The sequence below is a fragment of the Larimichthys crocea genome, chromosome III (genome assembly GCF_000972845.2).
Source record: "Larimichthys crocea isolate SSNF chromosome III, L_crocea_2.0, whole genome shotgun sequence".
Lineage (NCBI taxonomy): Eukaryota > Metazoa > Chordata > Actinopteri > Sciaenidae > Larimichthys > Larimichthys crocea.
The window spans coordinates 23,070,515-23,214,693 of NC_040013.1; the positions used below are offsets into that span (position 1 = coordinate 23,070,515).

The window sequence follows — 144,179 nt, forward strand, 5'->3', positions numbered from 1 at the left end:
TTTCTTGTGTACAGCTGGAGATTGCACACAGGGGCTGTTGTGGGGCACTTCTGTGAGGTTGAAGGCATGCTGAGATTAGCCTGCTAAAAAGCTGCCTGGCCTGTTGTAGTAGGTCTGCCAAGATTAAAAAGGGAGAGAATGGTAGAACGGTATGGGTCAGGGCTATTGGGAGGATTTTGGCCCGTACGCGCATTTGCCAGTGGGTTAATGATGTCCTCATTGTTTAATACTGGTGCTCAGGCACGGACTGATAATCTGGCATACCGTGCATTCGCCCGGTGGGCCGACGTGCTATTTGGGCCGATAAGTCCCAATATTTATTTATTTATTTATTTATTTTAAATGTTGTTCTGACCGGCCCATAACCAGTAGATCACACAGCCCAAACACACTGTTGAACAACCACCCCGTTCGCTTTGGTCCTGCCTATCATAGGCATATCATATCACGAAACCCCTCCCCCCTTTGGCTTGGTGCAGTTTATTGATGGGTGAAACGTTATCAGTTAGAGATGGAGAGAAAACGCAATGGTGGCGCAGAAAAACTCTGCGACAAAAAGAAGCTTGCTCTTCAGGCAGATGCTGCGGAGGCTACATAACTGATAGGAAATCTCACTTTAATTTTTTTTTTTATCATTTTGTCTATGTTATGTGAATGCAGCTGCAGGTATCTGTACATTCCAGTAATTCTAGCCTAGGCATATTTAAAGCCACCACCACCAAAAATGTAAGTGAAAAGTGAAGAGTCAGCACTCTCAATTTCTTTGTTCAACTAGTAGTCCTCGGGTAAGCTCCTATTTAGGCCTGGGGAAAAAAAGGGCTGTTTTATGTAGCCTGCAATGAAAGAAAATAACACTTTTTAAAATGACATAATTTTGTTCATTGCTAGTGTTATAGAGTTGATCAGTTCAGAGTCCATTCAGGTGTTCAGCTTTATTCATCCTTTCTGACTGGGTAAGTTTTACAATTTATTGTGTATCACTCTTGGAATATCTAGATCTGATCCATCATTTCTCGTCACTATTCTTTCTCTTTCTCTTTTCTTCCTCCCTGAAACACATAGGCACACCCAATAGGATGAATGCTGCCTTCAGATTCATTACTGTGACTGAGAGTGGTTAATTAATGACAAGTTTGGAAGTATTTAATGTGTCCACTCTCACTGATTCCTGTTAAGTCATTGCATGGCTCAAGGTATGTTGTTTTATATACTTGCACAGTTGCACCGAAAAGACTGAAAAGGTGTGTTATCAAATATTGTGGGCCAGTTTGGTCCAAAATTCCAGGACCTGATTTTTTGTCCCAGTCCCTCCCCTGCTTGGTATTCTGCAGGTCGGCTAACTGGCTTCCTGGGACGCCTGACAAGAACAAGAGCCATCATTAAGTCAAAACACCTGCTGTGAGAAAAAGGTCTGAGGAAGGAGATGATTACTGAAAATTACGAAATGGAGATGAAGAGGATAGGATAAAGGAGTTTGGTTTATTCATATTTATTTGAATTAAGATGCAGTGAGATGAGGACATGAAAGATCAAGGAACAAACAGTTGGGAGATAGAGGCCACTGCTCGCAGTAAGCACGCCGAGGTGTCACTGCGAATTTGACAATGATGTGTTGATGTTTAAAAAATTGAAGATGTTAAGCCTTCAAGTTACACACAGCAGGCTGGAAACTAACCATGCATGAACCAAGACACACACACACACACACACTTTTCCTAATTTCCTCCTCTACTCTTTACATCTTCCTCTCTCTCCAGTCTGCTTTCCATCCTCCTGCTCTTCCTCATTTCTCCGGTTATTGTTGATTTTGATAGCTTCTGTCAGTTTGATGCCGTTTACTGGCTGAGCTTTACCACTGGGTATATGTGTGTGTGTGTGTGTGTGTGTGTGTGTGTGTGTGTGTGCATCTCTCTCTCCACGGATGCTTGGCCCTGTTGACACATTTCACACTCCTCTGAGAGCAGTAAATATTTAAATGTGCTCACGTCACACACATATATACACACACATCAGCACCCAGAGATGGGTTTGGATGCGCACATATGGTTATGCGGTGGCGATTCAACTCTCTCTCTCTCTCTCTGTCGCTTGCTGATTTTCGCCCTGTCCCTTTGTAAAGGTCTCATTTCCATCTGAGAGTGAAGTGAAGATGAAAGGACAGGAGGTACAGAGGAGGGCAGGAGAGGGATGAGGAGAGAAGAAGGAGAGAGGACGAGGAAAGAAAGCAAAAGAAGGGAATAAAAAATAAAGGGGATGCTGATTGAGGAAAAGGATGGGGCGTGACAGATTGATTTGACCTAGCCTATGAACACACACACACACACACACACACACACACACACACACACACACACACACACACACACACAAATAGTCTGGCCTTTCAAACAGCCTCTTGAAACCTCAATGAGAATGTGTATAATGCCACTTGGAGCTAAAGTTTACTTTTGTATAAGGGAGTGGACCTATGACATTTTACAGTATTCCAATGTGACTGTCTACATGCACTATGTGTGCACGTATGTGAGCAGCAACTGAGCACATGAATACAAAGGGAAGTTCACTAACAAGGACCATGCCCGTACAGATGGAGTTTGAACATGTTTATTACAAGTGACGTTCGGGAAGCGTGGGTGGTATGCTGTGGGAGGGTTTAGAGAAAGAGAGGGTTAGAGGGTTCGAGGGATGAAGGGATGAGGGTCGGAGGATAAGGGATGTTAGGGCGAGGGATGAAGGGAGGGAGGAAGGGGTGAGGGGAGGAAAGGAGAGGGGGATGAGGGATGAAGGGAAGGAGGGATGAGGCGGGACCATCGGCAGAGTGGTCCTGAGGTTGACCGGAGGAATCCTGGGGGGATGGAGACTCTGAGTGGGCGAACCGTCTCTCTGCGACTCTAGGATTAGAGCCCCTGGTTCCTGTGTGGGAATGGAGATGAGAAAAGGGGAGACAAAGCAAGAAAGAGGGTATGGGGGGGTGGGATGTGACAGCGGCGTCAAAGAAGGAGTGGAAGGAAGAGGGAGTGCTTAAGTACGTGGAGAACGGAAATTGAAGGAGTACAAGGCGAAGACCACTGGTGAGAAGATGTTTGTTCTTAATCCCTGCCACCGGGTCAGATTCAGTTGCTTTTTCTTCGCAGTCATTGAAACAAAGCGATGAGAACACCAGTGCTTTTATCAACAGGAGTCAGAATCAAAAAAGAAATGAAAGTTCCTTGTAGAGACTTTAAATAAGACGTTACAGTGTCCAAAACACTGAAATTGTTCATTAGCCCTGAGCTTTACAGTTTACAGCCAAGGCTGCTCTCATTAGTCCAACATGATGAAGTTGTAAAATCTACTATTCATACTCTTCCCTCTGTTTCTTTTTTTTCCTTCTCTGTTCTGTGCCTCATCATCATTTCTCTTCTTTCCTTCTCTCTCATCCTCCATCTCCCGTCTGCTTTCTTCCCCTCCCTCCCCTCTGATCATTTACGGCGCGTGGAGGAGAATAAAAACAAGTTTAATGTACAGTAATACATCACCGCGTGGCTGGTGTGCCAGGCTGGCGTCCATTTTGTGGAGCTGTTGTGCTCGCTTAGCAGCGGCGGGGCTAATTATTTTCAAATGGCAGCTGTTGAAAGGAGAATTAATGTCTCCTTTCTACATGGATACATCCAATATTACAGGTGGATGAAAGTGGCCGCAGGATAAACTTGAAAGAGAATGTGAATGACGAAGAAAAGGGGGAAACTGAATCATATCATGTTGGGTAAAAGTCCCATAAATCCAACTCTATTCATTTTAATTAAAGGTGACAGTGGTGAAAGGTAGTGTAATCATCAAACACACTGCAGCCCATAAAGTTTATACCTGTATGCATGTGGATGGTAATTACGTGACACACAATGTGTCCAGCAGAGACACTGAATGTAAATAGAGAGATTGTCATGAGGTTTTCCAGATAAAGACATTAGGTGCTGAATGCATGATGGAATAAAATGTATAAATGTAATGTAGAGAAAAAGGAAACTTCCCATCTTCTGTCAAAGAGGAGATTGTAACAATACAGTCAGAGTACTACTGTCTACTGTTCCACCACTTTTGTCCAGACTGAAACTCTCAACATGATTAGCCCTGTAAGACCTGACCCATCAAAAAAATAGCCAGAAAAATGTGCAAAATTCTGATTTTTTTGGAACTGAGATGATTATTAACCCTTACAACAAAATCCACAACATATTTTTTGTTGCTACATCATGTTGTTTATGAGATATTTTTATATTTTTTGTTGCTACATCATGTTGTTTATGAGATATTTTTTGTATTGCATTTGATACAGTGGGTTTTGGCAACTTTTTGCTCACAACAACGTTAATTTTAGACCAAAAAAATGTTTTTACTGGGAGCAGACATGTTGGAAATGACCAAAACAAAACTTGAGCTGCCTATAGTGGCATGATAGTCCACCAGGGGCACATATATCAGATCACATACAACAGGTTTTTAAGGCCAGTATTGAACATGTTAGAATAGAAGTCTCAGAAACTCATGTAGCAAATATGATATGAATGGGTTACGTCATAGTTTATGTGTTAAATACCTTACCTTCCACAAAATGGACTGGCACAGAGGACGACGCTTCAGGGGAGGCGCTGGCTCACCATCCCAGCCAATGACGGAGTGGTGATGCAGGCAGCCGGGGAAGCGCCGACTCTTCCTAACATACAGCGGGAGGATTTTTTTAAAGGGATGCTGCAGGAAGATTCAAGGCTGATTGAATTTAGTCAAAATTAAGTTAATCTTAACAGGCACACAAACAAAATTAAGTTAAAAATCTGAGCAGTAGCTTCCAGTGTTCCTGTTGTTTCTGACCTCAACTGTATGAGTTCTGGTGGTAGGGGACTGAGTTTGAACAACAAATCCTCATTTGTTGCCAACTTCTGAGTCAGAGTGACTGTGGGAATGCTCATTTGCAGGTTGTGTTTGCCCAGAAAGTAGCAAGTGTCACTATGCAGCACTGCAAGCTGCATAGTGACATTGGCATGGCAGCCCCAATAAGTTGGAGGCCTTTTTTTTGTAGTTCTGACTGACAGGTGGAGATGTCCAGGTATTTAGCCATGGTCTGAATGACAGCCGTTAGGGTCACCATCCCTGTCACTGGCTGGGAGGGCGAGCTGGCGATGCATGTGATGGCTAGATAGATAGTTTGAGTGTGAGGCTGCTGGTGTACAGTCATATATAGTATCAGTGACTAAATTTCAGCCTAGTTAGGGCGGTTATTAACAACCTAATGACACCTGATTATTCAATATAAGCGATATCTGGCCACTATGTTCGAGCATGGTCATTCAACTTTAATTTATTAAGCCTTCAAACCCTCAGATTCAGGCAGTGTAGCAACATAATTATTAGATGTTTCTATAAAATTAAGTAAGTAAGTAAAAGTGAAATTGTGTTATAATATCTATAATTCCATCTGATGTATCCAGCACCTTTAAATAAACACGTCAAAAAGACGAAGAAACAGCTGGCTTTCTTGCATGAGTCTCATTTAATCTGTTTGTACACACACACACACACACACACACACACACACTTTTGATCACAATCACCTCGGTATAAAAAAATCAACCGGTGAACCTAATTCACACCATAAAATCATCGTCTATCATCCACAAATATCTTTTGGTTTAAAAATAAATTCATGCATCTGAGCATCATTTATATTTCCATGTACAGTATGATACAAATCATGTGAAAACAAAAAAGAGCTGCACACAGAAAAAAAAAAAAACATTTACAAAAACAAAAAACGGATCTCAGTGCAGCATTTTTTACATCTTCAACAACTACGACATTTATTTAGTTATTTAGTTATTTTTGTGGACGTTCCTTGGCTTCTTCTTCTTCTTTATTTATTTTTTTGTCGTTTATGATCGAGTATCTGCAGCCGTCATGGAGAAACACACCACACATGCACTCTGCACAAACACCATGTACGTCGGACTGTTCAACAGCACAGTCGAATATAGTCAAACATGTTTTCTTTTTCTAGATTACAGGAACTCGGTGTGTAACGCTCATCGTCACAACAACAACAACGTTTTTTTAAGACATCCATTTTTTTTTTCTACGGCAAACCAGAGGGGACGTGTGTCAGTCAGTGTTTCAGACTTCAAGTTGTTCAGTCAAGGAAACTATTTAAAGTTATTGGGCTAAAAATCTTCCCGCTGTTACATGAAGTCACTTTTATTTCAACTTTGTTTCTTCCCTGACCTTAGCAGGAAAGAAATATTCCCGTCAGCTGACTGCTGTAATCATAAAACTATATATATATTTTTTCAGGCTGTGGTGTGTCACATCATTAAACTTCAGTGGCATTAAGAAGAGTGTGTCGGCGGTGAACGAGTCAACAAATCAGGTGTGTAAAATTCTGGATTTTCTTTTTTTTTTTTCGTCTATTCAAACAGACTCTTGACACTTTTCACAACAGTTAATATTCAACAGTTCAGACACGGTAAACTCATCCACACTTTAGATTAGGCATAAATAACATTTAGATACTTCCATAAATATTTCTCTTGACATCCTCGGATGTCCTTGTGTTGCTTCACGATCACGATGCTTTGGATGTTTTATGTCTTTAAGAATAAAAACAAAAAAGCAGCAGCAAAGAAAATGTTTTTGTGTCCATTTTGGATGAATGAAGGTTTGAACATTCTCAGTGTAGCACCAGACGAAGTACAAAATAAGCTCAATTATGGGATTGAAAGAAAAGAATAGAACAGCCTATGACATGCCCCCCAACTGTGTCTCCAAAGAAAAGAAGAAAAGAAACAAACACAGGTAGAAAGTTCCAGAAAGGCACTTAAGTGTGATGATATCCAACGACAGACACAGTAAAAGCTCTTTGAAATGAAAAGTGACTTTGAATCAAAATGTCAAGTTTCTTTTTGTTGAGTTACAGACAAACCCCAGGAAGTTTCTAGAAATATGAAACTGCATCAGATCTTTTACAAAGCAAACGTTTCTCCCAGTCCAGCGTCTCCTCCCAGTGATCCCAGTGCAGTACAGACGCATGATTCCCAACAGCAGTTTGTCCTTTAAATGGTCCCATCACTTTTGGTTTCATCCTTTTAAATGTCAATGTGACCTGAATGCAGCAAACTTTCTGAATCCAGGAGACAGATATATAAACGGTGTTTGGACCCTTAGACAGAATCTAGTATACCTTCATACCAACGAGAAGGTCACAGAGAAAAACACAGAAATATCTCAAACAGAGTCAGAGCCAGCACTCAGAGGGAGAAGCTGATGGAGAAAATATGTTTTCAGGCCCTCTAATGATTGGGATATCACTGTCAACCCATAATGGTTCTCATATGATGAACTCCTGATGGTACAGGTGTTTTGTAAAAAGCTGCTCTGGGTTCGGCGAACCTCCACGACGTGACGAAACATTGACAGGTCTGACGAGCGCTATCGTAAACCAAATATTAAAGGGCAGCTTCAACATTATTTCAAATCTTTCTTCCCTCATCCTGTCAAATACAATTGTAAGGCTCATGTTGGGAGTCGGACAGAGCTTCGTTAAACCAACAACGATTACGCACAACTTCATGCATATTTCTGTCTAAGTTTTATACATCTGAGCCCTGGACAGCAGGAAACTCTGAGCTGCTTCAGATGCTTTCTGCTTTTTCCTTTTTGTGAAAATCCAAAATGTTCTTTTGTTGAACCTTCTGTCTCGTTGTTGTCTGCGACTACAGACGATGTTGTGATCAATGAATGACCTGAAGGTGCAGTTTGTTTGTCATGGTGTAAAGCAACAACACTGTAAAAGCCTTCCGGGTAGAAGGAGATGGACAGAGAGCCGAGCAGGACAACAAGTCAAATCAACAAATCTTCTCCTTCACCACCACGTCACGTGAGCATGGCTGCTTTCTACCTGGGCAGTTGTGAATATGTTTGTTTCCCTGCTTCAGTTCAGACCAACGAAAATCATCTAACGTTTCCTTGCTTCTTCTGGTTTTGGCTTTATGTCTCTTGGTGGTTTGTTCAAGGTCATGTGATCCATCGAAACGTCTCATCGCTGACTTTGTGTTACAGCAGCAAGTCTTCTTCCTTCGTAAGACACTCACGGTCTAACAAAGACGTTTCGGGTTGTGGGTTCGATTCCCTCTGGATTTATTGTGGTGCTGTGAAGGCGCTTTGGATAAAAGCGTCACCAGACAGGCTGACATCTGTGTTTACAGGCATTTCCACACAAACACACTGCAACAGACAAACAAGAAGTTAACACAGTTTAACGTTAGAAGCATTCTGCATGTGTCACTCATAGAAACAAAGCTTTATTTATGTATCACTTAGAGACCAAGTGGCTGTGAAGTAAAGCCACTTCAGGCTGGCTACATTATGAGTCAGTCTTCATAAGCCGCCATATTCTATAATCTATATAGGTCAACAATGTAAACCACACAGAAGAGTTACACAACAACTAAAAGCTGGAACCTAAAGATGCAATGTGTGTCGAGTTTTTCTATTATTATTATATTTAAATACTGAACGTTGATCGGCTCACCTGCAGTCGTCTCCTCCTGTGCTGATCACGTGTTTGTCTTCGTGCGAGAAGCGGATGTTGGTCACATGAGCCGAGTGGCCGAGGTAGCGCTTGTGTTTGGCCTGCAGACATGAAAACAATATTTACCATTTCTTTTCAATAAACAATCAATAAATTATCTGTCATTTAAAGAATGCTGTGATGTCTCTGTTATCTAATCCATCCGGAAAATAAACCGATCATTGAAATACATGGGAGAAGCTGACATTTCTTATGTTTTTATTTTTCCACACTCTTACTCAGTTTGTCCATAAACAGCTCCCATGTGCACCTATATTTATATTCTGCAGACTCTATAGAGTCATGTTGGACAGATCTTTAAGTCAGCCAAAGCTACTTTTGTGCAACGGGGCACTGACAGAGAGCTTCATCACATGGTGCAACAACACCACCTAAAGCTCAGCATCAGAAAAAAGTACTGAGCTTGTGGTTGACTACAATGCTTAATGCTTAATGCAATGCTTTGGATTTGAAATTTCAAAAGCATGGATGCTTTACACACAGAACAAAAAAAAAACCTGGCAGTGTAGAAGATCCAATTACCACAGCTTCAAGATTTCCAATACCAATTACAGTGTTAATAATAAAATGAGAACATACTGAACTTTTGGATATAAAATTTCATCACATAATCATTTTATCCCATTAATAATTAGTGAGCGTAATTAGTGAAGTCATGTTGGCAAAATTCTAATCAACATCCTTGTGTCAAAGTGGATACATACAGACGGACACCATGTAAACATGATGCCTCAGAAAACTGTAACTCACAAACTTCTCTGTGCAGGGGAAGTCGAACAGTTTGATCAGTCCAAAGTCGTCGCCGGTGGCGATGTTCAGGCCGGCGTGAGACACACACGCACAGTTGACTTCAGCTTTGTCTGCGTTTCGTGGCCAAATCCCCAAAACTTCATCTCCCAGGATGCTGTGTGAGAGAAGACAGAAGTCTGAGTGAACTGAGGTTTTGTTCTTTGACTTTGAGGTTTTTTAAAATCAGGTGTGTTACCTGGTCCAGGTCGCCCAGGTGATTCTGTCGATGATGGTCTGGTCGCTCACCAACTTCCCTGAAGGAACCTCAAACACCTGCCGCTTATAAGCTCCTGTGGACACCTGTACACACACACACACACACACACACACACACACACACACAGTAAACAGGTGTCAGCAGTATAAACCAGCATGTTTTGGATAGATTTTTGACCAGCATATATGACTGATAAACGCAGCCTTGTTACGATCAAACAAGTACAAGTGAAGTGCGAGGATTTGAGCAACTTTGACAAGGCCTAGATGACGGACTCTCTAAAATTGCAGCTCCTGTGGGGTGTTTCCAGTACTTATCAAACATCCAAGGAAGGAAAAAGTGGTGAACCGGTGACAGGATCACGGGTGGCTAAAGCTCACTGATACATGTGGGGAGCAAAGGTTGGCCTGTGTGGTCCACAGACGATCTACTGTAGCTCAAATTGCGGACAAAAGTTGGAAAAATGTTGGTTTTGATAGAAAGGGGGTCAGAACACACATAGAGGGCTGTCTAACTACAGACCAGTCTGGCTGATGGGTGTATGTACCTGTATATAACAGCTGTCAGCAGAGAAGTCGAGCTGCAGGATGAAAGCTGGGATGTCGCTGCAGTAAACCAGTCGGTTCAGACTCGGTCCTCCACTCACGTCATAAACATCCACCGTGTTCTCCACCGAACCGACTGCCAACAACCGCCGGTCCGGACTGAACCTGCGCACACATACACACACTTATTGTTTATTACATTTCTAACGTCTGTTGTTTTTGTAAAGGCTGCTTATTTCCGTCTCTCACCGGATGTCTTGAATGGCGACACTGCGGTCTCGTTTCTTTGCCCACATCTTCAGCGAGTTGGCGAGGAGGAGGAGAAACTCGCCGTTCTTCATCCCCACCGCCAGCATCTCCCCGTCTGCGCTGTAGCTCACACACCGGGCTGCGTGGCCCAGACACACCTTGTTCAGCAGTTTCTACAGAAAGATGGTTATAGATGATGATTAGATGATTATATCGAACATCAACCGAGTGAGATTCAGACTGTGTGTTTGTGTGTGGGTGTTTGCCTTGTCAGCGAGGTCCCACAGTCGGATGGTGGCGTCGTCGCTGGCGGTGATGCAGAGCTCTTTAGCCGGATGAGCAGTCAGACCCCAGATTCCTCCTCGAGCATGACTGTCCAGCAGTATGTTGGACGCCGCATTCTTCTCCCCAACCTCAATGATTTCCCCGTCTTTCGTCCCCACCAGGATCTTACCCTGAAGAAGAAGAGGACGGGGTTGATGTGGAGGACAGAAGGAGGACGACAATTGAGGGATGAAGCTCAAAATCAAAAAGTTCCCACCTTGCCTCTGCAGACGGATCGGACGCACTCCACCTGCTGTCCCGTCTCCAGCTGGAACGCTCGACAACGTTTCATCTCCTGATCCCAGAGCTTCACTGCACCGCCCTCCTTCGTCCTTTAAATTTAAAGTTTAGACATCAGAAGTTTTATGCTCTCATCATTGCAGGTACAGAATCACATTGCAAGACGGATTGGTTAGCAAATTTACTCACGGCCTTTCTTTGCCACCGGTGACGATGAGTCCGTCTCTCAGCGTGGTGTACATGGTAAAGACCGGACCTGTGTGGGCCTTTGCCACCACCCTCAGCAGGTAGTGATCCCGCCACACGTACACGTCTCCATTAATGGCTCCGGTGAACGTCAAGTTATTCTGCAAACACATTTAAGAAGAACATTTTTTAAGTGACTGAAGCGTAATAAATATACTGCCATAACTGACTCAAATTCAATATTTTTAATCCAGCTGCAAGCTTCTTACGATGGACTCGCATGCCTCTTAAAAGTTCAGTATCTTTAAGTACTCGTGTTGTTCCTCATTTATGCAGCAGGCAATGATTTCTCTGAACTTTGTGTTGTTTGTTTGTGACATCTTCTTTACGTTGTATTTTAAATTTAGCAAGAATTATCGATGAATCTAACACCTTACGTACTTAATAGTAAACTTCCAAAACAAATATCACCAACTGCAACTGAGATTTAGATTTGTAATTCATTTCCCGGTCAGAGTCACGTCCTCTGTCAGGTGATGTGAGCAGTGAACTCACAGCACCGAAGGCGACAGACAGCATCGTCTGCATCCTCCCGTCCTCCACCGTTCCCACCACGCCCTTCTTGTACATCAGAGCGCCGCCGGCTAGTGTCCAGAACTTTACGTGTTTGATTCCCACTGACACAAACTGGGAGTCAGAGTCTGGACGAAACTCCACCACGAAGATCCGGTCTGGGTGTCCGGCTTTACTGCACACCTTGGATCCTGCAGAAGAGACGCCACGATTATTTCAGTTCAGTATTCTGACACATTCTGATCTCACATTCTGATGGTTTTTGTGCTAATGTGCATGTATTTTCATGGCTATTGATCAGATGACAGCCTGACCTTCCTGCCAGCGCCACACAGTGATGGTGTGTTCGGGTTCCACTCCGACAGACAGCAGCAGCTTCCCTGTGGCGCTGAAGTTGACGTAGCCGACGCCTTTAGTGTGAGGACAGCGAAGGATGGACAGAGTCTGTTTACTCATCGCATCCCACACGTGGATCGAAGGAGTGGTGCCTACATTAAGATCACGAGACGTGAGGAGAGAGGAATATAAATGCGGGTATTTATTGTGCTGCAGGAAGTCACAAAAAGTTGTTGGACATAAACAGAGCAGTTAGAGGGATCAATGCAGCCTACAAACACCCTGAGAACCAGAGTTCAAGATCATACCGGTGGCATCTATTTGCTTTTTTTTCCAGGCAGCCGTTGGCTTCAGTTGATGACACAAACAATCGTCAAATATGCTCTCACATCAGATCTGAGAACTTAAATGTAACGTCTCGTGTATTTCATAGTAACTCTCCCCAACAGATACCCCGACTAGAATTCAATCTAAAAACTGACGGATGATTTGGAAAATGGACTACGCTTGTCTCTGGGTTTCAGGGTGTCTGTCGAGGAGGGGAAAGGCGTTTTTGCAGGTTTGTTTGTTTGTTTTTTACCTGGGAGTTCACTGACGTCACCTGAGGTGTTGTGAGAGCGATGGTGACAAATGAGGCCAGCCAAAACACACACGTACAAAAACACACACACAAAAAAAATAAATAAAAAAGCAGATAAAAACCTGAAGTGAGTTTTTTCAGACAGGCTAACGTCAGCCTTGACAGTTAATAGAGATATTTATCGGTGTATCGGCTACAGTTACAGAGCAACATCATTGAATTATGTGTAATTAAGTACAATATTCTCTCACTTTGAGCTGCTTCGGGCCTCCACTAACTATATCTATCTGGGGGAGTGTTAGTATTTGTACCACAGAGGATTTCAGGCCCAGGGTGTAGGTCCAGAACTGGAGCTGAGCAAGTAGGGTAATGTAATTAGGCTCAGCAGCCTCAATGGACATAATGACGGAGGCGAAAAGACTGAAGGGGACGTAAATCTGGGACTGACAAGACCGACACATCAGCAAAAAGAAAGTAGTACATAACCCCCTTGCCTTTACTGACACCTCCCAAATCATAATTTTCATAATGTGTTCATATTATTAGTTATTTTATCCTCTCAGTGGAAAAAAAGTAAAGCAAGCAGGTTAAACATGAAGCAGAGGAGAGAAAAGCAGGACTCATTTAGTACAGACGAGTTAGTAGAGAAACACACTGCCATGCAGAAACACACACACACACACACTCAGTGTACCGATCTGTCCTGTGGCGATGACGTTTTTGTATTTGGGGTGCTGATTGACGGTCAAAGAGAGGATGTCATCGGTGTGTTCCAGGTAGAAACTCTGAGTTCCTGCAGCAGATAAAGACACATAAACACATCACACGTCACATGGTTCGATCTCCACCGTGAACCAAAACATTAAAGTTGTGTCAGGGCAGATAAACAATGAGCTGAAAGTCACTCTAAAGCCAGGAGGAGCTTTAGAGGAGGTTACATGAGGTCAAATGAGTGTGCTGCTGCGGTTACCGTTGCTGAGACTGTGGACAATGGCAGTGGCGGCAGTGTGGAAGACGATGTCTGTGCCGTCGTTGAGGTAGTGCAGGTTGTTACGACAATCGAAGCCCCGGAAACCGAACACGTGATCCAAAACCAGGTCCTACAGACGGAGGAGACAGAAGAGACGGGTAAACAGGAGGACAGACAGACAGAGAGAGAAAGAGAGACAGGCAGCGAGACAGGCATACCTCGACCAGTCTCTTCTTCTTGGAGACGTTGTTCTTCTGGAGTTTCTCTGGGTGAGGTGCTGCTCGACTCACTGGAGGCCTAGAGATCAATCAGTCAGTTAATTGATTAATCAATGAATCAGTCAAAAACAAAAAAGAAAAAGACAATCACACCCCAACGTGCTGAAATCTGGAAGACAGACAGGTGGAGGAACAGTCAGTGAGACAGACATGAGACGGTAGAGACAGACAGGTCAGCCACAGACAGATGGCAGACTGTGAATACTTGTACGTCATGGATTAAAGTAGTGATATTAATGGTAGTATTTGTACTGACACAGTGGAGTTAGTACTTTACAACCTGATCTGTCATAATCTCTGACCTGATTACTGAGTACACGTAACATGTTGCAGTAGTAGTAGCAGCAAAACACTGTTAAACAATACTACAAATACTAATAGCAGTAGTACTAGTGTGGTAGCAGTAATAATAGTATCACGGTTGTCTAATTAACAGTATTAGTAGTGCAGCAAAGCAGTGGTAGTACAAGTAGTAATCGTCTCAGTGGTATTCATAGCTGTAATCATAGTAACTATGTAGTACCTGTAGTACTTGAAGTACTGGCAGTGTTAGTAATATTAACTAGCTAGTAGTAACTTTAGCAATGCCAGTGGGAGTACTAGCAAAAGAAGTAGTAATAGTAGCACCGGTAGTGGTAGTAGTAGTAATAATAATAGTAATAGTAATAGTTGTAATGATAACAGTAGTAGCAGCAAAAAGCAGCAGTAATGTAAATAGTAATATTTACAGTAGTAGACACAGTAACAGGAGTAACGATATCATAAGAACTACTCTGTAGAATAGTAGTAGTTTTAGTAATAGCAGTAGTAACAGTAGTAGTTACTGTACAGTAGAAGTAGTATTAGCAGTGATAGTAATATTAACACTAGAAATAGTAACGTGAGCTATAGTAACAGAAGTAAGAGTAGACTCAGTAACAATACTACATTATTATGGTACTACTTTAGCTGGAGTGACAATCTCAGTGGTACTAGCGTGACAAAGTATTTGTAGTAGTGCTAGTGCGATAATAGTGATATCAGTAATGGGGAAAATACTGTAAGAGAAAAAAGCAAAGGAAAAATTAGTATACTGTAGTAGTAGTATTTGTTGTAATATCTGTTTTTGTAACAATAGAAGTACTATAGGCAGTAGTGGTGGTATTACTACTTGAAATAATAACAGCAGCAGTTGTATTGTGGTACTACAAGTAGTAATAGCAGTTATACTAGCATGGTAAGTAGACGTGGTAGTAGTAATAGTATGGCAATAAAAGTAGTAGTAGCAGTCAACTACGTCATAGAAACTACAAATAACACTATCATCAGTACTCATTAATATAACTATAAAAACTATATTCACCCCTCTGATGAGGACAGTGTGAGGTAATGCCAACAGGACTGTGGTACAAATACACACACACACACACACACACACACACACACACACACACAAAATGAGGCACCACAAGGACAAACAGTAAGTTTGACAGGTGGGCAGGTGTTACCTGGATCCCCTGGACAGCAGAGGGACAGAACCAAGGTACAGAGCTTTAGAAAACACACACACACACACACACACACACACACACACACACACACACACACACACACACACACACTCAACATACACACACACACAAACCCCAACATCATGCCTCAGATAAATTATAATGTGACTGGCAGTGGCTATAGCTACATGCTGACGTGCTTTCTGTTTGTTTTCGGGCTGTCAGGCTAACATGCTCTCGGAGCACGGCGGCGGGTGTCAAAGTTCAGCCCAGTTGAACCCGACGACGACGGCGAGTGCATTGTGTCTGTAAGGGCCTCAACATGCACAGGCAGTCCTCAGTCCTGGGTCAAGAACAAACTGTGATGACCTGACTTTGTTCCTGCTACAGGGAGATTTTTTAGGGTCCCATAGAGTTGATATAGTTGATACTGAACCCGACTTTTGGACAACCACATCATGCTTTGTGGGATGGAAAATGTTTTCTGCTTTTCCCTCTGAGGTTCTTTGGCTGCTCGGCCTTCAACTCTCAGAGTTGCTCGCTTGCTTGGTGTTTGGCTGTCCATATTCATCACAGTGGTAATAAACTCTGAAACTGGGGCCGCTAAAAAACACTAAAATACCGATTTCTATGCAACGCTGATGCCTTAAGACCGTCTAAACAGGGCTTTGGATGCTTCTTTGCAGAAAGCTGTTCGAGTGGGATGAAAGAGTGATAACAGAAAACGAGTGCAGGCTGTGGAGGGAGCGCCTCGGATAACACAAAACACAAATATGATGGATCAAGGAGGATTAGAAGGAGGAGAGAAGAGACACGGGAGGAGAGGGAGAGGAGGAACAAACTCGGAGAACGTCAAGGATGAGAAGAACTGGGAGGATCAGAGAAGGCGAGAAAGAAAGAAAGAACACAAAGAACTGAGTGACTTAAACATTAGAAACACTTTATTCTGACAACAAACAATGAAGAGAATGAAATCAATAAATGCTGTGATTGAAATAGTATTCTCTGATGCTTACACTACAGCTGTGCAGACATAAAAACTGTATATAGAGAAGTCCTTATGTGGCTTTCTCTTACTGAAGGTTTGATCTAGTGTCTACGATAGAACCTGATTTTATTTTGAAATGTGTCATGGTTTCTCTCTTCTTTGTGAACATTTTAGCTGTAGTCTGACATGTTAGTCAAGTTATTTTCTTCTTCTCTCTTGCTGTTTTTGTGATGACCTATATGTAACTCATTTATCATCTATCGTCTGAACATCATCTACACGATAAGTATCGGGTCATACTTACTTGACAATGCCCTGCCTCCAGGGGAATGCAAGTTAAAACACAACAAAGATATTAAGAGTTTCTACAAGCAAGGCCACAGAGCAAGCAGCAACACTCATGAAGTAAGGGCACCACAAAGGGACAAATGCATGTGTCTTTGGGTTAGAACCACATGAGGGTACCAAGAACTTGACGAACCAAAACCTGGAGCTGCCCGAACCTGGAAAATGTATCTTACTACTCTGTAAGGATAAACAGATAGACCTCGATTTGTGGAAAAAGAAGATTTTTGTGTGACCATTGTGAAGGTTCAGTCTCTTCACTCTGAGTCTTGGGAGGCATCTCTCCAGTATTTTGAACTTGGGGTGCAGTACCAGTATTTTAGCACTAGATGTCGCTGTTGCATCTTGTTTCTGTTGCTTTTTACGTCTTTGTGATTCATAATAATATTTGGTTGTTAAACATGTTTCAAGATTGGACAACTGTACCCTTCAGAATAAATTTGTACCTTTAAGGTGGCCCTTTGCTGTTGAGTGTTTTGAAGACAGAAATTCACCGACGTCAAAACTATAACAATCTGTTAGCGTGCGCACAACAAACTGAGCCATGAAGCTTTAATAAAAGGGACAAAACAGAAGTAATCGATCATGCAGAAACGTTCATTCATGCATGAGATGCAAAATCCTTTTGATTGAAACACACACACACACACACAAGTACATACACTCAATACATACAACACACTAACCAGTAGATGTGATAATACGCACAGTCTCAGGGTCAACAAAGCGTAAATTAAAGTGATATCACAGCTTTTAACTGTTAATTGTTTAAAGTTTAAAGCTGCACCAGGAGCTCATACAGACCAGAGAAAGATCCACAAATGTGGGATCTAATTCCTCCTTTAATGAAAGCATTTAAAGCCCCATTGTGTAACATTGTACTGTTAAACAGATGACTTTCAGAACCACAGACTTCAGGGAGTGTGTGAGCTTCTTATGTCAGTCTGAATGCCAAAATCACAGCAACAACAATCTCTTATTAGCTTACAGTTCAGACTCTCCTATCAACAACTCGCATATACTGAGTTGTTGAAGTCCCTCCAAGGTCCAGCAGGTATGAGGAAGATTCAATGCTTTCTTCACGCTCACCTAGAAGCTGCCTAACCACAGGCTGGGTTTTTTATGACTTGTATTTTTTTTTTATTTGTAACGATATAATGTACAAATACATCTTACATCCTTTCCCGCTACTTACTCCCACTCTGTGTACAATTCAGTGACGCGGCTTCATGGAAGAAAGTTTAAGAGAACAGATGAAATAACATGAATACACATATTAATCCTGAGTGCAGGTCAATACTTTATGAACATAAATCCTTCTGAAAGTTATTTATGTGCCTCCACCATACCCTCACTCTTGTGCACTTATATTTAGCCCATATTTATTTAACAGTCTTTGATATGATTTAAGCTTTTGCTGTTATTGACTATTTGAGACTTTCTTGAGAATTTACAGAATATTTCCTCACTGTCCTGACATGTGTTCACCCCTGTCAATGCCACAGGGGGGCGCCAACATGCAAAGTTGTCTGGTGCAGCTCTAAACTCTGGACCCAAACTGGGTTAATGAATCTGGTGATTAATCTGTTTAAATTTAATCTGTTGTTATGGTAACCATGTGCATGTGTGAGTGTGTGTGTGTGCATACCTCTCCTCAGCAGACAGCTCCTTCAGCTGTTGGTGAGGTTTGGTTCCCGTCATCTCTCTCATGCTGACAGCGTACATCTTTGTGGTGTAATCCACGGTCTTCTCCCGTGCGACGTCACTGTCGTAGCCTTCACACATTAAACACAATCATGAATTGGAGTTCTGCAACCTAAGCTTTGAGTTTGCAAACCATGTTCATCTATTGAGAAAAGGTGAAGTTGATCTATGGCCTGTGAGATTTTGTCGTCTTCATTAGATGAAGATGACAACTCTATGGATAAGGTTTGGTTAGAGGAGGATCATAGGTTTGGGTTTAGTAACACCCACCTCCATCCTCCTCGATGTCGTCGTCCGACTCCTCGCTGTCCACGGGCGGTCGGTTGTCACGACACAAAATTCCATCCCCCTCTCCACCGACGCCGCCTCCTCGCTCCCTCACCCAGATCATCAGGGCGGTGTCGGCCCCGCCAACCGTCAGCAGGGTGGAGTCGTCCTGAGCCCAGCGGACGTTGGTCACCTGGGCGCTGTGGCCAACGTAGCGCTTAAAACGAGCGTACTGACCCTGAAGAGAGGAGGAGATGTTTATCTTCTAAAAGTTCACATGTAAAGTGTGAATCTACACAGTGACATGTGACTCTGTCGTCTGTCGTACTCGAACAGGGTAGCTGAACAGTTTGAGGAAGCCGAAATCGTCTCCGGTGGCAAGCAGTGTTCGATCTCTGGTGAGCGAGGCGGCGTTTATGTCGGTGATGTCGCTGTGCGTCGGCCAGATTCCCTCGCAGCTTGAACCTAAAACACACGTCCAACTGGACCACTCAATCCGCTCCAACTACAAACACACACACACACACAATCAAACAATCACACATAAAAATATAGAAAGAATCCTTTTTGATCCGCCGAGGAGAAATTCACAGACCTCAGAGTTTCTGATAGTTTGTCTTTTTCCTCTCGGGGCCTCGAAGAAAAGTTGCTCCTTGGCTCCTGTGTTCACCTGCAGCAGTTTACCTGCAACACACAGACGTTTGAAAGAATGAAATTTCAACTTAAAAAACCTCCTGAACTCAACTTCAACAACAACTCAAGATGGCATGGTGGCTGGATTCAGATAGTTGCACTACGTGGCTCCTCAGCTCTTGTTTCTTCTTCATAGCAGGAAAAACTTCCCTGTTCTGCTTCTTCAGAAAGATCTTTTTTTACTCTGACTGTTGACGTGAAGCCAAAGTCTTTCAAATACTCGGTTGGGAGGCGTACAAAGCTGCAGCAGCCGACTTCCTCTGGATAGGTTGTTGGCTTTCTGCCACTAGTTGCTGCATGCTGCAACTTTTCCCTGTCAGCTCGACTAACAAGACAATTTGATTGCCAACCACAAGATGTCAGGTCTCAGTGGTGATGTTAGTGGGGAACCTTGGCTGCTTGTGAATGAGATTTGTTCTTATTGACCATCTCATTTTCTGGAGCCCAGACTGATGTTCTGTCCTTGGTGGGACAGTCCTGCACCGATTGTCCCACCGTTACAAACTGGACAAGCTGATTCTGGTGACATTTTATTCGCCAAAACTCTCATGCTCTCTGTGAGCAGTGCCAGACTCCTACTGCTTACCCGACTTCACGCCCCATGAGGAGCATTTCAGAAGTGTTTTACCCACCAGATTCTGGGTGTTTTATTTTGAAAACTGACCGGATTCTCGATGCCTTTTTGTGTCCGACTTCCTGACAGCTCCATCTGCTCTTTGCTAATTAACACAGTTGGTTGTCATGGTTCATTCAAAAATAGATCACCGGCCATTTCTCTGCCAAGCAGAGCGCGGAGATCCTTCTGGGGCGCTTCTAAAACCTGCTGCGGCGCTTCTGTGTGGAAGCACAATCGTTGTCTAGAACGGCTGCGATCAGCAGTCATGCCCGGTGAAATCAAACTGCGAGCACCTGGTCGTGCCACCTCCTGTCTTGGCTGCATTGCAAACAGGATATGGTGGAGATTTCCCTGGGCCAACAGTTCTCCTTTGGGCCCAAACCAGTTTGCCAGATTGGCTGGGCTAGGAAGCGTGTCAAATGTGGCTCTGATTAAAAGGCTCAGTCTTGCCAGAGGGTTGTTCCACAGGTCACCCCGTCCCACTGGCCTTGGGAGGATGCCTTCTCAGCTGTCCACCGGCCTTGCTGACATTGGCTAACAGACTTTATCAAGAGCTTGTCATCCTCCATTCTTGTCACTTCCATGACCATCAACTTCTGTTGCTTTAGATCAAAACTTCCCGTCACAGATCGCATCTTCCTCGTTGGATTCTTTCTTGCTGTAAACGACCTCTGCACACTGAATGAGCATCAGATAAAGAGAGAGCACTGTGCGTTACCTCGAGCGTCCCAGTCGATGTGTGTGATGTAGCTCGACGCTCCTTTACAGATGCCCACTCTCTTGCTGCTCAGCACGTTGTAGATGTCCACGAAGCTGTCGTGTGACGCCACAGCCAGGAATTTACCGGAGTCTGAGAAAATGTCAGATAAAAGTGAGGATGAGTTGATGTATTTTTTTAAAGCAACATTGTGGAACTTTTATACCATAAAATATCAGATTTCAAATCATGCTGATGCCACACAGACGCGTAATGAGATGTATGTCACTGCTCATGTAGAGCGAGGCCAGTGTAACAGGGCTCAGCATCCTCTATGCGCATAATGACAGAGGTCAATCTGCGACTGACTTAATCGTTGGTGATAGCTTCATGAAATAATAGGCTTAAAAGACAGACGCCGAGCTGGGCTTAAGTTAATTAGCTGGCTGCTTATGTTGCTGCAGTTGCTTGATGTTTGTGTGTGTGTGTGTGCGTGTGTGTGTGTATACCTGGAGTGAAGCAGACGTCAGAGATGGCGTCACGTCGGTGATGGAAACTCAGCAGATCCTCCAGCGTGTCAGCGTTCACCACCAGCACGCCGCCATCGCTCAGACCGACTGCCAACGCCTTCCCGTCAGGAGAAAAGGCACAGCACCGACCACCTGGAACACACACACACACACACACACACACACACACACACACAGTTACCTTGATGATTAATAATTTAGGTAATCAGTTGGTTTAGTAACGTGTTGATTTGAGGATTCCTAGACTCAATATTCTGACGTCCTTGTGTGGGATGTGAATGAATCTCAAAAACCAATGGATGATTAGTAAAACAGTGGCAGTCTGATCCCTTTATCTGACCTCTCTTCAGTTTGCGGACGGCCACCATGCGGTGATTGGCTGATGTCTCCCACAGTCGCAGGGTTTTATCGTCGCTGACGGTGGCACAGACGGGGAGGAGAGGGTGAGAGGCCAGACCCCAAACCTCACCTTCCATATGACCCTGCACACACACACACAGAAACAAATGTGGATATTCAGAGACTTTCTCTCTCATCCAAGAGGCTTCTTAGCTTCTGAGGAAGAAATGAAGAAGCTGCCAAGTCCAGCCGCTCCAGATTCTTCTCAATGGACGACTGAGATCCTTGACAGACCTGTGTGTGTGTCAGAAGTGTCCACACGATGGCAGTGTTGGATAGAAGAACTTCTACTGTTTCTGTACGAGACAACTGCTTCACTTCTAATCCAACAGTTATGACTCCGTTCACAACAATTAGATGAACCATAAAGACCGACATAGAGAGTCACAAAACTACTGGCTCAGGTCTAATCACGGGATGGCTGCTGAAACAATTCAGAAACTAATTAACACACAAACATGTTTATCATTAAATAGTGCTAATTATTGTAACATGATTTTAAGTCATTAGTGCGACAACAATTCAGAGGTTTTTCTTATTTCCCTTCACTTCTGAAACCAAATTTACTGCAAGACACACACACACACAAACACACACACACACACACACACACACACACACACACACACGTCAAGTCACCACACAATGCTGCAACATCTAAAAGCTCTGAAAGTTGCATCACACAGGAAACACACAAATAAAACAAACACACTAAATTTAGTTAATCTAGATAATGTCTCCTCTGTGTGTGTGTGTGTGTGTGTGTGTGTGTGTGTGTGTGTGTGTGTGTGTGTGTGTGTGAGAAACTGCCGATCGATTTGCAGCAGTCGGCCCTCCTCACCATGGAAACAGGTGCCGCACCAGACTACCAGACATTTAAAAATACACGCACACACACACATGCACGGCGTGAATGAGCTAAAAAACGATCATAGAAATATTGATTAATTTGATTAAGACCTGAAAGAATTGATTTAAACGAGCAGTCTCACTACAAAACCCATTTATAGCAGCTGTTCTGGCACTTTCGATCAATATCACATGCCCTTCCTCCCGGTTGTCATGGAGATGTAGACGTTCCAAGAACGAGCGAGCTTTCAGTCTTAACTTTTAGGTCAGCGCGAACGAGACGAGGACGATCATGAGATGAGATCGAAAGATCCAGAACAGTTACGAGCTGTGACTGTTTAAACCATCATTAGTTAGAAAGTAACAGCACCTGAAGCACCAAGTCTTGTTGCTATGGTTACGTGCTGTTTAAGATGCCCTGAGCTCTCCGAAGTTAAGCTAAACTGTTTGAATAGTGGACACCACACACACATACACACAGACACACACACCACACAAACCTGCACCAGCAGTGTCATTGGTCCGGTCTTGTCGATCTCCAGAACTTCACCGTTTTTTGTTCCCACCAGGATGTGACCATGACCCAGAGTGATGGCTCTGATGGACGGGTTGTCTTCCAGCAGCAGGCCTGCACACACAACAAGTCCTTTAATAGTCAGTAGACGTGTAGATATTCATGAAGACTCTCTTATCCAAGAGGGCTTCTTCAGCTCTTGAACACTCACAGAACAATGACCCGGACGACTGAGATCCTTCACAGACAGGCAAACTTTGTAATGGTGTGTGTCACCATGTGTCCACCTGATGGCAGTGTCGGATAGAGGAACTTCTGCTGTTTCTATATGTGACAACAGTTTTGACTTTGTTCATCATAATCTCATGAACCATAAAGGCTTGACATGGTCTCAACTGACGACCGACCACGAGCCACAAAACTGTGCTGGCTCAGGTCTGAGCCAGAACTTCAGCAAACACTGCTAAGGGCTTTAATGGTCACACCTCCTCTGCATGTCTATAAATATTATTTAATACTCATTTTAGTAAATAAAGAAGAATTATTGCATACAATTTAACGGACCAGTGTGTAGAATTTAATGTCGTCACCATGTCACAAACTGTACTGGCTCAGGTCTAATCTAGTTAACTAGTTCAGGGAACAGAGAAAAATATGAAATTGTATTAACTAGTTACTGAAAAAAGTCTAAGTTGCCCACCCATTTCCAGAGTGGTTAAGATTCAGAGACGGACTTAACCAGGCTTAAAACCAGGTCTATAGCCACTAGTCATTTACACCTCAAAGGAAAGCACACTGGTTAAAATAAGACCCATAACCTCTGATTGTTTAAACCTTTAAAAGGGTTAGGGGCAGGGAACTGGTCTACGCCCAGTGGAGAGTAAATAATCGAATAAAACAGCAACATAAAATGAAAAGCATCCATAAATGACACAACATCAATATTCAAACTCTGCTATTTAACGGAGATAACTAGATTTAAGTGGTATAATAACTGTAATAACTAGACAGATGAAGTTTAAGGCCAGCCCTAGAATGGCCAAATAGGTTGAGGTTATGTTGTTGTTAGGTTGAGGTTATGTTGTACCTTTCGAGCCCGGGGAAAGCGCTGCTCTCTTGATGGCGTACGTCTTCAGACAGCGGTCAAACATGTCGTCCCAAAGCTCCACCACGCCGTCCTTCCCACCCGTCACAAAACCCTGAGAAGAAATTATTTTATGAGTTATTGATGAGTGGTACAGATCTTGGCTCTGCCACGACAAAGCAGAAATATGACAACCAGACTGATGCTTCAGCTTTCTCTCCCTACACTTTCTTCTCCCTCCCTTTCTTTCTTCCTTCCTTCCTTCCCTGCTCCCTTTCTTTCTCTGTGTGCTGTCATCTGTCAGTCTCGTCACCCTCTCCTGTTTTTTCTCTCACGTCCTCCCACACTCAGCTTGAGATCTGTTTGATGTTTCTTCTGAAGACTCTCACACAGTCGATGTTGTTGGAGAGAGTCTTTTTGGCTTCAAGAGTCACAAAACATTCCCTAAACACTGATGATGATAATAATAATTATTATTCTGTAAGAAAATACAGCCTCTTATCAAGTCACATTTGGCGAGAAAAGATCAGTTTAAAAATAAAATATAAAATAAAATATGAACTTCCTTTCAAGACTACATCTATAGTGAATTATGAGGGCAAATTATAATGCATTCATAATGCTTTATGATACTCATAAACATATATAATGCTTTCTGATGCACAGTCATAAAACATTGTGACTTGTAATGATTTAGTGTCTGGTAGTTACTTTTGTCTGCCACAACAACTGTGTCTGTGTTTAAATCAGCCTCCGTGCTTTAAAGCAACATTATGTCATTTTTCTACCATAAAAGATTAAAAAAACAAACTCATTTTAAATCATGTTGATGCTACACACTTAATGGCGTCTGTCATTTGCACGTCTGTTCTTGCATGATGTAACTTTGCGAGAAATATGTAATGCTTCATGGCACACACAGTGCACTGTGAGCTTGTGGCACCAGGGGAGTGTTAGTGTTTTGTTTACACCACCGGGACGTAGAGGAGCTGACGGGGAGTGGAGCAATTGTCGTGACAGAACCCGAGCTGGGCAAGCGGGCAACGTAACCTAGCACAGCAGCCTCTATGGACATTGTGACAAAGTAGAAGCAACTGAAGGGCACGTTGACGGAGGAAGTTAAAAAGAGAAAAAGTGAGAGAAGACTGACTTTTAGTCCGGTGAGAGCTTCATGAAATATAAGCGAGAAAGACACTGAGCTGGGTTGGACTACTAAGTAGTATTAGCTGGCTGCTATGTCTTATGCTGTTGCACTTAGTTTTTCCCCTAGTTTTTTATCATAAGTAATATAATCTTAACTAATGAACACCTACAGCTGTCCATATTACAGTGGTATTATACTGAAAAATCACAGAAATAACAATTCATACGTAATGTTGCTTTAAAGGACGTGAAAACAATGAACAGAGAGAAAGAGCGACAAGAAAGAAAGAGGAAACAGATGAAAGGAGAAATGCTGAGCACAAAAAAATATTTAGACGTTCCCGTTCAAAAAGAGAAAAGACGAGAGTGTAGACGAGACTCAAACACACACACACACACACACACACACCAACGTTGAGCTGACAGAATGTAAAGGCATCATAAGTAGGAGGAGGATCGTCTGGAGAAGCAGTCACACTGTTTTAATCAAAACCTGTTTTCATCCGAACACTGCAGTGAGTCACACACACACACACACACACACACACACACACACACACACACACACACACACACACTTTATTCTCAGCTGATATTCATTCACTTTAGTTTTTAATAATGATGAAAGGTCAGTCTGTGGTTGTTCACTCATGAAGTCTTAGTTTTGAAATTAGAAAAACTGTTAACAATCACAATAAGATAATAAGATAAACATATTCATTAGTATGATTGGGTGGTAATTATCTTTACTCAAGTCTGTGAAGGTTGTCAGTCGTCCATGAAGATGTTTGACCAGTTCAGACAGACTGGTGGGGAAACCCATCAATCAACCCTTGGTGGGATCTCTCTCACACACACACACACACACACACACACACACACACACACACACACACACACACACACACACACACACACACACACCTGTCCTTCTCACCTTGTCGAGGGAGAACATGGCGAACACGGGTCCATCGTGGGCTTTGACTGTTTTCAGCAGCATCGGTTCTTTCCAGATGTAAACGTCTCCTGTGGCGGCGCCGGAGAACACAAGCGCCTCGCTGCGACCATAACACACCGACATCATCGTCTCCGGACGGCCGATGCTCCTGAATGCACCACGCCTGAAGGTCAGACCGCCACCTGGAGGACAGACAGAGACGTACTTGAACGTTACTGTGAACCTTGTGACAAAAGCATGATGATTTTTATTTTCAGGTGATTATACACTAATGAAAACATAATTATGAATATATAATAATCTGTAAACAGAGCCCCCTGAATCTGACACGCTGGCCCTTTAACTGGCTCTTTTGGGGCGCCGGCTGCTGCAGCAGCAAAAGGTCAGCAAAGGACAACAGAGAATAAATGACTTGATGATGTGAGAATATTGGGACTTACAAACGGCAAGTGTAGCACCAGAATATAATAAAGTGTCAAGTTACAAATGAGGAAAGAGGAATTTACACCCCTAAACCCCAAAAAGTCATTACAGCACAACAGCTAATGTTATCCTCCTTTCTCGGGCATGAATCACTTTTTCCTCTGAACTTCACCCTCAGGTCAAACTTTCACATTCAAAAGATTTCCAAGCACATGAATGCTACTGCGCTGCAGGAACAAGAGTGAGTGTAATGAGGGTACTGTGTTAACTATCAATCTGTGTTAGGCTGATGTCAGAGTCAAACATCCTTCCCTGAACTTTACCTGCGTGTTGCCAGAACTGGATGTGTTTGATTCCCACTGTGACCAGTTTGTCCATCAGCATGGGATTACACTTCACCACAAATATCTTCTCTTTATGACCCCTGCAGGAAAAACAGACACAAGTATGCAGCAAGAATGCAGAATAAATATGTACAGAAATGAAATAATAATAAATAAATAATAAAAATGAATGAGGTTAATTAACATTAACAGTAATTGAAAGTATAAGACAGTAACTCTTATCTGCTGCCCTGTTAAAAGCAGCAGTGAGGGCGGTGATGTGAGTCTCAGCAGTAATGGGAGCTGTTTCTGTTGTAGCAGTAGTAGTGATGGTGTCAGCAGGTGTAACACTAGTTGCACTTCTACTACAACAACAGATAAACGTACCAGTAATAGTAGCAGCTGTGGTAATAAAAGTAGGTCTAGTTGTAGCATACTGACCTTGCAGCATTTTTTTTTTTACTGTAGTATTAGTTGTGGTTTTGTTTTAAAGTACCTGGCAGTAGCGAGTTTCTCTCCCCTCTTCCAGTCCCAGACCACAATCGAATGTCCGTCATCGACTCCCACTGACACCAGACTCTTTCCATCAGCTGCAACAGGTGAGAAAATGGGAATGTGTGCAGGTATTAGGTCATTAAACAAAGTATTGGACATGTTTATGATGATTCAGACTGAAAGGTGAGGACTCTTAGAGGTGGTATAAACTCAAATCAGTCCTCATAAAGACACACCCAAGATACCTGAGAAGTCCAGAGCACACACTCCTCTCTGGTGGAAACCTTTCAGCAAAGAGAGACACTTCAGAGTTTGGATGTCCCACACATGGATGGCTGGGTCCCTCCCCACCTGCACACACACATCAGATCCTTCACGAATCCGCTAAATGATTCAAATATTTACAGATCCTTTGTATGTGTGTGTGTGTGTGGGTGTGCACCTGTCCCGTAGCAGCATAGTCCTTCAGCGGGTGGATGCTGAGGCTCAGGATGTCGTCGTCGTGACCGAGGTAGAAGCGCTGGCTGTGCAGCTGTCGGTTGTAGACCACGCCTACCGCCGCCACGTGGTACAACACCTCCCCGCCCTGAGTGTAGAACAGGTTGTTCCTGCAGTCGTAACCACGGTACCTGCAAGAAACAGTGACAGTGGTTAACAGTGACACAAATTTCAAATAAGAAATTTAAGGGGTAAGTTATAGGAAGTTTTACATCCAATCACAGTAATGATGTTAATAAATAAATAAATCAATGCACTGACAACTTATTGATATTCATGCAGTCGTGATCTTGACTGGTCTTGACTAAAGAGTGTAAAAAGGATTCTGAGACGAGACTACCTATCAAAAAGTAGTCTTGAGAACTTCACTACATTTGTCTGACAGCTTGAGTTAGTTACTAAAATCTCTACACATAAAACTTGATGAATATTTTGCTCTAAATTAAATGACCCAACAGTTTATACAAGCACAACTGAAACTGTTAGTTAATTGATTCATTAGTTGTTTAGCAGAAATCGAACAATCAACTCTTTCTTTTCAACTGTTGGTTGATGAGCTCCACCTCAACTCCAACAGTAAAATCCTGCTTTTACATGAATGGATGGGTTAGAACCAGCTAATCAGATCAGATATAACAGCAGACACACACACACACACACACACACACACACACACACTGACAATCTGATATGTTACCCGTGCACAAACTGCAGCCGGAGGCCTTGGTCTGGTCCTCTTTGTCTCTTCAGAGATCCGACCTGCTGTTTCTTCTCTCTGCTCTGCTGTCTCAACTGAGGCAGGTCTTCTTTATACACCTACATAAACACACACACACACACTCAAATGTTATTGTCCCACACCTACAGAAAGGCTGTTTCGTTATCCAACATGTTCATATGAATCATTTAACTTTTTTTTAAAAACCTTACCAGCTGTAGAGCTTGTTTGTTGGTAACAGAGGAAACATTAAGTTTGGGAGAAGTAATGTGATGGAAAATTTCACTGCAAACCGCCTTTTAGATGAATAATTCTGTCCTCATTGTGGGACAAGTGAAAGGTCAGGCGGCTCATTAAAATTGTTATGAACAATCCTGTGGAGGCACGTTAATATCCACGGCTAATTTTATGTCGGATGTGTGTCTGGATGAGGAGTTGTCAAGGTGTGAGGTTAGAATCAAATCTGAACACACAGACATGGTAAATTATTTTTTAGATTCCCTGTGACTGAATAAACAAAATATATTTTTTATTTATGATGTCTATCATGGGTAAATATGCATAAACCTGTTCAAAGATGCAAGAGAATAACACACTTGCCTCAGAATTGTCATATTTTTACGTTTTTTTTTTTCCAGCCTCAAAGTAATCCAGTGTTGCTGAATCCATAGCAACACTATACTCACTGTTCAGATCTCTTAAAGCATTATGAGGGTTGTAATTTAAAATCTTATAATTGTGGAGAAGATGAAGAGCAATAAGACCAAGATCAACAATCTTTGACATTACAAAGTCTACTCGGCATTGTGTGGCCTGGCCATAGAAATCTGACTGCAACTGTAAGAACGTCTAACGCATTCATCCATGAATCGTCAAATAATAAATCATCTCTACGAAACCCTTCATTAAGACACAATCATCAGCTTGACGTTAGCACATGACATGTAGTGTTCACACAGCTCTCTGCTTTTCTTGGTTGGTTAGAGAATGAAACTAAACACATTCTGTAGTGTTTTCGCCCTCAGCAGAGAGTACGCCTGCTCATTTTCCATGCAAATTATTCTGTTGAGGGTGAGTTGGCGTGTTTCAGCCGTCTGAGAGTTTCACAGGGAGAGACTTTGCTCCCAGGAGGTTTGGGACTGGCAGCGCTCCACTTTCATGCTGCTTTCCATCTACAAAACTGCATATTTCTGGAGCGTCATGGTGGTTCAGCGCTGTCAGTTACAGAGCATTTCAACGTGACTCGTATCTAGACTCCCCATTTTGTCCACGTTTCTTATTTTCTCTTCACTTGATAATTATTTAAGAATTAAAATCTTCTACCTCCAGAGACATTCAATCCTCTTTTGACCATTTACCTCTTCTGTTTATCTTATTTTCGTAATCATCAAAATGTAAAATAATCAAAATATCACAATATGAAGTGTTGCAAAGGGGTTGTAAAGCACTGCTTACGAGAGTCATACATTTACAGCTCAAAAAAACAGTCTACAGTCATGACTAACATTCACAATAATATGCTGATGCTTAGCAACACTTTCACCATCTTCGTAATTACATTTTTACAACTGAGACTGAAGAGAATGTTATTAGTTTTGCAGGTTTTGTCCTAAAGTATTTGAAATTTTGAAAACAATTTTTGAAACATTTGAAATTTGATTGAATGATTTGAATCATGAATGGACCTGGACCACATTTCACGGCAATCCATTGCAAATTCAAAGGTGTACAGTTTTAATAGCTTGTTATTAAAAGTTATGGCTAAAGTTATTAGGGCTTCATCTTCTGGGGACTATGAATACTAATCCAGAAGGTGACAAGACAAGTGTATTAAATGCCAAAAATATCAACCTCAGGAGGAGATATCAGTGGATCACCAATTTTAGTAGGATTATGGGAATCTATGAAATGATTGTTGAGGATATTTGAGGCTGGAACAAAATGGTGGAACCCAAAGCAATGCCGTTAGGAGGGAAAGAAAATGGCGTAAATGAAGGGAAAAAAAGAGAGGAGGAGGAGGAAACTGAAGAGTTGGTCGGGAAGTAGGACAGTAAGAGAGGGAGAAGGGAATAGGGAACAAAGGATAAGGGAATACAGTAGAAATAACAATTTCCTGCTCTTTCTAATTAAACTTTCTGATAAGTCTTTATTTTTGTCTGTAAAACACACACACACTCACACACACACTCCGAGCTCTATCTATACGCAGCACATTATTGTGACATTGGTGGCGCCTGACAAACAGTAGTTATAAGGACGTCTGCCAGGCAGCATCTGGCATTGGAGATAAGGCGTGTTTCAGGATTGCCATGGCAACCACTCCGAGCCCCGCTGTGGCTGGTGGGAATGGGAACAAGGAGCAGTGGAGGCATTAAACACACAGTAGTAAAAACATTCATACATGTCCAAAGCTGCTCTGGGAAACAACTTTGGAGCAGCTGAGGGTTCAGTGTCTTGCTCAGGGGTTTGGGATCACCATGGAAACTACTACCAAGAAGTCCCAAATGGTCGTACCTGTCTGTCATAGTTGATCTGTGTTTCCTGCTCAATGTCGGAGTCGAGCTCCGGCACATCTGACACATCGCTGTCCGACTCTTCGCTGTTGGAGTCCCCGTGGCTGTCTACAGAGGAGACACAGAAACAGACAGACAACAACAACAATCAAATGTTCATCCCAAACATTTATTACGTTACAGAGGGTTAGTCTAATGCTGTATCTTGTGCTTTGATCCTGGTTTTAACCTTTGTTAAACCTCATTATTATTGTCTATCAACAAACCACTTAAGGCCATCACAAGGACTCCTAAAACATACTCAAGGAAATCTGGAACCATCTATCTATAGGACCTTTCTAACTTTTATGGGAATCTCTCAATGAAGAGAAAGAGGGTTCCTTTACAGAGATCCTCTAAAGCCTATTCAAGAAAACTTGGAATTAGAAACTTGGAAATCTCGTGAGAAGAAAACCAAAGTACACATATGAAAACCTCTAAAGGCTCAGAAGAACCTGAACGATAGAAACTCTCGCAATGAACACAAGGACTTCATAGCAATCTCTGAAACAACCCACAGGACCCTTGAAACTTATATTAGGACGCAGAAAGCCTTCTCAATACACTCTCATTAGGACTGCTGTAGCCTACTCCAGACGACCTGGCAGTTATTGGACGCTTGAAACTCTCACAGGGACCTCTAAGACATACCCAAGAAAACCTGGAATCTATTTTCAAAAGGACCTAACCCAATATACTTTGGATTCCCATGAGGTCTGCTCAGAGTCTACTCAAAACAATCTGGCAGCTACTGGACCTTTGAAACCTCCAGAACCAAGAAACCAATTAGAGAAGTGTTGTCTACCCTTTGTAACTTACTTGAAAGACTCATTTGTTCCTCATCATCTATATGTATACCTTGTATGTTGAGATCCAGTCCTCCGTTCATGACCGTTTCTGGTATAAACCTCCACTGGAAGAGGGCGTGGTCAGCACCACCCGTCGTCAGCACCCACTGCAGGTCATGTGACCAGCGGACGTTTGTCACATGGGCTGAGTGACCAATGTACTTCTTAAATTTGGCTCCTTGGAGAAAACAAGCTCACATTGAATAACAAAGCAGAGAGGAAGAAAGTACAAAAGGCGACAAAGAAAGAAGACAGACGGAGACCTTTCCTCAGACAGGGGAAGCGGTAGAGCTTAACGAGGCCGAGGTCGTCTCCGGTAACGAGCACGGCAGCAGCGTGATTGGCATCCACAGCATTGATCTCTGTCAGATTAGAGTATTTCGGCCAGATGCCGCTGACTTCTGAGCCCAGGACACCGCTCCAGGATGCCCAGCACTGACCTTTCACTTCCTCCTTACTGATAACCGGCTTCCCCACTGCAGGAGGACGAGGACGGAGAAAACAGCGTGTTATTGTGCATTCAGAAATAATACATTTTTATGTTCTATGACTCATTTTTCATGTATTATTGTGTACCGGTTTATCTCTCTATAAATGCTAATGATAACAACGTGTCTATTTGCACGTTGTAGCACTTGTAACAGGCAGAAGCGAGAAAATAAATGTGTAGATGGTGCAGATTTTAATCTTCCATACAGAAACAGCAGAGCTGGTTTCTCTGGGTTGAAGATTAACATGAAATCAGTCTGCAGTCTTGTATGTGTGTGTTTTCAGTTTATCATCTGATCCCATCTTCCCTTTCTTTCCTCCTTCCTTTCTTTCTTTTGTCTTTCACTGACTAATTTCCTTTTTTTTCTGTCTTGAGCGTCAGAGAAGTCTTAATGTAATAACCCCGTTATTTAAATACTATTTATGTTTTTTATGTAATAAGTGTTCTCTCTTCCTTATCTAATTACCTCTCTACAAGGCAGTTTTCTTTATTAGTAGGGACTATCTGCCATTCCTGCACAGCCTCCACATGAACGCGTGATTAACAGGAAACAATACAGCGAGTAATAAAGCGTAATTTTATCTCATTATGCTTAATGTTCACGCTCCTGCTTACAGCTGAAGATAATGGAACATTTCCTATCGCTGCCATTTCATAATGAAAGCGTACAACAACAAAAGAATTGATTTTAATTTGTCGGAGCTACAAGAAACAGGATGTATTTGTCACTGAGCGCTGTCCAAGATCAAAAATGCCTCCACAAAAAAAAAAAACAAGATGCCAGCCTCTTTTTTATTTATATATTTCTTTGTCAGGTAGTAATGAAGAGTCGCAGCAGCAGCAGCCACGGCGAGCTGCACACCTCCAGCAACTCCTTGGCAACATAACCAACTAATTTGACTGGTGATGCTGGAAAAACAACTGGCACCGTGTGCAGCATGAAATCAGGTCGCTCATCGCGTTGATGGAAAAGGTAACGCTCGTGTTACCATAGCAACAAGTAGGTAAGTATCACCAAATCAACCAGGCCTGAGAAGGAATTTAACTTTAAAAACATTTTCATCTCACCGTGTTGGAATATGTCACCACAGTGACACAGAGCACACCCGGAGAAACAGTATAGTACATTCAACTCATGAATACATGCATGAATGTGACAGTGTGTGTACGCATGTAGTGTCATTACACACTCTCCAATTTTTCCAGGTCCAACCTATCTTCTCCAGGTGGTTTGTTACACAGAACCATCTTGGGATCTGTCAATCACCGTCCTATCATGGGCAAACATCGATCCAATCAGATCCAATAAAGCGATATCACATGAGACACGGGAGTGATGTGAACACCAGCACGGCCGTGATTCAGTCGTAGGCACGAGGTGTTGTGTAGGTTTACATGTTACCACAAGCCAGCTGCTTTTATCTTCGTTTTTCCTACAGTTGTCTCCTACTAGAATAACGCTGGTGACGAGTTCTTGAGTTGTTGAAAATTCCCCAAGATGAAATCTTGGTCTTGATCCTGCAATTTGAGTAAGCTGACCCTTTAAGTATAGCCTCATCATCATTTAATGCCACCATGCACCTTTATTAAATGACAAAAATGGTGCCTGGTTTGAGAAAAATTCCTTAAAATTTGTGGAGCTTTCACTGTAGGAAACTCACTGGGCATTCGGTAGAAGATACGTTCTCCAGCTCCATCATTGGTCTGCAGGATTTTGCTGTCCAGAGACCAGTCCAGATGTGTGATGAAACTGGTGGATTTACTGCACTCTCCTACCTGCAGGCAGACGAACAAAAGATGACCAGTTTCTACACATAAATCATGAAATGGTACGTCATGCATATTAGCAAGGGAGCTTTTTAGTAGTTGTTAGTTTGAGTTTTAAACATCTAACCATCTCTAACCATCCCTACCTTCTTGTATCTCTGGGCGACAGCGTAGATGTCCACAAGTCCGTCGTTGGAGCCGACAGCAAGGTACGCTCCGTCTGGAGAAAACTTCATCTCATGGATCACCTCCTTTCTGTCTTTGATGTGAACAACCTCCGTCATGTCTCTGAGACAGACAGACAGACAACAGCATCCTTCGTTACACAGAAATATTAGATTAAGTAATGCAGTTCGCACACTGTTGGATTTTACGAGTGTGTTTCTGACTTAGGCTACCTTCAGGGGACACATGTCAGGCTAAGGACAAATTAAGTGGGGACATCTGGTCCAACTGGGGACAAGCTGGGGAAAAAGCTGACTTTTGGTTCAGTGGTTAAGGTTAGGTCTCAATGAAGTCTATGTAACATGACAGAAGTAAGCGCAACCATGTGTGTGTGTGTGTGTGTGTGTGTGTGTGTGTGTGCTACCTGACTCTCAGCACAGTGAAGGATCCATCCTTCATGCCCAAAGCCAGCTGGTATCCGTCCACGCTGAACGCCACGCTCCGCACCGCCTCCTCCATGTTACAGCGAGCGATGAGGGCGTGATCCACGAGACTCCATAGCCTGACACACACACGCACAGTCAGATATACAGTGTAGGTACATAAGATACACACCGTTTCCACTGCAATAACATAACAGCCCATAACTTTCTTTAAAAAAGAAACCCTTCCCACTGTGTTTTATAGACTGGTGGTTGTAATTTCAAAACATGTAAAAGCAGCTCCTAACACAAAGAATAAAGGGTGTATCAGTCCTAATTTCAGTTTGTGTTGTTTAAGGTATGAGTGAAACGTGAAATACAACCCAGGACGTTCAGTTTAAGTAACACATGATATGTTTAAGGACTATTCAGAACCAAAATACTGAACAACACTTTGTAAAAGAAACAGGACTTTACAACTCTGGACAGATATCACAGCAGCAGCTTTTATGTTTGGCCAAGAGGATTCAGTATTCACATTACAAAGCAGCGTAACAGGAAAATTCTGGGTTGTGCTCTTACATTGTAGATATTTAACTGGCCAATGCAGCGCCTTGAATTCTGTTTAACTTTTATACATAATACAGTCAATTCTGTATACTCTTCAGCAACTTTTACTGAAATAATGTAGGACTTGACTGATGTAGCAAAGGGGCAATTAAAATAAACGATTATGCATAAAAGCAAATGAGGAAGCCAACAAACGAGGTCAGCAGACGGTAACAAACATGTCAGCATGTTCCTCCGTCTTTACTGCTCTTGTTCCCATTATCACCTGTGTTCAGCTGACAGTGTGTGTTTATATAATTGGTCTCTGAGGAATCTCCTGCAGCAATGAAAGAAAACAGCAGAGCAGATGCCAGACAGACGAGCAGAAACCGTTCGACCCCCCTGTGCTCGTTAGCTATCAAAGGGAAGCTTTTGAGCTCAACTTGCGATCCACCTGTGGTCAAACCGGACAGCAGGAGTCCAAGCACTGACCTGACGGAGCGGTCGTCGCTGCCGGTGACAGCCAATGGTTTCTTGGGATGAACGTCCAGTGCCCAGAGTTCGCCCTCGCTGTGTCCCTGCATGATCAGTAGGGGCTTGTCCCGATCCCTCACCATTACCTGGACAGACAGGACAGGTCTTAAAACTGAGCTGACTGAAACAGAGTTACATCTCTAAATGAGCACCGATTTGATGGTGGGTCTGGTTAGAAGGGTCCTAACTACATTGAACTACTAATGAAAGTTGGCAATCAGTCAAATTTAGCAAAGCTTTGACCTCCAAATCTAAATGTTTCTGTTTCCTGGACCGATATGGATGTAATTAAGAGTTACAGGGAAACTTTGGTATTTTTGTGCCCAACTGTCCAATACGGACAAAACATTTTAAAACTGGTTCTGGTACTGAGTGAAAAACAACTTAACATTGGTTTCTTGGGCACAGAGTTAAAGGGTTTCGACATTTAAACCAGGTTATGTGTGTGAGGACCTCTGACTTGATATACTCTGGTATTCTGGAGTCACAATAAGGTTAGTGTGTGTAGTGTGGAGGAGGCTACAACTGTATTTCATTGTGCAGTCCTCAAATTATTTACTCACTTTGTTAATTATGTTTTTTGTCCTGCTGCTGCACAACAAATTGCCCTTCAGGGATAATAAAGATTCCTTGATCCTTGATCTTGAACACATAATCAGGACTTCGGGAAGCTTTATTCAGTCACCGTCGTTTGCCAAGAAAAGGTTCCAGCTCATAACACAAAATCTTACATCCATACATTCATAAAAAAATAGTGTTTTTTCTTCACAGACTGGGTATCACAGTTAAACCAACAAACGTAGTTATAGTGAGGTAAACTGATATTGGCCAATGAGGAGCCAGTGTTCAGCAGACCAAAATAAAACTCTTAAAAAGCCTCTCTGCAGGGAGGAACGGCATGGGGCTGGGTTTCTATTTTCTATCGTGTGTGTGTCTCCTCTCTCTCTCTCCTCTTACCTCAAAGATCTCGCTGTCCTGAGTTCCTGCCAGGATCCGGTCGGCTCGCCAGCAGACGCTACGAATAGACAGACCTGGAGGAGGAAGAGGAGGAGAAGGAGAAGGAGAAGAAGGAGGAGGAGGAGGATTAGATCAGCAGTGGAAAAAAAAACTGTCAAAATATCTGGAGAAACAACAGAGGAGCTGCAACAAAAAAACAACTGGTTTTAAGATGATAAGACAGGAATAAGGAAGGAAGAAGAGGAGAGGAAAGAAGAAATGAAGAGGAGAAGATGGAGGAAAAGGATGACAGCTTTGCGTTGGAAGGTGAAAGAAATGGCAGGAAACCAGAGAAACAGAGTCTGACTGATGAGTATTGATGAGCAGGTGTTTGTGATTCAACCTGCAGCGCTCATTAACTCCAGTTAATGAACAGCAAACTTCACTTTGTTTCATTACACTTATACAGCTTTAGGAAGCAGCTTCAGCAGCGAGCAGAGTTCATCAAATCGAGAAGATATCTTCAAACGAATCTTATCAGGGGATTTCCTGATAAAAAATATTCACTTCACTTCAGATCAGCTCAGGTCTTATCAATACCAGAGTGTAAAAAACACTCAAGTACAAGGTTTGGTTTCATCTGATTTCAAGAGTCTGACCTGGTGGTAGAGGTTAAGAATAACTAGTGTTGAGAGATCCAGCATGAACTGAGGCTGAGACTTCCTGCGGACACACCAAACATTTTTTGATTTGTGTTGAACACCAGAGTCAGCGTTTCTAAGTACTCAAAGGAGCCAAAATCATCAAAACATCAAAACAGTACACACAAAAAAACACATAAGACATAAGTTAAACAGTAAATTGCTGCAGCTTTGTCAGGGATTTGAAGGTGGGTAGGTAAGTGCAGTCACAGACGTGTTTGGGGTTCGAGAGGGTGGCTATGGAGAAGGCTTTGTCGCCTCAGGTTCGGTGTGTTGGAGTCAGGATTTTTGCATCAGAGGAGCGGAGGCTGCAGGATGGAGTACGGTGGTGGAGCAGGTCTGTAAGGTAGAAGGGGGGCTTGGTCATGGAGGGCTTTGTATGTGAGGAGGAGGATTTTGAACTGGATCTGCTGTGGGACCGGAAGCCGGGGAGGTTCTGGAGGATGGTGGTGATGTGGTCCCAGGTGTGGGTGCGGGTACACAGGAGAGCAGCAGAGCTCAGAGACAGGGAGGAGATGATAGCGCCGCAGAAACTGTGAGTGGTTTTGATGATTCAGAGGCGTCTGGCTGACTCAAAGAAAGACTTTTTGTCACAGAGGAAGTTACACACACACCTCACCGTCACACTCCTGTTCCCCAGCATCTAAAATTTAATTAGCAGAGCCGTTCGGCAGCACGGAGCTCGCTGATTAGAGCGTCTGCTGTCGCTGATGGCATGAATCAGCATGTGATGTTTCCTGTAACTTTGTTAGGAAGTCCTCCCTGGAGGTTCACAAGGCAAAGACACCTGAAAGCCGAGGAGTTTATGAGGCAAATTGGAGATAATTAGAAAAGACTTTCTGCACTGTAAGAGCGGCATAGGAAGGATTTCTGATATGTCACCTCAGAAGTGTTTACAGCAACCAGAAGGCAGCAGAGAGGGAAGATTTCATAAAACGCCCAGAGGAGAAAAATGGAATAAAAGAAAAACTTATTTCATTTTAACATTTTCTCTTCAGGTCAGGTGTGTGTGTTTTTATTTTCCTCATCTGAAACCAGAACAAAAAATAACACATGGAAAAAAATAGTTCCTTTGGGCTCTAACAACAAAAACCTTTAATAAACCCTTAATAAAATGTTTTTGTGTCTGACAACATTATGGAAATTTAACACTCAGAGGAGGAGGAGTATTGTTTTTTTAGCCTTTGTGCCTTGTGTACAGAGATTTCTTCTGATTCTCTGACTCTTTTAATAATATTATGAACTGTAGACGATATAACAAAGCACTATTTTCCAGCACAGGCTTTCAGAGTGGTGACTTTTACAGTCACTGTTCCAACTAAAACATGTTGCTGGTATTAAATTCAAAAATGTCAAATTGATCTGTTGATCCGCAACATATATACTTTTATTTAACATGTCACGGACATGAATAAATACATTTTACCATAAAGAAATGAGAATTAAAAATTAGATTTGCACCTACAAAAATCTGCACATGAAACTATAATAACACAAAACTTTAAAAAAACAGCAGGCGGTGAGTCCTCTGTGACCTTCATCAGGTCAGCAGTCAGTATTTTCAACCAATATGTCTGAGAAAGTTAAAGTGTTGGTGACTCAGCGGTACCAAAAAACAAACAGCTACACCTTAACTCTGGTTTTTATTGTAGGAGACGACATCTCTTCATGATAATGAGCTAACTAATGACAGCATGATGCCACAAAATGAAATGAGGAAACAAAAACAACACGCCTGACGTGTGTGCGTGTGTGTTTTTTTAGATACATGCTCCAGGGAATAAAAAGTTGGGAATCACTGTTTTACACAACTATCCGTCACCATGATATAGAAGCACTTCACCTTCACCTGACCTCTACCATCTCCACATGGAGCTTGTTCCATCACTTTCTTCATCTTTGTGATAGCATGTTAAATTAAACATTAAACACAAAGTATCGCTGAGGGTGTAAACCAAAATTATAGAAGTTTAAAATGAGGAAAAGTCAGAGATTGACCAAAGTTATGGGGCGGTTGCCCAGGAGTTGAACTGGCACCTCTTCGGGTTCTGGTCCAACACTCCATACTGTGCAGATTCCCTATAGACTGAGCTACTGGTGCCTCAAAGTCAGTAGCACCATGACTGTCTGCATGCTATTCCCTCTGGCATTACAGTCTGGATCTATTAAAGTCCAGAGCAGCAGACAGCCTAAACCTTCACATCTTCTGTTATTATCCTCACCAGAAAGGAAAATGACATTTCCTGTCCTCAACCCTTGAAAAACGAGGAAGCCACCGCCTGCTGATGAGCGACATTTACTCCCTGCCCTCTGAACTTCCTCTAAAGCCTTTTGTGAGGTGAGGGAATTAACCTGCAACCTCCTCCAGAATGAGGCCATTTCCATCTCTGCCTGGGAACAGACACAACAAAACCTTTACCTCCTTCCTTTCGTCTTTTCTTCGCTAACTTTTGCTTCAAGAAATCTTCAGAGAGTACGTGTAAAAAAAGGAGGCCAGAGGCTTAATAGCTCACCCCCACAGCTTTTTACTAAAGGAATACATCTCTACCTCCTGCTGGTGAGCGGCATTTAGGAGTAAAAACGAGGAGAGGAGTTCAAACATTTAGCACCTTGGGGTTTTTTCCCCAAAAATCAGGTCAATTCGCTTCCCCCGTTTGAAGACAAACCTTTACACCTCCGCTCTCCTCATTACTGAAAACTTCTCCAACACCGTGAGAGAAGAAAAAGACAGAAAATCAGGTCAGTCCTGAAAGACGACAATTCAACTCTTCAAATATCTTTAGAGGGCAAAAAAGAAGACTGAATTCAGACGAGACTGAGGCGTCACAACCTTCAACCGACAAAAGAGTCTTCGATTTCAAAATGACCTTTTCTCTTCTCTTTATTCTGTTCTCCGGCAGACGGAGGGGAGGTGATATGCAGAGGTGAACGTCTCACACAGACATAATACGGTAAGTAAAGTCTAGGTCTTTGTCTGACACACTTTATTGTTCCAGTCTTCCTTTCAGTAGAGGGCTGAATCATATTAATCCCGTCTCCGCCTGGTATTTAACAGATAGTTTGTTTTGTTTTTTTAATTGTGGTTTATTCATAGTCAGTGTATTACCTACAGCAGACGGCGGTCGGTGGATGCAGGCAGCACAAAAACAGATTTCAGACACATGAAATAATCAATATAAATCCAACTGTACCCTATATTTAGACTTTTTTCATTGCTGTATCTTGATGTCAGACAGCTCTTTCCAACGGTGAACTGAAGTCTTTATATAACCCTCTTCAAAGCCGCCAGACTTCACTGACATAAACTGTAATTTTGAAATGCTTATCAGAGGAGTTGCAGGTCTACCGCCGCCTCGATCTGTTAGTTTAGTTTGTAGCATTGTGTGACCTTTAAATCATGTTCGGATCCAACCAACATAAAGTCACACAGTAACACAAACAAACTAACTCCTGATAAAATGACTGTTTGCTGGTCCTCCTGTCTGCTTCTTCAAACTGGGTAATACTCATACACCTCATACAACCACACTTCAAGAAAGAAAAGTCTACAAAGAATCACAAACGTGACCTCTATTAAGCTAAAACTTTATCTTTCTTGCTCCCACAGATTTAATTGACGATCACTTCAGCGTGATGTTTGAGCTTCACTGCGCAGAACGATGTGCAGAGTTCGGAGCCAGAGACAGCTGAAGGCATTCCAGGATATTCACTATGTTAATAATCAAGACACTGCCAGAATTTAAACAGCGGTGCAGGAGCTCTAGTGTAGACTCCCTCGAGAGTCTCCTGAAGAGGTGCTGATGTGAGGCACTACGTTGGTTTCCTACAAATGTCCTCGTTTGCTTGTCTTGCTGATATCCTGACTGCAGCTTGTGTTTTGTACCTTTGTATCCCTGCTCGGCCTCTCGCAGGTCAATCTTGGTAATCGGTTTGAAGTCGACGTCCCACAGTCGGACACAGCCGTCTCTGCCTCCCGTGGCAAAACCCTCCTCACAGGAATACATGCTGAAGATACCAGCCTGCACACACACACACACACATATATAAATATGTTCACAAAGATATCATCAGCACTATCTAGGTTTCCAGCAGTGTGGGTGGAAAATGTGGAACTCCCTTCCCCCTCACATCTGCATACTGGACTCTATTGCATAATTTAAAACAGCTCTTTTTAAAAATGTCCTACTCATGTTGTTTAACTACTAATTACCCACACAAAGGGAATTGTTAGCAGGATTCTTGGATATTTTAATGAAATTTGTTGGAAAGTTTCCTGAATCATTTCACAGTACTGCGGTCGTAGATTAAAACATCTGGATCATTTTCTGTCAATAAAATGACAGAATTTAAAACCACCAGGATGTAAAATCGGAATAGGAACGTTAATACAATGTACGCTCATTGTGCTTGAGGACATTACAGCAATAACCGTCCTCACAGAATAAAGAATAACCCCACTGAGTGACGCATCTATTATAAAAGTCAATAAACACAACAACAAACACATCATAGTCAATAAATGTACAGCCATGCATCATGTTATTCTGCACTGGTTTTTTATCGATAACTAAAATAATCGTTAGCTGCAGCCCTTCAGTCAGTAATTGGAGGTAAAAGGTGCCCGTGACACTCACCCCGTGGGCGGCCTGAATGGTTCGTATCAGGTTGAGTCCCTTCCAAACATAAATGTCCCCGTTGAGCGCCCCGGAGTATGTGGTGTCATCTTTGGCCGATGCAACACACAGGATGGTCTGCAAGTCGCCCGTCTTCCCGAAAATCCCCCTCTTTGGAGTGAGAGCGTTACCACACATGGACCAGAACTACAGAAAGAGAGAGTGGGGACATTAGTTAGTCCCAGTTACTCTGGGTCAGCTCGGCATCTGTCTTTCAGCCTTTATTTCACCAAGCTCTCACCAACAACTAAAAGTTAATCACAGATTTACTCGTGTCCTATAGTTTCTTGCTCGCTCACTCTCTCAATTTCTCTTCGTAGCTTCCTCTGTCAACTTCCTTTTTGGTCTATTAGAGTCTCTTACATTGCCTGCTTGCCCAGCTCCAGTTCTGGCATGACCCCTGTCAGCATCCTCCCACGCCTCGGGCCTGAAAGCCTCCTCCTCTTCCCTGTAGTCCAAAACACCTGTGGTACAAACACTAACCATACCCCGGTGCTCTGAGCTCACTGTCTGGGCAAACCCGGCTAACAAACTGAGCTACTAAATCACAGAGAGTTAGATTAGCTGGCTGCTATGTTTTGTGCAGTTACATTTGTTTGATGTTTCAGTATATTCATAACATACATGGTACAGCTGTCTATATTTACCACAGTGGTACTACGTTCTGAAATAGAGGACACTAAAATGGCAAAATGGCAGTTTCTACGCAATGTTGTTGCTTTAAATGCGTAGATATCATCAGTCCTACAAATGTTCCTGAAGGCTCATGTTTACCTATCAAGGTTGAAATAAATTCTTGATGAGTGAAAATGAGTCGAAAGTGTCCCCAGGCGACGCCTTTAGCGCAGAAACAACTGAGACTGAATCATCTGCAAAAACGTCATTTCATCCTGACTGAAGTGAAGAACAGACTATACAAACATGTACATCCTGCTTCAAAGGAAGTGCTTCGTGTTTCTCTTTAAGTGGATTTCTTCCCTTGACCCCGTCTGAAATCGAAAAAACACGAGGATCACGTCCTTTGGCGTGTTACCTTGATGTGTTTGACCCCGCAGCTCACCAGACGGTTCTGCTGAAATGGATCCCAGCAGATATCAAAGATCTGGAAGAAAGACGAGATGTTAACACAATGTGCAGTCTGTGTAACACACACACACACACACACACACACACACACACACACACTCACACACACTGTGACACATGTCTCACCCTGTCTGAGTGTCCGGTGGCTGTAGCCAGGATCTTCCCTCTCTTCCATTCCCAGATACACACTGTGTTCTTGGCATCAAGGCCAACCGAGGCTAACCGCTACAGAGGAGAGAGACAGATAGTTACTGATCTAAATGAAGAGTCACACATGTTTTTAGTGGACAGATTGGCACAACTCTCCTGCTACTATAGGTAACATCACAACAACAGCAATGCCTACAATACACTACGCAGACGGTGACACTGTTCACGTGATTGAACATCACTATTTGCATGAGCCGGGACTAAAAACCTCCAAAAACATTAAACATGTTTGATTTCATGGGAACGTCAAGACAAGAAAAAGGCCAGCGGAAGTTGAGTTGTACGTATGAACATCTTGTACCAAACGTTCGAGATGACGGGAGTGCGCCACAACTCGAGCAAAACTTTCAGGATTTTATTCCAAAATTATTAAAGCACATCATTTTTTGGAACTGTGATAAAAATGATTAAAACACGCTCTACTAAATCAAAACTTCTACAGCTGACGTTCAGCTCTGAATTTGAACTTTCTGACCGCCACCAGTTGTGCCAGTTCAGAGAAATATTCAGCCTTTGTGTTATTGCACCAACCACTAAGCGCTTGATTTATTATTAAGTTGGATTTATGATCATTTTATTGATTCTGTGTTTTCTCTGATTTACTCCTGAGTTGTGAAGTCATCGAGACCAAAGTGCCGGCCAGAGGCAAAAAAGTGCAGACACAACAGTACGGGTCATTTACAGTCACATCAATCTGTTTTGTTTCATTGATTTGAGTTAGACTGGAGGAACGTTTCACCTCGAAGCACAGCCAAAGAAAACAAAACATTTTATTAAAAGTCTCAAATGTCTTAAACTTTAACACTGACCCCCAACAGCCATTTTTTAGTGTCTAATGTTTTGAGTCTTTTTACAGTAGTAGCCGTTTGCTGAAGCTTATTTTGATGGATAACTCAATACATTTTAGGGTGCTCACTCACTGATATGACAACTGTCGATAAGTTGCTGAGGCAGATGATCAGCAACACGCAGAGCACTCACATTTCACCTGGTGGTCATGCTTAAATCAATGTTGGCTGGCGGCTAGAGACAGGACATCAACAGCAGTCTCTCCATACAGACCTCTTTGGCCCATTAACAAATGGTTTAGGCTACGTCTGTATACATTACAAGGAGTTAAAGTATCTCAGGGTCTTGTTAACTATGATGGGAAAGTGGCGGATTGTATTACAGACGTACCGGACCATTGATGTTGGTTCAATCCTCACCCATGATCATGAACTTTGGGTAGTGACCGAAAGAATAAGATTACAGATACAAGCAGCTGAATCGTTTCCCCTGTAGGGTGGTTGAGCTCAGCTGAGGTGGTTCGGGAATTAAATTAAGATGCCCCCTGAGCACTTTGGAAGAGTTATTCTCCAACTGGCAGGAGATCCTGGGGCAGACCCTGGAGGGACTATACAGCCCATCTAGCTTGGGAACGCCTCAGGATCCCCCAAGAGGAGCTGAAATGAGTTACTGAGGATAGAGATGTCTGGAACGCCCTGCCTAAACCTGCTGCAGGAAGGAAATGGATGGTTTAACATAAAATGAACAGCAGGGCTGAACTGAGAGAGCAACTTACAGTGAAGCAAAATTAATTCATAGTTTATATAACTGATTTATATAACTACTTTATATAACTGAAAGAAAAATAAGATGTTTAAGGTTCAAAGAGAGCAGCCATCAGCCTCCAGACCGCCACCCCATTCGCTCTGACACACTGATACACATGTTCTCACACAGACGAGACAGTGATAGGCTGGTATTCTTTGTGAATGGGATCGGGCATTGCAGCCTGGTGCTGTCAGCTGGGGTGTCCTCTGACACAATGGGAAAGACAACTAGGGGAAACCAGAGAGTGAGGATATGGCAGGATATGGTCAGTGTGCTCTGAGGCCAAGTTGGTAGCTTGGCCAGCAGGGGGTCCACGGGCCACACAATGTGAAAGCATATACGGGAGATCATGAGCCAATGAGCAGCTTCTCTAGGAATATATAGAGCCCTGCCTCCAATGTCCAATTCAAACTAGAGTTAACCCCCCTGGCATCAGTTTTGCACATGCAGTCAAATTAGGAATAATAAATAAATACGTACCGTCCAGTTGTGCAATTTACTCAGAAACTTTTCACATTTTAAAGTTTATACAGTCGCAGTTTGGAACAAAAACTTATTTGCGGAAGTGTCAGTGTTGACTTATAGTTTTACATGGGACACGAACAATGTTCTCCTGGGTAAAAGTAACATAAAAGTTACTTGGTTTGGGTTAAAAGGAGCAATGTAAGTAACTCAATGTTGACTAATGTAACAGTTGACTTGAGGACATGAGCAGTGCTACCTGGGTGAAAGCAATGTAACATAAAAGTACTTAGCGTGGGATAAAATAAGTAATAATGAAACGTGACAAGATCTCTGTTAACTTTTGGTTTCAGACAGGACATGAACAGCAGTCTTCTGGGGAAAAGCCTCATGTTTGTTTGACCCATCCATCCAATCAAACCAAAATCCTTATACTACTTCAGCTGATTTTGATCCACCGACCCACCTCAGAAATTAAACTACAGGGGTACCTCCTGCTTTGAAAGGTAGGGCCATTGACCATGCTGCCATATTTGACAACTTGAGGGTGAGAACAGGCTGGAAATGAACAGCTGCCTTGGGTAGAACAGCAGCTATGTAAGAAAAAAACATCCGGTTGGAGCAAGGTATATAAATGAGTGCAACTCTTAGTGCTACAGCTTCATGAGAGACCAGAGAATGACGTCTACCACCTATCTGTGATGTGTATGATGTGCAGAGACTCAGCAAAACATTTAGTCAGAGTGCCACCCACTCTGAGCCAGAATCAATTTGATTTCTCCACATATTTCTGACGACACACCGAGCTGTTGTTTTTTACAGGTTCACTCACACGTGGGAGACTCTTGGCAGTCAGAGAATCGAACGCTCTACCTGTCTGAGGACGGCTGAAGCGATGAGAACGAACGTGGCGCCTGTCAAAGCGCTGTCAAATATGATGTGGCGTGCCCGTAAACTCACCGTGACTCAAAGTTTGTTTGTTTGATGACGTTTCCAGCAGAAGAACTGAGTCACGGTCGGTGGGAGGAAATGATGGAGCCACACATGATGTAAATCAACCATAACACTGCAGGTTACTGTAATGTTTGAACGGGCTGCGCTCGCTCAGACTAACATTCCTAATGACTAAAACTACTTAACACCCAAAGGCCAAGCCTCATTCACATCCTAGAACGAATACATTACAAATCTTTTAATTACCTTCATGTGACAGCTGGAGGTATTGGTAACTTTAAATCTGTACCTTCACAAAACTGTAAAGACGTCATCAGCGAGCTCCCTCATCCCATCAGGCAAGATGAAACATAGAGGGCAATTGAGACTTCAGGGTGATTTAGGACCCTGACACAAGCATCACCTTGTCGCCGCAGCGACCGACTCGCTGTACAATACACCTTACTCGACTGTAACTGAACGTCCAGAGTTAGAACAGCAGAACAAACATCGAGGAGACTGTGGAATCAGCACAGTGCTGTTGGATGACATTGCATTACGGCAAACTGTACAACATTTAAAGTTTTTGCTGAATGACGCTGTGTTTTTTTTTGTTTTGTTTTTTGCTGTAACCTCATCGACTGCATCACTCATTGAAATGAATGAGTGGGCATGAGTGTGAATACGACTTTGTCACCTGCCTAGCGTCCTGACAGCTCGAGGAAGGTCCCACATAACACCTCATTTCAGGGTATCGAGATCATTTGAATAGAGAAACACACATTTTTTTTAATTAATTGACTGTGACTGTGGAGCACTTGCTGAGTTTCTCTTTTTCAACCACTGACTGTTCAAGTTTCTGAACCAAAGTGATGAATCATCATCATCGTCATCCTACTTTGTCGTGCCTACTGCTCTGTCACTGTGTGTGCGTATTAATGTGTCCTTTAGGGACAAAAAACATCAGAGGTCTGCTGGTTGAATCAGATTACACTTTATTAATCATGCTCACTGTGTGTGTGTGTGTGTTACCTGTCCATCAGCGCTGAAAGCGAGGCAGGCGATGCCATGCGTGTGTCCGTCACGGAGCAGAGAGACGGTCTGGACGGTGAAGGAGTCCCACACACACACGTAGGGATCCTTGCCCACCTGACCGGTCGCCACCACGGAGCGCTCCGGGTGCAAGGCCAGGCTGAGGGAGGAGGAGAAGAGAAGGAGACAGATGAATGGTGTGGGAGAGATAAAGACAGGAGGTAAAGGAGGAGAAATAAACTGACTTATACTAAAAAACATAAACGTTTCTCCACCAATCACTTCACTTCAGCCGAGCAGTTACAAGTCCTGCATTCAAAGTTCAGTGAAAGTACAAAAGCTGTGACCCCTCGACTGTGGCCTTGCCCCACGAGAGTGGAGAATAGTGAAAATCACTAGTTTAAATCACTTCACCCTCTCTAATTTGAAAATAGTCCAACACTGACTCTGAGTTATTTGGCCATTAAATAAAAGCATCCATTAACCCTTTGTTTCCTTTGTATACCTCACCTCTTGCTGTCAGATTATTAATCCTAATTCCTGGCAATAAATAACCTTGTTTTACAAAGTACATCTTGTTTTATGTTACTTCTTTTCCCATTATCACATACTGACCTGCGTGTCAATAAATAAACCATAGATGAAGATAATTGTTTTTTATCTTTTGTTTTTCTTCGCTGTTGTTTTTTTGTGTTTTTGTGTCCTTGAACTCATGGAGGATGAAATATGGCATATCTATAAATAAAGAACACTCTTAAATCAACTTTTAGTTCAAAACCGACTCTTTTTTAAAAAACCCTTTTCTTTCCGAGCGGGTCAGCGTGTGTTCTCCTTCACAAAGAGACTGCTATAAATACACTCACTGCTTAATGGCATCATTATCAACACACATACGCACAGACTCCTCTCCGCACTGTTGAGGGTGTAACGATCCCTGATGCTTGAAGTGTGTGTGTGTGTGTGTGTGTGTGTGGTCATTGCAGTGACCTTGGCTTTTCACTCCCTTACTTCAGTGAGGATCTGAAACATCTGAACAGATGTGTATCTGTCCTTTTATGTTCCTCAGTCCGGTGTTTGAGGGGCAGAGAGAGAAAGTATAAAAGTCACAGGAAACTATACTGCTCTGTGTGTGTGTGTGTGTGTGAACATGGATCATAATAAAGCAGAAAGAGAACAGGTGTGTCAGCCACAAAGCCTCATTGATCTCAGAGATGCTGTCTGCTCTGTGCACACACACACACACACACACACACACGCACGCACGCACACGCACGCGCACACGCACGCGCACACGCACACTTCAACATCGACTCTCCTTCTCCTCCAACCTGCCAGCCAATGAGCCTGCTAGCTGCCGCGGTTGCCATGGCGACCACATCGCCAAGGGCACGGGTGCTGAGGATTGAGCACGACAACTGTGGAGTCAAGGTCAAACATAACAAAACACACACACACACCTGAACTCACCTCTCCTGCTGGCTGATACATGGCGACCGCGTCACGTTTTATTGCTCATGTGTGTTAATATTTACATTATCCGACGCTTTTGTTTTGTTTTTACACATTTTAGTCATAAACCAGCTGCTCGGGACTTATGTCTATGTACACTGTAAAAAAAAAAAAAAAAGACAGTAAAAGACTGTAAAATATGCCATAAAATATAGGTGTGTTTTAATGTGTACAGTAAAAAAAAGTCATATTTCAAAACCTTTATTTAAACTGCATTTTAAGGTAATTCATGCAGAATGAAGAATTTTATATTGGAGATAACTGTACGATAAAACACCGTAATATTTCATCTTTCTTTGGTATTTTCATGTCAGTATATGACAAAACGGCAACCTTTAACGTGAAATCGACAGTACTACCATCCTTTTACCATGACATTAGGAAAAATGCATATTGTATTACTTACATTACGGTAAAATTCTGGCAACCAAAGCTGCAACTTTTTTATTTTTTTCAATCATGTTGATGTTACACTGACTTGTGATCAGGTGAATGGTGTCTCTGTCATTTGTACATTAGGTCACACACATAATTTCTCTGAATGTTGCTTTAAACTGTTGGTCTTTACTCGCAGACTCTCACCTTTACTACAAGTGTACTACTTTCAGTGCCCCTACCAGATCTACTACAGTAGCAGTAGTACTGCTGCTACTGTTAGAGGACAAGTCAGAGGACAAAAAAATCGGTCCTTCCATGAATCCTCTTTCTTCTTCCTTTCATTTTTCTCTGTTTCTCCTTTTTTCCTGTACATCCTTTCCTTACTCCCCACCTTCCTCCTCTCCTCTCCTAGTCTCCCTCTCCTTCTCCTCTTCTCTCCTCTCCTCTCCTGCCATCTGTTTGGTTGAAACAACACACACAGTGGAGTCCCTCTTGGCTATTTATAGAAGCTGCACAAACTTCAATAGCTGCTAATAATAGACTGTGTGTGTGTGTGTGTGTGTGTGTGTGTGTGTGTGTGTGTAGCGGTGATAATGTGATTTATAAATGATTCACCTGAGGAGAGAGAGAGGCATTAGACATTAGACTGTTGCAACAGTGATTTGTTAAACCAGATGAAAAAGGCATTACTAAGGATTAAATGTATTTATATATGATGCTGGTGACTGTGCAGATCGGCCCTTTAAACAGCTTTAAATTAGAAACGTGTGAAAGAAAATGTCTCACACAGACATCGTCTTTAGAGGAAGGACCACAACCAGTTTAATACAGAGAATAATTCATTATCGTGGAATTCATTCAGGTTTTTTTGGGTTGCAGAAAGAAACGCAACATATTTTAACAAAAAGTTAAGATTGTGTTTGTTTATGAGTGAAAAACAATGAATGACCTTGGTTTTATTTATGTATTTACTTGCTTAATATGGACATCGACCTACATTTGTGATATAGTGCATTTATTACACAGAGCTGTTGTATGCGTTAGACAGGCTCGGTTGTTGTTTTGTGGTTGTGTTATGTATTGAGCCATATTGTATGAATATGTGGATGTGTTTCATGTATTTTCTGTTATAGAAGTATACAGAAATAGCTGCTGATCTATTAGCTTTAAAGAAAACAACAAAACAAAACAACAGGCTGTTATTCAAGCAACAAAACTAAACTAGTTTTAATAAATTAATTTGTAGAGTTTTTAAAATGTTGTCAAAACATGTTGAATCCACCTTTTTCAACGGTCTCACATCTTGTATCTCAGAGAAATTACATTTATAACAGCAAATGTGTTTCATTATTATAGCAGTATTCATGAAATTCAGTCTGCATCATCGAAACATATTTATTTATATATCTGTAACCACCTGAACAAACGACAGACGCAGCCGTTTTTTCTGGTGCTGACAGCCTCTTCATCAATCAGGAGATGTTTTCACCTGAAGGTAGGCAACACGTTTTTCTGAAACTCGCTCAGAGCGCGATACGTCAGCTGTTCTGACAGACAGATTGTTAATTCACAGGAATAAGTAACAAAACCGTCTGAATGAAAAACTGAAGGAGGTGAGCAGCAGCAGCAGCAGCAGCAGCAGCAGCACATGAAAGCACGAGAGGCTGGCTGCTGCTGCCAGCGGGGAGATCTGACTGAAAGCAGCCAATCTGGGAAACGTTCATCATGGGAATTAATTGGGAATGAACACACAGACACACACACGGACACACACACACACACTTACTTTAATAGTGCCAATTAAACTGAAATGAGCACACTTCCTCAGATTAATATTGTAAATGCCATATGAATAATAAATTAACTAGCACGCACTGTGTGTGTGTGTGTGTGTGTGTGTGTGTGTGTGTGTGTGTGTGTGTGTGTGTGTCAGAGAGAGAGGAAGATGTCACATTTCCTTCCTATTTTTCTAACCTCTGACCTCATCACTACTACATGCTCCTGCAGTCTGACTGAGGTTGATTCTATCATACAGGCAGACACGCAACTATGAATAAAGTCCGTGTAGATGAGTTTATTTATAGTAGGTGGTGAAATCAGGGCAGCTTCTATAAATAGCCCTGAGGAACTCCTCCTCTATGTGTGTGTGTGTGTGTGTGTGTGTGTTTTTTGTTCATAATACAACAATAGCTCGTTTTCTTCTGTCGTCCTTGTCACGATAAAACGAGTACACCACACAGTCTCAGATAAATTAATATTTTTACGTCCGACAACGTCCAGACTTTTATGATCGTCTCCACCTGTTTCACAGAGAAAATGTATTTTACATATTAGCTTTGATTTGTGCAACACGGCGGCAAGATGTATCCATTACATTGTTAACCTTTAACTGTTTTATATTTTTGTATTTTATATCAAGGCTTTTAATACCCTGCAGCACTGTATGTGTTATGTATTGTTTTATGGCTTTTCTTGTAAAGCACTATGGGTTCCTTTCGGCTATTGTAAAGGGCTATACAAATAAATTTGCTTTGATTAGATCATCGAATATCATTCATGATTAAAAGTAATTTGCTAACATATTGCTTATTAGTCCAACAGCAGTCAGCCCAGCTCGGCATCTGTCTGTCTTTCAGCCTTTTATTTCACCAAGCTCTCGCCAGCGACTAAAAGTCAGTCCCAGTTTTACTCTTGTTCGGCGGCTTCTTGCTCGGTCACTCTCTCCTTTTCTCCTCTTAGCTTCCTCAGTCAATATCTTCTTCAGTGTCTAAGCCTCTATTATTATGTCTATAGAGGCTGCTGAGCCCAACACCCAAGGCCTGAACACTTCGCCCTCTTCCCAAAGGTCCAAAATGTCTGTGGTACAGACACTAACACTCACTCTGTGTTTTGAGCTTACAGTCCAGGCAACCCAACTAAAAAAACTGAGCATTATCTAACAGCAGCTACAGTTCACAGCAGTTTACTGTCCAACAGGAAACTCTGAGAGTTGATGCACGGCAATCGAAAGACATCAGAAGTAAAACCAGAAAACTTTTTCTCCATGAATATGATCCAGTTTCACTGAAATCAGTAAAATAGTTGGTGGTGTGACTTACTTCTTGTGGGTGATTGTACCCGGAGCATTCACCTGATTACAAGTCAGCGTAGCCTCGACAAACTGTAACTGTAACACTGTAATCCGTTGGATGTTCCAATTTTAACAGCGGTAAATAAAATCAGAGCTTTGAGCGAAATGTTGTCGTGCAATCACGACGAAGAAGAAACTCTGCTCAAAACAAGTTCATGTAACAGGAAATTGTGTTTTCTGGCAGCGAGGAAGGAAAACCCAATCAAAGCTTTCATGCTGAAGAAACTCCTGTGGAAATATTGTTTTCCAGTTACTCAAAAAGTTGCTGCTGGGTGTCTTCAGAGAGCAAAGAATAAGAAGTAGATGGATAAGGAGTCTGATTACAGCCTGTGAGGAAATAACATTTTCCAAAAATTAAGTCCACGTTTAAAAAGGCATGATAGTGATAGTGAGTTCAGCCTTTCTCCCCTCACAGTTAAGTAGCTTAAATTTCCAGAACCTTTCAGAATTACACTGAAGAGTGACATAACACCCTGAAGGGTTTGTGTGTGCTTGAGCAAATCTGCGCGTCGATGGAAAAAATGTGTGCTTCGGTGTGTCTGAGTGCCAGCAGATCGTGGGAACATGGGTGGCTGTGGGGCAGATTGATGGTGGGATGCTGGACAGATAATTTCTTAGTCATCATCTTAATGAAGACCACTGAGCTGCGAATCCACAGAGCCACCAGGCTTTTGTTGTACGCTGCCGCCATTAACAAACCCGGTCAAATGATTAAAAACCGCGTGTCTGATATAAACAGGGATTCTTGGAATAATTTTATTAAATATTGAACAGTCAGAATTAAAGCCCCATTGTACACTTTTATACCATAAACAGACATGATTCTACATTTATGTGTAATCAGTTGAATGGTGTCTCGTTCGTATTTGTATGCCTATGTAACTTTGTGCTCCGGGTACGATCAATCCGACTTCCGCAAGAAGTACGTAAAGTCACACACCACCAAGTATTTCACGGATTGTGGTGAATACACATTGTGTTCGGCACCGTCAGAGGAACTGTGAAATACGCGTGAGTTACTGGTAATAATTTCTTATGTGTCAAACCTTGTAGATTGAGCATTAAAATGAAATTTGTTAAAAATGTTTGGCCTTGAAAACAGGTTTCATTTACTAATACAGTATTGTATTTATTTTTGTTAAATCTGCGAAAGTTTGAACTTTGAGAGTGTATAATAATTGTAAAACTTTCGTTTATGGCGGGTTATTTTTAGAACTTATCCCCCGCGATAAACGAGGGACCACTGTATACAAAAATCAATAGTGGTCCTGTTTATTTATAAGAAGCGCCCTTCGAATTTGAATCATTAATTTCAGTCTGATCACTCTCCAGGAACTGCATAAAAGGTGTACCATATTTTGTGAACTTGTTTAGTTTCCCTTTGGCAACATAAGTTACTTTCTCTAGTGACAAACATGACGCCATTTCCCGTAACCACATTCCCTGCGTAGGGCTGTCCATACTCTTCCACCTCAATACAATCACTCACCTAGCCTGAAGCGAGGATAGATCAATCATGGGAGCAATTTTGCGACATATATATGATATACAGAGCATTGCCTCAAGTGGAATCCCCGTATTAGTCATATGTGAAATCATGTCAATTACATCCTTCCAAAACGACTGGATTGGAGAAAATGTTTTTCTGGTTTTCCCTCCAGCTGCTTCGCCTCAACTCTTACAGAAAGATGTGTGCGAACCAGCACCACTCCAGGCCTGAAAAAATCTCTTCCTAATGTAAAATGGCCTGCAGTACAAAGTCCAGTACAGTCCAAGCAACCCGGCTAACAGACTGAGCTAACAGCAGCCACAGTTGGCAGCAGTTTTACTTTATTGTCCATCAGGAAATTCTGTAAATCACACCAGGAAACGTTTCCTCCATAAAATATGATCCAGTTTCACCAAAATCAGTGAAACAGTTGGTGGTGTTTAAAGAGTCACGTGTTCCCCATGGGTGACGGACGTCTGAATGACTTAGACGCCGTTCACCTGAATGTTTCATCCTGATTTCAAACTCAGCAGCACCATAGTCGCTGCTAATTTCACTTCATTTCACACAACATCGTTCAGCCCGAGGGCCGCAGCCGGCTGCGTTCGTCGTTCTGCTGACAGTGAACGCATCACTGACCGCTCTCTGGCTGCGAGGCCTGCCGCTAACGGAGCTAACAACGGCTCTAGTTCTTCTCTTCATCGGTCTGGACGGTCAGCGAAGCCTGTTCCCCTGGTGAGAGGAAAATGAGCTACACTACGCTTCAGAAGACAGACACACACTCAGAGCCCCGGGTGTCCCTGCTGGTTAGCCTTAGCCCTGTATGTTGGTTGGGTTTTGTGGTTGATGATGAGGCTTCGGGTCACATTGACAGCCTGCGTGCTCTCTGTGTTTAAGGATGCATAAAGTCCAACACGCCTTCAACCAGCAGTAACATGTATGAGCTGATTGTTCCACTTCTAATGTGATAATTCAGCTGATTTTGGACCACTGAGAAGAAGAAGAAGAAGAGGAGGAGGAAGTTTTCAGGCCCAGAAACGCAGATGAATGCTGATGGTGAGTGAGCCAGTGTCGTGACAGAACAGGAGCTGGGAAACCGGGCTCACAAAGGTGAAAGTGTGAGAACAAGAAGCCGCTGGAGAAGACAAAATTTTAGTCAGTTGGTGAGAGCTTCATGAAATAAAAGGCTGAAAGACAGACGCCGTATAGATGTCAGTGGTGTTACACTGGTTGGAAACTGGGGGCCCTAATCGCAATAAAAAAAAGATGTGGAAATGTTGTGCATGTCACACACACACACACACACACACACAAACAAAGACTGCTGTTTATGTTTCCAGGCGCACAGAGTTGAATATCTGCTGGTTTCTGTGTTGACATATAGATCACCAGAGAGATACAATGCAATGGAAACACACACACACTCAAATAGAAACACTGAGCTGCTCCGTGATGACTGACAGTTTTACTAGACAGGTTCAGTTCCACATTGAATTGAAGGAACAATACTGGTGTGTGTGTGTGTGCACGTGTGCAATGTTTCATGAAACCGTTTCAGGAGCTTTCCAGCAAATGTCGTTGCACAATGTGCAGTGACGATGAAGGCCTTCTGTGCTTCTTCGATTCCTGTGCCAAACCTCACCATATGTTTTATAGTATAGCATTGAGACAACACCACCCTGCTGCACACAATCCACTACATAGAAGTGTATTTGCAAAAGTATCTGAACTGAGACGCCGAGCGTTTTCTCCCCCCACGCCGCAGGCGTCCATTGATTTCACTTCATTTCTATGAAAGCCACCTTACAAAGCTCTCAGTGTGCCGTCATGCACAATGTTGAAGGGCAGATTCAACAAGGAGTCTGACATTTTGTCCTGTAAAAAAAAAAAATCAATAAACTAATCACATTAATGATGTCTGATCTGAGAGACACATCCGGACAGGTCAAGTAGTAATTAATGGTCGTCAACAGGAGTCCATGACCTGAAGGAGGTCCCCAGAGTAACTGCAGAGGGGCCGCTGAGATCACAAAAATGATCAGATTTTATGTCTGAAAATACACATTAACATTGATGATGGGCATGTGCAATCATGTGGCCGAGCTCTATACACATTATTGTAGTTAAATAAGCAGAACTGTTTTATATAATGTCTGTAGTAGGGGGCCCATTAGCCCTTTAGTCTAAAAACAGGTATGATCCTTAAAGGCACCTCATGGTTTGAACAGAAGAAGTACTTCTAGTGAAAGTAAGTAAAACTACACGGTTGTATCAGTCATGTGACTTTTAATTTTTTCTACAATTTTATTCAGAAAAATATGAAATATGAGCTCAACATCACCAGATGGACTTTCTTTCTCTCCGTCAGCTGCCAAGCTCTTAGATGACTTGTTACTTTAATCAAGTCAAGCAGAAATACCATCAAAACTACACAACAAACGCAGCGACGTTCTTTGTGTGTGTGTGTGTGTGTGTGTGTGTGTGTGTGTGTGTGTGTGTGTGAGTGTGTGTGAGAGAGTTGGTTGGTCGGTCAGGTTCTGCCTGCAGGCAATCAACAGGAAGTGGAACAGGAGAGGAAATAAAGGAGAAACAGAGGACAACGGAGAGAGAGTTACAGTTCATCCTCATTTAGTGCCTTAAAGCAACTTTTCTACCATTAAATGACAGATTTTAAATCATGCACTGACTTGTAATCAGACATCTCTGCCATCCTGCACTACGTAACTTTGTGCTCCAGGTACGATCACCCACAAGAAATATGCAACACTCAGTTTGTTAGCTGTGCTTCCTGGACTGTACCACAGGTGTTTTGGACCACCGGGAAGAAGAGCAGAGCCAGTGTTGTGCTAGAACCGGAGCTGAGCAAGTGGGAAATGTAACCGGGCTCAAAAGCCTCGATGTACATAATGACTGAGGAGGAGAGACTGAGGAGGGCGTTGATGGAGGAAGCCAAGAAGAGAAAAGCGATGGAGCAAAAAGCAGCTGGACAAGAGTAAATCTGCGACGGTTCATAAAATAAAAGGCTGAAAGACAATGAGCCAGGTGTCTTGCTATTAAACTACCTCTATGCAATGTTGCTTTAAATATGACACAGAAAAGAGATGAGTGATGAGTTCAAGTGCAGAGCTGCTTCAGTATTGTCATTACTCTGTGGTCCCAGTGTTGCCAACCGGCCTGTCAGATGCAGCTTTTAAGATCAGATAAGATACTTTAAATTTGGCTCATGCTTCAATTAACTTACTTTAAGTGAACCAGTCAATGCCAACACACTCACTCACAGCTGCACACACACATACACACACACTGTGAATAGGTTTTACCAACTCAACTAGTCGAGTAGTCAGCACTGGAGTCAGAACACGCATGTAATCTTAACTCGGAGAGTTCAGGAACATCTGGAAGGGAGTCGAACAGATCTGAACTAAGCTCTTTACATCAGCATCCACATAATAATTGCTGCTATTCAGCAGCAGGCTGATGCTTCGCTGCAGAGTAGCATAAAGGCTGATCGCCCCGCGGGAGGCCTTGGCCATGAAAGAGCCAGTGAAAGAAAAGAAAGACAGTCCCGCGCTCTCCCTTTCAGAAAAAAACTCGACATGGATTTAATGCGTCAACATAGAGCCCACAATTACTGAAGCGATCCATCAGGCGGAGAGAAACACGAGTGCAGTCATGATTCAGAGCTTTCGACGTGCGTCGCTGCAGAAAGGAAAGAAAGGAGAAACTCCAGTATGACAAAATGAAAATAAAGTCACATGTCATGGGATCATTCAGGTACTTTATTTTTATTATTCATTCCTGAAACTTGTTCTAAATTGGTTTAATTCCTGGGACACTGTAGAAATCAATGTAAGCTATTATTTAAACCTGGTTTCAGGCTGCATATGTTTCCTCCGTCATTGGTTCAGAGGGAACAGCGTGTAGGATTTAGTTTGCAAATTACAAACGACTGAACATTATGTGAAACGCGTGCGACAAGTACAAATTAGTTCACTGAATACAAACGTGAAGGCGGAAACTCGCAAAAAATGTGTTTAGTTTGTCCATTCTGGGCTACTGTAGAAATATGGCGGCTCAACACGGTGGACTAGATATGTAGTTATTTCAGCAGGTCTCATATTAAGGTCACAAAAACAATCAAGATTTTTATTTTCAGGTGATTAAACACCAATAGAAATATAGTTAGTCGGGCTGTGGCTTACTAGAAATGTCTCATAGTTTTCAGTGTAATAGAGGTTTGTTGCATTTGCTCATTATTAGCAGTTTTATACATGTAAATGTATTTATACAGTCCTTTACAACAGTCCTTTCGGTGTACCAAAGTGCTTTACAGCAGAAAATAAATAAAGAGAACAATAAGTAAAAACAAACAAATTAAAAACAATAAAGGAACAGTAAAAACAATAAAATACAACAAAATCCAATAAGATAAGATAAAAGTGTCATCATACTACTGGGTATTAAAAGCCATCATAAATAATTGGGTTTTTAGCCTGGATTTAAATTACTAAATTATATATTTGTAAATACAATACTAATTAGTGTTACTACTACTATTAGTGTATAGTGTATATAGTTTTTTACTGTTCATGTAACATTTTGTTCTGTACTTGTCTTGAGAGGCTGGCCTTTAAATAATCAACAATATACTGTGAGTCACTGATTGTTGAATTACTTGTCACGCAAAGAAAAGATGAAGAAGATTGAAAGCTTTAACTCTCTGTAGTGCTGCGGCCTCTGACCTCCTCGCTGCTTGTTGCTTATAGGAGATTTGCTGATCTGGAAAATGATGTGATTTTATTCTCCTGTCAGTCTCACTATAAGTCGGCCTGGATCACAGCGCTGGCTAAGTGACTAAAATGCAAATGTAATTACTACCTCTGTCATCTGCAGATTTTTCCACATCAGCTAAAGTTTGTGGGAGGTGGAGGCGGAGGAGGAGGAGCAGCCGCAGTGCAGCAGACACAAAGTTCAACCCTGAAGGCAAGACTAACGTTTGTGATTCACCACATATAATAAAAAATCATTCAAACCTGCCGCTGCTTTCATCGAACAAGCTCCTTAGCTGTTCACACATTAGTTATAAAGGAGAGATGAAGTGGACAAAGGGAAGTTAAAGCAACGTTGTGTAGAAATTTGTATATTGGCAATTCAGGTGCCCAGTTTCAGAGTGCTTAGCTCCGGTTCTGGCACGACACCAGCTTCCCTCTCCACCAGCATTTGCCTGTGCCCTTTTCCTGGTGGTCCAAAATACCTGTGGTACAAACACTAACACTCCCAAAATGCTCTGAGCACACAGTCCAGGCAGCCCTGTCCATCAGAAAACTGTAAATAACAGAGAGTTTAGGACATCAGAAGCCATCAAAAACACAAAAATAGACTCAGATATATGAAATTGAGATTACTTCATGTCTTTTTGTGACGGATGTTGGAGGCCCCGGTTGATATTTTCTAGTCTAAACTGAGACCAGAACTCCTCTCCATCCATTTGGAGTCTAATGGCGTGTTGGCAGATTTCCACTGGAACGGCACCGGCTGTGGTGCCAGTAGTGATGAAAAGGCCAATGCATCAGGCTGGACCGGTGACAGTGACATTTCCTGCAGCCAGCACTAACCCAGATACTGCTCGCTCCGTGCAGCCTGCATGTCTTTATTACTGAAAGCACATCACGAGGGATGGCTTCCATGTTTCTACAAACGCCTCTAAAGCTCGTCAATGAACATGTTTCTCTAAGGATGTGCAGAGATGCAAGTTACACACTTTTCAGAGCCACTATTCAAACCTACAGGGAGTTATTGTAGCATACCAGGGCAAATAATCACAAAACATAATCTTTTTTGCAAACCTGGATCATATTTTATGGAGAAAATGTTTTCTGGGTAATGTATGGACATAAAAACTGAGGTGAAAAGGGCGAAATGAGTGAGTGACTGGGCAAGAAGCTGTCGGAAAACAGTAAATCTGGGACTGACTTTTAGTCGTTGGCGAGAGCTTTGTGAAATAAAAAGTCTGAAAGACAGACGCCGAGCTGGACTCCTTCTATATTTATGAAAGCAGTATTGCTCTCTGAAACTGGAGGACGCTAAATTGCAAAGATACCAATTTCTATACAGCATTGCCTTAAAGCTTTGAAAAAGGCTGCTCCAGCATATCTCTGTGACCTTTTACATCCGTTTAGAACGTCTGATAAACCAATCCGAGATAGTCTTTCAAGGCATAAAGGTGATCGTGTCTGGCCCAAGATCTCTATATGACTTGACGTTATGCCGCGGTGGTCACAGTCAGATGAGGTGAGCAACCGTGCATGCCATGTTTCCAATACATACATACAACATATTGACTAGTAGCATCCCCCTCAGACAGTTGTGGACCTGTAGTCAGCTGTGAGGGATAATTTGGCACAAACAAATCTAAGACTGCAATCCGAGAACACGGCCGGACTGAGACAGCATCCAGCTTTTCAATTAGTGTGACACACACACACACACACAGTACTGCAGGCTGCAACTGATTGGGCTGCTGTATAAACTGTCCAAACATGCCTGCTGCTCCGATGACTCATAGGCGGTTTAGTGTTGGTGAATACACCAGGTGTGTGTGTGTATGTATGTGTTGGGATGAATGAGCGACCTCACTGAATCATCTTCCTCCTCCACTCGCTCTAAATTGCTTTCATCAACAGAGAAAATCCCTCTCTTCTCTTCTCTTCTCTTCTGCTCTCCTAAACTCAGATTTCATTTGAAAAATCATGATTACTAAATATGATTCAATCATTTGTAGAAATTCTCTGTATCCAGAAATGCTGCAGATATCAAAACACAACAACCTGCCTTCATATGAAACTACAACAGAAAAAATGTCTCATAACGAGGAAACATTTAATTAGATAACACATTGTATTTTCCTCGATTTAGCCCGAGTGTTAAGGAACAGTTAAGGAATTTTTAAACGTTCAAAAATGAACGTGAAGAGGTAACAGCTATGACAAAGCGGCGTCTGTAAAGTGGAGCCAGCTGCAGTTCCTCAAACGTCCACTTGAGGCTGGCTCCAGAAGTCAGTCTCCATTAGTCCCCATGTAAAAATGTTCACAGCAGAAATAAACATGTTTACAGCCTGGTACAAAAAACAGTTTTGGTCTCTGTAGTTCATTATATTTATATCACCTGTTCAGATTATATATAGGCTTAAAGTTACGCAGAATTAACAGTGTGCTCACTTTGACTGACAGGTGACAGTGTTGTAACAGATGTCTCGGCTGTTTTTGGTCTCTACTAACTCCCGAGGGAAAACATATGTCTCTTTAGCTGCTTAATACTCCACTATGTTCACCAGCTGGACAGGGAATGTACCACAAAACCAAAACTAGGAGCTAAAACAAGGCTAAAAAGACTTGAGATGCATGGATAATGTGGGTTAAACAGTTCTTTCACAGTCCTGACCGGGAAACAGACCCTGCATTATATAACTGTCAGATAATCCCGGATTAAAGGTTTTGGGTGTTTGTAAACCGGTTTGACACATTCTGAACAACTGCTTAATTAGTTCACGCAGATCCACAGACTGTGTTCTGGGTTTTAAAAAGGTGTTTTCATGGACTGTGCGGCTGTTTGGGACACACAGTTGCTCTCGGTTTGTAATATTTTCCAATTTTGTGACAACATATTTACAGAAAACTAGAAAAGGCTAGAATTAAATCACTGTGGTGTGAGCTATTGCAGAGATTTGCACGTAATAATGTTTGGGTAATGAAATCTTCTGATGAGTTTATGTGAACTTTGCTGCTCAGTTGATTTTATTCAGGTGATGAATGTCATGCATCCGGCTCCTCTAACGAGATCACTGTTGTGCAAGCTCGTTAGGAGTTCATTTCAGCTCCCCAGGTTGTCTTGCTTTATTAGATTTAGAGACATCTTAGTATTATTCAGCAGTTATGATGTTATTCCACACAGACTGTGGTGTGTGTGTCATCAGTTCAATTAAGAAATACATTCTGTTGTTTATCCGATTTAACCTCCGTGTTCACGCTAATATCAGAATTGTGAGTAGAAAACACAAAAACGAGGAGAACCACAAAGAGATATTAGAGATATTACTCAACCATTTCCATGGTGACATCTCTCTTTTCTCTTTTTAGCTTTCTCCGTCAATGTTCTATCTCTATCTCTTCTCTTCTGCCATAACGTCTGAGCCTGATTTAAGCCTGCTTGCCCAGCTTTGGTTCCCCTTTGCCCTGGGCCTGAAAACCTCCTCTACAGCCTGGCTAACAAACTGAGCTAACATTAGATAACAGCAGCTATAGTTCACAGCAGTTTACTTTCATGTCCATCAGGAAACTAAAAATCACTGAGAGTCTCATGTAATATTGTTTCATTTATTGTTTCCTAAGCCATACACAGGACATTTTTCACAAGCGGTCCCTTTTATGGAAAATATAATGATCGTTTTTTTATGTTTCCAGTGAAACATGTGCGTCACGCCTGCTGTAAAACAAATAATGCCCTTCTCCCAGTTAATGTAATGTAATGTGACATATTTACATACTAAAGAAGACTCATGAATGTGAGTGCTTTACATGTTGTATTACAATTCTCCCCCCTGAGGCTCATGGGGCAACTTCAGAGCCGCCGCTGAACATTTCTGCACCGCTGATGGGTGAACTGCAAGTCAAAAGTATATATATAAACATCCATATATACATAACATTACATATATCCACTTACTTACATTACAGTGACATCGGACTGTAGGAAACCATCATCCAAAGCACCATATAGGCCTGTTTTCAGGTTTTTATCGAGGATAAACCAAACTGTGTGGGAGAGATAAAACCCCACCAGGGTTTCTAGAACATCTCAACCCAAATCAAACAAAATGACTAAGAGTCGCCCAAAGATCTAATGATTATCAGAGTAGGAACGTAAAACTTTGCAGAGTTTGTCAATCATGTTATTGTATAAATTCTTTACTAATCAGCACACATATATAAAACCACCAAATACTCATCATAGACATTAGATCTTAGTGTATTACTTAATATAAGACCTGCAACTAATGATTATGCCTTTTCTTTTCTACCATAAATATCAGATTGTAAATCATGTTGATGCTAGACTGACTTGTAATCAGTCGATCAAGGAATTTTATGCTCCGGGTACGATCACCCACGAGAAGTACGTAATGTTTTACGACACTATAAGTCACACAACACCAACTATTTTACTGATTTTGGTGAAACTGGATGGAGAAAATGTTTTCTGGTTTTCGCTCTCTGACGTCCTCCGGCTGCTCTGCCTCAACTCTCTGTGATTTACTGATGAAGTGTAGCTGCTGTTAGCTGAGTTTGTTAGTCAGAGTGTTAGTGTTTGTACCACAGACGGTTTATGGCCTATGGTGCAGGCGTACACAGATGGGGAGTAGAGCAAGTGTCGTGCTAGAACCAGAGCTGGGCATGTGGGTAATGTAACCAGGCTCAGCAACCTCTATGGACGTAATGACAGAGCGGGAAGGAGACCAAAGGGGGCGCTGACAGAGAAAATTAGGAAGAGAAAAGAGAGTGGAAGCGAGTAAGACAAGAGTAAATCTTGGACTGACTTTTAGTCATTGGCAAGAGCTTCATGAACTAAAAGGCTGAAAGACAGATCACTTACTTATTACTTGCTTTTGGACTTGTAAGTAATATTAACTGGCTGCTATGTCTTGTGTTGTTGCACTTGCTTGATGTTTGACCGTTGGCAGAGTTGTCAGCTCGCTAGTTTTTGATCATAAGTAATAAAATCATAACAGATACACACATCATATTTACCACAGTGGTGTTACACTCTGAAACCTGAGGCACTAAATCACAAATATTACAGATTTCTATGCTGCTTTCACATGAACCGACTCTTCCAGGTGTTACAGCAGTCTTACCTGATGATGTCGTCATTGTGTCCCAGGTAAAACCTCTGGCTGTGCTCTCTGGTGTTGTAAACAACGCCGACCCCGGCCACAAAGTACACCACCTCCTTCCCGGCGGTGTAGTACAGGTTATTCCGGCACTGGTGGCCCCGGTACCCGTAGACCCAGTCCAGTCTGAGCCGGCAGCCCGGGGCGCTCCGGTCCGACATGTTCATTCATCTGAGGGAGGAGCAGGGGGGTGGGACACCGTGTCCGGTGCTTCAGTCCTGATTCTTCTTCTGGTTTAAGATCCTCCAGCACAGAAGTGATTTATTATCGGTTTGCTGATATTTATCGACTGAACCGAAAATATCGCGATATTGGTGAGTTCATTTTGTTTTTAAAGGTTAGTGTTGGTTATTGAGAAAGTACAGAATTAAAGACGTTGCAAAAGTGGACATGATTCTGAATAATCAACTCTTCACCAACTAATCAACCTCAAATCTGATACTGTTGCTCCCTGGAGGTTTCTGCAGCCAAACAATCAGTTCATAATAATCTGAATCCATGCGGTTATTTTAATTCTGTCATCTGTTTGAACTAAAAATGACATTTTGAACTGATTATCCTCTCAGCAGGTGAGTTAGATGGCAGCTTCCATGTGATCTAACACCATCATCATCATCATTACCTGCAGATAGATGTTTGAGCGTTCCTTGACTACTTGTGGTTTGAATATAATCTTCTATAATGGATACAAATATTGTTTTATCGTTCTCTAAATAATCCCATCATAGCCTTGTGGTATTTTATAGCTACAATGAAGACATGAAATTAACTTTATTTATTCATAATTTCTGCCTCAGCCTGGAATATTTCCTCCAGCTGCTGATTTATTTACTTTACTTTATATAAAAATGAAATAAAGAAAGAGAAACGCGTCTGGAAAGTTCTCAAGCAAAGAGACAAAAAACAGCAACACAAACTGATGGATCCTGATCCTGGAGAATATAATCCCCCCCTCTCACACTAATCCTCGACCTCGGTACCAGCCATGGTTACTACAGCACGGGTGCTTTTCCTCCTGTATCCCTCACATCATCCCTCCGCGGAATGAAAACGCACAGCGCGGGAGATGGAGCCGGAGCCACTGGAGGCTCTCAAACCCCCATTCACAAATCTGTAGTAGAGCCAAGAGGGACAGGGTGTATAATAATCCACAATATCAAAATTTAGAAAAAAATAATAAAGGGATTATTTCCTCTGTGAAATGCAGTTCCAGGGAGAGAGGAAGAGAAAGAGATAGAGAGAGAGCGACAAAAACAAGTGTTTAATCCCCGCAGATGAGCCAACTTCAGCGGGCAGTGGTGGAGAGAAGCCCCGGCTTCAGACCGCAGCATCCCGGCCGAATGACGGGAGAGGAAAGTCCTGATTCCCGGCAGGAGGGGAGCATCCTCCCCGCTGCAGCGGAGTCCCTCCACCCCTTTGACAGACAGACAGGTGAGCAGACAGACAGGTGAACAGTAAACCGGACTTCAGACGCTTGATGGTGACCCTCCCTGACCGCCGAGCCTCATCACAGTGATGTTTTCTCGCTCGTTTTCTGGACTGACAAGCAGAAGCATCAAGGTAACACCGAGCAGATCATTAGACAGCGTTTCCTGTGTGGAACCTAAAAAATAAAAGTCCTTTGAAAGAGGAGGATGGGTTGGAGACTAGTGCTGACACTGGACGGGCCTGCAGCTCCAGAAACGAGTCAAGAGACTCAGGACACTTTTTGAATTTTGTTGATACTTTCACACACAATTTTATTTCATACCGTTTATAATAAATATTGAGTAATATAGACTACAATTAGTCTAATCTTGAAACTGTCTTTCAACATGACAGCGCGTTGGTGTGGCCCGATCCAACAGACGATACATACTGCAGCTCAAACTGCTGGTTCTGATAGAAAGGCCAGAACACACAGTGCATTGTAGATTGTTGTGTATGAGATTTGCGTAGCTGCAGACCCCGCCAGCAATTAGTTCCACAAAGGGCCGGTGCGGCTGCAGGTTTTGGTTCCAACCAACCAAGAGCACGCCGTTTGACCAATCAACTCTGTGAAGACTGAGATCAGTTGATTAAATGAGTCAAGTCTGGTGTGCTGCTGCTTGGTTGGAAAGGAAACCTGCAGCCACAGATTGGCCAGGCCTGCATCAGGGTGCCCATGCTGACCCCTGTCCACTGCCAAAGAGGCAACGATGAGAGAAGATGGCCTGGTCCGATCCACAGAGGTCCAACCTCACAACTTACAGGATTAAAAGGAGCTGATGACATCTTGGTGCCAGATACCACAACACACCTTCAGAGGTCTAGTAGAGTATACCTGGACGGCTGTTTTGTTTTTTTAAAAGGGGGACCTACACAATGTTAGACAATTGGTCTTAATGTTATGGCTGATTTGATTTGAACTCCTCATTAGTACAATAGTCAAATTCCAGATTTTATTTTGAAGGTCAAATCTCTACACTTCCGCTCTTATTGTGGTAAATTATCAGGCGCTTGTAGCAGCTCGAGCTCAGGAGGTAACCATGACGCACGGAGAGGAAACACCCCGGCACCGCTGGAGAGGACGCACCGCCGCAAAGGACTGTGGGACGTTGTGTTTTTATTATTTATTTATTTATTTTTTTCTGTTAATCTTCATTCATGTATTTTTTTAATCAGTGAAGAACTCAGAGAGGAATTTAAGAAAAAAAAAACTACAAATACCAGCAAGCTGTGGTGCAGAATGAGGAGCTGTCCTGAGTGCTGAAACTGTGGGTGAGACATTTACAATCTGATTGATATAAAATATTTAATTACGAGTATATTGTGTAAAAATAAGAATAAAACTAGTAGACTGGTAGAAAAGTTGCATAATGTTGTAGCAGGAGGTTTAAGTTTTACATTTCAGATTTCACTCTTCTTCTTCTCTTTCAATCTTTCCAAATTTCAGAAAATATAGACTGATGGACTTCATAATGGACCGCTGGATGCAGTGAGGCTGCATGAAGTTCAAGTTAAAGATGAAGGTTTCTGGAACCTGGCTTATATTCTAAGTGTGTTGACAAAAAATTGTGATTACCATCTTCGATCATCATCGACATGTTTAACCCTCTTCAGCCTCAGAAGTAGCTCCATTTTTCTTTTGACTCACTAGTTTACAGTCTGACCTTGCATAATAGAACATAAAACATTTTATTTTGAAATTATGACTTTGAACATCATCTTACCTGAGGAGCAGATGTATTTAGGATCGATGGAGCACATGAAGAAATCTGAAAAATGAAAATAAAGTCATAAAGAACACATTGATTGAGAAACTGGGAAGTGCAGCCAATTATAAAATATAAATATAACACAACCTTTTGAGCCATCATTACATCCGTAATGTGTTTCTAAAAGTTAACAGTGTGGACTGAAGCGGAAACTGTGATCCCTGCAGAAGATCATTAGAACAGACCAACTGGGAACGACTATTGGTGTTCGTGTGGGCAGGAGTCTTGTTTTTATGTTTACCTCAGATATATTACTCAACAGAGCTGTAAAAAACAAAACAAAAATGATAACAGGAACAATACAGCTGCTGTCTGAAACTCCTGCACCTGTTATGTTACACATGAGATATGAGACTTCACTGATTCCTCATGGTGACGTTTACTTGTTGCAGCTCACAGTACACAAAGTGAATAAGAAAATAAATCACGTTAGAAGTTAGAAACTTCAGAGAGAATAGAAACTTCCAACCAATTTCTTTCAATAGCAACTGTAAAAGTTTTATGGACCTGTCAGAGATGCACTGCAATCAGTTTTCCATCAAACATGAGGCAGTATAGGAACTCCCCTCCTTTACACTTTATGGCACTGAGTCACACAACACCAACTAACTAAACTGTAGCTGCTGTCAGCTAATGTTAGTTCAGTTTGGTATCCGGGCATTCTGGACTGAGCTCAGTACCAGAGGAGATCACGGCTCTTTCAGTTTTATTTGTAAATGTGAAACTTTCCCCTGTTTTAAAGTGCCATTATGTAACTTTTCTACCATACAACAGATTTAAAGTCATTGTTGATATGTTGGTGTTTTATTAGGTGAACCGTGTCACCCGTTATTGTGGGATGAGCAAGCAGACAATCCTGAGACAGTAAACAGGTTTAAGTTTCAGACAAACTAACTCAATACAAATGTAAAGTGGGTTTAAAACAGAGCAGTGTAGACCAAGTGTAAGGAGAGACATGATCCAGAGGACTGGCAGTTTCTGTAGCGCTCCTGTAGGCAGGAGAGGTGACAAGATGGCAGACAGGTGTGCTGCTTACAGACGGTCAGGTGTGTAGAGAGAGAAGCACCAGAGTGAGGAGAGACAACCACAGACCAAGAGGGAAACAAGGAACAAACACTGAGGCATGGCCATGACTACTACAACTACTTCAAAAAGATGGTTTACAAGACCTGAAGTACCTTTCCTTAACATTCAGAGAATTGAAACAGCTGCAACATGAATCCTTCAGGTTAGATTCATGGGCCTTCCTAAGAAAAGACAACTTGATCAGAGACACTATGAAATAAGAATGACATGGAGAATTATCTACACAGAAGAGCTTCAGTTTAATAGAATAAGAAAATAAATATTAGTGAGAAAAGCAATCAATGACTAATGAAGGTTGTATTCATTACTTTTGGTAGCAACAGCACAATGAGTAAATATGTTAAAGAAGGAGGCACAAACCAAGTAGTGAATGTTTTATTGAAACTGTGTATCTGTTGTGTTAATGTGTGTGTGTTGCGCTCAGCAGGAAATGAGTGGAGACCAGGCCTGCAAGAGAAACATCCAGTTAGTCTGGCAGCCTGAACAAAGACGCTCTTTGTGGTAACATGCAGCTAAATGTATTTTTGTTAAAATGTGTACATATGTGCTAGTCACTCACCTGTTGTGCTCCAGTGAAAAGAGTCCCCCAGGTTAACTGAGCAGTATTTAAAGGTTCCGGACCATACCATGAGCTGATTGGTGCAGAGGTGGAGTGCACCTTACTCACTTCTTGGGAGTTTAATGTTCAGCACAGGTAGAGCATACAGTCTAACTGTTAATATAGTGTAACAGTGTAAATGTATTTGAAGGTTTTTGTCTAATGTTTGGTATGTTGAGATGTAATGGGAGGGGCAGAATCCCCCAGACTGTGTCAGGGTGTAGGTTGGTAGCAGCAGCAGGGTATATAAGGCTGCCAGACACCACAGGTTGCTGCTGCAAGGACTGCTTATGCAGCACTAGTTTGAATAAAGAATGTTAGATAAATGCATTACAGTGGAAGTGAATGTAAAATAGTACCATGTGCTGCTGTCACTGAGAAACACTGAACGAGTATGACCTCTTGTGGCCGAGAATATAACAGACCACATAAGGCAACCTGATATTGTTCTAGTTGTGGCGTTGTTCCACCACCATCTCACAAACTAGTCATTAATGAAACACCAGAAGTACAGCCATCATCATTATGTATCAATATACCTCCAAACAAGTTTGATAAATTATATTTTCATTAATTTAATTTTCATGCTGCTAATACACACTTCTACTCTGCTGACAATAATATTGTGACCTCAGGTGTATGCTGAGTTAAAAGAAAGAGTTGAGTCATGTGACTCTCTGTCCCCTACACACACACACACACACACACACACACACACCTGTTTGTCATCCATAATCCTGCATATGGGTCATGTGTCAGCTGTATTTATATCTCAAAAGGGAGCTCCTCGTTGGCAGCTGACTGTGTGTGTGTTTGTGTGTGTGTGTGTGTGTGTGTCTGTGCCATGTCACCATAAATTACAAACACAATAATAAAGTAAGTGCTATTTAAATATAGAACTGGCATTGCAATTTCTGGTATCATATTACGAACCTGTGTATATATAAACAAAATGTGATGATGTGATGTTTTATTGTTTTCGCAAAAAAATGATATGCACATTTTAAATTTGATGCCAGCAACACTTTTTGGAATAGTGGCAACAAAAGAGTGAAAAAGTTGAGAAGCGCTAAAATAAAACATCTCACAATGAATGAGGTTAACTGACAACAGGTCAGTAACATGATTGGGTATAAAAAGAGCGTCCCAGAGAGGCTGAGTCTTTGTGACGTAAAGATTTGGAGGATTCCATCATGTTCAGTTCATGATTTCATTAAAAGATTCAGAGAATCGGAAGAGATCTCCGTATGCAAGGGACAAGGCTGAAAAGCAATGCTGGACAGCTGAATCTTCAGGCCCTCAGACGACACTGCATCAAAACAAGACATTATTCTGTCGTGGACATCACTGCATGGGCTGAAGAACACTTCCAAAACATTGTCTGTGAACACAGCTCACCGCTGTATCCACAAACCACAGTTAAAAGTCGACTATGCGAAGAGGAAGCTGCATATAAAACAGAATCAGTCGCCTTCTGTGGCCACAAGCTCAGATGGACTGAGGCGAAGTGAAGCAGGCCTCACAAAACTAACCGTGAAAAACATAAAATTATTTATTTTACTTATTTCAGTTTTACTGATACAGCTGATCCACTCTCTTATTAACATTAATAAGAATATATTTATGATCAGCACATTTAAAACATCTAACTGAGTAAAATGAGCATTTGGTCTGAGAACATCTCCACCTCTTGTTCATTTTAATTACCCACATAAAACAGAACTGGCATTGCCATTTCTGATATCATGTTACAAACCTGTATATATATAAACAAAATGTGATGATGTGAAAACCCCATAATCAATTGAAAACAGCATGAAACAGCTCATCAGATGTTGAAACTTTTTATTGTTTTCGCAAAAAAATGATATGCACATTTTAAATTTGATGCCAGCAACACTTTTCAAAAAAAAAGTTGGAATAGTGGCAACAAAAGAGTTAAAAAGTTGTGAAACGCTAAAATAAAACATCTCAAAATAAATGAGGTTAACAGACAACAGGTCAGTAACATGATTGGGTATAAAAAGAGCATCCCAGAGAGGCTGAGTCTTTGTGACGTAAAGATTTGGAGGATTTCATCATGTTCAGTTCATGATTTCATTAAAAGATTCAAAGAATCAGAAGAAATCTCCGTATGCAAGGGATAAGGCTGAAAAGCAATGCTGGACAGCTGTGATCTTCAGACGACACTGCATCAAAACAAGACATTATTCTGTCGTGGACATGTCTGCATGGGCTGAAGAACACTTCCAAAAACATTGTCTGTGAACACAGCTCACCGCTGCATCCACAAGTCGACCATGCGAAGAGGAAGCTGCATATAAAACAGAATCAGTAACACAGTCGCCTTCTGTGGCCACAAGCTCAGATGGACTGAGGCGAAGTGAAGCAGGCCTCACAAAACTAATACTTATTTCCAGTTTTACTGATACAGCTGATCTCACTCTCTTATTACACATATAATAAGACATATTTTTATGATCAGCACATTTACAACATCTAACTGAGTCCAATTGAGATCTTTGGTCTGAGAACATCTCCACCCTCCTTGTTCATTTTAATTACCCACATAAAACTTTTCTTTGTCCCTTATTCTTATGTCTCACTTTGTCTCCAAGGAAACTGTCAAATTATTTTGGAGCTTTCTCCAAAGTTAACTTCACCTTTGTGCAAAGTGCATGTGTTTCAGTAATGCTATCACTGGTTATATCGATATTTTCTTATGACCTTGAGTCATTGCATTGATTTGTTGTCTTGTTGTTTTGCAGGTGTCTCCTTACAAGTGTGTGTGCACAGGAATGCACCTAACAAGTAAGAACAATGAGAGGACCATCACTGCCTTTATTTGTGCCCGTTGCCACCCTGTTAAACTGCTTCTAGGTCAGATTCCTGCCTGTAATGAGAGCCGTGTTCCTTTCTTTTTCTTTACAAAAGTGCCAGTGTTACAAAATGCCTTTTTAATTTGTATCCTCCACTTTAACCACCAGGAGTTACTCATGAATCTGTCCTTAAAGGACCTCTGTTTCTTGTCGTTACTCATGTTAAGACAATTAAAAATTCAAAATATAATCAGCAGAGCTACTGAGCTATTATGTCACTGCAGGTGTATTTATTTATAATTAGGAGGAATATAATTATCCTTATCAGCTGTTTACATTATATCTTTCCACAAACATATAATTTGTACTAATTAACTTTACAGCCTAACTGTACACAGCCTCCTGTAACCAGGCAGATTGTTTCAAGACAGATCCAGTCACGTATCTGCTGTCCACTGAGCTTTGATCCAGGGAAGGCAAACATGACATGATGCAGTGCTTGAGCTGCCCTCAGCTGACTTCAGTTCCCTAGAAAGACTCAGTGTGGAGGATTATGTAACATATGCAGGATACAACCGGGTGTGGCTCTCCAAGTGTGACTTAAGTCCAACTCGGTCAGAAGTGATTTGTCAGGAGAAAGAGGCAGAAAATGTCGTTTTTATGAGTTGTAGTTCAGAACTAATCTGCTGCTCTGAGCTTCTGAAACAGGAAACCATTAAAGCTTTGAGCTCTGTGTAAACAGTCATTAGGAATCGTTAGGACTGGGCAGTCTGAAGTGTAATTATACCCTGGTCACTTAAGGTCTTCTTGTACATAATTTTAAGATGGACTTTTAGAAAAGATTTATTATTTAGCTCTTTAATACAGATGTTTGTAGAATTGGTCTGGTCTTGACTGAAGAAAATAGTTTGATTAATGATTCATTACATTTAACTGTGTGTAAACATGTATATAAAGAGGACTTGTAATATCAGATTATGAAGTTTACATTTTAAGTGTGAAATAAAGAGACAACCAGTCGTGTGTTACATTTCTGGACGTTTCCTTTTAATTGATCCTCTGTCCATCCATCCTGTCCATCCACAACTACACAACATAGTTACCACATTATAATATTGTTCATGTGCATACAGTTATTGCTGTGTACACCAAGAGCAAGCAGCCCCATCGAAACGTTTTAGATACAGTCTGTCAGATTACAGTAAAATAAGTTAAAACTTTCAGGCCTGTGAAACCAGGTAAATAACTAAATATTCCTTCACTCCAGATGTTGTCCTTGATAGATTTGTTTTCTACAAATACAGCTCTACAACATTGCTAGGCATTGTGATTGTGTGCCAGCTGAATTCACACTGTAGGGATCTCAGTGTGGTGGTAGTTTTGAAGGCATTGATAAATATATTGGTACACCACAGTCCTTAGTTGTAAAGAGGCAGATAATAGCGCATCACCCTTAGCACAATGTTTAAAAACACTCGTACAGAGTCAAATGACAGGCAGGAGGTAAAAACAGGAGTTCAGAGGGGCTGCTTCAGTGACCTGACCAGATCGAGCTCTGTTAGGAGTCGTACAACGCAACAACAGATTTTGTCCGCGGAGGACAAAATATTTAGTGTGTGGAAGTCCACCAATTCTCATTCATAGCCGACAGTAGATTACTTCTTTTAAATTACAGTTTTAAAAATAAGGAAGGTGACGGATGGCTCTGCAAGCAGATAGTACCGGACAAGAAAATAGAATTAGTGACAGGTCAGGCAGCCTATCGTTATAAAGTTTAAATAATGTGATTTGTTTTCTTATTAGTACAGATTGAACTGGCAAAAAAAAAAAAAAAAGCCAACATGCTTCAGTTTTATGTTTAGCCACTTGAACGACCGCTCACATCATGGCATTGAAGACGAAGTGACACACTCACAGGTTGTGCCACACTCACAGGATGTGCCACTTCTAACCCTGACAACCTAAACTAACCTCATGCACAAATGAATAAACATAAAACCAGAATTAGCATGTGCAAGCCTTTAAAAATAAACAAACAAAAAAAAAACACAATAAAATGACATTAAATATTCTTATTTTTTATGACTACTTCATGATGTTGCGGATTTAAGGTATGCGATGAGGTCAGCGCGCTCTCCCTTCTTCTTGATGCCAGCGAAGATCATTTTGGTTCCGGGAATGTACTTCTTGGGGTTCTCCAAGTACTCCATCAGGGTGTCCTCATTCCAAACAATACCTGGGAACAGACAGATGAGCAGTGATGAGAGCAGAACTGATTTAATCAAGGCCAGAATTCAAACAACAGGCAAACTTTTTAAAGTGTAAACTTAAGTGATTGGACAGAGAGCTACCCCTTTCTTCGCTCACTCTATCTCCAAGATAAGTGTTATTCAAAGCCTCATTTAAAGCACTGGTCAACCGACCTTTACTCTTGTTGGCGTCTGTGTACGAGAAGCCCTCAGCCTGCCCGGTCTTGCGTCCAAACAGACCCCACAGGTTGGGTCCCACCTTGTGCTTTCCGCCGTTCTCTACCGTGTGGCACTGAGCACACTTCTGGACGAAAGCCTTCTTTCCCTTGGCGATGTCTCCCATGGTGAGCTGGAGGAACAGAAAAGCAAAGGTTCAGACAGAGAGTTAAAATGATAATATCTGTGGGTAAAGCTTTCTATTCATAGACTTCAGTCCTGGCTGTAAACTCAGGACTCGACGCCATCTTGTGAAGGTCATTTGAGGTGACTAACTGCACCTGTAGCTCCTCTTTCTTTACTCTACATTCAGAGAAAGTTTCACTCTGTGCTGAGGTCATTTCAAGGAAACCCCACACACGTATAACACGTTAGCGTTTAGCTGTCGAGCAGGCACAGGCTGACTCAGCTCGGGTTACTTTACAGGAAAAAAAAGCAGAAGTGTATCTTTAATACATCGAGCCAGCATTAATGTGCGGGAAACCTCCTCTGTAAGGCGTTATAGAGTAGTTAAGTATGCTGTTACGTGCCTTAACGTGAGTATGTAATGTCACCAGGAAACGTCATGTCACCGGCTGTCCTGACGTGACCTGCAGCCGCTGTCAGCCTGACTAATGTAACAGCTCTTACTTAGAAAAGGGGCGCGGATATCATTACATATGTCAGTCATGTCTGGATAAGATAAGAGCTATACAGTACAATGACTTCTTATCGGATTATTTGCTGACTGAATGACTCAAAAAATGAAAAAATAATGTAGCTTACTATATGAAAAGAGCATGCAGGACCCAGTAGGAGAATAACCCTAAAGTATAATAGTAGCCTCAGGCCAACATGGCGTGCTGCCTGACTGTTTCACATCCTCCTCAAGGGCATATAGTACAGACAGCTCCATGCGGAGGTTCACCCGCACATTCATGCGGTTATAACGCCAGCTTGGTGTAGGCTAAGCCCGCTAAGTAAGTAAGGTTAGCCGGGTTATGTAGGCTATCACCAACCAACCCACCTCCCCCAAGCCGAGGCTTTGTCAAGGATGCTTCAATGTCGGCGTCTAGAAAATCCCATTCAAATCATGCAGTATTATCTGGTAACACCCAGTCAGTTCAAGAATATGTCTCTCTCCAGTCCGGTTTACTCTGTTATAGTTGTTTGTTTGTTTGTTTTTTATTCCACGCAAAGAGAGCAAGACGAGCTATTCACCAAAGACAGGAGCTAACGGTTTAGCGGCCGTTATGACAGCTCCGGCATTTTCCCGTATTTAATTCAGCATAATTTCGGATAAACCCACACCCGATGTCTCCCTCTGTTATAAATAAATAGATATAAATATAAAAAAAAGCGTACCTTCTGGTTAAAATCTGGTTTTAAGCCGGCGTTGGCTCGCCTCTCTCGGCCGTTGAGCGGTTAGTGAGTGACGGACGTTAGAGGAAGGTCACTACACTATAGAGGCACCGGCGTCTGACGTCACGGCCCTGTCACGTGCCGCGCGGATTTCGCTTCTGACGTGTCACGTCACGTCCATCCACGAGGGCTGAGTCCCATTTCTAAAATAAAAGACCTCTTCCCCTTTACCTTATGCCTTTACGTTACAATTTGAAAAAAAAAAAACAGTTTCGACTTTTTTGCTAGAGATCAAATACACACTGCTGAAACCACGCATTTTTTAAATATTATATAATATAAATCAAATATAAAATCTCGTAGGAAATGAGACAAGGATTCAAGGGAAGGAAGTTAAAAGTGTGTTTTGGTGCTTGTCCCCCCGCATGCTGTCGCATTTCCCAGCCCTCCATTGAGAGAGCGAAAAAGCACCTGCCGGGGTAACCTTATATGGAAATACTTAAGTTTATTACAATGTGCCTTTCTGGACAAATTCCATTTTTATCTATACAGAGTCTTTAGTTTGAAGTTATATTTTATTTCCTAAATTGTGTGTGTGGACAAACTCAACATATCCTCACATCTTTTGGCTCTATTCAGTATAAAAATGACATGTTGGTGCTTTTGAATCATATTTAAGCTACCTGAGGTGGATAAATTATCTTTTTTTATGAATTAATTTTTTCATAGTTAACATTTAAGGCCCCACACTGTATCTAGTTTCACAATGACCCTGAGCTCTCTAGGAGATAACAGGCTAACTAAGGTGACCACAGTGTCCTCAGACCAAAAGGACACTGTGTAAACCTCAAAGGCAAAGTCCCCTTTAGTGTTTAATCTGGTTTCATTACTCTATACTCTTTACTCTCTCTCTCTAGCTATAGAGTATTTTCCTTAATAACTTCACACAGCTCAACACAAGTGTATATGATTATCATACATGTGTCACAATCACAATAGAGCTATTATAATCTAAACTGTCCTCATTCAGCACTTACTATAACCACACATGCACAGACGACATACCGTGGCACACATAGAGATCATTCCTGACACCCTCACACCGACCTGACAAACAGGTCACAAGCCTCTGACGAGATATCCTCAGCTGACGGCCCATGTGTTGTATGTTACACGGGACAATGACGTAATATATCTCCAATATGTAAATAAAATTGTTTTTCTGATTCATTTTTATTGTATCTTATGTACTCAAGTCCTGTACTTCAGTACAAATTTGAGGTACTTAACTTGAGTATTTTCTTCTCCCAACACTTTCGCTTTTTACTACTCAACTACACTACTACTACTCTACTTCTACTCACAATTTGGAGGCAAATAACACACTAGACTGTTGTTATGATATTGCTGATTATGTGTCATAAGAACAGTCTCTTGTCTCTGTACTGCAGTGTACTACTGTACTGTGACCTCTTCATCACTAAGCCTTTGAGGGGCTGTGTTTAAAAGAAAACTAAGACATGTGAGATTACTACAGAAGTGTCAGAATCAAGATATGTGTTACTGTGTCTATTGTCTACTCCTATGACTTTAGTTTGAAATCAATCACGAAGGTCCTGGTTGTTTACATACAGACAAAGGGGGTTTGAAAGTAAAGTGTGCACTCTTCATGCAATATACTGGGTTTACTTCATTCTGGATCGTCGTTGGTGTGTCAAAGGTGAATTTGGACCACTGGATTCTCCTCACTCTGACTGGTCGATAGAGGTGTCAGTCATCAAAATCGACCAACGTTCAGGGCTTTAAGCCTTAAAAGAACTGCTTTTCACAACAATGGCAAGGTTATCATTATTAATAGTACTAATACTTTGTAAAGTGTAATACTAAGAATAATAATGAGAAGGGTAAATGGCACATATGGTGCCAAATTGTGCACATGGGGTGTTTCCGCTTGGACATACCAAGATTCACTTTTTTTAGCATCTACTTTTGCACAGATACTCATCAGATATTACTTGACTAATTCCTAAATGACTTGAGCTACTATCAAAAATGTAAAAAAAAATGGAAATTTTCTTCAGTGTTCCAAGTAAATTTAGATTCTGACAAACAAATCTTACGTGTCTTAGCTTTCTTTTGAGACCAAGATTATACACACAGCCCAGTAAAGCGTCTGAATACTTCCTCCATTAATGTGAAATCTGATTTTTTTTTTTTTAAACTCCCTGCAGAGCAATAGAAAACATGAGTGCAGTCCAAATTAAAAAGTCTGCTAAAGGGTACTCAGCTCTGTAGCCACTGATATTGTGGGTGTATGTTATGTGCTATTGTGTGTAACTTTGTATTATGTGTGCTGTGTGTTTTTTTGCTTTGTACTGTTTGTTATCGTGCTGTAATATGTTTTAATTGTGTCTGCAGATGAAAAGTTTATGTTTAATACTGTTTTCATTAAATAAATAAATGAATGAATTGAATAAGTAACACCTCCCGTACAGGAGGTGGCAGTAACGTTAAACGTGCACTATCTGTGCTGACCTACTACCACCTTTACCGAGAGCTTCACAAACTGTGGGAATTCACACAATCAACGTGCTACAATTGCCACAAGATAACAGTAACTCGCACAACAACTCGTGTTTACATGTAAAGATTAAATGATGGGAATGTCACGCTTTATCGTACGTCTTTTGATTTCGGTGTTATCGCTTTTTTTTTTATTTGCGATTCACAAACAACGCGTCTGAGCGGAAAGAAGGAATTTCCGAGCAGCACTTGAAGGCGGCACCAACTGATAAAAACGCGCTTGCATTGTGTCGAGGAGGAAGCAGCAAAGATGGAGGAGTACCAGTCCAAACAAGTGCCCGAGAACCTCGACGACCCTCCCAACAGCAGACTGTTCGCGGTCACAAGCCGGTCCATCACCGAAGATGAGCTCCGAGAGAGTTTCTCCGTGTTCGGGGATATCCAGGGAGTGTGGGTCGTCAAAGACAAACAGACAAAGGAGTCCAAAGGCATCTCTTACGTGAAGTTCGCCAAGTCCTCGCAGGCCTGCTTGGCCATGGAGGAAATGCACGGCAAAGTGCTGATGGAGGGGACGAAACCCATCAAGGTGACGTTAACACACCGGGAGAGTTTCCGTTAGTTAATAATAAACGGAAAGTTTCGGTTAAAAAAGAAAGAAAGAGGTTAAACCGTCAAAATACGTCGTTACAAACGGGTAGTAGCTTCTTAGCACGCTACATTAGGGGCGTTAACGGCAGTTACTCAGGAGAGAGGAGACGTGGAAGATTAACTTAGATTAAATTAAATATACTTTATTCATCCACCACGGGGACATTTATCTGTTACAGCAGCAGAGGAAAGTGTAGCATACACTTAGAAAAAAGTAGAAAAGACAAAATACAGCACAATAAACGGACAGAAATATCTATAACCTACACAATAAACAGACAGAAATGTGTATAACCAACACAATAAACAGACAGAAATATCTATAACCAACACAATAAACAGACAGAAATATCTATAACCTATCTATAACCTACACAATAAACAGACAGAAATATCTATAACCTACACAATAAATAGACAGAAATATCTATAACCAACACAATAAACAGACAGAAATATCTATAACCTACACAATAAACAGACAGAAATGTCTATAACCTACACAATAAACAGACAGAAATATCTATAACCTACACAATAAACAGACAGAAATATCTATAACCTACACAATAAACAGACAGAAATATCTATAACCTACACAATAAACAGACAGAAATATCTATAACCTACACAATAAACAGACAGAAATATCTATAACCTACACAATAAACAGACAGAAATATCTATAACCTACACAATAAACAGACAGAAATATCTATAACCTACACAATAAACAGACAGAAATATCTATAACCTACACAATAAACAGACAGAAATATCTATAACCTACACAATAAACAGACAGAAATATCTATAACCTACACAATAAACAGACAGAAATATCTATAACCTACACAATAAACAGACAGAAATATCTATAACCTACACAATAAACAGACAGAAATATCTATAACCTACACAATAAACAGACAGAAATATCTATAACCTACACAATAAACAGACAGAAATATCTATAACCTACACAATAAACAGACAGAAATATCTATAACCTACACAATAAACAGACAGAAATATCTATAACCTACACAATAAACAGACAGAAATATCTATAACCTACACAATAAACAGACAGAAATATCTATAACCTACACAATAAACAGACAGAAATATCTATAACCTACACAATAAACAGACAGAAATATCTATAACCTACAATAAACAGACAGAAATATCTATAACCTACAATAAACAGACAGAAATATCTATAACCTACACAATAAACAGACAGAAATATCTATAACCTACACAATAAACAGACAGAAATATCTATAACCTACAATAAACAGACAGAAATATCTATAACCTACACAATAAACAGACAGAAATATCTATAACCTACAATAAACAGACAGAAATATCTATAACCTACAATAAACAGACAGAAATATCTATAACCTACAATAAACAGGAAAAACAATCAACCTTCAAACAGACAAGTACTGAGGATAAAAGTGGCATGATATATAAAAAGAGTATTGTAATGTAAAGTGACCATGATACAAATATAAATATTATTGCAAGAGTAGTGACCATAATATAAATAATATTACAAAAGTAAGTGACCATGATATAAATAATAAATATTATTGCAAGAGTAGTGACCATAATATAAATAATATTACAAAAGTAAGTGACCATGATATAAATAATAACTGCAAAGGTATAAATGAAATAAAATGAGACATGAACAGGAGACTACAACATGATTACAACTACAAAGTCGCTTTCTCAGTAGTGTCTAGTAATACTTGGTCAATTTATACTTAAAAAAAAAAGTATTTGCAATTTCCCAAATAAGTTATATTATCTAATACAATTAAATTAGATTAAAAACTAACTCCAATCTCCATTAAACCTTTTCCGCGTCATCCTTCCTCCAGACGTTAACATCAAATCAACATGATTTAAGCTATTTTTGATTGAAGTAGTTGATTATTATTTGAAGTCTCCTAAGTTAATTACTAATAAAAAAGAAAATGTCTGTCTATAATGAATATTCATGCAGATGTTTTCAACCAGTAACCTGTCACAACAGTTATAACCAGAACTTTATTTATATGTAAGATTACAAAGTAAGTTTTATTTCAGCTTTTTTGTTTTCATGCTCTTTCTTTTTGATCCTTATTATATTATCATGTAACTATGCCAATGCTATGTTACTATTGTGACATTACTATCACATTGTGAACTAGTATGACTGAATAAAACTTTCAATAAAGTTTTTTTTGGGGGAAAAAAAAACAAAACAAATCAGCACGATTTTAGTATTTTTGTTCAATACTTTGTAAAACACTGTCACTTTATTCGTACACTCAGTATTTCCGTCGTGTAACATATCCCATTTATATAGTATGTTCATAACCATGTGTACAGTAATACTTAAATGTAGTTGTCACAGCTTTGTACAGTGTATAGAAGATCTTTTTTCAGTAGATTTAATGTCCTATTTTAGTATATTTTGTAACGTGCTTATCTTAAATAAATTTGACTAGATGCTACTGAGAAAGGGAAAACGTAGATGAACTGACACTTTCAGGAAGGTTGGAAACAGATGAGCCCTCCATGTCTTAGGTGTTTACATGTTGATAAGTCATATTTTAAAATCCATAATTTATGGGTATCATGCTCTAGGAGGCCGGACTTGTAACCGTTTCCACTTCTCTGCTTGTTTTTTGTAGGTGTTCATCGCCCAGTCACGCTCTTCAAACAGACACCGAGACGTTGAGGACGAGGAGCTGACCAGGATCTTTGTCATGATCCCCAAAACGTTCACAGAGGAAGATCTGAAAGACACTTTTAAAGTAACTAAACCCACTTCTCACTTTGTTAAACACATTGTTAGTGTTTTTATGTGCTCATTATCTGTCTGCATGTAAAATAAAAGCATTAAGTAATGTATAATCATGAAGAATACACATGTTTTCATGCCTGGCTGTTGCCTCTGGCCCTTTCAGGAGTACGGCGATATCGAGTATTGTGTGATCATCAAGAATAAGTTCACAGGGGAGAGTAAAGGCCTCGGCTACGTGAGATACTACAAACCATCCCAAGCTGCCCTCGCTATAGAGAACTGTGACAAAAGTAAGATCATGTCAGATTCTTGTACTCGTTCATTATTGACTGTATAACGCACAGTTAACCATGACGATGGTTGTGTTCTTAGCTTACAGGGCCATCCTGGCTGAACCACGCACCAAAGCCGCAGCGACAGACGAATACTCCGGGGGAGGGGGAGGGGGCCGAGGCGATTACGTGCCCAGCGTGGACTCCATGAACCAGTATGCCTTACCAATGGGTACGGAGTGGTTTAACATCCTAAATCTGTGTTTCTGTTTTTCAAGCCCATGAATGTTTGAAGCTGAACTAGGGTAACTATATCTTCATTTTCTGAACAGAAACAGCCAATCAGAGCTCAGATAGATCATTGATTGTTGAGTCTCATTCCCAGGTCCCAAACTTTGTATTTGACAACTTGGAAATGACCCAAGAATTCTTTCAATCGCCACGAGAAACCAAGGGGCTCAAGTTATTTTTATAAAAATGACTCCTGCATTAAATCAACATAGAATAAGTAACCAGTATCTAGTTTTAAAGGTACCATGTGGAGTTTTCTTCTTGACCACTTGAATTGATTTTAAAAAATGATCAGAAATTCCTCCAAAATGCCACATTAAGACACAAAGATCTTGAGGAACATGTTAAAAAAATAAATAATCATAGTGTGATTTTGTATGACATGGTTGGCACCAATGGATGTCTTGGTTCATCTCTATAGCAGAGTTTTAAGAGCTTAGTGAAGCAAATGTTTGTGTAAAAGGTGAAAAGAAAAACAGTCAAATTGAAGATCTGAATGAGGAGGTTGTTCGAGTTGACATTAAAACAGTGAGACTTAACAAAAACGCTTTATATTGAATCTTAAGCGTCTCTGCGGTGACTCCGTTCCTCTTACTGTAGTTTGCGTCCTGTTACCGACCCTCTGCCCTCCCTCTCTGCAGCTGACCCCGGCAACTACCCGGTGATGGACTACCGCTCGGGCGACTTCACACGCTGCCTCATGATGTCGACGCGAGCCGCACTCACCCAGGAGCAGATCTTTGCTCTGTTCGACCTCATTCCCGGCATGGAGTACTGCGAGCTGCAGAGAGACGCTTACGGGATGAGCAAAGGTTTGTGGTTAAAGCAAATCCTCGTGTCTTCACTTCGTAATGACTCGAGGCTCGATCATCGATTGTCATTAAAATAAATGGGTCAAATATTTCCTGTGTGTCATGTGCCCTCAGGTCACGCTCTGATTCGCTATAGCAATCTTGGATCAGCGGTTTACGCCAAGGAAAAGCTAAACGGCTTTGAATATCCGCCCGGCAACAGACTGGCAGTAAACTTTGTGGACGACGGAGAGGACCGCAGCAGGTACACACACACAAATGTATGTCCTTATTGCACACATGGTATACACTGCCTGCAGAAGGGTCACAGTTTATGGAGACATGGAGCACAAACGCCCTTTGACGTAAATGTATCCATTAATTTTAAAAAACTGAGACCAAAATGTCACTGTTGACTAATGTTAACCATCTCTGCACGTCTTCCTGCTCTTTATTTGTTGTTAAATATTCATGGGTGAATGTGAATTACCCCCCCGTGGGCCACAGTGTTTTCCTGAGCACCCTGATGAAAAGCAGCAGCAGTCAGTCTTTATATAGTAAACAACAAAGTACGCAGTCTCAAGCAGTAAACGTTGCTGGCACGGCAGTTGAGATGAGGACAAGCTCGCTGCGTTCAGTAAGCTCCGTCTGTAATGAAGACGAAGTTTATTTAGTGCAGCAACATTTCACAGAGCGAGGTCACAAAGTGCTTTAAAGAAGCAAACGATAAAACACAACAGAACACTTAAACACTAAAGCAGGTGAGAGAAGAACATAAGTCTGTAGGAACATCGCTTCAGTGTCGGAGCCACGAGGGACAAAGCAACTACTTGTGCATAAGATGGAGCAGACCTCCTGAGATGAACCACTGAAGATCAGCTTGTGTTTGTGTGCAGCCCCGTAGGTCGTATGGCCATGCAGTTTGTCGCAACCCAGATGATGTCTGCGGTGTGGAACGGACCCTCAACCAGTCAGGTGATGAAACCCCCCGTGAGTACAGTGACTGGTTTAGGATCAGGTCAGATTGCCCATATTTCATCAGGAAATCTTCATGTGGACGAACGGCACACAAAAAGTAACAAGTTCTTTTTATTCTAGATCTGCTTTGGTCTCACGTTAGAGACGAAATGTCGTCATCATAACTTTAGAAAACTACTATGTATGTAAATAACAACTCAAGGTTAATTACTGATGTGGATAATTATTCCTCCAGGCCTCCTCTGCCATCTATAGTCCCTGACATATAACAGTTAATTAGAAAAAAGTTGGTAATTACACAAGATTTAACACCTTACCTGGGAACATATGTTCATAAGGTCGCTAAAATAATTGACAGATTTAGTTTTAGGCGGCTAACGACAAGTTTTTGCTGAATCGCTGATCCTGGGTGCGTTTGTCTGTATCCACCAGGGCTTCCAGGCCGTCTCCCCGATGTCCCGGGTTCAGACGGACGTTAACCTGCCCCCTCTGAAGAAGCTCGCTCCACCTGACAGCAAGTCGAAGGAGCGCTTGTTCGTGGTGTTCAGCCCCTCCCCGCTGCCCCCGGACGTGCTGGAGGACGTTTTCTGGTAAATGTCCCCCTCCTCATGTGAGGACTCATAATTTTCCTTAATTAGAACGCTGAGTATATATGTGGTGAAAATAATGGACCATTAGTAAGGAGGTCAGAGGTTCAGTTGATCACAACTCTTAAGCTTGGATGAGAGCATCAAGCTAAATGCTCCTAATGACGCGCTATTAAAACAAACTGCTTTATAACTCAGCGTTTCTCTCCCCCGGTGTCTCCCTCTGTCTCTACAGTCGCTTTGGGTCCCTGATTGAAGTCCATTTGGTTCCTGGGAGGAAAGTTGGATATATGAAGTATGCAGATAAACAGGTGAGAGTGGCGTTTATGTTTCTCTGCATTTCAAACGCCGTCGATCCGAATCACCCTTTGTTTATTAAAAAAAAAACAAAAAAAACCCTCCTCTCCCCCTCTCAGTGTGCTGACGAGGCCATGGCGGCGCTCCACGGTCGCGTCGTCAACGGCGTGAAGATGAAGGTGATGCTGGCGGATCCTCCCAGAGAAGAATCTCACAAGCGCCCCCGTAACTTCTAGGAAATGACCGGTAAGTGCCACGCTCCCGCTGCAGGGAACGGTAGTATGGTTAAAATGTCGTAAATTTCAAACGAACACTGTCGCAGTGTCATGTGCCGTCTGCGCTCAGTCTGACAAAATGTGCCAAAAAGTTTTTTTCTGATGACCGTTTGTTTGCTCTTGTTCTGTCCCCTGTAAATAACACTGCAGCTTCTTGTTCCCTAGGCGACTGTTGTCATGACACAATGACACCTGACCTGACAAGACCCGACCGACCGACATCAAGACCTTCTCCTGACCCCTGACACGACCTTTGACACCTGTCTGACCTTACCTCTGGTCAGTGACCTTGCTGTGACTCACTGAGTACACAATAGCATCCAGTCTTAATCGTATCCAGTCTGTGAGCAGCAGCAGCAGCCATGTTAGTGTGTGTAGTCTCTGCTTCTTCTTTTTTATGCTCTTTGTTTTTATGATTTGGACTTTAATGTTCAGCAGTAGTACTCTGATTTATCAAGAGACAACTGAAGGAAGTTAGAATGTGAATTATGTTGTAGTTCAGGTGGTTTGCAGCATTTTCTCCTTTAGGTCTGTTCAGCTTAAATAAATAAACCAGGATTTGTAAAGTTGGATCTCAGTTTAGTTCAGTCAGATCTGCTCGTTTTTTCTTTTTATGAGATGACATGTAATCCATGACATGTAATCCAGCTCAAAGGTGTTCGTCAGACTGTCAACTTTTATTTTGTCTCAATAAAGATCAGTTGAACACACCGTTCAGCCTGTGTCGTCCTTTTTCTTTTTGCCCGATGAATAACCGGACGCTGTCCTGGATACTATTAAAATTTAAAATTCATTCATCTCTTTCTCACTAAAAATGTGGCTGTATATTAACATCTGTTTAGAAAAAAGTTAAGTCCTCCTTGGAAAGCAGTGACTGGGCTTTGGAAGAAGTTTCTCTAAATCTTCATTGGGTGAAATATTAATGACAGCTGGTCACTGAACCTCCCTACGTGTAAATATAAATGTTTTTTCTTTTTACTGTTTAAATAATTCAAAATTATGTCTGAAATTCAACATCAGTGGCACCAAAAATGGACAAAGTTCCTCAAGGCCACAGACCTCCAGGCACCCTGAAGACCTCAGGTTCACGTCCTTTAATGATGCCGTTTCATCAAGACTACAAACCGACTCCTATAGATAAACCTCGAGGCCAGACAGTCAAATGAAGTGTCTTGGTTGGTTTTGTGGCGTCTGTGTTAAATAAAATGAAGATGTGCTGCTTCAGTTTGGTATTTTGTGCCACTAGAATCAAGTTGATACAGCGAACTTGCTTATTCACACATGCAGCAGTTTTTAGAGCGTTCATATGGCATCATGTCTCTGGTCACTCGACTTCCGAGGGAAATATCGAGCCCCTGAACTGCTAAACCATCCACTTTGTTCAACAGAGTCTCTGTTTGCTGGCGAGCCGGTTACTGTTTGTTCAGTAGAGCGGAACAATGAGGTGAAAGTCGCGGTAAAGGTCTGGAAAACCCTCAGGAGCCACTTTGAACATAATTTGGGACTTGATCCAAGAAGAGACACACACTGGATGTACAGTAATCTTTTATTTCTTCAGGAGGCAACTCATGAGAACATTATTTACAATACTGGACTGACGATGAGACCGTTTGGTTTCCCTGCTGGGGCTTAATTATAGTCGCACGTTTTAGAAGCTTGGGTCTTGAACCTTTTCTTTAAAAAGTTGCATGAAGTTTTCAACACGGCCTTTTCATAGTCGAGCTAAACGAAGTGTTATCTGTCGAGGGGAATGAAAGTGCAAACCTCAAACTACAGCGTTTGTTTTTGGTGTGCGAGCGGCTGAAGCTCTGAACAGATTCAGTTTCTTACAACAGAATCGCTCCTGTTCATTTCCAACTTCAGTTTGCAGCAGCGCTTTCAAACATCCATCGATAAGGTCTGTATGTATAGTGCTTTCATTTTAAATCCTTTACAATGACAAATCACTAGATTCAGCATTGAACTGATCAGGTAGAGGAGCACTAAGTCAAATTTCTTAAAAGTTAATTTCAGATTCAACAACAGCAGCAGCCTGATCGTCTTTTCGTGTTAACTTGGACACATTCACGTGGAGTTGGCCCTGATGAACCCTAACATACCCCTGCTGTGGAAGCCTGGACACCCAATGGACACAAAAGCCGAGGACGTGGTGGGATGTGAGAAGGGCGATACAGAAAACAGAGTGGGCAGAGACAGGCAGTGATGTGATGATATAATCAGGCTTTATTACTGGAGTCTCTGAGTTTTTAAAATCATTCAAACATCTGGTCTCTGTTGTTTAGCTCCATGCATCCATCAGTCCATCCCTTTTGTCACTTAGTCCGTCCTAACTTCCACCTCACGCTTCCCCCCCCTCTCAGGGGCTCCCTCTCAGTCCTCCAGCGCCAGTGTGTTGAGTTCCTCGTCGAGCTCCTCCAGGTCTTCTCCCGTGAACAGGTTCTCGTCCACCGGTACCTCCTCCTCCTCTTCTTCTTCTTCTTCGTCGTCCTCCCCTCCTCCGTCCTCTGCTCCCGAAAGCCCGTTAGCCTCAGCGCCACCACAAGCTCCGTTCAGCTGCTCCTCTGTAGACCGACAGAAGATTTGTGCATCGAAATGACTCGTACCGTAATTATTTCTCTCTCTTTCAAGTCGTGTTAAGTGTGAGTGACTTTTATTTCTTACCACCGTCTGCTTTCGTCGACTGAGCCTGTTTCCTGGAGGTGAAACGGTCCGTGGATGCTACGGTGATGCCTGTGTTGTCGACCTCTTGTGGAACAAAGCGGGATAGGTCTATGTCCTGGACCTCTGTTGCACTGATCTGAAATTAAAAAAACGGTAAACATGGTTTAGACGTGACGCGATGACATGTAGAGAAGCGAGGAGGGAAAACTTCCAGAACACTTCTCTGCTACCCGAGACTGAATTTTCTGATTTTACTGCAGCGACATTGCAGAAAAAGCAGAACTGTGTTTAATTAAGTGAATAAAAAAATGTTTTCTTGCTGCATTAAACATTAACAGGTGCAGGTCATTTAACAGACAAATCATTAACTGTGTGAAAAAAGCGAGTGGCTGCAATTCAGCAGCAAACAGACCATTTAAATACAGAAGACGAGGTCCACAGCACTTTATCACAACGCTACCTCTGAACTCTAATTTCTTACGGATGCACTGACAAATGTGGCCGTCTGTCTCATCCCTGAGATGTGGATGTTACACACCGTCCACACTACACTACGTTTCTGATTGAATAAACTCAAAACTTAAAATCTGGATGTGGTAAATTTTTTACTTTGAATTCATTTAAATCATTCCAGCACTACAACAGGAACATGTGTTCAGACTGTTTAAATACTTAATGGCCTCGTACTTTCGCATAAAACGTTTTATGAATATTTCACGACCTGCCTGACGATCACATCCAGAATAACTCGTGGAAACACAGACTGACTATATTAGAGTGCGGTTATTGTGCTGGGACAACTCGCTCCATGGACCATAGAGCACAAATCAATACGGAGATAAATGAAATGAGTGCGGGAGGATCGGCAGTCAAGACGTTTCGTATTTACCTCTGTCATGTTGCTTTCCTCCTCGTCGTCGCTTACATATTGAGTGTCGTCGGCTTCGTCGTCGTCGTCGTCGACCAGCTCCGGACGGAACTCGAACACCTCACGTCCGCTCACCTACAGACACGTGATTAAATTAAAAGCCTGGAAGTGTCTGATGCTCATCAGTGTCACTGAAACAAGACAGAGTGACCACAGAAATCCACAAAGACACGGACAAACCAGCTGGAGCCGGACTTACCACTAGCGACTTTCCGGCCTTGAAGTCCGCCTTCTTCTTCTCCATCTCCTCCCTCGCTTTGTCCACCTGTTCATTTAAAAGTGTGAAATGATGATTTAGTCATGGAAGGGGACTTGATGAAGAGACAAAATGACTGAACGGGCTCCAACCTTCTCCTGCCTTTTCCTCTTCTTCCAAGCCAGGAAAGTCTCCAGGGTGATGCGAGTCACTTCGACACCCAGAGCGGCACGCTGCGGGGGGACAGACAGACGTCAGGACGAGGTCAGAGAACACAGCTTCCAGGGTAGTGTCACTCAGTCTTTAAACAAATGGACTCGTCCCAGAGGGAGACGTTACATCTTTGTTTTTGACTGACACGTGAGCTTTCTTGTGTTTCCGGTACATTTCTATATTAATTTATTATCCGACTCACATTTTCTAACTAAATCCTGTTTTATTAAGCTCTTCAAAGTGTTTTACTGTATTTCAAAGTGTTTGTCTGACGCATGCAACATGTTTTTTAGAAATAAAGTTTACTCATAGTTACTAGTACTGATGTCTGTTAAATCAGATTTAAACACACCGCTGTTTGTCTTCATGCTTTAACTTTCTTATGGCTGGACGACAAATTGAAGAACGATTAACCTCCAACTCTCGTATCACAGTCGAGGTCTGATAATTGCTTCTTGCATTTAATCATTCTGCGCCCGTGCCAACAATTAGCTTTCAGTCTATTTTGGTAAATACATTTCTTTATCATTTGTGCACACCCAATTAAACACTGGACTCCCATGATGGCGGCAGACCCGTGCTTGATGAGACCCGGGCGCGAGTGCAAAGCCCGTATTATGGAGTGGAGATTGGATTGCAGTCATTTGTTTCCCCGACTCTATTAACCGCAGATCGCTGAGTAGGGACTCCGCGCGCCTCCATCCATCCATCCTCACCTCGTTTTCTATCAGCTCCTCCAGCGAGATCTCCTCCTCTTTCTCCTCCTTCTTCTTGTCTTTTTTCAGGACGAAGCCAGGCGGGAGGGCGTGCCGGTACATGCAGTCTGCGCCCCCCCCTGGACACACCCAGAACCAGCCGTACTTATTATTCTCGATGGCGTCCAGGAAGTACTTACACACCTGCAGACAACACAGCAGAGTAAATGTAGTCACATAGAGGGGAGAGGGACAGCAACATGTGATATTACTGGCTGAGTTGTGTGTGTAGAGGACTGTCTCGTGGGTTCATGTCTTCGGGGACAAACAGCCATGAGATCATCCGTTTGTCATTTTAAACAACCCAGATCAGTGAATTAAAGATTTATGGAACGCTTCATCGAATACAAACCTCCACTACAGCCAAACCTAGTCCACAGTCGCCCGCTGGGTTTGGTCTCTTTCTGATCTCCACCTTCCTCTCTCATCTCGTTCACCTCTTTGCTACACATCTGTCACATGACTTAATTTCTCTGCTGCCAACAGGCTGGAAAACTGCCAACAGTGTCACCTTTAGCAATCTGTCACAGTTCTTCATTCATCGTTCATTCTTCGTCGTCAGAACAGACTTACGATTTGTGTCTTGGCCTTCTTCTTCTCCGCCTCTCCGTGTTTTTTGTTGACCACCTCCTCCAGCTTCTTCTCGTCCCAGTTATCCATGGTGTCTAAACGGAGCACAGCAGGCCCGGCGTTCATTAATCAAACTCATTTATGACACGACAAAACGCTACAATATGTTTAACACTCGGGCCTGTGCTTCTTGCTGCCCCAAGAATCTGCATTTAACGAGGAGTAGTTTGGCTTTTTCAGCAGGAAGGCTATTCATTTTCACGTGTTAAAATACATATATACCTTATTTCTTGTGTAACTGTTGCTGAACAAATGACTTGAAGTTGTTTTAAATTTAAATAAACAGAGAGCCACGAGAATGTATGCCTCCAAACCTTTTCAGGTGGCCTCAAGCTGAATATATTTGAGCCATTTAAAGATGATTTGATCAAACACTTATCAAACAAATCAATACTTTTATATATCATGCCACTTCCATCCTCAGTACTTGTCTGTTTTGAAGGTTGATTGTTTTTCGTGTGGGTTATAGATTTTTTCTGTCTGTTTTAATTTCTGTGGGTTTTTCTGCCCTTTTATTTGATTTTCTACTTCTGTAGTGTATATTACACTTTCTGCTGCTGTAACAAGTGAATTTCCCCGTTGTGGAATAAATAAAGTACAATCTAACATCGCTCATGGCCGCACAGCATCGTGCCGTCTGCGTGTACACTGACCTTTCTCCAGGTCTTCATCTCGTTCGTCCACGTAGACGCTTCTCTTCTCACATTTCCTCTCCATCGACAAGTCATGGCTGAACTTGCACTTGTCCCCTTTGGTACACTGACCCTGCTTAAAGAACGCGCACAGCACTGACTTTGGGTCGACACCTGCAGGAAAAAGAATAGAGAGAGTAGAGAGTGTGACGATCAGATTCAATGAACAAACAGAAAATATTGGGTATGTGTAAAAGTTCAAGTTGATCGCTCTTCTGTGCGTCGGTTACCTTTGCTGACTTTCTGGGCAGCGACTACAGGTTTAAACAGCTCGTTCAGCTCGTCCAACTCTTTCTTCTTATCGGTCTTCTTAGTGGTCTTATCTCCATCCACCTACACACACACACACACCCACAGATGGTAGATATATTTAAAGAAGAAGTTGATTCATTTGTTGCATACAGCCAGGCGACGCTTGGAAATGAGGCATTTTCACAGCTGACATTTCAAAAGACTCGGTTCAGAGATGAACGGCGAGGCAGAGAGAGACGAGAACTTTGATTTGTGGACAGACGGCGAGCCTCCTAACCTGTCGGGCGCTTTGTTGTCCATATTTGACTTGCTGGGTGACGTTCTTGATGAACTTCTGCTGCTTGGCCCCTTTCTTGTTCTTCAAGCCAAATGTCTTGTCCTGGAAACAACAAACACACAAAATCAGTTTCATAATCGGCTTTCAATGACAACATCCACTGAGAAACCACCTGTGGCAGCACAGAGCTCAAAGGCCAGTCCTAACCGGATTGTTAGACGCGTCCAATAACATCTGATTTAGAAGTGACCAATGCAAAACTTGACTTGATTTTCCTCGTACAGCGCCGTACTACGATTCAGACGTTCACCAGGCCTCAAAATTGAGATCACACAGATTGCGACCAAGACTTTAGAGGACTCACTTCGCCCAGTGTGACCTGCAACGAACCTGCAAGTTTGCCGTTATTGCAGTGTGTCATAAAATTAAAAAAATGCTGTTTTCTTTGGTTATTAATAACACAATCATGTGTTTAGTTTTTTCCACAAACTTTTTCTAGCAACACTCACTTAGGCACGCTGCTATAATCTGTCAAATAAACAAGCAATCTGTCCGAGCAACAGGCCGAGTCTATGAGGAGGAAAGAGGTGCGATAAGTCAGGACGTGACAACTGTTTCTAAATCTGACAGGCTCTTATCTGAACGTGTCAGCGAGATGATTAAAGAGGGGAAAGAAGACGTTAAAACTCAATTTGTTTACACACATCTCAATCCTTTATCTGTGGCACAAAGTGTAACTTCATAGCTCGGCTGTTATTGACACACAAAGTAGTTTTTTTAATGTTTTAGGGTCAAAGCATGTGACTTTTCAGAGATTTATCTGCTGCAGATTTCTATGAATGACGTATAAAGTGTGAAGTTTGACAGCTGACAGTCAGATCAAACTTTCTTTTTTTTTTTTTCCTCTGACATGATGTCACCTGGTACATTAACACGTTGCAGTACAGTGTGTGCCTGTGTGTGTGTGTGTGCACTACAGCAGAAAAAGGCGGCTAACGCTTTAACAAGCCGGTTTGATCACACACACACACACACACATGTTCATGTTGAATTAAAAAAAATACTTTAAAGCTTTAAAACTTTCCAAGCTCGGTGGCTCAAATCTGGACCCGGTGCAAGGCCGAGCAGGCCGCATCGCACCGCGGCGTGAAAGTTTGTGTCTAAAAACAACCGGTTATTCATATAACACATCATAAAGACGTTTTATAGCGCAGGCTTATTTGATCTAGCTGACTTTAAAGACACAAAAGAAGCAGATTAAGACAAAGTGTGAACACACAGCGGCGGCACGGCCCTGCTTTAGCAGCTTTGACCGCGGACAGTTAGCCTCCTGACAGCTGAACATTGAATTATTTAGTAACTACATGTGAAACAAAAGGCAGCTAACGTAACCACGACGTCTACAGAGCGGTTTTAAACGCTGACAGCTGCCAAAAAAAGCTCATTTAACTTTAGCATTTCACTTGTCGGCGTTAGCTTCGTGTTAGCTTTGAGCTTAGCTCGTCGGCTAACTCGTGTTTTTTTTTTTACCTCAATAATCTTTTCCTTTTTCTTCTCTTGAGTTTTTTTATTCCCCGCAGGCTGGGCGGGTTTCTTCGGAGGCATGTTGTTCTCAAAGTGTAGCTGTGTTAAAAAGAAGCTGAGTGATGTGTGTTTTTTTTAAATGAGGTGTTTCTTTCGGGCTGGGGAAGTCAGCGCCACATTAACCCGGCTGTTGCTAACACAGCACAGCAACGGGAGGCGCGTTAGGCCACATGTGAGTTGTTGATGTTCTGTGGCGTCATCACGCACCGCGAGAGGCATGACGGGTAATGTAGTTCACAGGAAGGTAAAAGTTTAAAAACTAAGACAGGCACAAAATCAAGCACAGTGCATGCGATACTTGGCTTAAATGACCAATAAAAAGACCAGTTAGTACATGTGGTATAAAACTTAACTTATATTTATTATATATATTATTTATTATAATTATAACTACTCTTGCACTACAATAATCCTATCTTAAGCAGGACGTTCAAGGAAACAGCTACCTACACATATATTAAATGTGTTAAAATGTGTCATTGGTGTCATATTGCATTAAGAAAACAGCTTTAAAACAGCTTATTCAACCTAAAAGTGCCTGTATGTGCCCATTTTTATTTTATTTTGATAGGATTGCTGTGCAGTTTAGTTGTCTAGGTGATGATAATAACAATAATAATAATAATAATAATAATAATAATAATAATAATAATAATAATACATTTTATTTCATAGGCGCCTTTCTGTCACCAAAGGACACCTTACAATAAATGAGAGTAGACAGCAAATAACAGAAACAAACAAAAAGAACCCCAACAGTGTGTAGTTGGTTAGACAAAAATCTGTAATATGAATGAAGTGTGTGCCATCTGGTGCAAAAGTTTGATTTTGGTTGCAGATATATGAGGTATTTTGCAGTTTGGGTGTGTGGTTTGGTGAATTGTGTTAGTGTTTTGATAAAACCAGCCTAGTTTGCAAAATTCTGTTTAAGCAATTGGAAAAAACTGTAAGAAGAAACAGCTTAGTCTAAAGGCTCTGTATGTGCCTACATTTTTATTTTATTTTGATAGGATTGCAGTGCAGTTTAATAAGCCCTTTAGTTGTCTAGGTGATAATGATAATAATAGAGAGTAATACTTTCACACAGTGAACAGACGATCATAGAGATGATATAATAATAATATTATAAAACATATACAACATTAAACTAGGGGATCACTCTAGTGTATTTGTTGTGGCTGCAGTGATTAGTCTGGAGACAGGTGTCCTTTGATATAATATACGTTCATGACAAATTCATAATAGTACAATTACAGGATGCAAATGGCATGTGTCTTCCTAGACCTGCAAGTACCAGACCTCAGTCTCTTTACGTGACTTGGCACACTGTGGACACACTCTGGCTCTTACTTCTTTTACACACTAAAACATTAATATCTCAGTTACACAACACCCTTTCACAATCTCTTCACACCATTTAACTGGAAGATGATCAGATAAGGTCAAGAGGCAAAGGTCAGATCTATTTCAAGGCAGAACAACCAGCCTGGAATGTCCCAAACACTTGACCAATTCTAACCCATTAAATAACTCGTTAATCCTTATTTCAATATCAGCCTGATACACTTTAATTTGCATTAGAGCATGTATACATCCATGACTAGTTCAAATGTGACGTGAGATAGTAAACAATGATGATATGAAAACTCTGCAATCGTGGATCCAAAATCCAGGAAATAATTAGGAAGAGAAGTGTGGATCAAGAGAACACCTTTAACACCAAATGAGCTCTGGTTCAGGATACAACAACAGTCAACAATAAACAATCTTCTTCCTAGAAATAAAATGGAGTGTCTGTAACTGACAAAATAGTGGCACTCGGAGAGAGGTATCATTTCTGAGGTGGTGTAAAAAGTTTTAGAAGCACTGATGTATACGACTAATACACCAAAAAAGTATCATAATATGCAGGTTGTGTGTGTATTTGGATTCATAATACTAGTAAATGGGGGTTTTGCTCAGGGTGCACTTTAATATCTCTGCAGTTTTAGTACTTAACCACGAGGTGGCAGTGTTGTGATATCTGCCAGTTGAGGTGACAGATACCAAATAAGAAAGGCGCTGACCTGTTTGGTGGTCAAGTATAACAAAAAATTCAACATATATCCCTAAAGAGCACAGAAATGATGTCAGAGTGTGAGCAGGAATAAGAAGTGTGGCACAAAGTGCTGACTTGAACAAACACTCTGGTACGTGTCAGAAAAGTCTCATTAAATTTTGACTGGATCGATTTCATCTATATGTTAGTTTGAGAAAAGCACGGCGGAGTATCCGATTATTACAGAACCACTTATATGCAAAATCCCTGCTGAGGTAAGGTGATAAAATTACAACCCTGCCAAGTTTTATTAAGATTTTAATTTGCCTCGACAAGTAACAGGTTATTTTGTTAGATTTATGGCACACCCTAACACCTGTGGTCCCAAGCAGAAGAGTGAGTAATGGGAGTCCAGAGGAGCCAAATGGCAAAGTTTCAGATGATCTGATGAATGATGAACTCCTTATTATCCCCCCGAGGATCTATAAAGTATCTATCTGTCTGTCCATTAATTATTTTGGAGGAGTTTACACAAATACACCACTGAGAAAAAAAGTTTATTCACCTCACACCAAGAAACGGAAGAAAAAACTAATTGAACTTCTATGATAGATGGTTTACAAATAATTGTCCCAAGTATAAAAAAAGGTTGTTACAGAGCCACCATCTGGCTTGTGGGCATAAGACTGTTTTATTAGCATTTTTGCCTCTATTTAACAGTTTGATGATACAGACTGCCAGTCAATTAAGACACCCCTGGTATGACTTTTACCGCCTGTGCACTGGATGCAATTTTAGACCTGTCTGGAAAGCTTGAGTGTAGCTCGTGTGGACTCTGAGCTCAGCTCGCTTTGGGGGCAAATTACTGGGAACAAAAAAAAAAAAAGTAGAAAAAGAAGAAGAGCAACAAACTCTGCAACAATCTCTGCAGTCCTTTGTGTGTGAACTCCTGCTAAGAAGAACACACGAGGCTGCCGGGCAGGGAGCCAACCGGCAGCAGTGTTTTTTTTTACCGCCTCAGCTCTTGATTCAACTTGATTGAATTAGATTTTACTTAAGTAACTAATGTGATTTTATTTGGCACATTTGACATGTGTGGCCTTCATCCACATCCTGTCACACTTTGTCAGCCAGTTCAGTGTTTGGGATGTGTGTGTCGTAAGGCAGCTACGGCACAGTCACGAGCCAGAATGGGTCACACATGTCTGCTCCTTTTGGGTTTCCCATTTACACTCATGTGTTGTAATGAGCCTAAGCTTGAAAGAACAACATTTACTCAGTTTGGGAGTGTCCCAGAGTGAGACGATGAATCTGTTTTAGCAGCAGCATCTCTGGCTGCAAACGTGTGTCACTTGTCTTGTGCCCTCTCTCTCTCTACGTTCTCTGATACGACTTTATTCCATTTAATTTGACGTGGAGATATTTATTTATGACACATTTGTTATGCATGGCACCCTTCCACCTTGCAGCTCAGTTAGCTGCGTGTGTGAATAATAACATATATTGACACAGCTCCTGACTGCATGGCTGAAGGCTAGATAAGACAACAGAGGTGGGTAATATTGCCTCGAGCAAACTTTCTCTCTGTGTTTCTCTCTTTCTCTTGCTCCCACTCCCCCTCTCTCTCTCCCTCTGTAAGGATCTTTGTGTGTGTGAGGGCAGTCTAATAAATCACTATCTGCTACATGACCATTTTTTTCCCCTATAACAGCCTTCTTCATATTCATACACAACATCGATCTTTTTCTGCAGAGGCCATGCGTGTCATGTACGCACACAAACACAAGCGCACACATGAATGCACTTGAATCCACTAACGCCCTGCAGATGGAAAGAAAACATCTCCTGTCTAATTAGCAAAGCACAACGGTCGATCTTCTTCCCCTGGCATGTGAGAAAACTTGACACCACACAACCTATCCCAGTGTAATTTTTTCTGAAGCAGTAATCGAAAGCGTCCTGGTATTCGGTCTGGCTCGGCCTCCTCCTGCTTCCAAGGACAAACTGCAGCACCTTGTCTGCGCTGCTGACTGCTGAGCGGGTCATCGGCTGTCAGCTGCTCCCCATCAAGCAGCTGCACGACACCGGGGGCGAAGAAAAGGGCAGGAAAGATTGCCTCCAACCAGGCCCACCCAGACAACTACACTCGAGATAGAGAGAGATTTTATTCATCCCGGAGGAAATTCAAGTTTTTCTTTCTCTCCACAAGAGGAAAAATAAAATAAAACTCCTCCATGGTGGGAAAAGTGTGTACTGCTGTATAAAAACCCAGACCTCCCACCACCTCGCCGGTTTTCCCCCCCTGCACGCCGCTGAGATCTCATCAGTCTGTGATGCTACACGCAACCCAGGAGTCATTTTCCGCTGAAGTTAATTTCCATTTCATCTTCTTCTCTTAGTGCGAATCGCACTTTCCCCCTCAAACTGCCTTGTCTACATTTGTTTAGATGATGATTTCCTACATTTCCCACAACCCCAGAGGGTACAGGCATGAACTTGTTGTATTTAGCTCTGCATTTTATGTTCAGGTAATGAGCAACAGTAAGGAGCGGGAGTGATAGTGACAGCGAGAGAGCACGTTTTCTTCAATCCGAGAAAAAGGGGAGAATTGTACCCTTTTACTGATAACACAAACTTGTCTGCTGGATGCATTGTACTCTGGTCCCTTGAGGGTACTGGCGGTGCAGGAGATTGTTGTGTGTTCCTCCTCTCGTGGTGGATTTCTTCCTCCCTATGTGACTGTTGAGAGTCTGTGCAAAATGAAGAGTCTAGAAAGGAAATGCTTTGCTGAATAATCCTGAGGGACTGACACCAAAAGAAACAGGACGTTTAGCCTACTGTTTAGAGGAATTCAGTGCAGCCCTTCATACTATTGTAGCTGCATCTGGAAATATCTTATAAGTTACCCACAGAAAAACACAGCACCAAAACAATAAGAATTTGGGATATTTTTCCAGCTGCTATTTTTAAAGAAATGTTAAACTGTTCTCAGGAGGATTTTTCCTTTAGCTTTAACTAGGTGCCCCATTATTCACTCACTGTTGGAAACAAATGTCTAGACTCCCTCTCACAACTGAATAGAGCTGTTTGTAAACCTTATTACTGTCAGTCATAAGTCGTACCACCAATTCGTTTTGCTGAATGCACCGGCAGCTCTGATGCTCTGTTTTCTTTTTTTCTTTTTTTATTGCGGTGTATTCAGCTATTGACGCCCTGCAGGGTTTTATCAGCTCAAGCTCGTCTGCGTGGCATAAAACTGTTGGTTGTTCTTTCTTTTTTTTGTGTGATTTTACTTGTGTTCCTTTATTTCATTGCATTCCCACTACGGCTTTTTATTGTGCATTTCTATTTCATTATTTTTATTGTTAGCTCCATCTGCAAACCATATTCATCTCATGGGACGATAAAGGTTGGATTGATCTGCACTGAGTCACTCAGGGAGGGATGGAGAGCGTTGCTGCACTGGCAGGATAACTGGAAACGATGGGAAACGAATGTGGTAAAAACACACAAAGGGGTTTTGGAAAACAGTATCACCACAAGGTCAATTTTGTAACTGTTCTGGGCTTTTGAACATATCACATTTAGCAAGATACACGAGTCCTTAAAATGCTCCGGTAAAAACAAAACCCAACAGAAATCTGAACATCTAAATCTCGATGAAGCTGATGAAGATCAAAGTTGATATTCTCAACTTCTTAAATTTGAACTTCAGCATATTAAACCCGATTGTGCCAGAGTGTTTGTTACACAGAACCACCATGGAAGTTGTCAATGGAAACCGTTTGGAAAAGGACAGGAGCTCTTAAAAGATACAGGTTAGCTGATGGATGAACCAATCAGATTGGTTCGGTTTCCATCCAAAAAAAAAGTCTTCATTGCCATTCTTTGCTCTTCTTCCAGTGAAGAAATACACTAGAAGTGTCAGCGCTAACCTCTTTAGCAGCTGCCATATCTGTTAAACAAACATTGCGTAACTTTTCCACCATAAAATAACAGATTTTAAATAATGTTGATGCTACGTTTACTTGTAATCAGTTGAATGGTGTCATTCGTAGGTCTGTTTGTAAGAGTACGTAACGCTTAACGGCACCGAGTCACACACCACCTATGAAACTATTTCACTGATTTTGGTGAAACTGGATCATATTTTATGGAGAAAATGTTTTCTGGTTTTCCCTCTGATGTCCTCCGGCTGCTACCGCCTCAACTCTTTGCAATTTACAGAGTTTCCTGATGGACAGTGAAGTAAACCGCTGTGAACTATAGCTTCTGTTCAGTTGGTTAGCCGGGCTGCACTGGCCTGGACTCTGCGAATGGTTGAATGCTGATGGGCAGTGGAGCCGGTGTAGTGCCAGAACCGGAGCTGGGCAACTGGGGCAATGTAACTGAGCTCATCAGCTCATCTATGGACACAATGACAGAAACAGAAACACTGAAGAGGAAGTTGATGGAAGAACCTAAGAAGAACTAGTACATAATATTAGCCGGCTGCTATGTCTTGTGTTGTTATAACAAATACACATGTCCAACTGTCCATATTTACCACAGTGGTATTACAATGTTACCTCTCGCTCACTCTGTTGCTGCCACAAGTTCCTCATTGGACGCTGATCTTGTGTTTTCATGGTCTTGCAAGTTCATCTGCCTCGCGTGTTATATTTCTATCACGTCTGAGGTGCAATGAAGTGTATAAAGTTAAATGATAATCCATCACGAATCAATATGTTTTGTTTCTAGATGTCTGACTCGCTGTCCACATCTTTGATTCAAACAGGTTTGGTGTTGCTCCATTTGGTCCGCCTGCAGGTACGCTGCTGAATCTGTGATAAGCTCTCGCGGAGACGCTCTTGTAAACTTATTTTCATCTTTTCACAGTTTCCAAACGTTGGCACAGACCGTACAGTACCTATTCCACTTGGACCTAGCTATGACAATCCATGTGAGATAAATGTTTATCAGTTTGCATTCTTTACAGTGCTGCTGGCACATGTGATATTTTGTCATCACACGCACAGTCATCACAAGCTGTCGATCGAAGTTGGCAGAAAGCGGCATGTGTAGGTTTGTGCGCTCAGTGTAAATCATGTTCGCGTGGCCCAAAGACAAAGAAAGACAAAAAATTAAGCTGGTAACATACATGTAAACAATTAATATGTGATTATTGATGGGATATTCCCTCATATCAGCTGCTTGTCAAGGCTATAAGAACCTCTTCTAGACTAGATTGTGTCTGACTGATAACTAAATGTCTTCACATTAAAAATGTATATGTCGCCTCACTATTGAATGCAGCCTTCCTTCATTATTGATACCAAAAGACACAGTTAAGGATCATGCACCAAAAACTACTGAGCGCCTCCTCTGCAGACGGATTTGACGAATATAATGCTGCAGTAAGACGGGAAGAGGTGACACGGAGTAATTAGTTTCTATAAGAACTCAGATCTTAGTCGAGATTTTCACAGATTGCCATACAATACAATAATTAGACTTCTGCTCTTAGACTTTCATTCCAAAATGAGACTTCCACTTGGCAAAATAAAAGAATATATATATTTTTATTACGCCTACCAGCTGATGATTGCTGGCAGTACAGCTCACTACTATTAGAGTTAAGAGTCATGTCACGTTTGCTCTGCAAATTGTTACGATTTAAGGACTTAATAAAGTGTGTTTCTGAAATATTAACAGATGAATTTCACACACTAAAGACAAATTTATTGCGGTTTGGAATGAGAGCTGTAAATCAGTTTCAGATCCATGACTCTTGTTATTGCCAATAAAACAATAGAGACGAACGTTTCACCTGCTGTCATTCACAGACTTGGATGCCTTGCAGGAATGCCTCGATTTTAATAATCTTTTTTTATTTTTTTATTAAAGCAACACAGAAAATCATTCACACATATAAACTTTTGGTTCAAACTTTGAAAAGAAAGAGAATCATCTTCTTCTTCTCGAAGTCCGGTCACGTCCTGTGTGAGCGTCGTGCAGCTCAAACTGTTTTGATTAGAGTTGAAATGAACTCTTGCTTTAATGATCTGAAGATTCGCAATCAGATAAATGGCTCAGTTTAGAACAACTGAAATAAACCAAATAATTAATTTGGAAATGTTTCGGGGGGGAAAAAAAGAAGCGCTAAAAGATTAATTTTTTTTCGTGAGTGGCGAAGAAAGTAAATGATTCATCTGAGGAGAAGTGGAAGGAGCTTAATGTTGAATGGAAGCAAGTGATTCATTCAGAGGAGTCAGTTCTGTATGACTCTGAGCCAGTTTCATCCTAGTTAAAAATAGACTTTCTGTGGTTGAAGAACATCACACACACACACACACACACACACACATGCACAGATGCATGTTGGTACACACACACACACTGTCGCCGCATGCACACACACTCAGATATACACACAAATGGGGATGCAGGGACCTCAAAACACCACAATTACAGTTTTCTGAACTCGCTTACACACACACACACAGGCAGTGTCACACTTTCTGTCACCAGCTCTCTTTTTTGTTCTCTCACTTGCTGACACACAAATACACACACACACATACACACGTGTTCTCTAACACTATCCCACTCACACACACTCACGGAAAACACACACATACACACACACACACACACACACACACACACACTCTCTCTCTCTCGTGCTCTGGCTCATGAATTAAAGAGCAGAGCTGGTCCAGGGGGAAGAAATTATTCAGGCAGATCTGCTCTCTGACAGAGGAGTGGGAGGGAGGAGAGAGGAGTGGAGTGGAGAGAGAGAGAGAGAGAGAGAGAGAGAGAGAGAAGGATGAGGGGAGGAAGAGGAGGTAAAGAAGGGAGAAAGAAAAAAGAGAGGAAAAAAGAGGAGAAAGAAAACAGAAGGGAGGAGAAGAAAAAGGCTGTTAATAAGAAATGCACTGATTTGACATAGAGAGGCGATCAAACCCCCAATGGCACGCTGTGAGTGTGTGTGTGTGTGTGTGTGTGTGTGTGTGTGTTTCACTTCACTTCACTCTTTCAGCTCTTCCACTGTGTGTGTGTGTGTGCGTTTGTGTGTACTTTTCATTGATCTTGTGTGTGTATAATGGATGTGGGAATGCATGTATCAGTTTCTTCCAGTGCGTGTATATGTTCAGTTTGTCTGTGTGTGATCACTCATGTATGTGTGTGTGTGTGTGTGTATGTGTGTGTGTGTGTGTGTGTGTTTGTGTGTGATCCACGTCACATGTTGCTTTAAAACAGGTGATAAAAGTCATTTTCTGTCCAAGCTCCCCGATGAGGTGAAAATTAAAGGTAGACTTGATAAACCCTCTGAACGTCCGTCTAAACCACAGCACACAGGCGGGTGTGTATTCAAGCTCTGTGTTTACTGGAAGGTCGTAGAGTGGAGAGTAGGTCTTCACCGGGCCAACGTTTTGAACCAGATCCAAAATAGACCCAAGGCAAAGTGACTCAGACCCAAAAGAAGATCCAGAACCCGGGATAATTTGACTCGAGCTGAGAGGGAACGCCAATAGAGACAGCCAAAGGTGCAGACTTGAGTCACGTGTCTGATTCATAGACAGCATAAAACATGGATGTCGTATCCGTAACGTCACGCATACGTTTCTGAAGGGCTGTCGTGAAGCTCAGTGTGGTGGTGGCTCTGGCTGCTGCCATCTTGCCAGTCTAGGCATCATGGTTGAGACGAGCTGAATGAAGCCTGGTTTGCCCAAATAAGCCGCCTGTAACGGCACCCACCTGTCAGTCAAGGCGGCCACGCTGTTAATTATGCATATACCTTTAAGCCTTAATATAATTAGAACGGGTAAGCTTTCACTCTTAACGCAGTTTGAATGTCGTCTTCTGAACTGCCTGATCGTATCTGACTAAAAGAGAAACCGACCATGTCTAAACTGAACTGATTCATCTGAAAATGGTGCTTTTTTTTTACCATTTCCTTCCTGAATTCACACCATAGGCTGTATAAAACATGGACGTCGTATCTGTGACGTCACCATAGGTTTCTTAAGAGCTGTTGTGAAGCTCACTGTCCTGTCTCTGCTGCCTCCCAGCTAACCTAAAAATGGGTAAAGACGTGGAGCATGGGGGGAGGCAGCTGAATGAAGCCCGGTCGCTCAAACAGACCATCTGTAACAGCACCCACCTTTCAATCAAAGCGACCACGCCCTTAATTATATTGAATTTTAAGCCTTAATATGATTTGAACGGGTGAGTTAAATAAAAATTCACCCTCAGTACAGTTGTCATGAACGGGGAAATTAGCTACAGAGACCAAAACTGTTTTTTGTACCAGGCTGTAAACATGTTTATTTCTGCTGTGAAGTTGGACATTTTAACATGGGGCCTTATGGAGACTGACTCACTTCTGGAGTCAGTCTCAAGTGGACGTTTGAGGAACTGCAGTTCACCGCTTCATCTGATTCATTTGCGGTTTTGTTGTCTCAGGTAGTGGTGAGACATGAAGAGATGCATGAAGGCACCAAAACACTGCACAGAAGTTATGAAAGAGACAGCTGTTTTATTTTTTTTTCGTTTTGATGAAACAGACAAAATGCAGCTTTCCTGCTGAATGAATAGGCTTTTTGATTGGACTGATTTGATTGACCTCTGCATCTTTTTTTCTCCATCATTGCAGCAAAAGTTGAGCCTGATTAAACTTCTTAAACTGCCACATGACCCTGCAATTTAGGGACGGCAACCCCGCTGTGCCACCTCATTCAAATTAAAAACGGGTTGTGTTGTGTTTTATGTTTTTTCATGCATGGCTAAACCTCAGTTTGACGGTACTTTCTGGGTCTTCGTAGGTGCGACTGGCTTTTGTTCTTACATTTTGGCTCGTAACGGGTCGTGCAGTGAACTGGGAGCACCTCGACACAGCCGCTATTAAAGCTGCTGCCTCAGTCTTCAATGTGTTGCGTTTGGTGTCTATTATTTTATCACACCTGAAACTTCTTGCATATCCACTCACTAAAACTGATCTCACTTGACTTCCAAAACTCTAAAATATCTTTTACAATCTAATTTCTGTTCTGTTATTCTGAAATAATTACATATGGCAATTTGGCTGTCTCACTTTTTTTTTTTGCCATGGTCTCCAATTTGACTTTGCCATAACTTTGAACATTGGAATAAATTGGTATGTTCTTCAAGACAAAGGATTTAAAATTATCCCATGAAAATCAACTCTAAAAGGCACATAATGACTTGTTTAGGACTTGCAACACCAGGTTTTGAACTTCCTAGCCATGCTGGACTGTTTTGTCTGACTTTTGCTGGCGGCATTGCCACAAGTAAATGAGCAGCTACTGTTGAAAAGAGTAACAGCTCATGTCATTTGATGGCATACTTCACACGTTTTCTGCATGTGATGATTGTAATCCACTACGTGATCCATGCCGGTAAAGAGTCAAGTTGGATCCTTTAAGGTGTTACATACATATTGACACAAAGGCCTGCCATGGTAGAAGTATTCAGATGACGTGTAATGCCCCAGTGTAAAACACAAGCATTGTAACTGGCTAGGGTACAAATTATAACTACTTATTGTACTGTTTGGAAGTTTAATTTAATAGCTATGTATCATATTTTAAAAGATGATCACATATTTTAAATCTTAGTGTAAAATCATCGTTTGGTGTAAATTGGTTATAAAAGTCAGTCCGAGTTGTCTTAAAAGGTTTTTTTTGTCTTCTCTTGTCTTGATGTTTTGATAAAATCAAACATGTTTAATATTTAATATTAACGTTCAATCATGTGGACAGGGTCCACAATCAATAGGTGCGCTCTTTGTAGCACCATCAGGAACATCAGGGACTTTACAAGAACATGAAGCCTGAAGGAGGAGAAATTGTGGTGGAGTTGTGGAGTGAACGAGAGTACCTCTTGGATGAGTCTTCCCATTTGTACCACGATCGAGTGAAGAAGGGGGGAAAAAGTGGACAGAAATTGCTTCAGCTGTGGCCAAACGCTGCTTCTATTCCTGTTCGATAATTTTTCCTTCTACCGGGTGCATGATGGGAAAAATGAGTCTTGTGTAGTGGTGTAAATGAGAGCTCCTCAGTCTTTGCAAAATCATAAAAACCTTGACATATTTTAGAAGTGTGAGAGGAATGAAAAGAAGGAGTCAGGTGAAATCACTTAAATGGATGTGAAGATTATGTGAAGATGGATGTAAAATTACTCTGATGCACCGTAATGTTCTGATCAGACATCCGTGTTTGCAACACCGAGATTCGCTAAACTCTGACGATAACTAATCTCTCCTATGTGATTAGCAAAGAGCAGCGTTAAAAGCATTCAGGTAGCAACTTCTCATTTTTATCCAGCGTTGACTTCCAACGGTTTAAATGACAAATGCGAAGATAGATCAAATCGGCTGTCGCTAATAAACGGCCAATAAGAACTGCTGCCCCAAGTGAAGGAGTTTAAGTATCTCAGGGTCTTGGTCACGAGTGAAAGAAAAATGGAGGATCGACCAGCAGATTAGTGCCGTGTTGGCAGTATTGAAGATGTCGGACTGTTCTGGGGAAGAGGAAGCTGAGCCAGAAGGCAAAGCTCTCAATTTTCCAGTCCATCTACACTCCAACCCTCGGCTATGGTCAAGAGCTTTGGGTGGTAACCAAAGAATGAGATTGTGGATACAAGTGGCCTGAAATAAGTTTCCTCTACAGAGTGGATGGGCTCAGCCTTCGGAGCGGAGTAGATGGATGTTATTGGGTTCGTGTGCTCTCTGCAAGCCAGTGTCATGCACTTATGAAGCTACAACTGTGACTTTAAATTTTGGCATTGAAAAAACAATTAACCTGATAATGAAAAATTCAACACAGAAATATAAAAAAATGTAGGTTTTAATTTGAAATTTTTCAAATTTTTCTTTAGTTATTTTTGCTTTTTTTAATTTTTAGAGCGAAAGCCGAAGGCAGACATGAGGCCAAGGGAAGAGAGAGGTCGCGGGTTTGAATCTAACCGGGGGCATGCAGCTCTTATTTTTTGTATTCTGATGCGTTTTTCCACGACAATCTTTTTTCTTCACGTCTGCCTTTTTTTTTCAGTGACATTTCTTTTTTTACGCTGTCAGGTTTTTCAGTTTCAACTTCCTGTCACCTTTTCAACGTGGAGTGGTGGAGTGTGAGGGGAGTGCGATTTACATACAATCTGCATATAGAGGAGAACGTCACTCCTCTGGACGCGAGGTCCGCTCTGAAGACTCTGTCATGACCACGACACACACACACACACACACACACACCTGGAACTTTCAAGTATGTTAAGTGTGTTTCTCTGGCTTGGTTAAAGTTAACTTTTAACTGGCGTTATGCTGGTCTGGCTGTACTATGGTAATTTGGTATATCAATAATTTAAGCTTTATAGTTTTGAATCAGGACCTTCAGTATTTGGAAGTAGCTTGTGAGAAATAAGGTTATTTCAGTGCGTCAGATACATATTTAATCAGAACGCTCAGCATTGGCAGATAACAAATATTAAAGGACTTGGATCACGACTGGAGCCAAAAAAAAAAAAAACTTGATTGGGACCTCCCTATCCTCCAGTGCTCTTTCAGTCTTGTTCCCAGAGTCCTTACCGTTTCACGCGTCATCCCCCACAGCTGCTGAACGTGATTTCATACACCGGTCTGGTCTTCTAAGGATAAGGTGTTGAATGCTTTGTGTTAGGTGTTAACTCCTGCATCCTTGTGATCCTTAACTTCTGAATATTTCATCACGGATGTTTTTCCAAGGTCAACACAAAATTATTGAACCAAGGCACCGCTCGGAGTAGCCTGTAGTCTCAAAGTTAAACGCACAGTATTCTGCCACTAGAGGAGTTTGACGATGTTGTGAAGTAGTGTGGGATCATGGGAGTTCTTTTCTTCTCTATTATAATTTTTAAAAAAAGTCATTTTCACATTAGGAGCGTCTACAATGCTCTCAGCTCTAGCTTTGTGCCAGGGTTAACATCACAGCTGAATAAAGCTGCAGTAAAGTTAATAAACAGCGAGTCAGAAATGCAAAGCTCTGTGTCGATCCATCCCGTTTGCACACATGACTGCGCCATCTGAGCCACTAACTTCTGGTTTAGCCCCCCACTAACTTGAATGGGAATAAAAGGATTTGATTTTGCAGCTCTTCTAGGCTTTCTAAATATTATTGGACAGAACAGATCAAATCCTGATGGTGCTTCTTTTACAGCTTCATTCTCGATGTAAGCTTATGGGAGAAGGTTTTTTTACCGGACACGAATGCTGTCGTTACAAGGTTTGGTCACTGTATTAAATTGGCTTCAAAGCCTGAAAACCACTGACAGTGTAAAGAAAGAACAGCATATGCGTGACGTCACCCATAGCTGTTATAAAGCTCAAAATCTCTTCCACCTCTGGGCTAATCTAAAGATTGGCAAAGACGTGGACCATCAGCGGATCCGAGGTGGGTTGAATGATGCTTGGATTGCTCAAACAAGCCACCTGTAATGGCACCTAACTGTACAGTACAGTACTAAAATGTAGTATGACCTGTCCAGTTTGATCACTTTCACCAACTTCCTTCTTGATTCTCTGATGTTGATGTTTCCCCCAGGAGTTACAGCAACTAGAGGTGAATAGGAAACACACTGTTACTTTGAATACAATTATTTCCCCAGGTTTTAACACTGTACACAAATCAACACAATATATAACATAACATTAAAAGGGCTGGGACAGGACTTGCTTATATAGTGAATGCACTTAAACATAATTTGCTAATGTCTTTCTCAGCACACATGAATAACTAACATAATGTAATGTATTTCTCTAGAGCAAAGAGCAGACACACACCAGCACACATCAGAAATGTTGCAGTGCTTGATGTGCTTCAGGTGGAGGTGCAAAATGCAAATGCTGCTAATTGAGCAGCCACAAAGAGAGTGGCAGTCACTTCCATCAGTGCCCAACATGTAAGTGCCGCAGCTGCTAATGACTGCTGAGTGATCACAGTCGCTGAGTAGCTCGGTACGACAGCCGCACCGTCACGGGTAATCAGAGGAGCGGTATAAAGAAAAAGAAATTGTCAGAGTGAAATCTGATCTTGATATCTGAAGACATGGGAACTCCGCAAGGACAAAACAACAGAGCAATATTCTCCATCTCGTTACGCTGACATCCACTTTCAGATATCTTTTCTTCAGCTGATTCAAAATGTGACCGCTGAAGATTTAAACACACAGCTCAGTCCGTACAGACCCTAGTGCTCACTTTGTCGCCAGAAAGGAACCAGCACACAATTATCATGTCACATTTGGCCATATTGAAATAATTACTACTTCTTTATACTTCCCAGAGTGCAGAGTTGAAACCATTCTTTTTTTTTTTTTGCTTTTAATCAATGGTGATCTCCATTTTCTTTTTAAAAAATACTTCTTTTGCAAAGAATTCATGATTCAGTACAACCAAAAGTTGTTCAAAGAGCACAATCATGTATAATTTTCACATCTATGAAGGAACATTTATTTCAGTACTGCCACAGTTGACGTGAAAAATGCGTTCCCTTCCATGTGCCAAAGAGAGCACCAATATATTATATATTACAAACAGAAAGATAATGTATATGCATGCAAACATGCATCCATGCAGATATACTTACCCCGACATATAGAAACTTTCCATATGCTGACTCAAAGATAACCACACAGAGTTGATTTGTTTCCTCCAAGAACTGCCTCTGTACATTTGTAAATTATTTTTGTTAATGTGAGTGTGAGTAATTTGAATTTATGGCCTCATATCTCATCCACTTAAACCAACACTGTTTACACTCCGTCTCTTCATTTCAGTTATTCTCTCCATCTCCGAGATCTCCTGGATTATTTCTTTCCCATCTTTGGGCTTGATTTGCTTCATGGGTGCAATTCAGAGGATTTTATATAACTGTTTCCTATGTCAGCTCTGGTTATGTATGGTTACCTGGTTTTATCCGATAATGTTACATATGTTTTTTTTATTTTAAGAAAAAGACGTGCTGCCACATTAATAATTTTTGTAACTTTGTACATAAGTTCTTCTCTCTGATTTCAGACATCCTTTTTTATGACTAGTGTCTTACTATGTGATTTTCAATGGGCGCCTGTCAGCTAGTCAGAGAAGAGACCTTTCCGTTGCCATGGTACGAACACCATTTTCCCCAAACAAAGCAGTCTGTACAAGCACATCTGTATCAGACAGCTTTCATACAGGATGGCGCATTACCAACTCGTCTTAGCTGCGGATAACGATCATTATCAACTAATCTGATGATTATTTTTAATTAATCTTAGGTGGTAGAATGTCCCATCATAGCCAAAGGTAACATTTTTGGAACTAACCAGTCCAAAACTTATTTAATTATATTTTTAATTAAGCATAAGTAATTCCTCTTTATTTGAAATGCAGCATTTTCTCCCAATAGATGACAGTTAATGAATTATCCCGCTTGCTGGTGACAAATTTTCTGTTAACTGACTAATTGCTTAATTGCGGCGCTAATTTGTAGAAGAGGTTCAATTAAATAATGGTTTAAATAGAGAAGCATACAGGGACATTGCAGTGTTTATAGGCCCAGGGGTTGATAAATAGGATGCTATGAGACAGATCACAGGATATAAAAATATGTTTGCTTGTCTTAATTAATCACAATTAATTGCATGTAGGCTTAGCTCGCTAGATAGTTTCCTCGAGCCACGGTTGCAGTTTGGCGCCTTCTCACTCGCATTCACAGTCTCCAGCTGAGTTTCTAACAGCAGCAGAAGTTTCACATTGAGAGGGGGCAAGCAGTCATAATATTACATAAAATCAATTTCTATCTGTTTCATCGTGTTCAGAGTGTTTTTTGTTTTTCTGCAGAGGCTCAAGGTTGGCATGCGATGGCTTTTTCTGTAGCTTTCAATATCAATATGTGGAGACAGGGGACCATTCTTTCTGAAAAGTATGACCCTGGGCACAGAGAGAAATAATATTACATGGCTCTATCGTGTTTATATACAGTATGTCCTAGAAGTGTTATTTTCTATGCTTTTAAAATAAATGTAAGTGACCGCAGTTCCCCCGAGCAGCTAATACAGCAGCTGATTGCTCCTGCACTCCTGCAGAGAAATGTTCAAATGTCCTGCCAGAGAGCGACACAACATTACATCCATTACGTTTTGTTTTTTTTGTCTCTTCTTGCTTGTGTTTTTTTTCTCTCTGTTCATAAAACCACTTGTTTTAGACGGTGCTTTTTAAACCAAACTGCCCTTGACTGAGATACTCCAGCTGCTGCCATCAGTGCTGCAGAGCTCCATCAGCCAGCAGGGTTGTACCGGGCACGTCCCAGAGCTTTTTATATGTAGAGCTGATCTGCTAGATCAATATCTGGACCAATCACTGCATATTGTAATGATCGCTAAAGCCTGCCAAAATCCATTTTCAGTCGTTCGTTGTAGTCTATTGTGCTCCAGGTGGTGCAGCTGTCAAAAAACGATTCATTGTGTTCTGTTTTCAGCGGCAGATCAGTTTGTAACTGATTTCACTGTGGAGATGCACAAAATAGATAAACAGCATCCTGTGTATTTTTTAATGAAATGTCCACGCACTGCATCACTAAGCAGCAAGAGTACTTTGGGTGAAAAACAGTTGCTTTGCATCAATATCAGCAACGTTTAGCAAGTGAACAATTCCTCGAGAACGTTTCATCTTACTGTTCAGGGTTCTCTGAGCATTGTATGGTGGAAAGGCATGGCCTCGTCTGAAGAACGCTTCAGGGAAAAAAGGTGCAGCTTTTTTTTTTCTGATCTGATTTTTCATTCCAGGTTAGAGATCTGGAACAATTGACCAAAACAAAATAACATTTAATTAACTCATTTGTAAGTTTGAAACAACATACATTCAAGCCTAGTGGGGCAAAATTTCGAGCTTAGATTGTGGATTTGTGACTCAGATTGCATTCCCTGTGATTTACAGAGCTGCTGTTAGCTAATTGTGGAGGGGGCGTGGTGCATCAGCTGCAGGAGAGAGGTGTGGGCTCAGGAGAGCAGCAGGTGAGAGTGATTGACACACCAGTTTCCTGTTGAGCTAATCATGCTCTTCTTTTTAAGACAGTGTGCTGGACCTGGAAAGAGGAGACACACAAGACAAGATGAAACGCTCATGGCTGTCGGCAGCACTGAAAAGGAGATGCCTGCGAACGACACCGCTGTCTTGTATCGTGAACCAAAATAAACAATTTAAGCGTCATCACACTATCTGCTGAAGAACCCACAGTGGCATCAGACCACGCCACACTAATGTTAGTTCAGTTTGTTAGCCAGGTTGCTTGGACTGTGAGCTCCAAACATCGGGGGAGTGTTAGTGTTTGGACCACCAGGAAGAAGAGGTTTTCAGGTCCGGGCATGGGGGAATGCTGATGGGTAGCGGAGTTGGTGTTGTGCCAGAACAGGAGCTGGGCAAGAAGGTGACCAAGCAAGAAGCCGCCAGAAAGGAGTAAATCTGGGACTGACTTTTAGTTGTTGGTGGGAGCTTCATAAAATACGATTCAGAAATTAATCAAGAAGGCAAACATGAATTTCAGTTCTCTGGAGGACATGACACGTGTATCCACCACCCTTAACTAGTCCAATAAAATGTAATTAGGATAGTGGGTTGGTTGGTGGTTACAGATTGCATAGCTCTCTGAGACACATTTGTGATCTGGTGCTGTATAACTAAACCTAATTTAGACTTTGTCAGATAACCACAAGCCTCAATCCACCTGAGCTTGAACCCCATATGGTGAATGGCATCAAAAGACAATAAAACAGAATTCAATCAGTTTCAGGACAACCAACATCAGATCAGTTAATATCCACCCAGAGAGAGGAGCCTCTTTGATACCAGGTTATTGTGCTTCTGTTATGGTTTGACAAAGACCAAAGACCAAATATGACTTTCATATACTTCTATGTTTCACACTCATCTGACCCTGACTGATTTATTTGCCAAAGACAAATTTCACTGCCTCGTTCCTCTTGAAACGCTGTAATATTGAACCTCGTCTGTAACCAAGAGTGTAATTAACATGTCTGGTTTATATTGAGGATCATTAAAACGTCAGTTGCTCCTGCTGTATAAAGAGTCCAGTAAGATCGACATGTAGTTAAATGATGTTGGTACAAAGGAGAGGGCGGGAGACAGTAACCTCTCACATTAAGTACAAAAGTTAATGTTTGATATTAAAGTAGTGAGACATAAACACATTTTAAAGCTCCAATCTATAATTGGTTGGTAGCAGCTCGTGAATGGCAGTATAATTGGACTGTGTTCAAACTTGTCAATGTTTAAACACATTATGGAGACACATTTATTTCAGCCAGAAACCATCTTCCATGTTGGTTCATTAGACTCCTTTTTAAAAGTTTTCTAGTTGCTTTTAAAGTATTTAGTGTGTATAAATGACTTACTCTCCTGGAAGACCAGTATTACCCAACAAAACACAAACATAATATCTTGGTTGAGATTAACAACGCAATAAATTACTATATTTAATCTAAAAGATCCATGTCTTTGTCACTTTTTGGATTAGCCGGGAGGCGGCAGACACAGGACTGCCTCATTGCTTCATATACGTATCTTCAGAGCGACAGATACAATGTCCGTGTTTTAGACTATGTATCGTAAAGAGCCCGTTGTTTGCCAACAAGTTATAGCGAGATAATGTCTTTTTGTTTACAGCTTGTTTCTGCTGCCCCCAAGTGGCCCAAAAAAATCAGTTACTGCAGGTTAAAGTTTGATTTTTAAAACATGAAACTCTATTTTTTTTTTTTTGGTCATTCTTTACTATGTTTCATGTAGCCTTGATCTACAGTCCTATGTATGGGAATTAATTCAACCGTTTCTCACGTTTTTTTTCCAGCTGTTTAAGTGGTTTCGTACTATGTAGTAAAAACAGCATTTCTGTGTCGTAGTACAGTATTTGTGACACATTAAAGCAGTTTGGAAAAGCCGTCTTTGCATTTTCAGAAGAGGATTTAGCCGAGAAATCACTGGGATTTCAATTCCCTAGCTTCTCCTTGGACGCCTCCTTACATTTATGGAGGTTTTTGTCACAGCGCTCAATGCTGTGCTTATCAGAGAGCACCTTTTAAGGATCATAACCCTGCTGGGGCTGTGTGTATGTGTTCCTGTATAGTGGCTTTGACTCCCGGCTCCGAGTGCGGAGGTTTTTATCTCTCCAGCAATTTCACAAATAATTCAGAAGAAGTTATACGACAGCAAAGTACATATAAACAAGTTCCCGGCTGCTCGCATTTCTGTCCCCATCATCACCCATCTCATTACCTGCAGCATTATTCATCAATACTCCCACCTCGATACCCCACTCCCTCACCAGCAGCACACATATACCCCCACTGGGGAGGATGGCAGCCTCTGACAAGCCCTGAGTAAATGGGCACCTCGTCTTAGTGTGGTAGTGTGCGTGAGTGTGTGTGTGTGTGTGTGTGTGTGTGTGTGACAAGCGCTGACAGTCCACGAGCCTGGCCTCGTACAAGGTCAGCATCTGTGAGCTTCATCAGTGTGTATGAGCGTGTGTGTGTGTGTGTGTGTGTGTGTGTGTGTGTGGGTACAAACAATATACCACCTGTGCCCCCCTGCCATGCCCGCACCCAGCAGATGCTCTGAAAGTCATACTCAGTCTTACACACACACACACATGCACGCACGCGCACACACTTAGTCATGAGTACCATGCAGAGTTATCAAAGTCAGCCGAGGTTAGTTGTAGTGTTATGAGTGTGATAAATATGATAAAATATGGACCATAAATTCAGCTCATATGGAGGCAGGACAGGGACTAAAGATTCACTGATACAAGCTCAACACACACACACACACACACACACAGCCCTACACACATATCTTGAATCCTTGAATTTCCGACATCATGAAGGCAAAAAAGACCTTAAAGGTCCAAGGATGTCATGATCTAAACATTTAACTTGGTGGAAAAGTGGAACAAAGTGTTGTGGAAGAGCAGATTTAGTTTAAGAGTAATATACCACCTGTCCAAGTGTGATCAAAACACAGAAAATAAAAGTCCTGAGCTTTGTATTGGAGATAGTTTGTAGGTATGTTGATATCTAAGATTGTTTTTCTGGATTTTAACCTGGTTTCCACTGTGAATCTAAAAAAAGTCTCCGACAACAAAGCATCACTGGGTTCACAATCTTAACCCAAGCTCCATCTGCTCTTTGTGGAGCAGAGCGGAGAGCTGCTTTTGGGAAACATTGTCTTGAATGGCCGTGATCAACTCTGGCCGTTTTGGTGCAACTGAAACGTGTCATGTTTTTTCGAAAAGTGTTGAAATTAAGCAATTAAAGATAATATTGCACTTATATTTATTAGGTGGCCAGAAACATGATGTTTTAATATGTTCATTTTTTATTTACAATTTCTTTCTGCTGTCCCCAAGTGGTCATAAAAATCTAATTATTGGATCATTTTGTAAATTTCATTTTTCTTTTCTTCATTTCCTTTGATACTATTTGTTCTGTAGATCTACAGTTCTATTTATTTAATTGTAAAATAACAAATGAAATTCATGCAGCGGTTTCCCATGGTGCATAGTAAGAAACTGTATATTGCATGCTGTAGAGTGGCATGGACCAATTTCTTTTTTTTCCAGGAAAATCTCCAGTGATAAACATAGATGGAGTCGACGTGCAGGTGTTTAGTTCTTTCCATCAAGACTCATTTTTAAATGAGAGATTTGCCGGATCTAAATCTGGAAACCTCAAAGCCTTTTGTAAACGTGTGTTTTAAAGATGAGTTGCGACGTAGCACGGTACAACATGAGGAAGAGAACTATCATCCCTCTGGCCGGGAGGTGTGCCAGGAAAAATAGGACGACTTTTATTTTCAGTCTCCAAAAAAAATAAAAAAATAAATAAAGCATGAAACAAAGTTAAAATGGAGGAAATCCTTTGTTCTCTTGTCAAACAGTTCAGGTACTGCTGTTCACACAGGAAACACAAAACAGCCCTTCACATATACTTCACATATAGTATGTGAGTTCGCCTCTCCGGATCAAACTGACCTCAGTCATCACAAACGGTTTCGTAACAGCAATACATCAACGTTTTCCTGAACTGTAGCTTGCTAGGTTTGATCTATAAGTCCTATGTGTTACCGCAGCCCAGTCGGCGTTTTTTAGATTTAGTCTGAAGTCAGTTCAAAGCCTACAGTACGTTGTTATTGCCTCATGGTGTTGGCTTTGTTTCTGCTCTTCGTTAATTTGTCTAGATCAGCTGACGTCACATGACTCCTGACGACCAGTCATAATTTAAGTCAAATGCTATTGGTGGAGAAATGTTCATCTTTGCGGTGCAAAGTTACAACGTATAAACGACTGTTAATAAAACTAATTTAGAACACCTGTGAAGCGGAGTGATAGTGTACGGAACGATTCTTATCCAATCAGATTACTTGGTCGTACTGTTTTATATAGATATATACATACAAGGTCTCAGTTAGTGTATATTCTAAATAAACAGATTATTTGTACAGCATACAGTTTTTTTTTATTTTTTAGCTGGAATTTCATCACACGTCTAGTATCCAATCAAATCTAAGACTCTTGTGGAGGAGAAACTCTGACAGGTTTGATTACATCATGTCATCTTTTAAATACGTTTTCGCTTAGTTCCAATGTTCAGTACGGTTCTTTGTCTTTGTCATCTGTCATCGTGACTAAAAATGAAACAAAGAAAACAAAGAAAAGTGTGTGTGAGAAAGAATGGCCAGCTTTCATAACACTTTGCAAACAATGAGGGAGTTGTTGCTTCCTCACAACATGCTGTATCTTTGCACAGAATTTAGTTATAAAATAAAAGTTTTACTTGAATGATATCATTCAAGTAAAACAACCAATTTTAACTTCTCACACTGTATTGTTGTTCTGACAGCAGTAAATGTTGACCAAATGTTTAAACACTCTCTCCATCGACAATTAACTATGCAGGTCGTGACATAGCCTCCTCTAATAACAAAAAACGAGACACAAATAATTGATCCGAATTTTATTAACGCTTCGATAAAAGCGTCTGGTATGTCAAGACAGAATGTTTGAATTTTAAGCAGGTTGAAAACAGTGCAGCTCGACGGGTGGCGATACTGTGGCGGGAGACGCTTCATTGTTACCGTCTCCCTTGGTGGTGACTCGCTTGCAATGTTGCATTACTGTTAGAGAGCAACATACAAATAACATCAGATTAAATGCACATGACAGGAGGGAAAATCTCCAACTGGAGTCAAGTTCATGACAAGCTTGTGTCATTTACCGTGACTGCATGATTTATTTGGCCTCACTGGGAGAGAAGGAGGCAAGCTGGGAGTTTTCTAATTCCTTTCTCCATCATTTCTACAGCCATCAATCAAAGCCGCGCCGAGCAGGGACTGAATGTGAACGCTCGATAAATGGGCTGTTAATGCTGCCAAGTTACATTTACAGTCTTTGTTATTGCAAGCCTAGTTTGGAGATTTATGTTTTGAACTGAATCTGTTTATTTCCCACCCTGTGGTATCACATGCTGGGTAGAGCCAGAGGTTAGTCAACAGTTCAGAGGTTAGTCAACTAAACCGAGTTGTTGAGTTAGAGGAAAAACCTGAATCGCACTTTCATTGCAACTCTTCCTGTGTGGGACGCAGCATGAGGACCCCCTGGAATAGCTGTTTATGAAACACTTGTTTCATAAACAGCTATTCCCGATCATTGATGAATGAATAATGATCACTTTTAAAAGCAAAATTATCAAGACATCTCTCTGGTTCCATCATCTCAACTGTGTGGATATTTCTCTGTCTTATGCCACATTAAGACGAATATATCAGAACATGCAATATGAAGCCATTACTTAAGGACATTGTGTAACTTTTCTACCATAAAATAACAGATTTCTGATCACACGCAAGAGAAGTACATAATTAATTACGGCACCACCAACTATTTCACTTATTTTGGTGAACCTGGATCATATTCACTCTCGCAATTTAAGTCTGCACTTAAAACTTACCTGTTTAAAACAGCCTTTTCCATCTGATTCAATTGTGTTGTCCTATTTTAACCTGTTTTTAATGTTGTATTCTTGTAATTTGATACTTTTATGGTTCTTTTTGTTTGTTTCTGTTATTTGCTGTCTACTCTCATTTAATGTACGGTGTCCTTGGGTGACAGAAAGGCGCCTATGAAATGTATTATTATATTTATTTATTTATTTATTTATTTATTTATTTATTTATTTCATGGAGAAAATGTTTTCTGTTTTTTTTCCCTCTGATGTCCTCCAACTCCTTAACTCTGTGATTTACAGAGTTTCCCGATGGACAGTGAAGTAAACATCTGTTTCAACTGTAGCTGCAGTAACTTTAATATTAGCCCAGTTTGTTAGCCGGGCTGCGAGCTCAGAGCACACAGGTGTTTTGGACCAGAGAGGAGGTTTTCAGTGTCAGTGTTGTGCCAGAACCGGAGCTGGGAAAATGAGAAATGTAACTCGGTTCAGCAGCTTCTATGGACTTGACAGAGGAGGAAAGACTGAAGGGGACGTTGACGGAGGAAGAAGTCTTGAATGGATTTATTGAACTGATACTGTTAATGGAAAATTTATTTATTTGTTTCGTCCATTTTTACCTTTTCTTCAAAACTTTAGCCTAATATTAGATTTAATAAAAGTCTAATAATATTCTCTGATATAAAAAAAACTACAATTAATCTGAATAATTTGAAAGATATTATATTCATAGATGAGAACAAATTATTTTAATTTTTCAAAGTTCAACAGCTCAACAATTAACTAATTATTTTTTGGTTTGTTTTTTATTCAGGGCTGACTTTTTTCCAAACATGACAACAAGCAACACATTTACAACTCAATAGTATTTTCCAATTATTCCACTGGTCAAATTTTAGTCCCTTTTTAAAACCTCTTTATTCTTAAGCTCTTTAAAAATCCTGCTAACACAGTTTGTTATTAAACATGTCATAAAACTTTGGTTTGCCTTTGGTTATTGTGATGAGCTTTGTTCTGTGGTGACTGGATGTTTTAAAATTATCAAATCAAAATAGATTTTATTCAGATGTAGTATTGGTTCAGATGGTCTTCATTTTAGAGCACCACTCAGTGGTCCGGAAATTCAGTGTTCGTCACAAAAAGCATAGCGGGTTAAAAATAAGAACCCAAATGAACTTCAGGAGCCCTGCGGACAAGAGATCCTGCTGAATACATTGACTAAAGTGCAAGATAATGTACAGCAAACACACGAAAAGAAAGTGTGAATGCTTTGAATAAATTAATAACTAATGCAAAGCATGATGAAGACAGATAAACTGAAGCTGTGACTGAAACAGCCATCACATTACTCTTCATATTGCGTGCAGAACACATGCATCCATATTCATCGAGTGTCTCAGATAATTGTTTCTGTGGTTCTACTTAAAGTAATGAAAATTAAAGCATTTAATAAACTTTCTTAACCTCTGTGTTTCTGAGAATTTATGCTGCAGAGCAAACATGCGTGGGAGATGCGGACATATGAGTGAGTGTTTCATTTTAAAGTTTCTTCAAAGACACTTTGGATTCAAACTTTTTGTTTAAAATCTCAAATAAATAAACGTTCCTTCATTTCAGGCTTAATTGAGAGCAAGAAAAAACACAACAGAGATGACTCGGTTGTCGTTTTGTTGCACCTGAAAGATCCATCACCATCCACACTCAGCCATTTTTTCTTCTTATGTCTGAGCTGTTTTTATGTGTTCAGGTGGAATATTTAGCTCACAGGCACAAGCAGAAGTTAAACCACCGCTCACTACTCATCGTCGCCTTTTGGGTTTGAGAGCCTGCAGCAGATATCTGTATTTTTGATACAAGCATCTTCAAACACAAAGACAGTTCAAAGTGCTTTACATAAGGCAGCAATATAGAGCTGAAAGATAAGTCGATCCATTCATTGGTCACTAAATATAAACTGAAAATCTTTTGGGCTGTTGGTCAGACAAAACAAGCTGTGTGATGACATTAGTGTGGGATTTAGGAAATGGTGTGTGCACCCAAAACTTCAACACTGCAACACTAATGACATTCCCATCATCCTCAGCTGTGCTAATCCCAGTAGCCCTGTGTTACTTTGACATTTCGGGGTGGACTTATCTCATCTATGTCTGTGTCTTATCGGGAGTTTTCAGTGGAGAGGCTGGTCCGGGATGCAGGGACTCGACGTGGGAGGAAGCGAGTAGAAGTTCAACATCTGAATCAGGTTTACTGCCAAGTAGGTTTTCACATCCAAGGACTTTGCCTCTGTATTTTTTTTGTGCACAGCAATACACAATAGGACGATAATAGAAATAAAAAAAATACCCCAAAAGTCAGAATCATAAATGTAAAATAGAAATTTTCAATGAAAAAATCTTATTTAAAAAAAAAAAAATGCTTTGAAAATAGTTTAAAATAAATAATATTGACCAATGGATGTACAATGTTCACATTATACATTATACAGTATGTAAGTAGTAAGTGGCAGCATTTGTGGGTGGAGAATCTGAAGCGATTTGAAGGCACTTGTGACGTAGTTGGACTAATTCATAATTAATTAATCAATTTAAAGGGGAACTTTAGATTAGACCAGAATGACTGTTCAAGAATGAATTTAAAAAAAATGAAAATATAAAAAGATGTAGAGGTATTGGCTATGACGTTGTGTCAAAGACATCACAGGGTTGTGTTGAAGAGATACCAACAGAAGTTAAATTATTAACTTCAGTCTGTACTTTTCTGTAATACCACTTCTGCCTCTAGAAGCGATAGTAGTGTTCAGCCTGCCTCACCGTCACCCTCAGGTTTCTGAAGAGTTGTTTCCAAGCTCAGAGTCCGCCAGGATGACAGTCCTGCTTCTTCCTCCTCCCGGCTTGTCTAAAAATCGACCCCTGGGTTCTCAAACAAGCCATCTGTTAATTATGCATAACTTAATAAAATTTGAACAGGTGAGTTCAACGATACGACTTTATATTTCTACAAAGACTGGACAAAAAAAGCTGACTGCTTGGAGAAAACCTCAGTGACAAAACTGCCTCATTGGCACCAAATCAAGAGTCTGGGTGTCATCCTCGACAGCACACTCTCTTTTCAGTCTCACATCAACAACATCCACCTATCTCCACCTACGCAACATCAACCACCTCCGTCCCCTCCCTTACTCCTCATACCACTGCCATCCTGGTTCATAGCCTCGTCACCTCCCGCCTTGGACTACTACAACTCCCTCCTCCTCGGCCTCACCCACAAATCTCTCCATAAGCTCCAACTGGTCCAGAATCATCACCAGAACCCCTTCCACCCACCACATCAGTCCTGTCCTGCAACAGCTCCACTGGCTCCTGGTCAAATCCCGAATCAATTACAAAATCCTTTTGCTCACGTTCAAAGCCATTCATAACCTCGCACCACCATATCTCTCGCATCTTCTCCTTGTTGCTTCTCCCCCTCGCTCCTTTTAGATCTTCATCCTCCATTCACCTGACTGTCCCCTCCGCCCGTCTCACCACCATGGGGATTTTTGTAATTTGGTACTTTTATGGTTCTTTTTGTTTTTTTGTTATTTGCTGTCTACTCTTATTTATTGCAAGGTGTCCTTGGGTGACAGAAAGGCACCTATGAAATAAAATGTATTATTATTATTATTATTATTATTATTATTATTATTATTATTATAATTATTATAGAGAGTTGGATAAGCCCTCATCAATCCGAACTCCATTCAGAAAACAAGAATTTTAAAAGTTGTTTGCTCGTCGTCTTGGAGACAGCCACTTGTCTCCATAAGTCCCTATGTTACAACAACAACAACAGTTTATAGACACAATAAGATTTCAAGAGCTTATATTCTTCCATCCAAAACCTTCGTAAACCCTCATGCTTGTCCCTTCCTCCCCGATTTCCCCTTTATCTCAATCACACCAGCAATAATGACTCTGAGGAGAGGACAGAGCGAGAGGCAGCACTGTTGTTTATTGTTGTCTGACCTCGTCAGTCAAGCTATCTCTGTCTAACAAACACACAGAGTGGTTCTTTGGGATCATATTCATATTCAGTGTAGTCCAGATTTGCAATGATACGACTGTTTGATTCGTTTTACAGGAGCGAGGGCAAGAAAGAGGGAGAGAAAAGATTCACCTCTCCATCAGCTCAAACATACGTCTGATGCACACTCTGTAACTTTACTATTCTGTTTTAAGCCTACAAATTCCCCAACATCTCTTAGCGTAATCTCGTGCTGACTTGACCTCACATCAATAATTCATTTAGCCTGAATAATAATAATAATGAAAAAAAAAACTTGCTCATGAGTTTAAAAGTTCCAGCGTTTGCACTTCTGGTGAGGCCAAAGCTTCATCTTTGGATAATCTGTATTTCCTCCTGACGTCAGACACACATGAATTCAGGTTGTCCTTTTCTCTCTCTCTTGTTTACTCAACCCTCCCACACACACTCTGGCCTGTTGTGAGTCTGTATGTCCCCCCGAGCGTATACTCTTTCAAAAACCAGGACAGCTACTATTCCAAAAAGAAGAGTAGAGTTTCTCCAAAATATGATGTTTGATTTCGCTTTTACTTTAAAAACCATTATCATGAGGAGGTAGATGAAAGAAAATGTTTGAGCATTGTTCGCCTGGGAAGAAGACAAATCTGCAGAGCTCCTGTTTCATTTGTTCAGGCAATTTAGTAATCCGTATTTGCGAATTAGTCTAGCTATGCCATGTTGGAGCACACTTAAAGAAAAGTTTGCCATCAGCAGATATTGTATAAAAGCTCTTTTTAAGAAACCTCTAAAGAAATGAAGGATCCACAAAAGTTCTTTTGATTCAAGATTAATTGTATTGAACATCAAAGCTCTTCACTTTGGTTAAACTCAAAAGAAGAATATTGTGGTTTCAAATGTTTCCTGCTTTTCTCTGTTTTATTTCGTATCATACAGAAATCTATAACGATATAAACACATCTTTGGGCTCTGAGCTGATAAAACAAGACATCACCTTGGAGTTTTTTTGGATAGAATAATTATTGATAAAAGCATAATCGTCTTGTAAGAAATTTTGAAATTAATAACATGAGATGAGCCTTTATTGGGGAAATCCACTTGTTGCAAACACAGGGCAGACATAAGTATAGATCCAACGGGAAGGTAAAAATATGATTGATGGATGGATTCTTCACTGTCCTTTCAAGGTCTGTACAGAGCCTTACATACGTATATAAATACATTACACATCACAATGTAACCACAAAAATAGACCATACATATAGCACCAGCACATGACAGTTACAGAGGTGTTTTGTTAAGGGATGCAGAGGGGACAAAACTCCTGCCATGACCTGCCTCTTCCCAGCTCATGGATCTGTATCTGTGAATGGATGGGAGCAGTATGACGAACAGGTTGTATTAATAGAAATAATAGTGGGCTTTATGTAATGTGAAATTCTGAGTATTTGAAGAGTCAGAGCTGTTGTTTTTCTTATTATTCTGTGCATAAACTACATGTTATGAACTGAAATTATCTGTATCAGACAAGAGAATTAGGTTATTATCGGTCAAACCAACAACAACGTCATGGATATGTCATCCGTATCACAGTCTATGGTGTGAATTCAGGAAGAAAAATCAGTTTTCAGATGAATCAGCTGAGTGTAAACGCGGCCTGAATCTGACGAGTTTTAGTCGGATATGATCGGGCAGTTAGACGACATTCAAACTGAGATGTTGAGACTGAAACCGTAATGCAAACCTACAACAAAAAACGAGCCTGAAACGCAGAGTTTATGACTGTACGTAAATTGATGCTGGCGTCTGACAGACAGCAGCTTAAACAGCCTGAACTGATGCGTATATGCAGCTGTTTCCTCAGCAGCAAATGATGGCAAGAAGTGCAGACATCTCTCCTCCTCCCCGCTGCCAAAATCTCAAAACGAGCTGACAGGTTACCAGAACTTGTTTTTTTTCATTTCAGTACAGGAGCTGCTGCTTTTTACTGCTGTTTACAAGCCCTCGTCTGCTGGTAAATTCTGCTGAATGTATACATAACCAAACAATGCAAATACAAAGGCATTCCTGCAGAGCCAAAGACAACAAACTGTAGGGAGTTGGATGAGTGTGTATTTGCTTGTGAGTGTCCTCTTGTCTCTGCCAAGTGTCCTCGCAAAGACACAGCTCTCGTTATAAATAAGAACATTTAAGGATTTCGGTTGAAGATGAGGAATATAAGAAGTTTTCAATGACACAAAGCGTCTGCACAAATAAAGCAATGCAAAAAAATGTGCTGCATGCGTACGTGCAAGTGCTAATGTGTCTGTGTGTGTGTGTGTGTGTGTGTGTGTGTGTGTGTGTGTGTGTGTGTGTGTGTGTGTGTGTCTGTGTGTGTGTGTGTAGGTGTATGACAGGACAGCATATGGCTAGCCCTGCATGTAGTGAAATATTAAAAAGCAGTGTCAGCAAGAAGGGCACTGTGTGTGTGTGCGTGTGTGTGTGTGTTTGAACGAGTGTGAGTTTGTGTGTGTCCCATGGGGAGTAGAAATCTGCCGGACATAGACAACTGGGCATGACAAGCTCCCACTGTGATACACACACACACACACACACACACACACACACACACACACAAATATACTTTCTCTCCCCTGTCTTTGCCAAGTTGTCCAGTTGGCCTTATCTGCTGGTGAGACTAAATGCCATCTCTTCTCTCCGAGACACACACACACACACACACACAGACACACACACACACACACTCACACACAGACAATGCTTCTTTTTTTTCCTCTCCCACATGTCAAAGGTTTCATAAACACACTGTGCCTCGTATCAGAAAGTCTCCATCACAGTGAAACTATTCAGCATGCATCAAGATGAGTAAACGTGTGTTTTTTTTTTTTTTTCTGTGTGACAAGCCCGTCCAGGCTTTCTTCACCTCCCCCTCTCCCCTGTGAATCACACACTGCTGCCAAGAAGCGATATTTAAAAAAAAAAACGCATTCTTAAAGGATCATTTCGGGGTTTCGAAGGAATATTTCATCACCATTTGGCGTCTATTTTTAGGAGATGTCATGCTCTGACCACGTTACACCCCTCACTTCTGTTTGCTCATAATGTTTGATTCATGTTGAGAGAGCGACGCAACACCTAACCGCAGATTCTTGTTAAATTTGAAGTCGTCTGACTCACGTCCGTCTCCTGGAACGGAGGTGCTTCCATATTTGACCCTCACAGTGTGACATATTAATGCATCCGATTCAGAAAATCTCCATCTTACTATGTGTTGTCAACTATACTTGTAATAAAAAACAAATCTTAAAAGATCCAGTTAAATCTTGGCTGAAATGTTACACTTTTTCAAGAAAAAACACGTATAAAGCATATTTAAAAATCTAAATATATACAAAATATCACATCTTTTGAACAAGCACTACAGTGTTTAACACTGTAGGTGTGAATGTGTCAGCCCTATGATATCCACAACGTACTCCGCCATTCAGGCAATGCCAGTTGGGATCGGCTCCAGCCCACCGTGACCCTTCAAAGGATAAGCGTTTGTAAGATAGTGCATACTTTCTTTGAGAGCTTTGTTGCGACTTTAAAGTTGCATTATTAAATTCTACCTATCAGCTATCGTCTGGCCGAGACAAGAGCTAAATTTATCCTCCGGGGGCCAACGGCCAATGTTTCTGTAGCAAACGGAAATCCAGAAAGCAGTTGGTAGATTTTTTGGGGCCAAGACTTTTTGGCCAGTGTGTTTAACCTCTTGTTCGCCACTGCGACCAAAGCCCACTCAAACGTGATTGGTCAATGATACTCAAACTACAAATGGGAACCAGGACACGTCCTAAACTACTAAAGTCTTGGCCGATCGCCTACAGATTCTATATGCAGACATCTGTTTGTAGCGAATAGGAAACTCCCATTTCTTGGTATATTATCACCAGCAGACATGGAGCAACATGAGCATTTATTTGGACTTTTTGTCTCCACCTAATGAATTTAAGTTTTACTTTTTCAGCTCTGGTTTGGTCTCCTCTATCTTCTGAACAGAAATATCGGTCTCTATATCTGAGTGTTCTTGCTGAAAGCAAACCGAAACCATAAGATAAACAATTACCTCACTTTACTCAAAGTTATTCGATTGAGTATTGTAGAACAACCTGAAGGCACTGGCTCCAAAACATTTTATGAAAATGTGAAAACAAGAAATATCCTTGAGCGTCCCTTCTGACTTACATCAAAAAGTTTTGAACAGAAAGAATAATATAGTGATGAGTGAAAAATAGCCACTCTGGCTACAGTGAAGCTCAAACATGGAAAATCATTCTCTGAATGTCCTCATGCCAATCTGTTCGCTCCATTTTCATATTTTTTGTGCACAAGTGGAGGTTTTGGCCTCGTGCTCTGGAGGTCAGGGTCACCCAAGTCATCAGGAATGATCCTCCTGAGACTGTGAATATTCAGAGCAAATTTAATGACAATCTGTTTTTTTTTTTCTGTTTTTTTTCTTGAGGATGTCTTTGCTCTTGTCCAAAGCGTGACAGGCGGTCCAAACAACTGACAGTGACATCTGTAGGTCCGTCTGCTAGCAGGGCAGCAAAAACACGGTGGAACGGCAAAAATAGGAACACGGAAAAAAAGGGGGAAATGAATAAATGATGACGAGAAGGAGTGGGGAAGGGAAGCATTGCCTGTTTTTTTTCTGTCTGCACTTCATCATATCTTAACATAAAGTCAAAACCTGTGTTTAAGTGTGCGGTATGCTGCATGGCGAGTTAATTCTCCATGCGCTGATCTGTAGTGGCAGGCAGAATCTGACTAGGATTTAGCAGACCAATTAGCTCCACACACTCAAAGTATGGTGAAAATGTCAGAGTGCTGTATTGATTATGTTAATAGACTTCCTGTTTTGCAGGTTTGGATGCGCTCTGACAAAAACTGTAGGTTAAACCTCAACCCACACATGAGTGGCAGTAAAATGAATCAATCACATGTATTAACAAGATGATAATCGATATGTATTGGCATGCAGACCTCATTATTTCTATCTCCCAACGTGTGTACAGTAAGCTTGATTATGTTTCAGCTTGTCTGCTTTTAGCTCGTTGTTTTGGTTTGTCGATTAACCCGCTGTACTCAGATAATACTATTATATATATATATATATATATGTTTGCATTAATTTTTCTTCAAATATTAAAGGTTTAAAGTCACATGTTATTGGCTACATAAATAGAACAGTTTTAGCTTGTGGCAAAGCCAAGTCTATTTGCATCCCTCTGTCAATCAAGGGATGATGTTCCCTTCTCTGATTTTTATTGCTCTTAAAGGTCCAGTTTGGAAGATTTACAGGGCTCTATTCACAGAAATGTAACAGAAAATTGAATATAAATATTTTTGTGAGTGTATAATCACCTAAATATAATAATAGTTATGATTTTGCATGAGCCTTTTATATCTACAGAAGCTTCAGGTCCTCGTAATTGGAATCTGCAGTAGCTCTGCATAGGCTTTTTCATCATTTTTGGCGCGTCTCCCCATTTTCCCCATTTTCCCAGGAGTGGGTTGCAATCAGCAACTAAACCGCAAGATGCCACTGAATTCTACACAGTGCTCCTTTAAGACACAAAACAATTAACATAGCTGAGATTAGAGAAGGCCTCATGTGACTACCGTCGTTAACACTGGACCTCAGGTGACTCTAACGACCGTCATCCACAGTAAACCTGAGGTGACCTCAACGGCTCTAAAGACCGTCGTCACAGCAACAAGGAACGCTGACGAATCCAGTGGAAACAACGGCCTCGTTAATGATCCAACCAAGATTAAATATCTGGGATTTTAACCAGTCAGTCAGAACTGAAGAAGCCTCTTAGATGAGAGGTGAAACGTCTTCATGGATCTACAAGTCCAGTTGCCCCAGGTATATCTCTTCTCTTAGAACGATGACCTGGACGACTGAGAACCTTCACAATCAGACTAGAAATGCAAAATCTGGAAAGTAAGCCTGCATTTTGCGCTCCAGCTAGTCCAATTTGTCTAAAATAATGTTCTTTTTATGATTTCTGTTTCAAACAGGGCTTACAGTATTTTGTTTTTGCTGTAAGCCATCAGTAGTAAGCGAGCAGCCTATCCCACTGTCAAGCTGCGGCAGTGGTGGCGACGAGCTGTTTGTATTTTTCTTGGATTAATGTGAAACATGCAAAGAGTCTGCATTTCTGTAAACAGATTAACACGACAACTTGTGCCGCTGCATACTGACTTTGGTGCGGGGAGATGACATTAATTTATGACTCTTTGTGCAATCAGATCCTGTAGGTTAAATAAAAATTTGAAAATTCTCCAAATTTCTGAATTATTTTTAGGACATTTATGCGTGCAGGGAGTCGGCAAGAAGTCAGCCGGCTCAGCAGGAAGAAAATTTAATGGCACACTCTCTACCAGCTTGGCAGGAGAAGGACATTCTGCCTATGTACCCAGTAAGCAAGTTGTTCTTGAATAATAATATATTCTCGATATCAACATTACCAGAGCTATTTAAATCATACCTATGGGACCAGGCTAAGTCCCAACTCCAATCTGCTTCTTCATGACTTGTGTGGTTTGATCAGATTTGAATGACAGGAGCAAACCCCCAATAAGTGTCATGAAATTAAGATTGCTAAATTATTACAATGAGAGATGATATCATCATTTTCCAGCAAGACCCCTCCTACTTTAAAGCAGCAACAAAAGCACGAATTTTAGAGATTTTAGAGGTTGGTTTAACGTTTGAGTGGGAACCATAGACATATAACACATGGACATAGTATCTGTGACATTCCCACAGCCACACTCTAAATTATGCATAACTTAAAGCCTATATATAATCTGAACGGGTAAGTTCTATAGAAATTCACACTCGGTACAGTTGTCATGAACGGGGAAATTAACTATAGAGACAAAAACTGTTTTTTGTACCAGGCTGTAAACATGTTTATTTCTGCTGTGAAGTTTTAACATGGGGACTTATGGAGACTGACTCAGTTCTGGAGCCAGCCTCAAGTGGATATTTGAGGAACTGCACCTCCGCATTGGCTTCACTTCACAGACACGGAGGTTGCCGCCTTACGTCTTTTCATGTGAAACCAATAAAACATGTATCCGTGGCGTGTTAAACAGGAAGTAGGCGCTCCTGAATGCAGCGTTGTGATTCTGTGAGCATAGTTCACAGACAGCAGGAGCCTCTTTCTTCTCTAATGGTCGCAATAACTCACGCACATACACACACACACACACACACACACACACACACACACACACAGGACTTAATGGCTTTTATAATGAATGGCCCAAGATAGTGGGCTAAATGGTGGTTGCCATGGTGATAGGGTCAATCAATCAGGAAGTATCGATCGGCCATCGATAAGTTCCAGACGGCGAGCTACTGGAATAGAGAATGAGGAGTGTGTGTGTGTGTGTGTGTGTGTGTGTGTGTGTGTGTGTGCGAGGGGTAGGGATTAGATGTACACGGTTGTGTGTGTGTGTGTGTGTGTGTGTGTGTGTGTGTGTGTCCTTGTGTTTTCATACTGTATGTGTGTATCATGTGATTAAGGCCACTGGTGTGTGTGTGTGTGTGTGTGTGTGTGTTAAACAGACATTCCTCCACAGTGGTTTGGATATTGCTGTAATAGATTCACGTGTCACGGCGTCACCTCCTGCACCCTGACTCTGGGTGACGTAAACGACCACACAGACTTTAATTCGGGCCCATTGGTGTCCTCATTGAGCACCTAATGGTAGGATGAACCCATGAGCTGTCTCTAAGTTTCAGGGCCGTGGGTAGTTTCAAGAGGTGAAATAACTCTTCATGATGATACCTGGCAAAAGAAACTTCTCATCTCATGCCTGCAGAGCAGCAACGTTAGTTCAAAGAGGTGCTTGATAAAGGCATTAAAAGTTATGTCCACATTAGTTCTGCAAGAAATTCTTTTTATTTTGAATTTTTATGCTATTTTGTTACATAATGGTAACCCTTAACGCTTTAAATATGCCAGAGACAGACTGTAGGACTGTGTTACCAAGAGTTCTCCAGTGTTTCTGCAGTTCACTGAGACGTGTCGGTCACATTTTTCCTCCTCATTTAACAAACAGCTCTATCATATAAAAACAGAAAAGAAACTGACAATGACAAGTTGTTTTCTTTAAAAAAAAAACAACTTGATGTGAAAAAAGTGCCCATTGTAACTTTTTAAACCGAGTTTGATTCAACCATTAAAAAAAACAAATGGCACAAAAACTGACACATACGACACACAATAGATACACATGAGGGAAAAAAAATTGCCAATTTATATGTGGAAAACTCGGCCACTTGTCCATGTCGACTCTTCAGAGAACCGTCCCCCAGGAAAACAGCCTCCATCCCCGACAGTGAGAGTCCTGCTGTTTTTCTATGGTGATTATGTGATGAAATTTCAAGCAACACACAGTGTTATAACAAACAGTAATGTAATGAAGTAGTAGGTAGATAGTGTCTCTGGCAACTTAGATGAGAAAAAGATCTTCGAATTTGTGTGGAAAAGTTGGCGCAATCCCGTCACAGTCTTCTCTGCCGACTCTTTGGCGAACGGATAACAGACTCCGTCTCAGCCGAGTAAAGTCCTGTTGTTCAGTGATGGTGAATCTGCAAAAAACATCATAGATATCAACGTAATGATGTATGTTTCCATTTCAGGTTATTTATACTACATACAATACAAAGCTCAGGACTATTTTCTGTGTTGTGAAACACTGAGAGGGTTTTTAAAATGATGAGCGCTATAGTGAAATACATAATCAGCACTCTGGGGTCAAGAGGGTTAAAGATTTATTAAAATCTACTTTTCAAGAGAGACGGCAGGAAGGCAGCATGAAAACAATTACAATAATGGACCCGGGCACCTGTCACATGCCGCAATCAAGGAAAACTAGTGTAATCAATAAGTAATAAATTAGAGGTAGAAGTATTAACAAAGATGGCTTTCAGATTCTTGGAAATTGACTTGAATTTAACCAGAGTAATAACGTCCGCCTCAGTTTCTGGCCATTGATCAGCTGAACTGCCTCTGCTGAATCAGCAGTGATTCTCATGTGCACCCTAACTCATTATCATGGCTATATTATCAACATTACCACCCTCTGCAGCTACTCCATGAAGATGACTCCAATGGGAGTGCTTGTTTTTAATCTTACAGCATTATTATTAACATTATTAATATCTTTCTTTCCACACGCCATCAGTCTGATGACTAGTTAAATCTGTCTCTGTCAATAACATTAAAATTTCTGCTTACCTACAAATTATATGCATACTCTAACCGGCCACTACATTAGGTACATCTGTATTAACCTGTATTTTTATGCTTAGCTTATGATTTATCAGTTTTTGGTGACACTGATGATGATAATTATACGTTATGTTCATTACTGAGGTCATAATGGATGGGTGTTTCTAATTTTTATGGCCCTGCTGTGGCCGAAACATTAGAAGAAGAAGAGACACTTTATTAATCCCCTTAACGGGGAAATTCTTTTTTTCACTCACTTTTTTATTTACATGCATTTTTTAACCCCCAAAATGCATGTAAATAGAAACACTTATACAGTACAAGGCTCATAGACATGCAAATGTGGAGAGAAGTGGTGGAGTGATGGGCAGCCAGCCAGAGCAGCGCCCTGCGAGCAGTTGGGGGGGTTCAGTGCCTTGCTCAAAGGCGGTGAACTGGCACCTCTCCAGCTACCAGTGCACCTTCCATGTTTTTGGTCCATGCTGGATTCAAGCCAAGTCTCTCTGGACGGAGCTATTGCTGCCCTGAAAATGCCTTTCAATATAATATAATGCAGTTCAGTTCAATAACATATAGTTAAATTAATCATGTGACAGTTTCAAGGCCGCTGTTGTACAGGATCACATTAGACACATGTAGTTGTACAGGTGTACCTAATGCTAATACTCTTTACGATAAGTGAGTCACCATGGCATCTCTTACAGCACATCGCCATTACTACTTACACTACTGTGAGTACCTGGATGGTGCACTCATAACGTTCACCTCAGGTCCACGGAGGTAAACATCTTGGCTATGCTGTGAAATGGGAGGCACCACTGTGCATTGTGAAAATGGCGGCAGTGAGTGAATACCACAATATTTAAATGCAGTTGTGTTGCCTGCGGTTTTATTTATTATTTATGTTCTGACAGACAAATGTTGGTGTTAGTGCTCCACCACCAAACGTTGCAATTGCCATTTCAGCACTTGAATTTAGACAACATTACTTTGCTAAAATTACCACTACGCCAGGAAGTACAGAGTGTACTAACAGAGGAATCTGAACAGTGCCACAGCATAGCATTTTTCTTTATTCGGACTAGTGGGAAGACTGCCCACCAACAACACTTCCAGCAGAAACTCAGTTTTCCCAGGAGGTCTCCGATCCAGGTAGCAGCCAAACACACACCTGCTTAGCTTCAGTAATTCAGCAGAAACAGAGGACATGTTGGTACGGCTGCTGGCTGCAGTTTGTGTGTGTGTGTGTGTGTGTCACATTTCGCAATTGCAGCAAATGTGTGTCACAGTAGGTCAATGCAAAAAAAAATGCTTGCTTAAATGTTGAAATTTTCCACACAGAAGTCCATCTCTCTGTTCATCACATTGGCTCCCTGCTGCTGTTCAAGATGTTGCTGCTTTTCTAAAGGGCAGTAAGCTGCTTACTGAATCCAACTCTGTTTTTAGCTCTTTGGTCACTGCTGTTTATTATTTTGTATTTTTTACTATCATCATCTTGCTCCTCTGCCTCTGCATACACAGTTGGCTGCCCGTAGGACCCTGTAGTCCTTCCTCTTAGTCAAAGCTCTTCTCCTTTTTGGCCTCACAAAGGATCAAACTCACCACTGAAGTCAGGACAGCAGTCACAGGCTAAAAACCCACCATTTCAAAAAACACATCAAGGTTTCCTGCGGCATAAAAGAGTAGAGGATATCTTGGACACAGCCACATATTTTAATCATTGGCTGTTGTTAAGGTACCCAGCTGTAAATAGATAAAACAAGCGTTTAGAAGACATCAACTTGGGTTTTGGGAAATTGTAACCAATTTTCTACCTTTTCTGATTTTATAGAGCAAACACTTAATCGATTAAGAAAATAATTATCACATTAATAGATAACCTTTCAATGGGCGCAGACCAAAATGCCTCTGAATGCTCACTTGGATAGACCCACAACCATCAGAGCAGAGAAACGTGTGACGTGGCGTAGGTGGTAAGTTAAGCTCACCAAATCCTGTTGGCAAACGCATGTGTTGTATGTCTGGCAAGTGCAGTTGTTTGTTCTGTTTTTAGAGTTTTAATACTGGCGTGAGAGCGGATTCAACAGAAACAGCCATTTTGGTTGTTTGTATGCCTGAAACTGCAAATGAGATGGCGCTCTTCTGTACAGAAGTCCTATCAAACACATCCCATTTCGACTTAGTCCAGGACAAGTGGAAATCTGTCTGAAAGGGAGGACGGCCAGATGCATCTGCCGAAGCAGATAAAGCATGGGCACCCCATAGTTTAACTTAGTTACTAATACAATGAGAATACAGACAAACTGCGTCATGCATGTCTTGCATATTGTATAAAGAGCTTTACCTTTATTTCCATGTGTGGGTGAGTAGGCGAATGTACAGCGTACTTATTTCCAGCTTCATCCCAGTAGCAAATTAAATGAAAAAGTCAACCTCTGCATCTCTAAGATTGTTAAATGTCAATCTGTAATGTTCACTGTGTTCTCGAAGTCATTCTGTCGTGCTGTAATTAACTTTTTGGCGTACTAACCCTGGAAAAAAAACAACCCAGCAGAAAACATTAGATGAATCTTTTGAACATTTCCATTTAAAAGCCTCATAAAGCGTTCGTTCCATTGCATGATGGTTCATAGTGGGTTCTGTACTCTGATCTAATCGTTTCCACTGCATCCTTTAGCCGTGGTTTGTAATGGTTTCCATTATAGGCTGCATTGGTTACTAATGGTTGTGATAATTTCCAGTAGATTACAACAGATGAACCAACACACCATTATGCTGAAGTTCGTCAGAAGCCATCACAATTATGGATACACCATTAAAACTGGAGTGTTTTTTTCTCCCAACATGGTTCGTCTGCTCCCGCTTCAATTAGACATTGTGTGCAATTCACAGAAAGACCTACCACTGTACTCCTTTTTATTTAGGGTCACTTTTGAATTTTAAATTTAAAACTATCTTCAATAAATAGAAGGATGTTAATGCACCAGGAACTTGAAATGTAATACATTGTAAAACTCTGTCTGTCTGTTGTTTTATGTTAGAAAAGTTACACAATGTTGCTTTAAACTGGGCTGACACTGTGTTATTTAATCATGATGTTGGTGTTCAAACTAAACAAACATGAAACCTAGAACTATTCAAATAAGATGGCGGTGTCCTCAGGAATGTTGACAAAAGAGAGAACAAGCTGTTAATGATGAATGCAATTATGAAGTTGCAAATGCTGACGCACTATAGTTTTATTGTCACAGCACAGATTCAGTCAAAACTACAGTATCATGTAAAATACTCCTCCAGTAATAATAATAATAATACTACGAACTCGCCATGGTTGACTGTATAACAGGTATTTTGACAGCAGTCGTGAGGGAAATCAGATCACAGAACTACTCAAACTGCAGACAGCCACCAAAATTTGGACATGCCAGATATCCATTCGATCGTCTGACAGCCAGATTGTTGATTGTTCAGGCATTTAATCAGGTTTCATAGGTCCCTGAAGCTGAAACGGCAACAGACCTGTTAGAAATTCAATTAAATCAGCAAGAAGCGGAAAAAGTACTCAAAGAAAAGAGTAACGTTCATCAACTAATGACTACACACATCTCTGCAATGTTCTTAAGTAGCGTAGTGTTGCGTAAGGTCTTGATGTCACGTCAAGAAAAACACCTCTTAGTGCAAACTCTAAATCAGCATTTCTTTGATCAGCCTTTATGAGAAAATGAATCATTTTCCTGGGCTTTTTATATTCATATTATGCAAAAAAAAAACTACAGCACTGGGTCTACAAGTTCTTTCTGGGTACTCTAGCTTCCTCCCACAGTCCCAAGACATTCAGGTGTATAGATTAATAGCTGGCTCTACATTACCCTTGGTTTGAATGAGATTGTGAAGGGTTGTTTGTCTCTGTCAGTCCTGTGATGAACCGATGACTTGTTCAGCATGTACCCTGCCTCTTGTCCAATGACTAACACCAGCCCCCCGTGACCAAGATAAGGATAAGCAGGCACGGAAGATCGTGGGATTAATAAACAATGGTATTAGATCATTCATTATTCATCTGCTATCGCAGACTGATGTAGTCACAAATCAATAGCCACACCCATTGGTTTGATGACAACGATTTTGCATTGTAGACATCGCGTAGACGTCGCCTTCTTGTTTATTTAGGCACAGAAGTGATCATATTCGAAGGGACAGCGCGGAGCTGGTGCGTGACGTATCGTGAGTTGGTTTTGACTCTGTTATCGAGCAGGAGTAATGTGAAGTAGGGGTAATCTTTCCATTTAAAGAAACTCTTCCTGATGTAGCCAATTAGAAAAAATGCAGGTTTAAGACCCTTGACATGGAAGTTCTCAATAGTGTGGTCAGACTTGTACTGTTCATAAAGGTCAGGATGTAGAGTTAGTCTTTAATCTAAGGGTGCAGTAGGTACATGTGGTCTTGCCCTTGGACTCTCTTTCTTGTCATTGCAGGGCTGTCAAACTGATCAGTCGTGTAACTAGAATTAAGTCAGTCATGGCTTAGTCCAAAGTCTCCCAGAATCCTGTCCCTGCTTCACTACAAAGATGCCTGAGCATTGATCCGTGATCAGGTTCTGCTCATCAGCTGTTTTGTTGGTGGCAGGGCAGGCAGCAGCAGAGCAGCAGCTCATTTAATTAATGCAGATTTGACTGGTCACAGTGCTGCCGCAGACTCACAGCTACCTGCTGCCCCTGCTGCCACTGGAGAGAAGAAGAAAAAAAAAAAACCTTGAGCCGTGTCACAACACCACATCAAAGAGATTTTAGAATTTCTTATGTAATTAACTCGGACTTCTCTCGGCGAGGCCATCATGCAGCTCATCGCGCAGCTGGCAGGAGAGTTCTGTCAAGCTCCCTGTGGTCCAAAAATTACCTTCGTCCTGTCATTTTTGACAGCTGCTTCAGTTTTAGGCACTTGTACTATAATTGTCATCTGCCACATTTTAATACAGACACAGACGAGCTGATGTTCAACACGGTTGACTTGTTGCCCATCAGACTGTCTGCTCTCATTTGGTACTGGCCTCTATAATCATTCGCTTAGGCACCAGTGATTTTAGAATCACATTAGTACAACGTGAGAGAAAATGTAATAGGAAAAAATGAAAAGGGAGACAGTGAGAGAATAAAGAAGACACAGACTAAATAATTTCTAACAGATCATGTAAAATCACGTTTTAAATGCCTAATAGACCTTTCTATCTGTGCTCGTATTGTTTACTTGTCAACAGAAGTTATCAACAGCTGCTTGGATAACTCAGCGCTCTTTCTTACGATGGGTCACTGGGGTTCTCCAATAGTCATAAATATTCATTAAAGTCTGCTGATGCAAACTTTCTGTAATATGTGTGTATAGTCCATAGATGTATATATATCTGAGCGTATGTAGATGTGTGTGTGTGTGTGTGTGTATATCTGTGTGCGTGAGCGAAGCCTCGCCATATTGCATGTTTGATTTCGCTATCTGCTGGCACCAGCTGTGAAACTATTGGGGATTTAAATATTTAACATCTTGAGATATCGTTTTCACAAGATTCACTCCGCAATTCCTGTCTCCATACATGGCTGCCACGCGTAAATCTTTAGCATACAAAGGTGTATTTACAGTATGTATCTACATGTTTATTTGTATGCAAATCATCAACAGTATGAAATACGGATGTCATATCTGTGACGTCGGATTTCTGAGGAGCCGTTATGAAGTTCAAAGTGAGCCAGGAAATCAGCTATAGGGACCAAAAAAACAGGCTGTAAACATGTTTATTTCTGCTTTGAAGTTGGACATTTTAACATGGGGGCTTATGGAGACTGACTCATTTTGTAGCCAGCCTCAAGTGGACGTTTGCGAAACTACACGTTGGCTTAATTTCCCAGCCATGTGGAGGGTTACTGCTCAATGCAAACCTGCCGTTATTGGGTAGTTTAATAGAGCAGGATGTCTAGTAATCCGAGTGTTGCTTGTTGGATTACCTCCAGTCAAATTGAAGTGTTCATGCACAGGATACTGAACCCCACATTGCTCCTTATGCTCCCGTTGTGTGGAAGCAGTGTGATGCTCCTGATGACCAGTTGGCACCTTGCATGGACAGCCTCTGAATTTACATGTATGTATTACATGAGAAATAATTGTCTTAGTAATAGTAATCTGGTACTAGTAGTAGTCTGGAAAGAGAGAGTAATGAGGAGGTGGTGATGATACATGGTGATACATTTCAACACTTTTTGAGGCATACAGATTTTACCCGTATCATTTAATCTGATTGTAGTACATTGTTTCTATCAGAACATCTCAGTCGCTTATTCGAGCTTAAATAACATATTCAATCTGCGTCCTATGCAGCCAGCTGTAAATATAAAAAGTGGCCATAAAATCCTGAAGCATACGTAAAACAATTATCTTGGGGCAGTGCAGTGTATGCAGCGCTTGGATGCATCGGCACAGTCTGGCTTCTCTGGGAAGGTTCTTCTGACCCGTCTGATGATGATGTTGGTGGCCCAGATATTCATCTCCAATGCGTGCTCCTCGACCGACGCAGAGAGGAATCATGTGATTTGTTATATTTCATCTTCTCACGTACGCCAATATTATGTAACATGCTTTTTTCATCACGGGATACGTGTATAGAGACACCCCTGTCCACATACTTTCTGTTTCTAGGAATATTTCCCCTGACATATCATTACATACAATGATGACAGTGCTTCACTTCTAACTTTGCGGCCGTGTGAAAGGTCTTTTCCTGTTTAAACTTGACAATAATCCCCCCTGTGCACGAAGCCAGGTCCATAAAGAAATAGCTTTTCCAGTTTGACGTGGGAGAAGTTCACCTGCACAGATTCCTGCCGTCTAATACCTCTGGATAGAACAGGTTTGAACCCGAATGTTGAGTAAAACTACAACAAATATGATGTGCTAATTGGACAGAATGGCTCTCTCTGTGTACTGTGATGTTTAACTCTTAAGATTATAAATATTCCCAGCCAAGCGAGGTCAATTCAGTCGCTGACAGAACAAAAAGTTAACACACTTTCCTCAAGAGATTCATTTCTACCATTAACTCCCGTCTCATCACAGTCTGAAAACCATTCCTATGCTGTGGAGCCGTTCCAGCAGTGGCGGATTAATAAAAATAAACGGTGAGACTGAGCTAATAAGCAGGCTCTTAGTTTCCCTCTGAGGTCAACAGTGTCAAGAAGTCTTGCTGTTTGCCCACAGCGTGAATTTGTGTCTTAATACACTAAAGCTGAACTCAACACGAAGGATTCACGCGGATTTTCTGAGCAAATCCACTGATCACATTCTAGTGAGATGAAATGATTTCTCCGCTTTGAAATGTTGGCCTGACGGAGCCTTAATGTTCGAATCCCTGCAGCCAAATTCCAAAATCTGGTGAAAAACCTTCCCAGCAGAGTACAGGCTGGAGTGTATTTTCTATTTTTACTGTATATTAGCAATAATCGCTCTTAATAAGTCAATAAAAATGTGACATTTGGCCTTCGGTCTTGGCAAAGATCTCACAGCTGACAATAAAACCACATAAATTATGTTTTTACTCCCAGAGAAGGAGGAAATAAACTGGTTGTAAATCACTAACAGCCAGTAAAAAAACAACAACAGTAAAACCAGCTGAGAAAGAAAGAAGTAAACGCAGACCTAGAGGAGAATATTACGGAGAGTATATGTGCACCATCTGCACATGCATACATCTATAAGAATATACATATTTATTGTCATGTCAGATCTCTCTCTCGTCTTAATTTCTCTCTCGGCCAATATTTCTTTTCCCTTTTCTATCTCGCGCTCTCTCTCTCTTCTCAACCATGAGATTACCTGAAGGGACAGTGAGCTATCAGTGCACCACACACACACACAAGGACACACCTGAGTGCGCACACACATGCATGCATATATATATATATATATATATATATATATATATATATATATATATAGGAGCGAGACTACAACATACATCTACTTGAACAAGCATGTGTACATGGGTGGAGATGGAGCCACACACACACACACACACACATACCTGGACAGTTGTATCCTGTCAGCAGGGACAGTTAGTTGAATAGCATCATTTAGATGGAATGGCCATATCACGCTGCCTGCATCTGTGTGTGTGTGTGTGTGTGTACATGAATGTTTGCACCACGCAGAGCTTTGGGAATAAGACACTATTACCTGAGAGAGTCTATGAGAAACTCTGTAAATATTGACAGAGAGAGAGCGAGAGCGAGATGAGGCGGAGATATGAACCCTGAGGGGGTTGGGGGGATTGATAATTTAATGGTTTCACTGGGAGAGAAGATTGGATCGAGAGGAGATTGGCGGAGGAGGAGAGGAAGAGGTGGGATTTGGACCCTCACTGTTGCCATGGCAGCATTTGGCTGTAAGATGAGGCGAATGTCCGCAGCTCCACAAGAATTTGTGGTGGGGAAAAAAAAAACACTGCAGAGAGTTGCGTCGCATCGCCGTCGGCATCAGCGCACCTCGACGAAAAAAGAGAACGTCGTAGAAAAGGAAAGACCTTTAACTGGAAAAATAATTAACTTTTTCTTAATTTTAAATTAGCTTTTGTTACAAGGCAGGACTTTAGGGCATCTGTGGGCCGCCGCGTTTATATGTCGGGTTCAAAAGAAGAATTAAAAGCTCCCGGAAGAAAAGATGAGAATTATCAGCTTGAACACGAGGGTTTTTCATTAAGCAAACACAAACAGGGAGGTCACAGGTGTTAAACAGAATCAGTAATTAGAATATGGAAATATCATACATAATAATCATAATTATGTGTTGATTTGTTTCATGATTAAAAACTCTAAAGTATATCAATTCCCGTGTGTAGCAACCTCTCAGTTACTGAAGGGTACGCCTGTCAACCTTTTCAATCCAGCACTGAGCGTTTGCAGTATATACAGTAATAACTGTGGCAGACGTACCACTCGAAATCCATCACATTCTTGACACACTGGGTCTTTGATTTCACACGCAGGTCGACAAAAGCAGCCCTCTCATTTCTCATCTCTGCGACCATCGATTTTAACCAGCTCAAACGACACTAATATAAACTTTTAAACTCCCTAAACTTTGATTTACTCTTCATAGTTTTAAGTCATGCGATCGGCGTGACCTCAGAAAGAGGGCTGTGAATTTTCCACCAATTTCAAACCACAAATATTTTTTATATCACCTCTCAAAAAAAAGAAAAAGAAAAAGATACATTAACAAACTGCAAGTTCTGGCCCATGGACACCACTCGCTGCAGTATTTCAGTCACTGAAAACAGCTGAGGTCTCACCCAGAACTCCACTTTGGAAATGTCTGTATAAATCTTGTAGAGAAACTCCACTCCCCTTAAATTGTCGCCAGATAGTTATATATATTTTTGGTCTGGATGCTGCTGCTATTTGGGAGGTAAAGTACAAGAAATCTTTGGGATTTCTTTCAGATTCAGATTTCAGATTCTGTAGAAACATAATGGGCCTTTCAGACACAGTGTGACTTTGTGCGCTCATCGTTGGGTTCAGCACACACCGTGGCCAAAGTTCAACCTGGTCAGTCCAGACTTATCTCTTTGGGCATCCGTTCAAACAGCAACTATCAGACATTTTGGCTAAACAAACAAACTTAGCCTGTGTTGGACGTCACAGACTAAGTTTGTAACATCTCAGAGTTCAGAGGATGTTCAAGATCCCGGGAAAAACTAGCCAAACCTGACATGCATAAATGAATCTTAAAAAACGAGAGACCCATTTCGAATTAGACCCAACGACAGCCAATACTTAACCTTCGTCTATAAACTGTGCAAAAACATGATGAGGATATATTTTGAGGATAATTTCTTATAGCTCTTTGAAATCTAACTACGTACTGCATTCAAGTACAATTTTGAGGTACTTTAAATCATCTTTCACTCTACAACATCTTCAAGTCTTATGCTCTACTACATTAATGTGATAACTTTAGTTAAACTATTTATTAAAATATATATATCAATTAATAAATTATGATATTATTATAACAGACAACAGACTTGACTGGATCCCAGGGAGGGAAATTCAAAAGCTATCCCGTGGTACATAAATATGTAAATCACATTTAGAAGCTGCAACATTAAAATGATGCTTATCAATAATCCAGTGATGTTTACATTATATACACAGTCTACATGGCAGCGAGTATACAAAACATGTGGTGAGTATTTGTTGTACAATTTATGTTGTGCCTACATGGGCGTTTTTTTCCATAAATAATATAAATGAGGTTCTACAATGGGGCGTTTTTCACTGTCAGCTGTGAGCACGAGGGGGCGGAGATAATCATTGATTTTATTGAACACATGACATTTGTGTGTCGCCAGTTCCTCTAAGTGGATACTTTGCAAAAACAGCAAATGAGTTCTGAGTATCACATTCATCTTTAACGTTGTTAGTCAGAACTCATTTATCTGAAAATGTGTGCAGCAGGTTAAGCAATTAAAGCAACATTGCGTAGAAGTTGGTAATCCCACTGTGGTAAATATATACAGCTGTGCACGTGTATTTGTTCTGATTACATTACTTATAGAAGCCAGCTAATATTACCCACTTGTCCAACAGCAGTCAGCCCAGCTTGGCGTCTTTCTTTCAGCCTTTTTATTTCATAAAGCTCTCAGATTTACTCTTGTCTGGTGGCTTTTGCCTCGGTCACTCTCTCCTTTTATGTTCTTCTGTCATAGAGGCTGCTGAGCTCCAGCTCCAGTTGCTCCACTCCCCTATGCCTCGGCCCTGAAAACCTCTTCTTCTTTGGTAGTCTAATATGCCTGTCGTACAAACACTGACACTACCCCCAGTTGCTCTGAGCTCAGTCTGGACAGCCCAGCTGACAAACTGAGCTAGAATTATCTAGCAGCAGCTACAGTCGGCACCAGTTTACTTCACTGTCCATCAGGAAACTCGCGCCATGAAACATCGCGTACTACTCATCAGGGATCGTATCTGAAACACAAAGTTACCTAGTGTGAGAATAGATGCACTAATGAGAGAGACAGCTGATTACAAGTCAGTGTAGCATTAAAATGAGTTAGTTTAATGTAGAAAAGTTACACAATGATAATGTTATTTAATGGGCTAAATGTTGCTTTAATCAGACATGTATGTAAATGTGTATTTATCATATTGCAGTTAATATATAAACTGTTATTTCACTTCAATCCTGTACTGACTGATAGGATCACATGGATGTTGCTGTTGTTGCTGCTGTCAGACCCGTTTAAGATTGGCTAAAGCCATTTTACCCAGAGTTATTATGTTGAACACTGTTTAGCATTATGTGTGGCGTGTTTTATTGTTTCATTAAAGAACAAATATCCTTCACCCCCCCTGTAGTTTTATAGGTATAATTAGCTGATGAACAATGAGCGAAACACATCTATGATTTTTTCCAGTTTAAAGTTCATCAGCTGTAGTTTTAACGATTCACTTCTCAGCGCTTCTTCCCCACCCACCAGTCAACAGGCCGGGCCTGGGTGTCTTTTCACATCAGCAGCTTCTCCACTAATGAGCTGCTGCTGTGATTGTCAGCCATAGCAGAGGCTGGAGAGCTACAGTGAAGTAGAGCTCAGTGGTCGATTTCAGGCGAGTCGACACTGACACTGCAACAATATGTGAACTGTTGAGACAAGAGAGTTTTTTTCTTTCTTTTTTTTTCTTATGTTGGAGACTTTGAGGACAAACTGATGAATCAGCTCTTTTAGTAAAGTGCTAAAATCACCAGAAATATCTGGGTTTGCGACATTTTAGGACTTTAATCTATAAAAAAAACACTATAAATATCAGAAAATAGTGAAACATGCCACGATAAGTTCCCAGAGCTCAAGGTGATCTGACAAACAGTCCTAAACTCAAATATTTAAAAAGATAAAGAAACAACAAAGAAAGCTTTTTTTTACTTCCACAAGCCGACTTTGCATTCTGGTTTTTGGTGCACGGCTCTGTCTTGATCTGCTGCAGACATATCTTGGTGGACACAGACACACACACACACACACACTCGGCATCTCAGTGAAAGTGTGATGGAATCAACATTGTTGATTTGTCATTTGGTTGGTACGGCGTGAGCGGCTGCCAAACAGCCACTGATACGGTTGCCATGGAAAGAGCACCGGTTTGACGTGCTGCCATTCTTGGTCTGGTTCAGAGATTCGCTCAAATGCAAGCACATGCAAAGAATGGATAACGCCTGTTATTTGTCAGCATATTCATCACTCCTGAACTTATCACGTTCTCTCCTTTTTACAGTAGTGTTGATATTTAGACAATGCGCTGTAGCCGGATTCCCGATAAACAAAGGATACGACTCGCTGTGACATTCTGCATCTACCTGTGAAATGTTTCATATTTTAGTGCACATTGACGTTAATGTCACTATAGAAACCAAAGACTTAGAGGGGGAAAAAAAAGCGATCCTCCTTCTTCTATTTTTCATCCTCCATAATGCTTTGACAAACTTTGTTTGTTTGAACTTGTTGCTTCTCAGCAGGGCGTGAGAGCTTCTCTGCACTTTTGTTTTTCTTGTCAAGAAAAGTGAGACGTTTGCGTTTTACTCAAAACACAAGTTACGTCTGCATTGGACTTTGTTCTGTACTGGAGGCAGCTGTCAGCAGCTTTTATTTCTTTTTCTTTCTTTTTTTTTTGTGATAGATTCCTCCCTGAGTGATGATTGAGTATTTGTTAGAGATGGAGAGAAACTTTATGTTTGGATAGGGACCTCCAGGCGGGAGAAAATCAGATTTAAAGTGGCACTCACCTGATGACACATGATGCTAATGACACATTTAGATTGCAGTAAATCAGCCATGATTGCCGCTACTTTATGCTGCTGTTATTTTTATACCTGCTTACGCTTAACTGTTTCAGGACAACCATATTCTTTCTAAGCTGTGTAACGTTGCAACGGTCCAAACAGTCCAAAACCTACAGATGGTGAGTTTTACTGTCACATAAGACAAAGACGAGCAGTAAATCCTCACAATTTAGGAGCTGGAATAGGTTATGTTTCGTGTTTTTGCAAGAGAAATTTGTCAGTTTTATTGCTTAATCATTTTCTTTCTGCCTTATTTTTTTAGACCTGTGCTCAAAGTGAAGGTGAAGCCATGTAACCAGTAAGAAGGTGTGATTTGTAGTGGAAGGTGTAAAAAGAAAGGACAGAGAGTATGACGTCAATCAAATATAGTCAGTCCAGTCCTCTGAGGAGCTCTAATCAGGAATAATAAGTGAAATCTCCTGTGTGGGTGGACCACGGGTGTGCAGGGCCTGTGATGAAACACATCGTTAGGTAACATACACATGCATCATTACCACGGCAAGGCTGGAGATTTTGTTTTTTTAAAAAAGGGTGAAACTAACACCTGAGGATATCTCGGAAAACAGTTCCTTTTTCCTATTTTTGTTCTTTAATTAAAGGTAAAATCTAATATCTATTGTTCCTGTGCAGGGAAATGCCTTGACATGATGTGACATGATGAAAATGGCCT

The 144,179-nt window shown here is 41.3% G+C and overlaps 4 protein-coding genes across 11 annotated transcripts; 1 reads left to right on the forward strand and 3 right to left on the reverse strand.

The window, feature by feature from the left end:
• Nucleotides 1-5,508: 5,508 nt before the first annotated feature.
• LOC104934160 (echinoderm microtubule-associated protein-like 6) lies at nucleotides 5,509-64,865 on the reverse strand. Of its 7 annotated transcripts, none has more exons than XM_027278249.1 (46): nucleotides 64,011-64,865; nucleotides 47,595-47,754; nucleotides 43,488-43,586; nucleotides 43,309-43,377; nucleotides 42,237-42,422; nucleotides 41,486-41,621; nucleotides 36,923-36,996; nucleotides 35,924-36,051; nucleotides 34,885-35,022; nucleotides 34,442-34,583; nucleotides 34,190-34,304; nucleotides 32,302-32,514; nucleotides 32,049-32,216; nucleotides 31,153-31,259; nucleotides 28,618-28,736; nucleotides 27,865-28,051; nucleotides 27,668-27,773; nucleotides 27,424-27,517; nucleotides 26,928-27,028; nucleotides 26,161-26,363; nucleotides 24,084-24,195; nucleotides 22,983-23,110; nucleotides 21,575-21,716; nucleotides 21,214-21,366; nucleotides 20,726-20,857; nucleotides 19,294-19,382; nucleotides 19,027-19,203; nucleotides 18,702-18,936; nucleotides 18,376-18,502; nucleotides 16,687-16,701; nucleotides 15,392-15,400; nucleotides 13,845-13,923; nucleotides 13,627-13,756; nucleotides 13,351-13,449; nucleotides 12,657-12,677; nucleotides 12,055-12,228; nucleotides 11,723-11,931; nucleotides 11,171-11,328; nucleotides 10,959-11,073; nucleotides 10,684-10,872; nucleotides 10,418-10,590; nucleotides 10,171-10,333; nucleotides 9,603-9,706; nucleotides 9,368-9,521; nucleotides 8,558-8,658; nucleotides 5,509-8,250 (listed from the first exon to the last, which is right to left on the reverse strand). In XM_027278249.1, the coding sequence occupies exons 1-46, from the start codon at nucleotides 64,211-64,213 to the stop codon at nucleotides 8,226-8,228; spliced, it is 5,961 nt and encodes a 1,986-aa protein (XP_027134050.1). In that variant the 5' UTR covers nucleotides 64,214-64,865; the 3' UTR covers nucleotides 5,509-8,225. The 7 variants fall into 7 exon arrangements, with proteins under 7 accessions (XP_027134050.1, XP_027134049.1, XP_027134052.1 ...); XM_027278248.1 differs by lacking the exon at nucleotides 15,392-15,400 and adding an exon at nucleotides 17,923-17,952; XM_027278251.1 differs by lacking the exon at nucleotides 16,687-16,701.
• Nucleotides 64,866-72,810: 7,945 nt separating this feature from the next.
• On the reverse strand, nucleotides 72,811-75,738 carry cycsb (cytochrome c, somatic b). Its single transcript, XM_010749756.3, has 3 exons — nucleotides 75,595-75,738; nucleotides 74,209-74,383; nucleotides 72,811-74,021 (listed from the first exon to the last, which is right to left on the reverse strand). The coding sequence occupies exons 2-3, from the start codon at nucleotides 74,375-74,377 to the stop codon at nucleotides 73,876-73,878; spliced, it is 315 nt and encodes a 104-aa protein (XP_010748058.1). The 5' UTR covers nucleotides 74,378-74,383; nucleotides 75,595-75,738; the 3' UTR covers nucleotides 72,811-73,875.
• Nucleotides 75,739-78,352: 2,614 nt separating this feature from the next.
• On the forward strand, nucleotides 78,353-85,776 carry rbm45 (RNA binding motif protein 45). Of its 2 annotated transcripts, none has more exons than XM_027278361.1 (11): nucleotides 78,353-78,700; nucleotides 81,462-81,584; nucleotides 81,738-81,864; nucleotides 81,947-82,078; nucleotides 82,779-82,949; nucleotides 83,064-83,193; nucleotides 83,825-83,918; nucleotides 84,339-84,496; nucleotides 84,729-84,804; nucleotides 84,910-85,036; nucleotides 85,231-85,776. In XM_027278361.1, exons 1-10 carry the CDS (start codon nucleotides 78,425-78,427, stop codon nucleotides 85,024-85,026), a joined length of 1,404 nt encoding a protein of 467 aa, XP_027134162.1. In that variant the 5' UTR covers nucleotides 78,353-78,424; the 3' UTR covers nucleotides 85,027-85,036; nucleotides 85,231-85,776. The 2 variants fall into 2 exon arrangements, with proteins under 2 accessions (XP_027134162.1, XP_027134163.1); XM_027278362.1 differs by having other exon boundaries at nucleotides 78,354-78,700; nucleotides 83,825-83,903.
• Nucleotides 85,777-87,265: 1,489 nt separating this feature from the next.
• Nucleotides 87,266-93,445, reverse strand: zc3h15 (zinc finger CCCH-type containing 15). The gene is made up of 11 exons (XM_010749757.3): nucleotides 93,200-93,445; nucleotides 91,670-91,771; nucleotides 91,371-91,473; nucleotides 91,102-91,254; nucleotides 90,392-90,483; nucleotides 89,780-89,962; nucleotides 89,003-89,083; nucleotides 88,854-88,919; nucleotides 88,616-88,729; nucleotides 87,727-87,862; nucleotides 87,266-87,626 (listed from the first exon to the last, which is right to left on the reverse strand). Exons 1-11 carry the CDS (start codon nucleotides 93,272-93,274, stop codon nucleotides 87,436-87,438), a joined length of 1,296 nt encoding a protein of 431 aa, XP_010748059.3. The 5' UTR covers nucleotides 93,275-93,445; the 3' UTR covers nucleotides 87,266-87,435.
• Nucleotides 93,446-144,179: the final 50,734 nt, after the last annotated feature.

Excerpts from the sequence above, each read along its gene's own strand:
- LOC104934160 (XM_027278248.1), bottom strand. The coding sequence starts at position 64,213 with ATGAACATGTCGGACCGGAGCGCCCCGGGCTGCCGGCTCAGACTGGAC. Across the intron at positions 24,196-26,160 it reads CCATGTTCTCCCTCGACAAG|GGTTTTGTGACGGGTGGGAA; the intron begins GTGAGAAGGACA and ends ATTTCTTCTCAG. Across the intron at positions 11,074-11,170 it reads ACCGGTGGCAAAGAAAGGCC|GACGAAGGAGGGCGGTGCAG; the intron begins GTGAGTAAATTT and ends TTAAATTTAAAG.
- cycsb (XM_010749756.3), bottom strand. The coding sequence starts at position 74,377 with ATGGGAGACATCGCCAAGGGAAAGAAGGCTTTCGTCCAGAAGTGTGCT. Across the intron at positions 74,022-74,208 it reads AGACGCCAACAAGAGTAAAG|GTATTGTTTGGAATGAGGAC; the intron begins GTCGGTTGACCA and ends GTCTGTTCCCAG.
- rbm45 (XM_027278361.1), top strand. The coding sequence starts at position 78,425 with ATGGAGGAGTACCAGTCCAAACAAGTGCCCGAGAACCTCGACGACCCT. Across the intron at positions 81,585-81,737 it reads ATCTGAAAGACACTTTTAAA|GAGTACGGCGATATCGAGTA; the intron begins GTAACTAAACCC and ends TGGCCCTTTCAG. Across the intron at positions 83,919-84,338 it reads GTCAGGTGATGAAACCCCCC|GGCTTCCAGGCCGTCTCCCC; the intron begins GTGAGTACAGTG and ends TGTATCCACCAG.
- zc3h15 (XM_010749757.3), bottom strand. The coding sequence starts at position 93,274 with ATGCCTCCGAAGAAACCCGCCCAGCCTGCGGGGAATAAAAAAACTCAA. Across the intron at positions 91,772-93,199 it reads AAAAGGAAAAGATTATTGAG|GACAAGACATTTGGCTTGAA; the intron begins GTAAAAAAAAAA and ends TGTTGTTTCCAG. Across the intron at positions 90,484-91,101 it reads AGATGAAGACCTGGAGAAAG|ACACCATGGATAACTGGGAC; the intron begins GTCAGTGTACAC and ends TGCTCCGTTTAG.